Below are 121896 nucleotides of genomic sequence, written 5' to 3'. Positions count from 1 at the left end.
CAAGAGGCTGGAGAGAAGCATTAAGAGCACTTGCTGCTCCTTCAGAGGAGCACCAGCCCAGCACCCACATCGGGTGGCTCACAACCACCTGTGACCTAGAAGATCCAACACCCAAAACCTTTGATTTTTGGCCTCTGTGGGCACCTGGACACATAAGGCATGAACACAGACACACAAATAAGCCAAAATTAGCAGCTCATGCTTGTAATCCTAACACTGGGAGGCAAAGACAGGTGGATCCCTGGGGCCCACTGGCCAACCAGCATACATGACCGCACATGAACACACACAGAGACACACACACACATAGTTCTGAGAAAACAAATTCAGCCACCAAACTATAAAACAAGATGCCCAATACCATGATCTGGTGTCTAAAAAAGGGGCTGAAGGCAATTTGCTCCAACACATCACAGTGACTCCATTCAGAAACAGACCTGGAAGGGGCCAGGGCTTGCTCAAGGTCAGAGTTGTCTGGAAACTAGGGCCCAGGTGTCTGGAGGCCAGGTCTCCTGTTCCCAATGCCCATAGCCGCCAGCAAGACAGGGCAGGAAGCAGAGGGTAGGTGACTAGCGGGTGGACCAAGGTGTCTGTCCACTGCCCACTGGAGCCTTTCAGATTGATTCTGGGGCTTGACTGCCTGCAGTAGGCCTGGAGGAGGAGGAAATGGCTTTGGGCTGTTCTTCCGCACCTGGAGAGCCAGCTTCCAGATCCCTGGAGCCAGATTTTTTTTGTCTTCTGTGTGCCTTCATTCTTACCTCTGTGTCCACTAGCTGGCAGAGGGCCATGCCCAGCACCTTGCAATCTGGGAGCCTGGGACCTGGGACCCGGAGCCCTCCGAGCAGAGTAGAGGGTTGCCAAGGACCCACTGTCCTAGGCGGACGGATGGCAGGGCTCATAGTCACCCAGGGGCCTCTCAGCAGGGGAGAGGACTCCATGGGGTAGGACATTATACCAGTTGCTTTCATGTCCTTCAGTGAGCTGCACCTACAAGGTGGCCTCTGGGCTCCCAGACCGCAGATCTAAGGGTAGGGGTAGTATGGAGTACCCACCAGAGGGTACAGGGTGCGAAAGAGGACCTTGTGCACCTCAGATTCCAGCTAAGAAACACCTGAAGCTGAAGGGCTTTGGAGGTGAAGAGGCCCCAGAGTTCAGGGCTCCAGGCCTGGCGCGGCCTGGGAGCTGGGAGGGGAGCCCATCTCTCGGCTCCTCCCCGGGGCCGCCCTGCCCCGCCCCGCGCCAGGACAGCCTGGGCGGAGACCCGCGGCTGGAGGGCGCGCCGCCTGGTGCTCCAGGTGCAGTTCCCATGAGCCTGGGGGCCCGCGGTGGCCCAGGAGGAGTGGCCCGTCTCCAGTCCGCCCTTGCCGTGTCTCTGCGCCCTGTCCACTGGACGCCAGTGAGCCTCAGAACCCAGGTAACCGAGGGCGGGACTCGGCCAGTGTTCCCCACGGGTCTCCGCCTCGCGTGCGTCCTGACCCTGTCCATGCACTCTTCTCTGCCGCTGAGCAGCGGAGTGCGGGTGGTTGCTTGGAGATGGATCTTGGAAAGTTTGAGCCTGGACGGCGGTGCATCAGGCGAGAGTGCTAAGGCAAACACTTGTACCCACGCACCCCGAGCCCACGTGAAAGAGGAGATGCCTCTGCCCCAGCCTCCCTGAGAATTCAGTTTTTCCTAGTGAGAGCAGCGAAGTAGACACCCTCCCCATTCTGGCTCTCCATCCCTGAAAAAAGCCTGGGATGGGAACTGACAGTTGGTAATTCTTAAGCCTTGGGGATGTTTATATCCGAACTTCCCGCCTCCTTGCCCTAGACGCACGCTATGAACCAGTCAGATAGTGTGCCTGGAAGGCAGTTTTATGCCCAAGGAGGTAGGTCTGCACCCTGATAAAGAGGGTGCCCGGCCGCAGGGAGATGTCTTTTTTTTCTTTTTCTTTTCTTTTTTTTTTTTTTTTCTTTTTCTTTCTCTGCCTCATTCTGTTTGGTCAGGCCGGGTCCTCACTGACGCCCATCCAAGCACTCTCAAGCCCCAGGCCCAAGTGTGATGAGCCTAAGTCATGAGGGGTGCTGCAGCCTGCAGGTGCAGAGCACCAGAGTCCACTAAACCCTCACGGGTGTGCACACAATGGGCTTTCTTCCTTCAGTGAGACAAGAGCTCACTGCCTGGTGGAGAAAGGAAAGCTGCACCCCGCCCCCCCAGGAGGAGGCGCTGAGGGGGTTGGATCCCAAAGCAGCCATCATGGCTGACATGGACACCCCAGATTTCACTTTTCCCCGGGGACAAAGCATGCAGGTGGTAAGTGAAGAAAGAAAGGAGACCCCCGCCCCAAAGGCTAAGCTTTTGGCTCAAGCACAGTGGTGGACCTCAACCACAGCCTCTGAGACCAGGTGCGTCTGCATTTTAGGAGATCACTACATTTGTTTATTACGGTGTGTGTGGGGGTGCATATGGAAATTAGAAGACAACTTGCAGAAATAGGTTCTCTCCTGCCACCATGTGGGACCTGAGGATCGAACTCAGGTTGTCAGGCTTGGTAGCAAGCACCTTTACCCGCTGAGCCATTTTGCTGCTCCATTTCTGCATTCTGGTTGTGACCAGCAGGGGCCTGTTTCTCGTTGGTCTCTCCTGCAGTTCGGGAGTGCTCAAGGCAAGGGCACCTCCAAACAGAACTCAAATCCCCTTAGGAAACACTGCCAAGACCCAGGCAGCCCCTTGTTAAGCTCCCCAGACAGCAGGAGGCAGGACAGGCGCTCCCTTCTGTAGCCATAGTGCTTGGCATCAGGAAGAAACTTGGCCAGAACAGCGTGAGTTAACCAGAAACAGCTGAGTTCTTTTCCAGCCGGCAGGTTTTTGCCCTTGAAGAGCAGGAAGGACATTGAAACCGAGGACCAGAAAGCTACAGACACACTCCCAGATGCCTTCACACCCTGCCCCTACTTGGGGCAACTTCTTTCTTAATCCAGTAAATAAAACCATTATCGTTAATCCCACTTCTTGTAGGGGCAAGGAAAGGCAGTGTTCTGGGTAAAGTGGACAGCCGGTGTGTTCTTCTCCTGAGCTGGAGGATGAGCGACTTCGTCCCACCTAGTGGAATTCCTCCCCACTCCTCAGAGGTCTCATTTGGAAACAGTAATTGTCATTGCCTTTTCTTCCTTCCTTCCTTCCTTCCTTCCTTCCTTCCTTCCTTCCTTCCTTCCTTCCTTTCTTTCTTTCTTTCTTTCTTTCTTTCTCTGCGTAGTTTTGGAGCCTGTCCTGGATCTCACTCTGTAGATCAGAGTGCTCTGCCTCCCGAGTGCTGGGATTAAAGTCGTGCGCCACCGCTGCCTGGCTTTTTTTTTTTTAATATTTTTAAAAGTTTATTTATTTCTATTTTATGTGCATTGGTGTTTTGGTATGGATGTTGGGTCTCCTGGAACTGGAGTTACAGACAGTTGTGAGCTGCCATGTGGGTGCTGGGAACTGAACCGGGGTCCTCTGGAAGAACAGGTAGTGTTTTTCACCACTGAACCATCTCTCCAGCCTGTCATTGCCTTTTCTTGATTCTTACTACCCTGCAGGATTGGCCAGGGATTGGGGGAAAAAATTCACTTTTCTTGCCTCAGTTTCCCCTAGTGAGAAATAGGGTTTTATGAGCAAGTGGGTGCTCTGAAGGCATCTGTAGGTTGCAGAGCAAATCCAACGGGTGGTGGGGGTGGGTGGTGGTGTATGTGTGGTAATCTGGTTTCTCTAGGTGGGCAGTAACTGTGCCTTTTAGTGTTCCCCAGAGAACAAGCCTCATCAGGAGCATGGAACATACAGTAGCTTTGTAAGAAGTATTCACTGATCAAAAATAATCTGTACAGGAAGAAAGATTTCCATAATTCATGAGACCTGGAGAGCCTTGAATCTCTCTCCCCGTTCTGTTTCTCTACGTAAGGAGAGGGGACACCCCACCATAGCGGCAAGGGCGGGGTGGGGGGGCAGGGTGTCCCAGAACCCAGGTCAGGGCCTTCAGGCTGGCTGTCCCCAGAGTCACCTACAGGGATAGCTCCATGAGCTGATGGACACTGCAAGGGGCAGCGGAAGAGTCCCAGTGAGGAGGAATCCAGCCTCCTAAGGAGGGGTGGATGCTATGATGAGCTAGGCTAAGTGGCCAGTCTGAGAAGGCTGGTGGGGAGGGGGGCTCAGAGGCTCCCCTGGGAATGCAGGGGGAGAGCCTGGGGGCAGGGGTGAGGCACACACCCTCCTACAGAAAGTGACTCTCGTGCCTGACCTTCATAGACCCACTGGGACTTTTGGCTTCTTGCCCAAGCCCTGCCTTTGACCCAAAACAGCTCAGTTCATCCTCGGCACTGGAATGCTCCTGCTGAACCTTGAAGTTGGGGCAGGGAGTGCCAGAGCCCAGCCTTGAAGAATGTGTTAGCTTGTTGGGGTAGTTGGGGAGAAGGAGTGGGCCAGTCAAGGAAGCCAGGTAAGGCTTCACCTGGAGAGATAAGGCAGGGTGGGGCTTCTCTCATACCTGAAGCTGTTGTAGACACCCCATCCTTCTGCCATCCTTGCCCCTAGACACCCTCTGTGGGTCCCCCTCTTTTGGAGAGCGTAAGTCCATGACTGAGACCCAGTTTTCTGTCCCTTTGCACGTTGATGGCGTTCCACCAGCGTGGATGGAAAAGTACGCCTGTTGCAACACTTCATGAGTCAGTGCTCACTCTGCTGTCCAGGGTCTGGCCCTCACGTGGAGACAAGGACAAGGATGACCCCGGGGATTGTTAGGAAATTGTGTAGTCTGGCAGAGGGGAGCCATCCCATGTGAAAATACAATCATTTCTTGTACTTGGTGACAAGGATGCTGTCCCCCAAAGTGGTGACCCAATTTTATTCCCATCTCTGACTTGCCTGCTAAGCTGGATTTTAGCATGTAGTAATACTCTGCTGCCTTCTGACCTTGACCAGGCCAGGATCACCCACAGCAGGCTCTGGATTGTGCAGAAGGAGAGTTTGCCTGAGCCTCGAGCAGGGCATTTTGTCCCTTAAGGTCATACCCCTTTGGTTAATTAGTAGCTTTGTAGCCAAGGTGGCCCGTGCTATCTGGGGGATTCATTGGGAGCCTGTCAGAGACACAGAACCCAACCACACAGCCTCTAGATCCCAGAGCCCAGAATCCAGCTGCTCCGGTAGCCTGCCGCTGGCCTTGGCTACATTCCCAGCAGCTGAATGTGGCTGGCAGACAGCCTCCTCAGGTTCTGGTTCTAACATTGTCCAGGTGGCAGTGTGACATGGGACCTATCTCTTTCTGAGCCTCAGTTTCCTTCTCTGTCAGAGTAGCTTGGATTCTATAAAGGTAACTCACCTTTGGCACCGTTGCCACTTGGAGGCAGAGAGGAGGGAGCTGTCTGTGTCATCGTGGGCACTTTCCTGTACCCTTCGCTCTACACAATAGTGCTGTCACATCACATCAACTCTGAGTCACATATATAGATATATGTGTATATAGAGACCAGTACCCGTAGAGACCAGAAGAGGGAATCAGATCCCCCTGAAAGTGGAGTTAAAGGTGGTATGAGCTACCATGTAGATGCTAAAAACCCAATCTAGGTACTCCGGAAGGAAGAACAGGCAGCTCTCTACTGGGATGTATATCTCCATCTCCCTTGGCTGGCTTCAAACTCAGAGATTGGCCTGCCTGTGCTGTGATTAAAGATGTGTGGCACTGTACTGAGCTTCGGAGTTCTTTTTGACATCTGAGAACGCCTCTGGACATCACCAGAGGTGCCCTGGGGCAGCATCACCTCTGGTTGAGAAAGGCTGCATGAGATGGTCTCTGAAGACCTGCCCTCCCCCAGGATTTCTCTTGGTACAAAAGGGCTTCTAGCTAGTTTTGTGAGTATGCCGTGTGCATGGATGAGTAGTAAGTGGGACAGGTCAGAGGGAAGGAGGCAAGGCTGTTGGACCTCATGCTGCGAGCCAAGGCCAAGCTCTCTGTGCCTCTGGACCTTGAGTTACATAAGAAGGAGGGGGTAGGAGCCATGTGTGTGGTCTGGGTTCCACACTGAGGTCAAGGACCTTCCAGCGCAGGGTAGCAAATGATGAATCCTGTGTCCCTATTCCACATTGCCCTCTCTCCTTGCCCTGGGAAGGGATGCAGGAAGTGAATCAGCTCAGCAACCGCAGGAGAGCGGGCTGGGTGCCCTTTGAGATGCATGCTCACGCCTCATCCAACCCTCCCTGGCTGTGGTTTGATTATTCCTTCCATGTTAGCTGTTTATTAACTCTGTCCACGGAATCCCCTTCTGACCTTGTTGCTTAATGGAAGGACAGAGCATTTATTTTGCGGGGTTAGGCTTGGGTGGTATGGTTGCTGACAAATCTCAGAAGTAAATCACAATTGCTTTGGGCTATTCATTCTTACAGTCTTCAAGAAGAAACTCAGCTCTGGGCTGTGGGCTGGATACTGGGAAGGATCTTTGGAATTAGACGGATTCCCCAGGCTGCAGAAACCCCTAATCCAAGGTGTCTTGTCAATGCCTTGCCCAAGTGTACAGAGGAGAGTATGGCCAGCCCTGAGGTCCTATGTGCTGGAGGGAACTCTACAGAGAGAGTTCCTTTAGGGAGAAGATGGTGACAGTGTCAGAAATGTCACAAGAGGGAGGGATGGGATAGGGTGGGGGTTGTTTATCCCTTTGTTGTTGTGGTAAAACACATAGACTATAGCATTCTCATTTTGACTCTGTCTGTGTGTGTGTGTGTGCACATGTGTGTACATAGACTATGCACACCTGTGGCAGCCAGAGGCTATCTTTAGCTATTATTCTTCAGGCACCATATAGCTTGTTTTTTGAGATAGGCTTTCCCACTTTTATCTAGAATTAATCAAGTAGGCTAGGCCCACTAACACTGAGATTGCAGGTATGTGCCGTCATACCTGGCTTTTTTTTTTATTTACATGGGTTCTGGGTATCAACCTGAGGTCCTCATGCCCACAAGGCAAGCCCCTTAGCACCTAAGCCATTCCCCATGCCCCTTTGGAGAATATGAAAAGATAGGATTCATTGTCACTAAGCACATTCACATTATTCTGCGGCTGTCACCACCATCCCACGCCACAACTTTGCACCCAAATAAACACCAACTTCCCACTGTCCAGCCCCTCTGCCACTACCCTTCTGCTTCCTCTCTCTGTGGTTGACCGCTAAGGGTACCTTGTATCAAGCAATGTGAGTCTCTTTTCAATGGCACATAACACAATACCGCAGTGGCCTGTGTTTTAATGAAAAGAGGTTTATTTGGTTCCCAGTTCTGGTCCAAGGTCAAGGTGGTGTGTCTGGTGCTAGCTCTTCTGTCTGCCAGTCTGGAAGCAGTACAGGGCATCTCCTCCTGGCAGCAGACAGGAAGCACGCCTCTGTGGACATGTCTTCTCCTCCTCTTCCTGGGAACTCATTTGGAAGTTCTAGCTGGGGGCATACATAGCACTTGTATACCCTTGACTGAAGAATGGTCTGCCGTTCAAAGATGCCCACCTGGAGAGCACAGACAGAGGAAGACTGTACCGCATGTAGTAAGTGGAATAATCCAGTATTTGTCTTTCTGTGGCTGACCTCTCAGTTGCCATAATATCCTCATGGTTGATGCATGTTATAGCCTGAGTCAGAATTTCCTTCCGAGGCAGCTATGGGCCACATTCTGTGCGTCTGCTCCGCTGCCCCTAGACACCTAACTGGCCGCTACCCTTTGGCTGCTGTGAAGGATTCTGGGGTGAGCCAGGTAGGCGAGTAGCTGTTGAGTCCCTGACTTTGACCTTCTGGAGTGGATGCCCTGAAGTGGAGCTGCTGATCATATGGGAAGAATAAATACATCTAGAGTTTTGTGTGTTTTTTGAGATAGGCCTGGGTTGGATGAGATATGGCTCAGTGGCTAAAGGTATTTGCTGCCAATCCTGAGACCCATGTGGTGGAAAGAAAAAACAGACTTTTGCAAGTTGTCCTCTGACTTCCACATGATGGTTGTGGGGTGTGTGTGTGTGTGTGTGTGTGTGTGTGCGTGTGTGTGTGCGCGCACATGCACACGCACACAATAAGTGCAACTTTAGAAAGTTAACCCTCTTGAGATAGGCTCTCACTATGTAGCTTAGGCTGGCCAGAGGCTTGCAACCCTCCTGTTCTATAGTGCTGGGAATTTAGGCATGCACCTATGTTTAGGATACTTCAAGAAGAGATGTTTGACCTTGGTTTCAAGGGTAAATGATCTCTCTGGACATCTAAGGGGGTGGACAGAAGTAGAATCCTAGCTTATGGCATGCAGTGAGTGGCGCATAAGTTCATATGTCTGGCATTGGAGGCTGCAGCCAGAGGCAAGTATAGTAGGAGGAGAGGGTGGGGTAGAGTCTTGCTCCCAGCTGAGGAAACTGGGCTCTGCTCCGTGGAGACTGAGAAGCAATGAAAGAGATTTCAGGCAGGAAGCCATGCAGGCTGATTACCATCTTACAAGGATATAGCTGGAAGTGATAAAGCAGGTGGACTAGGAGGGAAAGAGGCTGGAGGCAAGAAAACTATACAGGCAGAAAACCAGGGTGCTCACCAAGCCCAGGGTGGGGTGGCCGCTCAAGGGTACTCACCAAGCCCGGGGTGGTGGTGGCTGCTCAAAGGTGCTCATCTTCAGGCTTGCAGCTGAGTAGATGATGCCTCTCCCTAGATGAGCTTACAGGAGGAATGGTAGTTTGAGAAGATGGGAGAAGATCCACTTGAGCTGGGTGGCTTTGAGGGCCCATGAGACTGCCCAGGTATAATGAACTGAGAGAAGTGTCTGATAAGCATATGAGAGTAAGTCTGAGAAGTGGGCAGTCAAGGAGAAGGACTGCCATTCTGGCACAGAGGGTCCAGTAGAGTTAGTTGGAGGCCAAGTCATGCGTTGGCTTCTGTACAGTGTGACCTCCCCCCGTGAGTATCTTATCAATCCACACATTTTAATTGCCAAGCTCCAGGCCCTGTGCTTGCTCACTGAGGAGTGGACACACAGAGATGAACATGAGCGATGACTTTAATTCATTTACACATTCCATAAAACCCAGGCTGGAACTGGGCCACTACCTTTGCACAGCTAAAGTTGAATGTTGATAGGTGGCATGCAAGAGAAATAGAGCGTGCAGTGAGTGTGTCCCAGGCCTTGACAGTCTGAGGTGCGGCTGCTTAGCACTCCTGACGTCTTTGCCTTTTTTGGCTCCTTCGTTTTGTTTTTGAGACAAGGTCCCATATAGCCCAGACTAGCCCAGAAGTCATATGTAGCTAAAGATCACCCTGAGTTCTTGATCTTCCCGCTTTCGCTTCCTGAGCCAGGATTACAGGTATGAGCTACCAAGGCAGCTTTATGCATTGCTGGGGCTGGAACCCAGGGCTTCCAGCTGAGCTGTGTTCCAACGCCATGGTCAGCACTTTGGACCAGCAAATTCCTTATTGAAAAGGAGACAGTTCTACACACTGTAGAGTGTTCCTTGGCGTTTCTGGCTTCTGCACACTCACACAGGGATGGGGGTTAGATGTTCTCTGGGGAATGAAATTGCTCCCCTTCATGTGAGCTCCACTGGTCCTGGGGTCAGGAAGGCCGGTAAGAAGATACTAATCTGAATTCACCAAGGCTAAGCAGGGATGGAGACTCCATGCTGCCCCTCTTTCCATCACCATGATGGAACTAATTAACCTCATATCTAAGATAATCACCTTAGAAGGGGGAGGGGCTTCTTTTGGCTTGCAGTGTGGGGAACCTCGTCTATGGATGCTTGGCCCTGTTACTTTGGACCTGTGATAAGCCAGAGCACCATGGCAGCTCTGGGCAAAGGAGGCCGCTCTACCACCAGCAGAGCGCAGGCAAGTCAGATGAGAATCGGGCAAGTCAGCCAAGTCAGATGAGTCGCCCGCCTAACAGCAGCAAGGAGCAGGGCAGCTGGTTTCTCCAAACATTTGTGGGCTGAGGGGAGGAGGGAGTGCCCAAGGCAGGATGGACAGTTAGGGAGGGCTTAGTGTGTTTATCCGACCTTGTGTTTTCTCTTCCCATCCATCTATTGTGAGTTCTTCCCTGTCTGTACAGAGAGTTTCTCTCTTGTCCAGAGTATAGGTTGCCACGTTGAGTCTTTTGCCTCTACCCAGGATATTGCACAGAGTCGCTTTGTACCTGAGTCACTTTGTAAATGCAGGTGGCTGTATGTGAGGTAATGTCCCAGGCATGGAGTGGCCTGCCAGCCAGTGTGGTGCTGTTATCAAGCTGGCTTGTTGATCTGGAGACAAAAGATAGCTTCTCCTTGAAGCTTTTACTTTGACTTGTTTGTTTGTTTGTTTGTTTGTTTGAGTTAGGGTCTCGCAGTCTAGCCCAGGCTCCCCTGGGACTTGCACTCCTCTGGCCTTGGACTCCTGAATGCTAGGAGTCCAAGCATTGTAGGTGTTCAATATAATAATAATAATAATAATAATAATAATAATAATAATAATAGTAATAATAAAAACCACATTATTTTTTTAATTGCATGCGGGGGAGTGCATGTACCAGCACACATGTCAAAGGACAACTTGTGAGAACTGGTTCTCTCTTTCTACCGTATAGGTTCCAGGGATCAAACTCAGATGGTCAGGTTTGGTAACAAACACCTTTATCTGCTGAGCCATCTTGCTGGCCCTGTTCTGTGTCATTTTAACTTCCGTTTTTCTTACTGCGAACAAGGTGAGCCTGACAGACAGGAGCCTCTTGTACTTCCTTTTCCGTGAACAGTCTGTTCAGGTTTCACCCAATTTTCATCAGGTTTTTTGGTTTTGTAGTGAATTAGAGGAAATCTTACTGAATCAAAGGAAATCTTTGCTTATTTTTTCCCCTTTTGAGACAAAGTCTCACGTAGACCAGGCTCGAATTCCCTATGCATCTGAAGACGACCCTGAACTTCTGATCCTCCTGCCTCTGCTCCCTAAGTGCTGAGGTTACACACATGCACCACCATGGTCAGTTTATGTGGTACTGGGGGTCGAACCCAGGGTTTTGTGCATGCGAGGCTAGCAGTCAACCAACTGAAATACAGCCCTGGTCCTGGAGGAAACATTTATGTACCAAGGAACTTTGTCTTTTTTTTTTTTTCTGGAATATAAGTTATAAGTCATCCTCTTTCATTGGATCAAGGAAGCTTTTGTCATGTGTGAGGAGAGTTGTTAAAATTAATTTATTTTATTTTATGTCTGTGAGTGTTGTGCTCCTATGCATGCCTGATATCCTTGGAGGTCAGAAGAGGGCATTGGATCCCCTAGAACTGGAGTTACGGAGGTTATAAACCACCATTGTGGGTGCTGGGAATCGAACCCAGGTCCTCTGCTAGAACAAGTGATCTTCACTGCTGAACCATCTCTCCAGCCTCTGTTTTTCTGGGTTCTGCTGTTACTTCTAAATGTTAAGAATTATGAATGCTGATGAGAGGCAATTCCCTAGTTGGTGGGCAGGGAGCTCTGGAAGGGGGGTCCCTGTAGAGGCAGTAGGATAGGCCCCAGGACAGGAGCCAGGGTGGTCTTGGAGGTACGGAGAAGGACTTGGGCCGCCTGCCAGGCCAAAGTGTACAAGAAGATGCCACGTGCCTACGGTTGGTGGCTGCACACGGAAGGAGCAAGGGATGTGGCTGAGTTAGCACGAGGATGAAGTCAGGTGTGTGAGGTGCCGGCAGGTCCACGGGGCAGGGTCCACCGTGTCAGAACGAGAGTTAGGTGGACTCTGAGTCAGAGCTGGAGGAGGGAAGGGACAGACCTCTCCTCATTGCATCTTCTTAGGTCCCATTGTGTCCTTAGCCGCTGACAGTCACCAGGCCCTGAGGTCTGAGCCCACCCTGGGGACCACGTTCTTATTGTACTCTCACATGCCCGGTCACATGCCCGGTCACGTGCCACACACCTGGAATAGCCCCTGCCCGAAGCCCGCTGGCTGTCAGCTAACCAGTTTAAACTGGCCTGTTCTTAGTCATTTCCCTTGCACTGCCTCGCCTTTCCCAGGGACCCAGGCCTCCCCTAACTGCTCCTGCCTCCATCCGCTGACAAACCTAGTATTCCCTTGTCCCCACATGACATGGAAAGTGAGCAAGACAGTCACCGCCAATGGTGTTCCTTCTCTATGCCACCACCTACACTGATTCCATGTGTTAAGTCCCAGAAGGGCCCTAAGACCTTGGGAAGCCCTTGAATGGAAAGAGTAAGAGAGTCAGTACATTGTGCGAATGTTTAATAAGCAAACACTCAGGGCTGGAGAGATGACTTAGGAGTTAAGAGCACTTGTTCTTCCAGAGGACCAGAGTTCGGTTCCCAGCACCCAGGCCGGGTGGTTCACAACCGCCTGCAATCCAGCTGCAGGGCATTTAATGCCCTCTTCTGGCCTCCACAGGCACTCAAACATTCATGGCATATATCCTACAGATATACACATATATACATACATAAAAATAAATCTTAAAAAAAAAAAGGTCTCTTGGAAGCCATCCTGGAGGAGGTGGCGCTGAAGAATGTCGATGAAGTGGGGATTTGGAATGAGAATGGCCAGAGCCAAGTGGGAGATAGAGGATGTGAGCATGTGTGTTGGGTGTGAACAGTGAAACAGTGATCAGCCATCACTCCCAGGGAGGGTGTTCTTGTGATTGTGGGATAGAGACAGGCCAGGGTGAGAGTGTCAAAGTATAGGATGGGTCTCGAGGATGTTTGGTGGAAACAGGTTTCTTCCCCCAAGAGTGAGCTGACATTTTGTGAACTCTTGCTACAGGCTCAGGGCAGGGCTGAGCCATTGCTGCCGATAAAAGGCTCCGCACTGGGCTGTGTTGGGGCCACACCAGCTCCTGCTGAGGCCCGTCCTTGCCCATCCATCCTGGTGTCATCAGCAAAGCCTTGCCCTGGATGAACTCAACCACCTGCCTTTGCTCCCTCAACCTCAGGCCCCGCAGGGTACCCGCCTTCCTCCTTGATTCCACAGCACAGATGTTCCTCCTGCCTGATGTGGGCCTCCTGCCTTCCTCTTGCCTTTTGGCTCAGCACCCACACCTGTCCCCCCGGTCTGACTTCAGAGGCATTCAAAAAATTATTTTATTTTAATTTTAAAAATTTTTATCTTAATTTATGTGTGTGGATGTTTTGACTGCATGTATGTCTGTGCACTACATATGTACCAGGTGCCCACAGACTCCAGAAGAGATTGTTAGGGTGCCTAGGACTGGAGCTACAGACAGTTGTGAGCTACCATGTGCATGCTGGAAACTGAACTTGGGTCTTTTGGAAGAGCAGCATGTGCTCTTAATCCCTGAGACTTCTGTCCAGTCCTGGTTTTATATTTAATTGCGTCCAGATGTGTATGTCATTGTGTGGGTACATGTAAGTGAGTGTGGATGTCTGCAGAGGCCAGACGAGGGCATCTGATCCCCTCTTGGGTGGAGTTACAGGTAGGTGTGAGTCACTTGACATGGGTGCTAAGAACCAAACTCAGATGCTGAGCCATCTCTCCAACCCACAAAGAACTCTTAAACACTCCAAAGGCTTCAAAATACCAGAAATGGTGTCTGGGGATGTGGCTCAGTGATAGAGCACTTGCTGAGCATGGTTCAGACCCCTGCACCAGGCTGGCAAGAGGGCTCAGCCGATAAAGGTATCTGCCGCCAAGCCCAAGGACCTGAGTTCAATCCCTAGGACCTACATGGTAGAAGGAGAGAACTAATTCTCAAGATTTGTCCTCTGACTTCCACACACAGATTATGGCACATTTACACACACACACACACACACACACACACACACACACACACACACCCCAAAATATTTAAGCCTGTGTTGTTAGAGGAAAGGAGGAAGAAACATAAAAAGTAATAATGGTGGTGATTGGCAGTTACGCTGCTGTTTGGGGCTGAGGATTTGATCCACACTCCTCAGAACACATAGACTCTTTTAGGGGACAAGTTGCTGGCCTAGATTATAATCCAGAGCTGTCAGTTTGTTGCTAAAATTCATTCCCAGGGGGAGACGTAAGCGACATCTACCCCTTCTCCTAAGGTCCCAATGACGGATGGAGCGGAGGCAAAGTTCACCTTGGAGAACCAGTGAGTTTATTGGGCTAGCTTTCAGAGTGTAGGTGAGGGGTTGCTTACAGGGATGTGGGTGCTCCTTCCCAACAGGCCACACCTGGAAAGCCTTTACCCTGCAGGGATGAGGGTGGAGCCCCATTCCCTAATCTTCCCTAGAAAATATACTCTAGCCCCACCCTAAGGCAAAAAGGGCAGCTTTGCATACAGCAGGTGGTAGGAAGCCGCTGGATGCTCAGGTGAGGGTCCCGTGTCCCTTCCACCCTCCTTGAGAAGTGTACACAGCCAACAAGCACAGCTGGGATGCTTCTTTTGCAAGGGGGCACAGCTGAATGTCCCAAGATGGTCGTTGCCTGACTCAGAGGATAGCGAAGTCCCTGTTCTGCAGGATGCTCGCAAATGTACCACCCATTTGGCCATGGCTGGCATTATCTTGTGATCCTCTCTTTGTTGTCTAAAGAGGTCTGTACCTTTTAGAGTGACATTTGTGGGAAAGAATGTTGGATTCACCAAGCCCTTTGTCCAGCTCTTTTGTAAATGCTGCATGGCAGCCTCAAAATTCACGTGTTACGTTTGTTTTAGCCCTTGACTGAGACCCTACAGGGAGGCTCACTGGTGTGATGTATGTTATACAAGGGCCCAGGTGAGCCATGGTTGATGGAGAAGACTTCTGGAAGGAGGAAGAACGCAGTGGACAGTGGGTCTGAGGAGTGGTGAAGGAAAGGAAGAGACAGGAAGTCCACAGGAGCTCCCGGTGTGTGTGTGTGTGTGGGGGGGGGGGGGGGGGAGTTGAGTGTCAGGTCCCAGGAATGCAGGTCATGGTGATTGGTCACCCTGAGGTGAGAAGAAGCTATTGAAAGGACAGAGTGGGCTTCTGCCCCTGGGAGCTATGAGTGCTGCCCCTCACTGCCAATGGAGGAGCCTGGGGATCCAAGCTGGGTGAAACCTTTATGTGGCTACATTGGAGTGAGAAATGAAGGTGCTGAGGTCCAGCACCCCCATCCCCAGCCCATCTTCAAGGTCCTGACTTGAGGTTTAGGTTTACATGGAGGGCAAGAGGTATACCCAGCTAAGCAGTCCTGCTCAAGGGATAGACCTGCCATCATCACTGTCTGAACTCCAGTCTGTCCTGCAAGGTGGTCTGCACATTGTCAGAACTGTGTAAAATCCCTTTCCTGGAGACAAGTCCCCCAAGACAAGGCCAGGGTTCAGCCTTTTCCTTCTTCCAGCATGACATTCCTGGGGGAAAACCCAGTTCCTGAAGTCCCTTTCTTTCAATAGTCAGATCATCAAGAAGAGAAGGGGCCCAAGTGTCTTCTTACAAGATCTTCACTCCTGTCAGGACCATGACAGATGCAGGGGCCTGGCATTTCTGTGAGGGACTGTGGCTCATTCCCACTGCCTCTCAAGCTACCCCACATCCTGTCCTGGGCAGGACAGCACCCAACTCAAAGGTGCCTATTGATGGCTGGAAGGCTTTCTTGGTGAGAGGTAGGAGGGAAGGCAGAGGTCAGCCAGTGTGGAAGCAGCTTCCTGGGAGGGGAGAACTTTGGGCTGGATGTCTAGGCCCTCACGACTTATCTCTTCATGTTTTTGGTACATATCTTCTCTGGACACTCCCCCTCCCCCCTTTAAGTGAAAAGAAATAGGGGAAATCGTGTAGAGGAGGGAGAAGGATTGCCTTACCACAAGGCTACAGAGAGGAAGAAAAAAGGGAAGTCCCTGACTCTGTGGTCCTCCCCCTCCCTCCTCCCGCTTCTAGGCTGGCCCAGGTTAATCTTCATCTTTGTCCCAGGATGGTTGCTGGTGCTCCACATTCTAGATTGTCAGTGGAAACTGAAGCTTCTGGATTTTCTCCCTGCCCAGTTGCTTGTGTGATCTTGGGCAAGCCCCTTTACAAGTCCGGCTCCAGATCCCCAGCCAGATTTCCTACTGACTTTGAGGTGCCCAAACCACTCATTCCTTCTTTTCTTCAGACTACTGGGGTGTCCTGGGGGCACTAGACAGAGCAGGGGGACACTGAGGCAGAGACGCCATCTGACTGTGGGGCAGGAGAAGGATCTGACTGGGCGCTGCAGAGCTGGGAATGCCCTCCATTGACCCAAAGCCTGGGATTTGACTTTCAAAGGAGAAGCTCTCTGTCGATAAGAGCTGCACTGTGATAAAGACGCCTTTATTCTGGGCTCCTAGCTTTGCAGTTTCAACACCCCACCTCCCCGTGTGAAAACTCAAGCTGACTGGGTTCTGGGGTTAAATGTTTCCCGCTTAGCGAAGCTGAATGGTTTCATGAACTAGAGCCCTGTCCGAGCATGCCTTCTCTGTCGGGCACCGAAAGCTTGCCAGGGCTGGGCACTGCAATTCTTTTATATATATTTAAATTTGGGGATTTTGTATATGCATATAACGTGTTTTGATGAATCTCCCACCCCCCCCCCCCCCCCATTCCTGCCCTGTCTCAGTCACTGTTCTATTGCTGTGAAGAGACACCATGACCAAGGCAACTCTTATAAAGGAAAACATTTAACTGGGGACTGGCTTACAGTTTCAGAGGTTTAGTCCATGATCATCATGGCAGGGAGTATGGGGCAGGCATGGCATGCTGGAGCAGTAGCTGAGAGCTATATTCTGATCCACAGGCAAAGAGAGAGAGAGAGAGACAGACAGACAGACAGACAGAGACAGAGAGACAGAGACTCTTGACCTGGGTCTGGGCTTTTGAAACCTCAAAGCCTACCCCCAGTGACATGCTTCCTCCAACAAGGCCCCACCTCCTAATCCTTCTAATCCTTTCAAACAGTTCCACTCTGGTGACAAAGTGTTTAAATATGTGAGTCTATGGCAGTCATTCTTATCCAAACCTCCAATCTTCATGAGGTTTTTTGTTGTTGTTGTTGTTTTTAGTTTCTTCCTTTTCATGTGTGTGTGTGTGTGTGTGTGTGTGTGTGTGTGTGTGTGTGTGTGTGGTGTACTTATGTGTGTGTGTATGGTGTACTTGTGTGTGTGTGTGTGTGTGTGTGTGGTGTACTTGTGTGTGTATGTGTGTGTGTGTGTGTGGTGTACTTGTGTGTGTGTGTATGTGTGTGTGTATGGTGTACTTGTGTGTGTATGGTGTACTTGTGTGTGTGTATGGTGTACTTGTGTGTGTGTGTGTGTGTGTGTGTGTGTGTGTGTGGTGTACTTGTGTGTGTGTGTGCACTTTCATATGTGGGTACAAATGCTGGTTCGTGGAGCGGCCCAAGGCTGATGTCCGGAATCTTCTCCAGTTGCTCTTCTACCTTCTTCGAGGCAGGGTCTCCCAATCAAATCCAGAGCTCACTGATGTGGTTATTCTCCTGCTAGCCAGCTTGCTCTGGGATCTCATCTCTGCCTTACGGGCTACCGCCACGCCCACCCAGTATTTAAGGGAGTACTTAGCATCCAGACTCCAGCCTTCTTGCTTCCACAGAACACTTTAAGGGCTGAGCCATCTCTCCAGCGCCTCTTCACTAGCTCTTGAGTGGCACATTTTACTTCAGCCCTTAAAATAAAAACAACAACAAAACTACCTTGTGTTTTATAAGGCTAAAATGCTAAACCTAATAATGTCCCATGTCAGCCACTGGGCTCTTAATCCATGGCTGCATTCAAATATTGTGAAACGTGTTACACAGGACATGGGTGAGCAGGACGCATCCTGTCTGTGCTCACAGGGAAAATGGACACTCTTGCCTTCTACCTCAGGGTTGAGGCAGCTGGAGAAGGCGGTGGTGGGAGCCGGGTTCAATCTCCACAGCTACGGCTGCACTTGGCCTCGTTGAATCCAGATTGCACACAATATGTTTGGAACACCCCCTGTGCATGGAGGCCTGCAGCCAACACTCAGCAGGGTGCAAGTTCACCCTCACCGAAGAAGCAGCTTTCTGGGGAATGTGACCTGATGGTGTGAAACTTTCAAGCCATATCTCCTCTGCATTAGCCACCCTTCTCCTTGCTTTTCTTGTTTTTAGATTTATTTCATTTTCATGTGTGTGAATGTTTCACTTATGTGTCTGCCTATGCATCACATACATGGTTGATGCCCACGGAAGGCAGAAGAGGGCATTAGGTCAAGTTATGGACAGCTCAAGTTATGGACAGTGTGAGCAGTCAGGTGGGTGCTGGGAATTGAACCTGGGTCCTGTGCCTTAACCACAGAGCCATCTCTGGAAAAGCACCTGACAGAAGCCGTCCAAGGAAGGGAGGCTTTATCCGCACTCCAGTTTTTGGGGGCCTAGGACCCATTCCAGCAGGGAAGAGATGGTGTCAGCTGGTCACATCGCATCTGAAGTCAGGGGATCGAGATGAGTGCTGGTTCTCAGCTTGTTTCCTCCATTTTATTCTGTTGGGAGCCAGGCCCAGGGAATGGTGCCACTGAGTCTGAAGATGGGTCTCTTCCCTCCTCAACTGACCTGATCTAGAAACTCCCTCACAGACATGCCCAGAGGGTTTGTTATCAAGAAGACTCTAGATCCTGTCCAGTGGACAGCTGGAGGGTCAGAAAAGCACTCAGGACACTCAGCATGCAGAACTGACTCAGGGAGTCAGGCCATGTCACCCTGGGAACAGTCAGTGCAAGCGAGGGCATCCACCTGGCTGTCCATGTCCAACTGCTCACTGGGTTTGGGTCTGTTTGCAAGTTATGTCCTTTCCCAGCTGGGCCTGGACGGCCCCTCCCCTGTCCTCTAGCTGCAGCTGGGAGCCTGCCAGCCCCTCAGGTGACCTTCCTGGCAGTTCACACTTCCTTTGGCTCTGTGGCTGCTCTCTTCCCGCCTTGCCCTTTGGGTGTGTCCTCTGGCTAATGATAATGTGAAATGACTCACCCACAGTTTTACTGGTTAATAACCACCACCCCGGATACAGTAGACAAAGTTAGCAGTTAATGGTTTCCAAGGAATGCATTTCATGAGTGCAGACCTCAACCCGAAGAGGGAGGAATACCGTTTCCCTGTGCCCTCACTCTGGATCCCTGTGGCCTGGAGCCAGAGTACACCTAGGGGTGCTGTTTCTTGGCCTGTCCTTTAAATGTGGACACATACACACCCCACATCACGACCACTATGCTCCGCTCCCATCTCTGGCATCTCTAGACCCAGGGCTGGTCGGCTGCCCTGGTACAGCCTGCTTGCCTGCTTTAGGCCTCGGCCTTCCCAAGGGACACTGCTCTCTCTTCTGCCGAAATGAGCTTGGCTTTGGGATCTACCTCAATCCCTGCTTCTATCCAGAGCCTCCTTGCTTTGAGCCCCCCAGTCTTGCTCTGGGTACCCTCTCTGGACTCTCCCAAGCCTTGGACAGCTCTTTATGTAGATTTCCCATGCGTTGGGTTCTTTGCTTGGCTGAGGATTCAGCAGAGGAAGGGGTAGGAATGCCACCTAGATTGGCATAAGCCGGGCTCTAGGACCATCCTTAAGCCTAAGGTGCCATATGGGGTCCGTGGAGGGAGGAACACGGTGAAGGAAGAAACGGAATTTTCCAGGCAGGTGAGAGACGTGTACAAAGGCATCTAAAAGTCATAGGAGTGGCACCTAGGAAGGATAAGGCAGGACCTGTGGTCAGATAATGGCCCCTGCGATATGAGGTCCGCAAGGGAAGCCCTCTCAGATCTGTCTGTCCCTTGCTGCTCCCCCATAGGTTACACTGGATGTCTTGTCACCTCAGCAAAGGGGCTTCTCTCTCTGAGGGCAGCTAAGATGTCTGACATCCGGCTGATCAGTGATGCCAGAGCTGAAATGCCATTTTGTGCCTACTAAGAAGAGTCTGTGGAGTTGCATGAAAAGTGAATCTTCTGCAGTAGCTGTCCCCCATCACCTTCTGTCCACTTTGTCCTGATGCTTCTGGCTTTGAGTTGTGTAGCCCTGTTTCCCAGCATACTCAAAGAGTACAGAGCATAGACACTCAAGACGATGCCCCTTATCTGGACATGCCTGGGAACTGACCCTAAGATTTTAAAGGCAAAAGATGTGTAGGATCTGAAGAAAACCAGTGAGTGGTACTTGATGGATGTTCTGCAGGTTCACTGGGGCCTCTGACTCACAACGCTGCAGGTAGACCAGAGAGGAGGGGCTGGATCTGGGGAGAACCAACAGATTCCACAGTGTGTTTGGGATGACTTGCTGGAGATTTCCAAACCCCTTCTCTCCCTAACTCCAGCCCCCTCTCATCACCTCATGTGAGGATCAACTCCCTACCAAGCGCCCCCAAGCTGTTCTTCAAGGTGGGGAGCCCCAAGCCCATAGATGGGCCTGGTTTCCTCAAGGACAGCTCTCCTGCTCTGTCATGGATCTTCTCTGGAGGTTTTGTTTCTACCCTTGAAGGACTACGCCACACTTTCAAGTGTGAAAATGTTTATCTTCTCTCTACGTCTTGTCTCGTCTATGCTCCCACACAGTGGCTGCTTTATCTCAAGCTGCCTTCTGATTAGATTAGCAGCTAGAGGTAGAGGGAGGACCAGCCTTCCCCAGCAGTCTAGGAGGCTGGCACCGGCAGTCAGGGCCTGTGGTTACTTTCTATGACCTTTTCCAGCCTTAGGGACGAGCCTGCTATGGTGCTTGCCCTGGGGGCCAATGAGCAGGTAGGCAGGGCCTCAAAGAGCCCTGGCACCGGGGTGCCTTGGTACCAGTCTTAAAGGCAGTAGCTTTGTGGCTTCTGTCCCTCTTTCTGGGGACCAGGATCTCAGTGTCCTGGTTCTTGCTGTGCTTCACAGTCACCTGGCATGCCCTCCCCTGAGTCCCTGAGAGCTGGAGGTGACTGAGAGACAATACTGCAAAACTCCTGAGTGGTTTGGGCACTTGCTTTCCCCCGCTATCTCCGACAATACATACAGGGTTCTTTACCGCCGCGTCAGGCTATTTCTATGTCCATCACATATTTGCATTTTGCAAAATGGTATTTCAAAAAAATGTGAAACAGTGGATATTTCATCATTTGAGATACAGAAATGATTTTGAATACTAAGTAAAAGAAAATTTACAAAAATGTACATTTTTAATTTGGACTGAGTTAGCAGATGAACAGAAACGAAGTTTCTAGAACATTAAAATCTATGCTGTGTGTTTATTTACTTACTGATGTATGTATAGATCATGGGACTGGGCCCTGTGCATGCTACTCAAGTACTCTGCTGAATACACTTTGAAACCACAGCATTTTCAGGGTAAAGCAAAGAGGAGGTGCCATTTGATCCCTTGGAAGCAGAAAGGATCTTCACATCAAAAAAAGGATCATTGCTAGAACCATTTTGCTGCGAGGATTTGGGGGGGGGGGGGATGTGTTTGAAGATGGAGTTTCTTTGTGTAGCCCAGGCTGTCCTGGAACTCACTCTGTAGACCAGGCTGTCTTCTAACTCAGAGATCCACCTGCCTCTGCCTCCTAAGTTCTGGGATTAAAGGTGTGCTCCACCACCCTTGCCCAGCATGACTTTGTTTTTTTCTAGAAAAAGTTTTTTTGTGGATTAGAGATGACACCTGAGGTTGTCCTCGGTCTCCATGTGCGTGTACACACAGGTACATGTACACATGGGTACATGTCACACTCACACAGACACACACTAAAGGTAAGGTGGGGAAGGATGGCTAGGCAACAGCAAACACAGAAGTGTGAAGGAAGCTCCTGGCATTAAGGGCAGGGCTGACGGAGCAGGTGACAGTAACATGGCCAGGCTGGCAGGAGGTGAGGCTGGAACAGGGTAGACTGTGGGTGTCTGGAGGACATGCTAAGGATTTGGGGTCATCCAGGACCTACTGGAGGGGACTGCATGATTTTATTTTTGAGACAGGGTCATGTTTGAAGCTCAGGCTGGCCTGGGCACCATCCCCATGCTTCCAATTCGAGTGCTAGGATTACAGGTGTGCACCACCATGCCCATTCTCAGGATTTTCTTGTAAGAGCATAAGGTGTGGACCATGAGGAAAGCAGAACCTTCAGGGACAATGAAGAGTTATTGAGCTTTCTAAGGCCTCCTGGAGCTCACATCCACTAGACCTGAAGTGCTGGGTGAGCCCATGTCTGTTGTTGTTGGTATTTTGGCTCCTTTGAGGGTCCTGACACCCAGCTCCCAAATAAATCACACACAGAGGCTTACTCTTACTTATAAATGTCCGGCTTTAGCTTGGCTTGTTTCTTGCCAGCTTTTCTTAACTTATCCCATCTACCTTGTGCCTCTGGGCTTTTCTGGTTCTCTTCTGTACATCTTACTCTTACTCCATGGCTTGCTGTGTAGGTGGGTGGCTGGCCCCTAGAGTCCTCCTTCTTCTCTGGCTACTTCCTTCTTCCAGATTTCTTCTTCTATATATTCTCTCTCCCTGCCAGCCCCGCCTATCCTTTCTCCTGCCTTGCTATTGGCTGTTCAGTTCTTTATTAGACCATCAGGTGTTTTAGACAGGCACAGTAACTCAGCTTCACGGAGTTAAACAAACGCAACTTAAACAAAAGTAACACACATTAAAATAATATTCTACAGTAAATGTCTGCTTTGCTCCCAGGGAATGCACAGGGATAAATAGCAGGGTGGCTGCCTGCTGTGGGTACTCAATATGATCTGCTGATGGTCTCTTTGGTGCAGGCCACTTGGCCCTCCCCACCCTCACCTGTGGTGATAACTGAGGGAGACACTTGGGCCTCCAGCCCTAGGAATTGTGGCTTTCCCAGATGCCTAAACCATTTAACAGTAGCCCTCAGGCCCCAGCTATCCTTAAGGGGAAATTCCAAGGCCAGTGCTTTTGCTGGGCCAGGAGATGGGATAGGGACCCACAGGAAGGCCCAGATGTGACGTTCTCAGGAATCTTCAACATTTACAGCTCTGAGCTGACAGACACAGGTTAATCTTCCAAGACCTGCCAAGGCTCAAAAGACTCACTCGTCTGTTTCCTTTAAATAGTACAGTTGTTTTGCCGACAGCATAATGTGCAGTTTGGTGTGAGGCAGCTTCAGCATTGGAGAAAACTTAGGAAGGGAAGCTCCTAGGTTGGCTGCCCTGCCCCCACTGCCTCGAGAGAACCCCAGCCAACACTTTGAGGAACAGCCTTCCAAGCATTTTTGTTTTCTGTTCATAAATACCCGCTGTTAAATGTAACGAGTCTTTATATGGATGGTATGACAAGATTTACGCCATTACGTAACCTGCTTTTCCTTTAGCGGCTTGTCATGACACGGTTTCCTGTCAGTTGCCACAGGTCTGTAGCATTTTTAATAGGGGCTCAGTCCAGGTTTGCATGGGTGTGCCATAACGGCTTTTCTGTGCAGTGTGCTGAGGAAAAGCACCCAGTCTTTTCCAGATGTTCAGTAATTGCCTAGTGGTAAATATTTAGAATAGCTGCCATAGCTGGCAAGAAAAGGAAAAAAAAAAAGGTTTAGCTCCCTCTCTGAGCCCTAATGCCCAGCTGGGAGGTCACCATGGCAACCTCCTGCTAGCCTCATTGGTGGCTGAGTACCAGCAGCACTGGGGGGTGGCAGTCAGTGCAGTGAGGGAGTGAGGGGGGCGTGTCAGGACCGAAGGGATCTTCTCAGAGATTTTAGAAGCACAGGGCAGAAGGAACAGGGGTGGGGGTCGGGGGGGACCATCCTCGGAGCTGAGATGGCTGAGGCCACAACTGGGATAATGGCTGCCCTTGGCTGGGCGCTTGTTCGCCATCAAGCACCACGTCCATCTTCTTAAGAGCTAGTGCCACTTCTCTGTCCTTGTTCAAGAGATGAGGGCATTAACGAGCGGGTCATTGTCCAAGTGCACACAGTAGATGACCGAGCGAGCATTGAAGACTGGCCCGGTGAGATTCCATCGAGTAGTGGTTAGCACTGTGGACACTGGAAACTGGTCTGTATTTGCTACTTAGAATCCCCCTTGCCACCCAGCTGGAGGTTCCCAGTCTCTCCCCTGCCACCATCCTGAGGCTTCTGGTCCTGGCAGCCCAGGCAGCATGTGTTTCCCTGGTTCTTCATCCAGGCTCATCCTGGCCACCTCGCCACTTAGCCCGTCTACCACCTTCACGCTAAACAGATGGGCTCGTACACAGTAGTCCCCTTATCCACCAGGAATACATTCTAAGACCTGGGATGCCTAAAGCCGGCCTTGCCAGACTGCTAAATTCGATGTCTCCGTCTCTCTTCTGATAAATATACATTCATGATAAAGATTAATATAGAAATTTAGCACAGTTGGGGGTGGGGTGGGTCGCAACATGGCTCAGCTGAAATACTTACCTCCAAGCCTGGTAACCTGAGTTCGATCCCCAGGACCCACTCCAGAAAGAAAAAACTGACTCCCACAAGTTGTCCTTTGACTTCTGAATCATACCCACACTTTCTCTCTCTCTCTCTCTCTCTCTCTCTCTCTCTCTCTCTCTCTCTCACGCACGCACACACACGCACGCGCACACACACACACTTATTAATTTATTGATCTGTTAATGTAATATTTAAAAGAAGTCAGGTACACTAGTGAGTTGACAACAGTCATAAAAACAGAACAATTCCAATGATACACTGCAACAAAAGTTGTATGAACCGTGTTTCTTTCTCTCAAAAGAGCAAAAGTAAATACTAGTATTTTTGAGCTGAAGTTGTTCACGGGTCACTGAAACTGCAGACAGTGATGCTGTGGATGTGAAGATGGCTGTCCTCTTTGCCTACCTCAGGCCTTGCCCAGTAGACTCTCAGGTCTCTGAGGCTGCTGCCCCGGAGGGAGGGGAGGGTCCACCTCAAGATCTCATGCAGACTCCATGCACTCAGGCTGTGCCTCCTAGAGGCTCCCATCCTCCCACTATCTAAACATCAGGGGGACCGAGGACCATCCTTGGGTCTGATGTGCACTAGAGTGTGGGTGTGGAGGGCTTCCCTTCTCACACCACAATTCTTCTAATGACAAGCGAGGGAAACTGAGGCTCGGGGTGAATCCTGCTCCTCACCCCACCCAACTTGGTTTTGCCTCACCGGGGCCATCAGCCTGACTTTCTGTGTCTTGTAGGTTCTTTCTTTTTTTTTAATGATTTATTTATTTTATGTGCATTGAAGTCTTGTCTGTGTGAGGGTGTAAGATCCTCTAAGGCTGGAGTTATAGACAGTTGTGAGCTGCCATGTGGGTGCTGGGAATTGAACCCAGGTCCTCTGGAAGAGCAGCCAGTACTCTTAACCGCTGAGCCATCTCTCCAGCCCGGTCTTGTAGGTTCTTTATCTGTGTTCCTCTCCTTTGGGGGAACGCAGGTGTTCCTTGGCTTCTGAAAGTTCTCTCTCTGTGTCTCTCAAATTTATCTGAGAAGCCTTAACTTCCCCACTGAGACCTGGTCACAGATTACTAAAAATAAATTTGGCTGACTGATTGATTGTGGGGAGCACACATATGACACAGCATATATGTGGAAGTCAGGGTAACTCAGAGTCAGCTTTCTCCATCCACTGGGTGGGTCCCAGGGATTGAACTCAGGCCATTGAGCTTGGCAGCAAGCACCTTTACTCACTGAGCCATCTTACCGGCCACCTAGCCACAGATCTGTAATCTGTAGGCCTGTGTGTGGGACTGGAAACTGCCCTGGGGCTCCCCATTCTCCCCATTCTTGAATCTCTTCCAGTCCCATGGGAAGTGTGGGTCTAGGACTCTGTGTGCTCTGAGCCCCGAGCTGAGTTTACTGTTTCTCTCCTTGTGATTGGACGCTCGATTTTGTCACCAAGGGCCCAGACTTTAATCTGATCAGCCAACCCAGAGCTGTGTGGTTTCATGTTCATCAAAAGAACCGGGGCTCAAGGTTTCTATGTGAAGACTCCCAATTTCTTAAATGTCGGCCTAGGTTTTGTTTGTTTTTATACAATATTTTAAGTAATTCTTTGAAAATGTTGTGCTTGTTTTTTGAGACAGGGTTTCATGTATCCCAGGCTGGCCTCCAGCTTGCTATGTAGTGGAAGGTAACCTTGAACTGCCAATCCTCCACTTCCGGGGGACTGAGATTTCTGGCTTGTCTCACTCCACCCAGTTTATGGGATGCTGGAAATCAAGCCCGGGGCTTTGTGCAAACACTCCACCAGCTTGTATGTTTTTCCTTAATAGATTTAGTATTCAGAGTTATGATTCTACTTTAGAGGAAATATTGTACAGAGGGTGGAGAGCCTTCCCTGTGCCCCTCCACTCCGCCTCTAGTCCCCTGCTGTTAAAAGGGATCTATAGATGTGTATATAGATACTGACACTTTTTTTTGAAGACAAAGCCTCGCGTAGCCAAGGCTGCTCTTGAATCCTGTTTCTCCTGCCTCCATTTCGTGCTAGGATACAGTTGTCCCCCACCACACCCTAGCCAGAGAAATGTGAACAGATCAATACTGATACACTGTTACTAGCCAGGGTCTTCGGTTATAAGAGGGCTTCTTCTGTGTTGCGCCTTTCCTGCGGTTGACAAATGCATGTCACATGACCATTGTTACACTATGGTTCTGGCTTTAAAAACACTTTAGAAGGCAGAAGGCTGTTTGTTTTGCACTCCAGCCTTTCCAGAGTTCTGCCCTACCCAGTATTCAGCTCTTTCCCACTCCCCTTACTCTTTAGAGCTCTGTCTCTGCAAGTGTGTCCATCTGTCTGTCTGTCTCATCTCCTTCCTGGATCCAGGCTGCTGAAGGCTCCCTAAGGTGTGGCTTAGAAGTCCCAGTCTGGGCCACTCTTCAGAGGACCCTGAGAGCTACCTCTGGCAGCCTTCCCAGACCAAGACAGCCCTGCTCTCGCCACACCTGGATGGGTGAGTGGCCTGAGAGAGGGGTGTGCCCTGTGTGGGGCTAAGCTCTCTCTCTCCTCTAAGCTGCAAAAGGAAGGCTCAGGGTGTGGCTGGCAAGCCTGTTTGCAGACTGGCTGAGGCCTGCAGGGCAGGAATGGGGAAAGAGATGAAGGGAGATGGGTGGGACCCCATGCCTCACCCACCTCTTCCCTGCCTGGCCTCACAGCTTTCCCCTGGAAGGGAGTGAGCCAGCAGGCTTGGGAAAACAGCTGAAAGAGAAATTAGCTGAGAATGCCCTTCCCTGTGAAGCTACACCCCGCATGTGCTGGGAGATTCAGGATCCCTCTCGTCACCTCAACACACCTGCCCCAGCTCTGCCTCTGCACAGCCAGAATGGGGCACATAGCGTCCTCTCTGTTTGAGGAACTCAGAGGTCATCGTCACTCTTTGTACCTTGGCTCAAACTGTTCCTTCCGTACTGTGCCCTCTCCCTGAGCTCTCACACCCCATTTGCACACAGACCACTCTCACAGCAAGGCTGCCCTCACCCTCCACTGCTGCTCCCTTCAGGAAGATGCCCTTCGGGACTCCTCCACCCAGCTTTGCCCCTTTGTCCACAGAATATCTGACCCACTGTTCACTGGTCTGCATGTTCCCATTGTCCTGAGGGGCTTGCCGAGCAAGGCTCTGCATAGTTATCTGCCCCATTCACGGAGTGCGTAACTCACGGACAGCTCACACCATGAATAAGCGGGTGAGCGGAGGGGCAGACAGATGCCTGTGTAACCTCAGTGGAAAACGCTCAGTGAGGTTTTATAGGGTCTCATAAAACAGGCCAATCCCTGTCTTCAGCTGAGCTATCCAAATAGTGGTTATCAAAGTGACCACAACTTCAAGACTTGGTATGATGTCCCTACCATGGTAGCAGAGCAGTCCCATTCACTGAGGGACTTGCTACAGGCATGCTTGGGGCAGAGAGCCTCCATCCATTATTCATTCAGTCTTCCAGCCCCCTCTGAGAACCAAAACTGAGAACTGAAACACGTTCGAGGGTACCAGCTGATAAGCAGAGAAGCTGAATGTGCAGCTGTGACCCTAAAGACCACTGGGGGGGGGGGGGTTGGTGAGGTGTGAGTGAGACTGGGTAGGGACTGGTGTCCCTCCTGGAGGAGGCAGACATGACTAGGCCTTGAAGTTCTAGAGAAATGGACAGTCAGGAGATATCTGAGACCTGTGGACAGGCCCCAAAGCCTGGCCAGAGTGGAGACACCCAGGGAACTGCAGAAGGACGGTTGTGAGTGGCCATTATCCAGGCATGGGCTTCCCCTGGGTGACCCACTGGGACAGCTGGGTCCAGAGATAAACCCTTCAGGTGAGCTGACCTGCAGGTGAGCACTGAGCATATTGCCTCTAGGCGTGGACGCTCCTGTGGTGCAGGACAAGTCTAGCAGAGGCTGCCTGCAGAGATAACCCGTGTGTAGCCGTCAGCACCTGGGTCTTTCTGGAACCTGCACAGCCACTTCTGCCCTACTGAGATCTGTCTAGACACCAGAGTGCCTCAGAGTTTGACTTAACTCTTGTTGACCAGACACTCTCTGGGGCTGGTGGTCCGGAACCTTTTTTGGTTCCCAAATACGGCTGAAGATTTGATGAAAGCCATGGCTGGTCCCCAGTGACACAATTGCCTGTGTGCACGTGTGTGATTTCTAGGTTACAAACCCCCACCCCGGGAGGTGTCAGAGCTGCTGGCCCCTCCCCTGATAGTTTCTGCTTGGAAGGACTGATATTTTCTGCTCTAGTCTTCCAGGCTAGACGGGACTCAGTAAGTCAACTTTGTGACCTCCTGACAGCATCTCACCTGTACTTTGGATAGAAGGCACAGTATGAAGGGACCTAGTGTCCTGGCTTTCATGAACAGTGGACTATCCAGCGGCTGGAGTGGCGTTCAGACTCTGAATGCAGCCTGGCTTTTAGATCAGGAGCATGTCATTTAGCTAAGGAATGACATCAGATGCAGCATGCTTGCTGACTGTCCTGGGAGATTGCTCCTTCCCCACTTGGGTGGCCTCAGGTTTGGGCTCCCACAGGGTGGGGCTACTGGATTTTCCAGTTCTACAGACATGTAGGTCCAGGTTCCTGTTGTTTCTTCGAGAGCTTGTTGAATCTTGACTTGGCCAAGCCTTGTCCAGTGACCTCAGGCAAGTCCTTCCTATCTAGAATGTCTGTCTATATAGTAGCAAGAAGGGTAGGTTGGACCAGTCTGTGCTTTTCTGCAAAGAGAGTGTGTAGCAGGAATCTTAACAGTTCTTATTAATAAGATCAAACCTGAGTTAGGTATTGGGGTCAATGCTGGTAGATCAGAGACAGAACAAGCCACAGCTATCTCACCTTGCCAATTCCTCAGCTGGTCCTGTTTCCTCAGACTGGAAGCTTCTGTGTCCTCATCCCAATGGCTCTCAGCTGAACTGCTGCTAGAAGTCCTGAACACTTAACCAGCCAAATGCTTAACCAGGCAAATGCCACTAGTTTCTGGTCCTCACGCCTTATAAACCTTTCTGCTTTCTACCATCACTCCCTGGGATAAAAGGCTGCTTTCTGGGATTAAAGGCGTGAGTGACCATGCCTGGCTGTTTTCAATGAGGCCTTGAACTCACAGAGATCCAGAGGGATTTCTGTCTCTGGAATGCTAGGATTAAAGGCGTGTGCTAACATTTTCTAGCCTAAGTATCTTGTGGCTTTTCTGTTCTCTGACCCCAGATAAGTTTATTAAGGTACACAATATTTTGGGGAACACAATACCACCACAAGAGTGCTTGACAGCAATAGGAAATATATGATAAATTGTTGTTTTTCTTTTCTGGAAGATTTGGGGAGAATAAGTTTTTGTATTAAAACAGCCATAACTGAGTTGTGGACCAGGCTGTAATATACATGCTTTTAAAAAATATATATATTTCTTTCATTATGGTAAGAATATATTATATAAAATTTATCATTTGCATGTTTATGTGAGTGCAATACAGGTATAATTGTGTGGAGGTCAGAGGTTATTGTTGGGTGTTGTCCTCAACTCTATTGTTTGAGGCAGGGTCTCTCTCTGAGTCTGGAGCTGGTTAGACTAGCTGGTCAGTGAGCACCAGGAGCACCAGTGAGCACCCCTGTTGCTGCCTCCACATTGCTACACTTGGCTTTTTGTGTGTGTGCCGGGGGTCTGAACCCAGTTCTTCATGGTCAGGTAACAGTCTTGACTGACTGAGCTAGCTCCCCAGGAAACACTCCATTCACTTATTTTGTAGAGTAGGCACCTAATGGAGGTGAAGTGTTGTGTTGTGGTTTTGAATTGTACGTCCCTGGAGACAGTGCTGAAGCACCTTTCTATGTACTTAGCGGTGTCTTGGGGGCAAATATATCCAAATATTTTTCTCATTTGTTTGCTTAAATTTTTTTTTCCAGGCAGCCTTGGGTATCTAAGGAACTAGCTCTGTAGGCCAAGCTGGCCTTGAATTCACAGAGATCCGCCTGCCTCTGCCTTCCGAATGCTGGAGTTAAAGGCGTGTGCCACTACTTTAAATTTATTTCATTTGTGTGTGTGTGTGTGTGTGTGTGTGTGTGTGTGTGTGAGAGAGAGAGAGAGAGAGAGAGAGAGAGAGAGAGAGAGAGAGAGAGAGAGAGAGAGAGAGATTGGTGTTTGTAGGCACACTTGTGCCAGGGCATGTATGATCAAGGGACAGTCAATGGGATTGGTTCTTTCCTCTACCATGTGGGTCCCAGGAATTTAACCCAGGTAGTCAGGCTTGGCAGCACGCTCCTTTACCTGCTGAGCCACCTTGCAGGCCTCATGTTTCTTTTTTAAATTGGTTTTGCTGTTTTGTGGTTTCTCAGCCTGGTCTGTCCTAGTAGATGGAAGCTATCCTCCTGCCTCAGCCCCTGAGAAGCTGGGACTGCAGCCTGTGTCACAGTGTTCAGGGTTTGGCTCATTCTATTGTTGCTGTTTTGAGCCACAGTCTCCCCAGGCAGCCCAGGCTGGCCTGGAACTTAAGATATCCTGTCTATGCTGGGCTTACATGGCAAGCACCTCTACCAGAGCCATCTCACCAGCCTGTGTTTAGAGCTTCCCAAGAGCCTCCATGCTCAGGGGGGTCACCTTTCAAGTACTGGGTAAAGAAGCCAGCCTCTCCTGCCACGCCCAGAAGTCTGGGCTCTACTTGGGTACCAGCATCCAGTTTGGTTTCTGAGGATAAGCAGAGAGGTGATGCTGACTCCTCTGAGCATCTCCCCGCTGCCTTCTGCAGGCCCCGACGTCCTCTGTGACACTGCTTCCCTGGATCAGTGTGTGACCTCTTGTCTGAAAGGCCCCTCTACATAATCATGCATTCATCAGGTCCCAGATCCATGCTGCTCAGTGTTTTCCTGAAATTTTATGGTTTAGTCTAAAACCAAGGACTCCTTGGAGTCCCTGGAAAAAATAATTATTTTATTTATTTTTATTACTTATCCTGAATAAATTATTAACAAAGAATACATTTTTTTCTTTTTCCCTTTTTTTTTTTTAATTTTCAAGAGGGTGTTTTTCTGTGTAGCCCTGGATGTCCTAGAACTTGCTCTGAGGACCAGGCTGGCCTCGAACTAAGAGTCCAACTGCCTCTACCCCCTGAGTACTGGGATAAAAGGCATGCGCAAAAGATTTATTTGTGTATTTTATGTGTTTGAGCGCTCTATCTGCCTGTTTGCCTGCATGCCAGAAGAGGACATCGGATTTCATGTCCATGGTTGTGGGCCACCATGTGGATGCTAGACCTCTGGAAAAACCTATGCTCTTAACCACTGAGCCATCTCTCCAGCCCCATAATTTTATTTTCGGACATAATATCTTCTAGAAACTAAGAAATGTGTTACAGCGGAGTCTCGAGTTTCTTAAGAGTTGTTGCGTTCCTTCATCCTGATCAGTAAACTGTTTGAGGGTGACATCCTGACAGTGTGATGCTTTACCAGTTAGCAGGGCTTGGGATCCTTGAGGAGGCATGCGGCACAGGAGAGAATGGGTTGGGGGGGTGGTGAGGGAGGTATGGGGAGGGATGAGAGGAGATGGTCTTCCAGCTGGAATAAAGTTCAGATACCCCGATGGCCTTCTGAAGACCTGAATAATAGGTTCAGAGAGTGACCATTGTAAACAGACCTGAGTAGACCTAAAGCCGTGGAGGTCACTCATCACAGGACGGCCTTCATCATGGGCGCCGTACACTCTACCCCCTAACGTTTATGGACGCCTTGTCTTCGTTTCATTTCCTGTTGCTGTGATAAAACATCCTGACAAAAGCAACTTGAGGAAGGCAGGAAGGCTTTGCCTGAGCTCACAGCTTGGGGGAACAGCCTTTCACCGTGGGGGACGTCCTGGTGGCCAGGGCTTGCTAAAGAAAGGTGCATGCTGGCCCTCAGCCTGCTTTCTCCTTCCCAACTCTCTTAACCTAATCAAGATATTCCCTCATGGGCATGCCCAGAGACCTGTCGCCTCGGTGACTCTAGATCCTGTCAAGTTGACACCATGAAGACAGCTATTTGCAAGGCTGGCTGACCGGAGAGCCCCAGGCAGCCTCCGGTTCCCACCTCCCTGTTCCCACCTCCCTGTTCCCACCTCCCTGTTCCCACCTCCCTGTTCCCACCTCCCCAGCGCTGGAATTATAGATACACATTTACATGCGTACTGGAGATTGAATGTAGGCACTCTGGCTTGTGTGACAAGCACACTCCCCCCAGCCTAACATTTTAGCAGCTCTAAAATTGGAATTCATTTCCAGTCAGCAGCATCTCCTGATTATAATTGCCACCATTTCCTCTCTTTTCGGTACGTGAAAATGAAAATGGTGACGTGCCTTCCAGCTCACAGTGTCTGAAGGTCGTTGAAATGCCATCCTGGGCTCCGTGGGTATTTAGGACTGTAAGTCCTGCCTCTGCGCCCACCGTTAGCCCAGCGCAGTGAAAAGCTGGTGCTGGGTTTCTGCCACCCGTATTTGTTGGAGCAAACCAGCATGAGGGCACCATAAGGACTTCAGGACAAGCTACCTGTCCTCTGGGGGACTCTCAAGCACACCTTGCCTGAGAGGTCACCTGAGGCCAAGGTGGCAGCCGTCTGGAAACGATGCTGGGGGAGCCTGAAGTAGTAATTAGTTAAATTAGTGCTATAAAGGATTTACTAATCTGCTTGCTTAGGAAATACTAAGTTCCACAAAGTAGGACTTAGGTAAAGGAGCACTACCTCCAGTACGCCTGGAAAGTGAGTCATGGGCTGGCCAGGCTGGTTAGAAACTGCAGAAAGAAGATTCTGTACCACAACTGTTCAAAAGAACAATGCTGTTGTACTTAAAAATAATCCTGCCGGTACTTTGCTTTGGAGATCTCTCATCTGCCCAAGCGGCCAGACTGGCATTCTCCCGTCTTTGTTTAATTGTTCAAAGAGTTACGTGGGGCAGGGACCTGAAGGACATTGAGGGTGACATTGTATGTGGAAAGTAGAGGCCTAAGGCTTACATTAGCTGGTAAAGTGGTCTGTGTGAGGCCAGTACCCCTTTGTGCGTTAGCCAGGACCAGTCATGCGCTTTTATTAAAGAATCTTTTTCTTAATTATTCTCTAAGGCTGTGGACCGATCCCCTACTGGGAAGGCATGTAATTCTGTGACAGTGGCATTCTTTTTTTTTTTTTTTTTTTTTTTTTTTTTTTTTTTTTTTTTGGCTTTTTCGAGAGAGGGCTTCTCTGTGTAGTTTTGGTACCTGTCCTGGATCTCACTCGGTAGACCAGACTGGCCTCGAATTCTCAGAGATCCGCCTGGCTCTGCCTCCCGAGTGCTGGGATTAAAGGCATGTGCCACCACTGCCTGGCTTGACAGTGGCCTTCTTTAAACATCTGATTGAGTTCCAGCTACCTATTCCCCTCTTGTGGACTCAGGTGGGCTCCATAGGAAGAGCCACTCAGGGTCACCTTCACTGATGACTATGTTAAGTATTTCAAGATTACTATTACTAATACTATTATTTGTTTGTTAGTTTATTTATTTATTTATTTGTGTGTGTGTGTGTGTGTGTGTGTGTGTGTGTGTGTGTGTGTGTATGTGTGTGTGTGTAGCCAGAAGAGGGTATCAGATCCCCTGGAGCTACAGTTACAGGTGGTTAGTTGTAAGTTACCTCATGTGGGTCCTGGGATCTAAACCCAGGTCCTCTGCAACAGCAGCAAGTGAAGTATTCAAAAGCAGGTGGTAAACAGTGTAGCACAGCACGTGAGTGGCTGTGCGTTGGGATGCAGTTTTTGGCAGTCAGTGCTGAGCACATCTTCAACCAAGGGCAGCTTTGGAACTGTGGGGAGTAGAGAGGTGAGATCCCTTTCCTCACTCATCATAGGGGTCACAGCCAACACCCCGTCACACGTTAGGTTGGTAAGAGGAAAAGCACAATGAGTCTGTTTGATCAACGTTTGGTGGAGCTGAGGATGCGGCTCAGTAGATGTTTCCCCAGCACACACAGGTTTAGCTAAGCCCTGGCTTAGCTCTCTAGCAGCACATAAAACCGGGAGCGGTGGTGCTCCCTGAACAGGAGACTCGGGCGGGGAGAGATTTACACAGCGAAGATGTTGGCAGAATTATTTTTAAGTACACCTGCAATCCCAGCACCTGAGAGGTGGACGCAGGATCCAATGTACAAAGTCACGTTCCGTTTCGTCAGCAAATTCAAGGCCTTTGTTTCAAAAAGGTGCTGGAGGCCAAGGAAGTGGCCGGCAGTGAAGTGCTTCTGTCCTCAGAACCTACACTAAGAAAGCCAGGTGTGATGTTACATGTTTGCAAATCCATCCCTGAGAAGGTGGGGGTGGCAGATAGGCTGGAGAGAGATGCTGTCTGACAGAAGGGTGGATGGTACCTGAGAGACGATTTATAAGGTTGTCTCTGGCCTTCACACGCACACATGTGAACACACACACACACACACACACACACACACACACACACACACATTTTCTGTGGCACAAGATACTTGAGAAATATAGGCCCCAAAACCCAATTGAGAACTATGTTCATGCTCAAGTTCTATGAAGAGTAGACAGCCATTTGAGATGTATGATGGGACACAGAGTGTGGCCTAATGCATGGGACCATCAGTGGGAACCCCAGCCAGGCCTGTCTGCTCGGAACCTTTTTTGTGTCTCTGTGCAGCACCTTTTCGATGTGGGCCAGGGACTCCTGGAGTCAGGATCTGCAAAGGAGCATGAGACCATGAATTCTTTGAGTGTCACAGCTTGCTTCAGGAGAGAGAGATGACAGGGCAGGAGACGATCAGAAAGCCCTTGTTTCTGAGGCCTTCTAATCTTCAAGTCCTCAACTTGATGAGGAGCCGTGTTTGGGGATGCTGTTTTCGGGGGCTCTACATAATGGACGAAGGATTCGACAATATTCTTTAGTCAAATTGTTTGAGGCAACTCAAAAAAAGTGACAGTATTTATAAAGAAGGTGTTGTCTAGATGACACAGACAAAGACTTCAATGCATTTATTTCTGTGGGAATAAATGTGGAAAATGTTTTAATTACTGTATTAAATGTAGTTGGGATTCTATATGCATGCTAGACTAAGTCAATAAATTCCTGCTAATAATGTAACTAATTGTTGATTCACTTATACTACTAGAAGTTTTTAAGTTTTTGGACCCTATCATTGGGAAAACAACTCACCAGGCTGTTTTGGGCCCCCTTATATGACAATATTCATTAAGTATTTTAGTGTTGTTGGTTTTTGTTTTGTTTTGATAAAGCACCATTACCAAAAGCTTTCAGGGGAGGAAAGGGTTAATTTTATCTTGCAGTGGCTTATAGTCCATCATCCAGGAAAATCAGGACAGGAGCAAGAAATCAAATGGGGGGCGGAACCTGGAAGCAGGAGCCCATGCAGCGGCCATGGAGGGGTGCTGCTTACTGGCTTACTCTCCATGGTTTGCTCAGCCTGCTGTCTTACAGCTCCCGGGACCGTCAGCCCAGGGTGGGCACTGCTCACAGTGAGCTGGGTCCTCTCACACTGATCATCAGTTAAAATTAAAAAAAAAAAAACGTACCACAGGTTTGCCCACAGGCCAGGCTGGTGGAAGCATTTTCTCAATCGCGGTTCCAACTTCCAGAGTAGCTCTAGCTGTGTCAAGCTGATAGAAACTCTCCCACACAGTGGGTAGTGAAGTCTTCAGTTGTAGCCTTTAAGGCTTGGGGTATCCCAGCTGAGGTTGTTGTCTTCTAGGGGAGGGGCCTGTAAGAATGGAACCCCCATTATGAGATGAATGAGGTACCCAAGTTCAGGTTTTACCTCTTACTAATTTTTGGATGCCCTTAAATTTGAGTCCGAACATGAAACCTCCTGATTATGATTTTAGGACTCCTGATTCTCATGATTTTTTTGAGGCTATTTCAGAATGAATAATTCCAGCAATTCCTTGTGGATATATTACAATATCACACTTTTTTCGAGGCAGTGTCTCTGGTATCCCAGGCTGCCGCCCTGGGACTCTCTGTATAGGCAAGCTTGAACTTGGTTGTTTGTTTTGTTTTTCAAGACACGGTTTCTCTGAGTAGTCCTGGCTGCCCTGGAGCTCACTTTGTGGACCAGGCTGGCCTCAAACTCAGAGAGATCTGCCTGCATCTGCCTCAGGGCTGACTTTGAACTTATCTTCCTGTCTCTACCTGCCGAGCACTGGTGTTACAAGTGTGCACCACTATACGTGGTTTTATGTTATGCCCAGCATCAAACCCAGAGCTTCCTACATGCTCAGCAAGGACTCTGCCAGTGGAGAAACATCCCTAGCCCTTTTGTTATTAAAAGCCATAGAAACTTCTGTAAGATGAAGTCTTAGATGAAGCATTAATAAGCTGTATCTTTCTGCTGTGTTTGGATTTCATCTTAGAAACTGTGGTGGTTAGCTTAATTATCAACTTGACACAGCTTGAGAGTCCTAAAGGAGGGATTGTCAACATGGGGTTGGCTTTTGAGAATGTTTGTGCAAGATTATCTTAAATTAATTGATGTGAGAAAATGAAGCCACTGTGGGTGACATCATTCCCTAGGCAAGGGTTCCTGAATTGCATAGGAATGAAAAAAGTGAGCTGACCACAATCAAGTGAGCTCATTTCTGTTGGTGACTGTGGAGGTCATGTGATCAGCTCTCTCAAACTCCTGCCTCTGTGACTTCCTTGCAGTGATAGACCTATAGCCTGGAAATTTTAGCTAAAATAAACCCTTTGTCCCCTAGGTTGCCCCCCCCACCGCCGCTTTTTTTTTTTTTTTTTTTTTTTAAATAAGAGTGCTTTACCACAGCAACAGAATTAAAAGTAGAACAGAAGCCCTTTGGTTTGGTTCAAGCTTGTCTCTAGACCTCTGCACAAAGACACAGCAGCCCAAGCTGCAATGTTGGCGATCCTGGTTTTTCTAGTGTCTGTGGAGCAAAGAGCTTGTTTCCCAGCAGATGGAACTGAAAGGATCAAGGAGTTCATTCTAGGCTCAGTGATGTCTGAAAGGCTTAAGATCGGCAGTGTGCCACAATTCCCCGCCATCAGCCACTGGTCTTCTGCAATTGTTGACAAATAAAGATAGGCATTTTAGATGTTGGCTGACAACTAATCATAGGAAAGGCATTGTTACTTTGAGTGCTGTAAGAATACAACAGCAGAAGCCTTGCACTTTTGAAACAGGTCAGTCAAGTTCTGTCTTATCTGGGAGTTTGCCTCAGCTTGCTGAGTTGGCAGGAGTGGCCCCCTGCTTGCTGCCCAGGCTACGCACATCACAAACATTCTGTTTCCCATCACTCCCAGTGCTCAGGAGAAATTCAGTCTTGGTGCTTTGTGTTAGGATGCAATTCCTTTTCATTAAAGTCAATTATGTTATTCGTGTGTGGTGTATGTGCTCATGTGTGTGCATGTGGAGGCCAGAGGTTGCTGCACCTCTTCCCCAACTGCCTTTCTTTATTTTTATGTGTGTGTGTGTGTGTGTGTGTGTGTGTGTGTGTGTGTGTGCGCGCATGTGCATGTGCACGCGCTCATATCAGAGTGTCCGGCCAGCCACAGAGGTCCCAGGAGGAATGTGACTGGTGATCCAGGGAGGTTAGGAAAGGTCCCTGGGCCCTCAGAGGCAGGGAAGGACTCCCCTATGTTGATGGGGACAAGAAGGGGGCTCCAAGGAGGCAGCAGGCTTTGGTCCAGGGACGATGGCAGAGAGAAGAACTCTGCTGTGGTCAGTCCCTAGCTTTGTCCTCTCTGTGCTAAAGCAGCATTTTTTTTTGCTTTGTGGGCCTGTCTGGGAACTTTAGATGTCTGCAGTTCATATTATTTACAGTTACTAAACAGTCTTAATCCTGTGTTTGATCAACTTTATTATTTACTCCAAGTTGCTCTGTCTCCAAGAAGCTCCTTGGATTTTTGCCTGGCTTGGTTCTTTCATATGACAGGGCTGTGGTCAGCGCTCTGGAAGAGCCAATTCTTTGAGCTAGAGCATAGTTCTTTGGCCTCTTTTAAATTTTGTATTAAAATGTGTGTAGTTTATTTATTGTGTCTACGTGTGCTTTTGCAAGTGTGTGTGTAAACGCATGGGTGCCACAGGACAAGAGTAGAGGGCAACCTATAGGAGATCCGTTTTGTTTTATCTCTGGGGGGTCCTGGGGATAGAACTTGGGTCTTCAGGCATGGAGGCAAACAGCTTTACCCTCTGAACCATCTACTGCCCCCCGTTGTCTCCTCATGTCCCCTGGGGTAGCACAGGCTTGAGATTGCTCTGCCTACCTAGGAAAGCCTATGGTGGAGTACAGAGTGGGTAGCCTCAGCTCTTCCTAGTCCAGCAACTCTGGGGAAAGCATTGCTTGCCTCTCAGAGTGGGTGGCCTCAGGTCCTTTATAGCCCTACGGTTTCCTACCACAATCTAGCTCATTCTGCTATAGCAAAATACCTTAGATTGGGTAGTTTATAAACAATGAAAATGTATTGCTTCCAGTTCTGGAGGCCAAGAAGTCCAAGATCAGGATGGCAGCATACCAAGACTCTTTCTTCTTCACGGATGCCTCCTTCTCCTGGTGTCCTCCCAGGGCCCAGTGTCAAGAAAGCTCCCTCAGGCCTCTTTCATGATAAGATTACTAATCCCATTCAAAAGAATGAGACCCTCATGACCCCATTACCTCCCAAAGGCCTTACTTCATACCACACAGGGGATGAAATTCTAGCATACGGATTTTGAAGGTCAAAACTTTCATATTGCGGTAATCAGCCACTGGAGGATCTAATTGCTTACCTGTGAGCATTCTCTGAGTGAGGGACGAAAGCAGTCTGAATCGCTGCTTTAAAGAAATATTTGCTTTTGTTTTGGGACAGGGTCTCAAGTAGTCCAGGTTGGCCAAGAGATGAGGATGACCTTGACCTCCTGATCCCCCTGCCTCCACCTCCTCAGGGCTAGGATTGATGCAGTGCTGGGGATGGAACCCAGGACCTCATGTGTGCCAGGCAAGCACTCTACCAATGGAGCTACGTTGCCCAGCCGTGGGAATCTTGGCTTTTTTTTGGCTATCATTCTAAAGCAAATGTCCAATAGTTGAGCCACCAGAGACCCGATCCAGTTGGAGTTAGGTGGCGTCTGCTCTGATTTCTTCCTGCTATCCTCTTTCAGGGAAGCCACCCAGATATCCCTGGTATGCCGCAAGTCTGAGTGGAACCTACTGGGAGGCTGGAGTGACCCCGACTGCCTCGTCCAGCCAGGTGTCAAGATGCTGAGCCGGAAGCTCCCCAGGCTGCTCCGCATAGACCAGGTGCCACAGGTACGTGCTTTTGTTGCATGGCTGAGCTGCAGGGTCTTCAGGGGATCGGCCTCTGCCATCGGGGAGCTCAGGGTGCTTTTCACAGGCCTCTTCTCTTTAAGGCTGTCCTCTGACCCTCCTGCAGAAATCAGGACCCCCTCGCCACACCCATGCACCAGGCTGGGAAAGGGTAGTCCTTCAATGCAACATCTGTGTGGCATCCAGAAGCACAGTCCTTAGACCTCAGATTTGGGCTAGCCAGGGAAAGTAGTAGAAGGTGCTGGGTAGAAGGCTGGTTAGGGCCTACTGTGGTGCTTCAAAGCAGGCCATGGAGCAGTCACCTCAGTATGGCTCTGCACATATGTTCTCTCTCTCCCTTGCTTTCCATACCTCTGTTTCATTTGAGACAATCTTGCCTCCAACTCACAATCCTCCTGCTCTGTCCTCCCATGGGCAGGGATTATAGGCTACACCATCATTCCCAGCTCCAGCCTCCACACTTGCAGGAAGGCCAGGCCAGGCATGGGGTTGGGCAATGGGGAAGTGTAACAGGTCTTTCTTTGGACTGCTAGCTCCCAAATAATGACACGGAGACTTCTTACTAATTATGAAAGCTTGGCCTTAGCGTAGGCTCATTTCTAACTAGCTCTTAAAATTTAAATTAACCCGTTTATATTAATCTGCATTTTGCCACGTGGCTTTGTTACCTCTCCTCAGTACAGCAGTCTGACTTCTGTGTCTGGCTGACGAATCCCCCACCTCTCAGATTCTTCTCAGAGTTCCTGTCTCTACCCTGAAGACCCGCCTATCCTTTCCTGCCTAGCTTTTGGCCATTCGGCTCTTTATTAAACCAATCAGAAGGTGTCTTAGGCAGGGGAGGTAAAACAGCGATACATCTTCACACAGTGTGATCAAATATCCCGCAACAGGGAAGGGCTTGCTTAATAGTTTTTCTTGTCTCCTTTCTGTGGATTCCTGGGATTAGGGAGCCATCCTGACATACATGGTACTCACAGACACCCTGCTTCCATACACCTTGAGATTTTGGTTACATGCTATACCAAACTTGTGTACCTCTATAGTCTTGCTTTATAGAGAAAGCGCAAGACTATACCCCTGGCTCTGGGTCAGGTTTCCTTCCTGCAGGACTGAATTAGAGTCGGTGCTATTTTGTGGTGGGACATTCCATATGGAGAGGAGAGCCCCTTTCTGCTTAGCTGATTGCCCCACACTGATGTCTTGCAATATCTAACCAAGCTCAACATCACCAGCAGGACACTGAGCGGAGATACCTGACAGGCTCTAATCTGGAGGTCTAGAGCTAGGGGATGCTAGGGAGACGGCACCGGGCAGAATCATACGCAGTACAGAGCAGCTGTGGGACGAGATGAGGAAAGCTGGAAGTTCTGAAGGAGGTCCTTCAGCAGGGCTCTGGTCTCACAGGGCAGCCCACTGCCCTCGCCGCTCACACATCAGTGGCTGTGACTAGTGATAGGGTAAGTCTTGCATTTATTCATTCATGACATTTCTATTGACTTCTTCCTGCATGCAAGATGTTTCTCTACGGGACTCAGAGGAGACTTGCAGGCAAACTCTCCTAAGTGGGCTCCTCTGAAGCTCGGGGGACTCTCAGAACACTCCTGAGTACTTTGTAAAGCAGCTCAGGGGAGAAATCTGTCACTTCCTCTCAAGGAAGGAAGGGATCGGGAGAGAGACAAGATGAGTTTTGGGCCTGGGGGATAAGGAGTGGCAAGGTGCTGCTTGTTGTGCGAGCCTGAGGACATGAGTTCAAATCCCAGAACCCAAGTAAAAACACTGGTGAAAGCTTGTAACCCCAGCATGGGAGACAGGGACAGATATGGATCCCTGGGGCTCACTGGCCAGCCAGCCTAGCCTAGTCTGCACAGGCCAATGAGTGACTCTGTCTCAAAAAAACAAGATGGATGGCCCCTGAGGAAGACTGACAGATGACACCCTGGAGATTGTCCTCTGGCTTCCATACACACGTGCACACATCTGCATGCAGATGTGCACAGATGAACACACATACACACACACATACACACACACACATAAAATAAATGAAATAAAAAATTTCAGTGTCCCCTAGGTATAACCTTGGCACCTCATGTAGCTCCCTGGTGAAGAAAAGGATGATTTTTCAGTGACTTTATTCAGACTGCTCTGCCGTCTCAGGTCCCATCTGGTGCTACAACCCAGGTTCACCGTTTTTATTACTATTTTTTTTTTGAGTCGTCTCTTGTCTTCCTCTGCTTTTCCACCCTTCCTGTCATTGCGTTTTAACTGTGCCTTGTGTAAACAGCTCGTGGTTGGGGGTTTATCTTGGCGGCACATGTCTCTTCTCACTGCTCCGTGCGCTCCGTTAATGTTTAGGGTGATGTGTTACAGAGGGATTTGCATCGGTTCCAACTGTCTCGTGTGAATCTCTTTTCTCTGCTTCTGCCTTCCACTGCAGTTGCTTGGGATAGAGCGTCACAGTCTTAGCTTCCTTATTCCCTTTTCACGTTCTGTTTCCCCCTCTACTTAGAGGCATGTTTCTCTGTCTGCTGGTTTAGAGATCACTTCAGCTGTTTTATGAACAGCTGTCCTAGGCACAAGGGGTAGGCAAACAGGTTAAAAGTTACCCAGGATTGACTGGGAATGTAGCTCAACTGACAGAGTACTTGTCGAGCATGCAAAAACGTGCCAGGTTCAAGTCCCAGGACCATGTGCCTATACTCTCAGCACTCATGAGGTAGAGGCAGGAAGATCAGAACCTCGCAGGCATCCTTGGCTACATAGTGAATTTGAGGTCAGCTGGGCTCCTGGGACCCCAGATACCTCAGCGACTTGAGGGGTCAAAGATTTCTTTCCCTTCAAATGACGTAGCTGTCACTGGGAAATGCAAGCAGGTGGAAGATCTGTCATCTCCTAGCTGCACCATCTGGGACAGGTGGCCTCCAAGGTCACCACAGAGGGGAAAAGAGAGGACAGCATCTTCAGGAGGGTTTCCCAGAAACAAGCTCTGAGATAGAAATTGGTGTGTAGGAAGTTCACTGGGGTGCCTTCTCAGAAACAGAGCCCCTGAGAAGTGAGGATGGCAGGGTGGGGGAGGAGCCCTGGTATCAGGGGCTCTCCCCATCACACAAGCCCATCACATGCCCATCACACAAGGGCTCTGCCATGAACAGTTCACTGTTCAGAACTGCCCCGAATGAAAAAAGTAGGTCCAGACTTTGAATCCTTGGTAGGTGGGGGTGGGCTGATCCTGAGAAGGGACCATAATGAAGGCAAGATTGTGCCCTTTGACCCAAAACAATTGCCCCAAAGAGGTGAGCTGGCTGAGTTCTGAGTGTGGAAAACATCTCTCTGAATTGCACTCTTGGCTCCCCAGGTGAAGGCACCTGCAGCCAAGCTTGACGACCTGAGTTCGATCCCCAGGATTCACATGGTGGGAGGCGCACACCAATTCCTACTAGTTGTTGTATAACCTCTATACAAGCACTATCACACACACACACACACACACACACACACACACACACACACACACACACAGAATAAATAAAAATTATAAATGTGAAGAAAATGTACTGTAATTTCCAGGCACTGTAGCTTTGAACCATCCTGGCCTTTGAGCCTTACCTGGAAATAATCACCTGACTCCGACCTGACTTCCAGCAAGTCTAAGAAACGGGGCAGCACACGGGGCCGCTGGTGACTGCTGACTTTCTGCCATCCCTGACTTCTTGGGCCTGAAGACTTTTAACGGTTAACAGTTCTACAAAGGCGTCAGTCGTTGCTATGAATGTCGCATTAAAACCATGCTTCACCCTTTTGGAGGAATAGCCAGGTTTCTGTTTTGCTTTTTCCGATTTCTGTCTCAGTCTTTCTAGACTGTTCTGGAAAGCTCCTTGGCTCGTCTTTCAGTTGCTAATTCCTCCTCAGGCAGGCCTAGTCTTTAGCTTCCCCTTTCAATGTCACTTTTTTTAAAATTGTTTCTAGAAGTTACTCTATTTAGGCCCTTTTCAAATGTTTCTGCTTTATATTTCTATTTCATTGAACACAGTTCTTTTACATTTCAGCGTCTTCTTCAAGCTTTTCTTTCTTTCTTCTCCCTCCTCTTCTTCATTTTGCCTTTTCCCTTTTCCCTCTCTTTTTTTTTTCCCTCTTTTGCTCTTTGGGTCAGGGCCCCACTATGCAGTCCTGATGCCTCGGAACTTTCTATATAAACCAGATTAGCCTCAAGATGATCCTCTTGCTGCTGCCTCTTTAGTGCTGGGATTGCCACCCTGCTCCACCACACCTAGCTGTGACTCCATCCCTCCGGTCCTCGATTAAATTTTTTTTATTTTTGAGGTTTTACATGTTTTTATTTTGTGGATGTTTGGCCACATGCAGTGCCTATGGTGGCCAGCAGAGGGCGTCAGGTCTCTTGGAACTAGAGTAACAGACGGTCATGAGCCACCAGGTTGGAAACTGAACCTCAGTCAGCTAGAACAGCCTGTGCCCTTAACCGCTGAGCCATCTCTCCAACCCTTGTGACTCTGTTTCTGGCCCTGCTCTTGCTGCTGCTGTTCCTGAGTGTGCATGTTTGAGTTAAGGTGGAGGTCCTTGAGGGAGGCTTTGGGCTTGCCTCTGGGACCTGCAAAGCCTTGAGCTTTTCCTCTTTGTAACTGCATTCCTTATCCACTTGAGACGTCTTGGTTCTCAGAGACAGTGTAGATTTTGACCAAAATCCCACAGACAGATTATCAGAGGGCTCTGAATCCTTGGGAGTCTGTCATAGGGTTTCATTGCTGTGAAGAGACACCATGACCACAGCAACTCTTATAAAGGAAAACATCTCATTGGGGTGGCTGGCTTACAGTTCAGAGGTCCAGTCCATTATCGTCATGATGGGACATGGTAGCAAGCAGGTAGACATGGTGCTGGAGAAGTAGCTGAGAGTCCTACATCTTGCAGGCAACAGGAAGTGGACTGAGTATCATACTGAGTGAAGCTTGAGCATACATGAGACCTCGAAGCCTGCCTCCACAGTGACACACTTCCTCCAACAAGGCCATACCTACTCCAATAAAGCCACACCTCATAGTGCCACTCTCTTTAGGGGCCATTTTCTTCTAAACCATCACAGGGGGGTTTGTTTGTTTGTTCTGTTTTACTCTGTTTTTTATTTTGAGACGGGGTCTCTCTATGTATCCCCAGCTGTTCGGGATCTCACTCGGTAGCCCAGGCTGGCCTCAAACTCACAGAGATCTGCCTGCCTCTGCCTCCCCAGTCACCACACCTGGCAGAGATTTTTCTCTAATCTTTAATCTTCCTTGGTTTCCAGTAACTCTATTTATCACACTCTACCAACTGAGCTATACTCTTTGCCAAAAATGCCTATTTTTAACACCACTCACCAAAAATACCTATTTTTAAGATTCTTTTTAAAGTGAAATAGTTGGCCTAACTTGGAAACGAGATTGAGATGGGCTCTTCCCACCAAACTCAGCTCCACATAGATGATTTTTTTAAGCGTTGGCTAACAATATCCTATAACAAATACCAGTAGAGAACTCAAACCCATAATTAATGTAATCTCCCACCTTGGATCAATCAGAGATCTTTGGTTTCATTGATTTCTTCTAGGCACTGTGTATCTTATCTAAACGAAATCCACATGTTCTCTTCTCTTAACCTTCTCACTGGGTGAAATGAGAGTTTAAGGTTAAATTGGCTATGTGTTTCAGGAAGTTATCTCATCCTGGGGATCATTCAGAGAATGACATACACACCTCTGAACTGTTTCAAAGAATGCTTTCAGGGGCTGGAGAGATGGCTCAGTGGGTAAGAGCATTGCTCAGTGGGGAAGAGCATTGCTCAGTGGCTAAGAGCAGTAGCTGATTTTGCCGAGGACCCAGGTCCAGTTCCCAGTCCATGTTTTCTTGCAACTGTCTGTAACTCCAGTTCCACGGGGTCCAGTGCCCTCTTCTGGCCTCCACAGGCACTGCATGCACATAATGCACAGTTGATACATGTGAGCAAAACACCCACATGCATAAAATAAAAATAAACAAATCTGAAAGGAAAAAAAAGAGGTTCCAACTGCAGCAAACAACTCAAAACATGTTGAGTTTTGAGTTGTTTGCTGGAGTTGGGCACACTTTGGGATTTTTGTCAAATTCTGACTTTTATTAGTTTCCTGGTACTTCTGTCACAAACTTTTCACACATTTGGTGGCTTAAGTAAAAGAGGCCCAGAGGTCTAGCCTAGCGCACAGGGGTCTATCCCAGCACACAGGGGTCTATCCCAGCACACAGGGGTCTAGCCCAGCGCACAGGGGTCTATCCCAGCACACAGGGGTCTAGCCCAGCGCACAGGGGTCTAGCCCAGCGCACAGGGGTCTAACCCAGCGCACAGGGGTCTAGTCCAGCACAGAGGGGTCTAGCCTAGCACACACAAGCCCCCGGACTTCATCCCTATCACTGAAGAAACGAAACGACAGTGAACCAGCTATATTGTCTTACAGTCCTGTGGACCACGAGTGTGGCATGGATTGGTGGGCTAGAATCCCAGTGAAGGACGATGTAGGGAGAACCTGTTCCTTACTCTTCCCAGCTTCTAGAAGTGCCCCATTCCTTGGCTCCTGATCCACTCTCTCCATCTTGAAATCCAGAAACCTTGCATTTCTCTGGCCTTCTTTCTGCCTGCAAACCTCTCACCAGACATCCCCTGGTCCCGACTTCTCCCTGGGCTGGCCTTTCATGCCCCTGTGTATTAAGTGGTGTTCTTTTCACTGTGCCTGATGCGAACAGCTTAAAAGGAGGAAGGAAGGATTCAGCTCAGGGTTTCAGTCCGTCGCAGCAGGGTGTGACACAGCAGCTCACATCACAGTGGCCAGGAAGCAGGGAACAGGGATACAGGAAGGGACCAAGACAAGATAGAGTTCCCACAACACACCTCTACAGATCGACTTCCTCTAGCAAGGCCCAACCTCCTGCTTTTCAGCACCTCTCATAATGCTCACGGCATGCATCCACCAGGATATGCATCCACTGTCTAGGTCAGGGCCTTCGGGATCTAGTCGCTTCCTGAAGGCCCATCAGTGGACGCTAGGCCCCCAGTACAAGATCCTGTGGGAGCATTTTAGACTGAAACCATAACACTCTACCTTGGTACTCATCTTGCCACTCTTACTTAAAGGGAATGTCCTCTTCTGAGATAAACTGGATTCTGGGCTGTGGGGTGGCAGCACAGAGGAGCATCAGGAGCTGGGCTGTAAGAGCTGAAGCATCAGCATCTGCAGAAAGCTGCTTAGAAAGCGATCTCCCTCTAGGCCTGCTGGGGCCTCCATGTCATTCCAGCTCTCTAGAGCCAGAAGCAGGAGAGTCAGGAGTTCAAGGCCAGTTTCAACTATATAATGAGTTTGAGTTCAGCCTGGGATGCATGAAACTGTCCCAGATAATAAATACATAACTGAAGATTCTTATACCGGCCACCCAAGTGCAGTGAGACCCTTGGGTGACCTGCCAAGCTTATGAGTGATGCTGCGCAGCTTTAGAAGAAGCTCTGAGGACTAAAGCTCTGGGTACCAGAAGACCAAGATTGAGATGCGGGCAGGGCTGTTCCTCTGGGCCTCCCTCCTTGGCTCACAGATGGCTTCCCTCTTATTGCCTCACGGTGGGGTCTTCACTTTGTACACACACACACCTGGAGCCTCTGTGGCAATCCAGACTTCCTCTCCCTAGAGTCACCAGCCAGATTTGATAACAGCCCATTCTAATGGCTTTGTTTTAAGTGTGAGACTCTCTTATCAGGGCTGGGGGTGTAGCTCAGAGAGAAGGCTTCCCTAGAATGTACAGAGCTCTGGGTTTGATCTCCAGCTGGGAATGGTGCTGCATACCTGTAATCTCAGCACTTAGGAGGTGGAGGCAGGAGGATCAGAAGTTCAAGGTTATCTATGAGTACATGGGGAGTTCTAGGCCATCTTCAAATACGGTGTGTTAGGGGATAGCAGCATTTCAACATATAAACTTGAGGGGGACTGTAATTCTGTCCTCAACGACACTTATAGAAGAGACTGAAGCTCAGAGTCGAGGACAGGACGGTCCAGAATCCCACCCCAGGGGACCGGGTGAGAGCTGTCCCTCTCAACAGTGCCCTGCTTAGCAGTACGGGAGAGAATGCACTCATGGCCGGAAGTGGAGCCTGAGGCTTGTATGTGGGTTTCAGCCTGACTCCTGTGGTCACTGGGAACAGGAATAGATGTCCTTCCCCTTTCCTCTGTCAGGAGGACCATAAAGGACTCTGCAAGGTGGTTGTGAAGATTCTGTGACGTTGGGACAGGAAATGAAGAGCACGTGCTAGATGGCATCTGCCGTTCCTCCCACATCCCCTCTTCCCCTTTCCCTTTCTTACCATCAAAATCTGTTAGTTACCACAGGCCAGAGACGCTCACTTATTTCCCCTCAGGTGATTTGCAGTTTCATAGCTAGAAAAACCGAAGGGTGGAATTTCAGGCCTCAGCTGGCAGGTGCACTGGGCTCTTGGTGTGTGGGGAGCCTTCCACAGTGCCAAGGTTACAGCCGGCACCAGAAGAGCAAACTGCCTGATTCACCCTTCCACCCTGGGGGCCTGGAGGTTCTCCCTCCTAATAGACTGCATGCGACTTGGTTTCATTTCGCTCCAAATTGCCCAGTCTGCCACCATAGATTCGAAATGGAACCCTGCAAATCGATTCTGCTGTGCAAATAAGCAGGTGCCTGCTTACTCCGAGGGAGGGGGGTCGCTGGAAACGGAGCCAGGCTTGCGGGGTAGCGAGGCGATGATTGTAATTTGCCGTTGGGGATCAAACTGAGCTTGGCATACGAAATTGTTTTCAAATGTCCTCTTTGCTGTTTTGATGTATGTAGCCTGTGTGCTTCGGAGATCAGCTCCATGTGTGGAGTGCTTTGCTGAGGCTGGGGTGGCGAGGGGGAGGGACTTGCTTCCCCCTTGTACTCAGAGCTACTGGGAGCAGGAGCACATCTGAGTGCTAGCAATTTGGGCCAATAAATAGAGGTTCAGGGAGGGGAGGGGTGGGTCAGTGGGTTATTTCAAGTAAAAGACATTCTTTCCTGAGTCACAGAAGGTTGTTGTCTTTATCTGTCCCCTACCCACAGGCCATGGCTTCTCAAGAGCTACTTGAAATCCTGCCCATATCACATGGGCTTGTCATACATGTCTAGGACACGTGGAAGCAGGCTCTTTAATCAGTACCCAGTCCTGGCTTTGTCAAAGACCTCTTCTCCCACCCTCAGATTAGGGACCAGATCTTTTTCCTCCTCCTCCTGCTCCTGCTCCTGCTCCTGCTCCTGCTCCTGCTCCTCCTCTCTCCTCCTCCTCCTCCTCCTCCTCCTCCTCCTCCTCCTCCTCCTCCTCCTCCTCTTTTTAGACGGAAACGTGTAGCCCAGGCTGGCCCTGAATGTCATATGAAGCCAAGAATGGCTTTGAAACCGGTCCCCCTGCTGCCACCTCCTGAGTGCTGGGATTAGAGGAACGCACCACTCCGCCTGGTCGATGCCATACTGAGGAACAAATCCAGGGCTCGGTGCTTGCCAAGCAAGCTATCTACCAGCTGAGCTACATCCCCAGCCCTGGGACGAGATTCTCACATGTGGCTAACAGGGTCAATATCCCAGCTCTTCCCTTCAGGCTTTTGACTGTTCCCACCTGTGCTGGCCAGAATGCCAGGACCCACAAAGAGGAAAGTAGTGGTTGGTGGCATGCTGAGTCACCTGGGCAGTTTGTGAGCGACCCCTTCTGGGCTAGCCAGAAGCCTTACTCCTTGACATGCAACCACCTTGCTATAGGATCAGATTCTTTATCTCCCACTCTCCCAGATAAAGTCAACCACTCTGGCTTGTTTTCAGCAAGAATCTCGTCAGGTTGGTTTAGCCGGGTTCCTCTCATCTCTTAGGGATTTTCCAACGACTAGCCCTCAATCTGCTCCTTGGCTAGAGACTCCACTTGCCTATGCCACAGCTATTACAGTGGTCCTGAGTAAAGTCTTCCTTGCTGTGTGTTACGCAACAATTTAAAGTAAGGCTCTGTTTAGCTAACTCACACAAAGGAGCAAACAAGTAATTATGCATGCTCCTTTCTGGAGACTTTGCACCTTAATAAGCACCCAATTCTTTAGTCTGCTTCAAAACTTTTAAAGGATTTATTTAGTTAATTTTGTATGTATGAACATTTGGCTTGCATGTATGCATATGCATCAGGTATGTGCAGTACCCAAAGAGCCCAGAAGAGGGTGCTAGATCCCCTAAAACTGGAGTTAACTGATAGCTGTGAGTTGGCATGTGGGTGCTGGGAACTGAACCCAGGTCCTCTGTAAGAATAGCAAGTGCTCTTAATTCTGAGCCATCTTCCCAGCAACCCCCCAAAAAAATCCCCACTGGAATTTTTTTCTTTTTAAAGTAGAAAAGAAAAAGACAAACACTTGAAAAGTAGTCTGACGATGGATCAATGAGAAGCCCTTGGGAGGTACATTTTCTGAGGGAGAACCTTCTGAATGCCCCAAATTAGAGACAGCCTGTTCCACATGCATCAAAGGCAGAAGGCCCACGTGCTTCCTTACCCATAGCCCAGGTGGAGGGTGCAGGTCCAGATTCCTATGTCTATGGTATGACTCTGTTCACTGTAAGCCAGGTACATCAGCAGACCAGTGAATCTGAAACTGGAACAAGGGCTGGGATGCGGCTCTGGTTGTATGTTAGAAGTACGGGGTCTGATCTCCAGAGCCCCATAAACCGGGTGTGGTGGTGCATGCGTAATCTCAACACTCTGGAGGTGAAGGCAGGACGATCAGAAGTTTACAGTCATTCTGTGCATCTAGTTCAAGGCCAGCCGGGGCTGCATGAGATCCTTTCCCCAAAAGACAGAATATTAAATGATTGTTTTTTTTAAAATGGAAGCAAATCAAAACACTGAGACAAGTTCCTGGAGTCCAGTTGAAGAGTCACAGGAGGGATTATATGAGGAGGGGTGGGGGTCAAGATCATGATGGGATCATCACGATCACAGAGACAGCTGACCCAAGCTAGTGGGACCTCACAGACTCTGGACCAACATGGGACCGAAATAGGCCCTCTGAATGTGGGTGACAGTTGTGTGGCTTGATCTGTTTGTGGGGCCCCTGGCAGTAGGACCAGGATTTATCCTGGTACATGAACTGGCTTTTTGGAGCCCATTCCCTATGGTGGGAGGCCTTACTCAGGAGCGGGAGGGGCTTGGTCCTGCCTCAACTTGATGTGCCAGGCTTTGTTGACTCCCCAAGGGAGGCCTTACCCTCTCTGAGGAGTGGATGGGGGGTGGAGTAGGAGAAGAGTTGGGGTAGGGGAGTAGAAGAAGCAGAGGGAGGGGGAACTGTGGTTGGTATGTAAAATGAAAACAATTTTATAAAAATGGAAGCAAATCATTTTCATTAGCTAAGGCCCAAACCTAATTCAAATTGTATTTCTTTTTTTTTTAAAGTATATATATTTACTGCTGTCTTAAATATGAGTTTATAATGTCTTTTATTTATTGACAATATAAAACATGTATACAATGCATCTTGATCCTGTCCACCTCCAACTTCCCCCTCTCACTTGCCCCCACTCAAATCATGTGTGTGGTGCCCAGGGAAGCAAGAAGAGCGTGTTGAATTCCCTGGAACTGGAGTCACAAGTGGTTATGTGGTTACAAGCCATCATGAAGGTGCTAGAAAGTGAACCCAGGTCCTGTACAAGAGCAGCAAGGGCTGTTAACCGATGAGCTATCTCTCCAGCCCCCAAACTGTATTTCTTTATGAGACCATAAATCAGCTTCTCTGTCCCCCCTCCCACTGCCTAACCAGTTTCGCCAGCACTGAATTTAATGTTTCCTAAAATTGGTATAGCTAACACGAGAAAGCCACACATCTGCTGCCCTGGTTAGTCTTAACTGTCAGCTTGACACAGCCTAGAGTCTTCTGAGAGGTGAGCCCCCACTGAGGAACTGCCTTGATCAGATTGTCCTATGGGCGTGTCTATGGGGGATTCTCTCGACTGTTAGTTAATGTAGGAGGGCTCCCGCCCACCGTGAGCGGCACCATTCCCTGGGCAGGTGATCCCGGGCTATCTAAGAAAGCTAGCTGAGCCTGAGCCTGGGAGCAAGCGAGTTAGCAAGCAGCATTCTCCGTGGTTCCTGCTGTATTTCTTGGCTGTGAAACGAGTTTCTTGATTGGAGTTAATGATGTGTGGAGTAGCCAGCAGGCCTGCCTTGGGCTCCTGTCAGTGATGGGCTGCGATCTGGGATTATAAAAGTCAATCTTTCCTTTTCCAAGTTGCTTTTGGTCAGAGGATTTTATCACAGCAGGAGAAAGGAAACTGTAACACCTACCGTGCAGGTCACCACCTTCCCATTTCATAGGTCCCATGGCACCACAGGGGCGTCAGTGTGGTTCTTCTTTTTTGAGATGAAGTCCTGCTATGTATGCCAGGTTGGCCTTGGGCTCGTAGAGATCCTCCTGCCTCAGCCTCCCCAGGGCTAAGATTTCAGGCCTGTGCCTTCTGAATATGCCTTCTGACTTACTTTCTTTATAGCTCTGTGGGAACTCTTGACTGGAACAGCGAGAGGTAGGAACAGCTGTGCTCTGTGCAATGCTTTGCTTTGGTTTTCAGTGCTGTGAAATAAAAATAAAACCCAAGGCTTCATGCGTGCTCAGCCGGGGCGGGGGGGGGGGGGGCTCTTGCAGCTGCCCCTTCTCCCACAAGACAGCAAAGGGGAAACTTCAAGTGTGTGACTTGATTTCCATCATGGGGACTAAATACCAAGCAACATTGTGATAATTTGTCTCTGCCAACCCAGTCCTATAGTGTGTGTGTGTGTGTGTGTGTGTGTGTGTGTGTGTGTGTGTGTGTGTGTGTGTGTTCATGCATGCATGCATGCATGTGTGGAGGTCAGAAGATAACTTGCAGGAGTCAGTTCTCCCCTCCCACCGTGTGGGTTTGGAAATTGAACTCCGGCCGTAAGTCTTGGCAGTGAGCACCGTTACCTGTGAAGCCATCTCACTAGCTATAATTTACCTTCCAGAGGTTATGAGTCTTTAAACCATTGAAATCAGTGGTTCTAGCCAGGCATGATGTTTTACACATATGATTTTAGCATTGGGGAGGCTGAAGCAGGAGGATTGCTATGAGTTTGAAGTCAGCCTGAGCTATACAGAGTGAGCCTGTCACAAACCAAACAAAAGTGGTGTTCTTAACCAGAGTTAGATGTTGCCGCCAAGAGACCATTCCAGTGTCTGAAGACTTTGAGTTGTCATAACTTGACATGGGAAGGGCTTTGCAGTCAGAGTGAGTGCTTCCAGCTGATAGACAGGCCAGGCACACAGCAGGCCAGTCTTCACATCAAAGAACCATCTGGCCCCGGATGCCAGACGTGGGAAGAAACCTTGAGCTAAGCGACAACACGAAAAGGGAGATGCATTTCCTGTTATCCAACTAGCTCAGCAAATGGAAGCCTTTCCTTTTCTGTGTCCTTCCCAGCCCCTGCCCCACTGTGAGTATATGCATTTCCGTAGTCGGGCAGGACTAGAGTCCACTTTTCCTCCCTTGACACTGCATTCTGAGTTGGGGGCCCGCTTGCCGCAGTGTTTTGTCAGTTGTGGTGTGTATGAGCGCATGCGTGTTCACGTGCAGGTCAGAGTGACACTGGACATCCCCCCTGTTGCATTGCCACCTTCTTTATTTACATATTTATTGAGTCAGGGTCTCTCTATGTAGCCTTGGCTGGCCCGGAGCTTGCTACATGGACCATGCTGGCCTTGAACTCACAGAGATCTGCCTGACTGTCTTCTGAGGGGTGCTCTACCACACCCAGCTGCCACCGTATTCTTTGAGACAGCATCTTGTACTAAACCCAGTGCTCACCAATTGGCTAGAATGGCTGCCCGACAAACCCCGGGGGTCCTTCTGTCCCCATCTCCCCAGCACTGGAATTACAGGCTCTCCCTGCTTCCCATGCTTAGGACTTCACACTGGTGCTTGAAATCCAAACTCAGGTACTCATGATTGCACAACAGACCCTTCGCCTACTGAACCATCTCCTAGCCCTTTGTTACCATGTTTAATGGATATAATACAATACAAGTCAATACCCCAGCTCTTACCCGGCCAGTCTAAGTTTCTTACTGGAGGTATTGGGGGAAGAAAGAACGGTGCTTACCAAGTGGCCTCTTGGGGACTGTGTGGCTCAATGATCCTGCTGTGGCCAGCCTCCTCTTCCCACAGTCCAGGCTTCAGCATCACTGGCCTCATCATCAAAAGGCCTTTATGAAGTGCCTTGTGAATACATCATCCCACTGGCAGGATCTCTTGCAGAGATCACCCTCCTAGCTTCTGACATCCAGGGCAGGCTGGCTCAGGTACACAGCATACATGCAAGCCAACCACGAAGGCATCTAAAGACCAGGCCTTGGGCCTCAGGCAGAGTGCAAACACGGACCCTTAGACAACATTCATGCCAAGGGTAAGCGTAGCTAGGAATGCAAAGCCAGGCTGCACTCCCAAAGCCAGCCTGGCCCTTGGGTCCCAACTGGCGAGGGACTGCTTGGAGGACAGGGGATCTCAGGAGCTCCTGGGAAGGGAGTGGACAAAGACAGGAAGGGAGAGGACCAGGTCAAGGAACTACTCAGTCACCCAGGAAACTTGATGCTAGCCAGAGACACCCGTCCCTCTGTCTCACCTCCTCGCCCGTTCCTTGTCTTCACTCCACAGGTGTTCCACGAGCAGGGCATCCTCTTTGGCTACCGACACCCACAGAGTTCCGCCACTGCCTGTATCCTCAGCCTTTTCCAAATGACCAATGAGACCCTCAACATCTGGACGCACCTGCTACCCTTCTGGTACCTTTCGGCCCCCTGGACAGCCTATCTCATGGGGGATCCCTGGGGGCTACACTTCTTAAAAACACATCTGGGTGGCAGGGAGATTTTATGCTAGGGTCAGGGGTCCCCCAGTGGGTACCGGTGCATGTAAGACCGACGGGGAAGAAGCTGGGACTGTCATGGACTGAGCACCAGGCTGTGAATTGCCATAGGATTCTAGGGTTTCTATTGACTGGGTAGCATTTATCTTCATCTCCTTCCGTCTTACAGGCTTTGCTGGTCTTCAAGAAGTCTTTATTAAAATGTCACTAACTTGAGCAAGTCACTTAATCTCTCCGAGCCAGGCATTTTCTGCCTGTAGAGCAGGGTGATCCTCGGTCCATGTCTTGGGGCTGCTGTGAGGAGTGAGAAGAGACCCTGAGACAGACAAAGATACAGGAGCTGGAGATGTAGCTCAGTCTGTAGTGTGTCTTCAACAAGCCCTGGTTTCAGTCCCTAGCACTGCATAAACTAGGCCCAGAAGCCTCACGCTATAATCTCAGGACTCTGGAGATAGAGGCTGGAGGAGTTAAGGTCACCTTCAGCTACATAGTGAGTTCGTGGCCAGCCTGGGCCACATAAGACCCTCTCTGAGAAAACAACAAAAAGTCGCAGGCACAGTCGTGGGTGCTTGCAGTTATCTGGGGATTATAGGGGTCATATACTGTTGGTCACCTTTAATGGAGCCAAGCTATGGGAAGTAAGGGTGCAGGAATGGAGGTTCCAGGAAGGCCAAGAGGCTGAAAAAGGTGGGGTGCAGACCAACTTTACACACCTTGAGCCTTTGCTTGGTAATGGAGAGGTGGAACAGGGTCACCTCTCTGCATTCAGGTGCAGCTCTCTCTGAGTATCTGTGGGGATTGGTTCCAGGATCCCCTAAAGATGCCAGAACCTGCAAGTTGTCCATGCATCAGGTGGCACAGTATTTATAGATCTCTCTGCACATCTTCCCATGCACTTTAAATCATCTCCAGATTCCTTAAAATACTAAGGCAAAGTAAATTCTATGCCAAAGGTTGTTACACTGTTCAGACAACAAGGACAAGAAAAACATTGCTATGTGTTCAGTACAGAAGCAGCCCCTCCCTGCTGGGATATTTGGGTTGAATCTGAGGAATTAGAATGTGGAGGTCTGGAGGGTTGAGGACCTTTGTGCTGACATGATAACAGATGCAGCTGGAGAGGGGCACCTTCCATACAGCACACGGATGGTGGCCCAGGCCAGGCCTGAACAAATCCTTTGAGTCCTACTGAGAAACTGAGATAGGTGGAGAGTCCCCGAGTGTGGCAAGCGGACACAAGTCCCAGGAAGGTCCCTGTGCTTCAGCATGGAACAGCCAGCCCTACCGGATGTCAGAAGACAGAGTGGGGGATCCAGCAACTAACAGGAGTGGGGAGAGATGACACAGTCTTGGGGTGAAGTGGGATGATCCGTAGAGAAGCTTGACTGCCCTGCGGCCTGCACTCTGGGCAGTGGCAGCAAGGTCTGGTAGCTCAAGAAGGCCACTAGCCATGTTAAATCTTTGCTTACGTAGAAATCTGAGGCTGGCAGGATGGGTCAGTGGGTAAAGGCAATGGGCAAGCAAGCCTGGCAGCCTGAGTTTGATCTCCAGAACCTATGTAAAGGTAGAAAGAAAAAACTGACGTCACACAGTTGTTCTCTGGCCTCTATATATGTGATATAGCATGCACATGTGCACACACACACACACACACACACACACACACACACACACCACATTCCATATATACAATGATAAATGCAAAAATTTTTAAATACTTTATGCTATCTGAGCATGGTTGTACATGCCTGCAATCTCAGGACTTGGAAAGTTAAGGCAGAAAGATCGTGACTTTGAGGGCCAGCCTGGGCTATCCGCTGGGCCCTGTTGCAAAGCAATGTCGACAGCAACCTGTACACGCTGACAAACTGCACAGGGGAACAGATCCAGGCTGCCCCTCTGCCCCTCACTCTCCTCCCCAGAGTTTCGGGGCCACCTGTTTTCTGTGTGCCCTCCAGAGCTTTCCCAGAAAGCCTTGACTGTGACATATGTGTACCAGCCCCCTGTCATTTCTCCCATGGTCTCCCTCGAAGATCACATTATCTGTGTCTGAGATGCTAAGGCCTCCAAACAGGTGTTCTGACTGGAGGATGGGCCATAGTTTGCTTAGGCTTTCTTGTTGTCTTGGTTTAGTTTTTTTTGAGATAGGGTCTCATGTAGCCCAGGCTGGCCTTGAGCTCTCTGTATAACCAAGGATGATCATCCTTCTTCTATATCCCAAGTACATGTGCCATTATGCCTGTCTAAGTTTAGGCTGTTTTGAAGTTTGTGCTACTACATAATGCCTACCATTGCTTATGTATCTTGAGGTCCATGCACAGCTGAGCTGTCTACACTGCTCCCAGCTCCCAATGCCAAGCCAAACTCTCAGATGATCCACTCCAACAGTGCAGAGCACTGTGGAGAATCTGCATTAGGATACCTCAAGCAAGTAGGAGGAGGAATAATCTGTTGTTGACAAAAGGAAAATTTTGAAGGAACAGCAAACAGCTTAAGTGCCCCATCTGCTAGACCATAGGAGAAAGACCACAGTGGTAGCCAGAAAGGCTTTGTGACCCTCCTTCAGTACTGTGTGAAGAGATGTGGAGAGTCCCTTTTCTTGGTGGACATTGTGGGAAAGGGACCTAGCTCTCCAGTAGAGGTTTGTGAAAGGGAGGTGTTTGTAGGCAGAACCCACATATGGATGGTTGGAGGCTAGGTAAATATGACTTAGGATGAACTTCCCAATACTCAGAGCTACCATGAGAGGGGATGAGACCCTCATTCTTAGGGGTATGTAAGCTGAGACTGGAGAATATCTTAGGCGGGATGCTGTAGGAAGGATCCTATCTCTAAGGACTGTCTTTTCACCCTACTTGTCTGTTACCAGTTCACCGCTTCAAGTCAATAAGGCAGGCACACTTGTCCCCCTGCAGCCTCTCTGGTACATGTCATTTCATTGTATAAAGAGTCACTGGATGGGCTGTGTCTCAGTGGGGTGGGAGGCAGAAGACATTCAAGAGAGGATTGAGTGGGTGCATGTTCTGTTCTAGGTTCTTTGTGTGGAGGTTCGTGACTGCACTGTATATGACAGACATCCAGAATGACAGCTACTCATGGCCTATGCTCGTGTACATGTGCACCAGCTGTGTGTACCCCCTTGCCTCCAGCTGTGCGCACACTTTCAGCTCTATGTCCAAGAACGCCCGGCATATCTGCTACTTTCTGGACTATGGTGCTGTCAACCTCTTCAGCCTGGGTACGTGAGGCCCTTGCCCGTCCATTCCCTCACCTTGAGAGTGCCACTTGCCTGTCTCCCAAGAGACTTGATGGGTTTTGGAAGAGTCATGAGGATGCAGGCTCTGTCCAGGGCTCTGTAAGAAGCTTGTTCATACCTGTGCTGTCTGTGGATATACCCTGACCTGTAGTGTTTGCCAATTCCTGTGGTGTAAATGCCCCCCCCCCCCTTGCCTCCCATCCTGTTCTCTGAGTGGCATCACCAGTTGTAGAGGTCTAAGGAGAAGCCGAGGAGCAACCGCCCAACATAGTAACTCCATCACACAGACCCATGCGCTAAGAACTTAGGAGTCTGGTTACTGTGATTTATTTAATTGTAACGTTTAGTGAGGGCCGAGATTAACCACAGGCTTGCAAGGACTCTGGAATGTTCGGCTTGGCTCTCACAGGCCACCATGGGCTGCCCCCAGCACATCAGGGCTGGGACCTGGTATATGTGGAAGAGAAAGGAGGACGGAGTCACAAACCACATTCCCCAGAGGCTTGGAGGTGTCATACTTGCCCAAAGCCCTGCAGGAGTGGACGGCGAGCTGTTGGTGAGGCGGGTGAGGTGGTGCTGCCCCATCCTCCTGGACTTTTTTTTCTCACCAGGAAGCCCCTCCCCCTGCTTCTTAGCATCCATCCCTTAGGATGCTGGTGCTCTCTTCCTCCCGCCTAGACCCACTCTAGCTGTGAAAGCCAGTCACTGTATCTGCTTTTGCAAGAGTTTGTCCCGCAGGAGGTTACACTCATCTGTGGTTGTTGTTGTTTGTGTTTTGGCTCTTGTGGGGGGCCCTTCACCCAACTCCCAAACAAATCACACACGGAGGCTTAGTCTTAATTATGAATGCCTGGCCTTAGCTTGGCTTAGTTTCTAGCCAGCTTTTCTTAACTTACATTATGCCGTCTACCTCTTGCCTCTTAGCTTTCTTATTCTCTTACTTCTGTAAATCTTACTCTTACTCCATGGCTTGCTGTGTAGCTGGGTGGCTGGGTGGCTGGCCCCTGATGTCCCCCTCCTTCTCTCTTGTTCCTCTATCTTTCCTCCCAGATTTCTCCTTCTATATATTCTCTCTGCCTGCCAACCCCACCTATCCTTTCTCCTGACTCACTATTGGCTGTTCAGGTCTTTATTAGACCATCAGGTGTTTTGCACAGGCACAGTAACACAGCTTCACAGAGTTAAACAAATGCAGCATAAACAAAAGTAACACACCTTAAAATACTATTCTAGTACACTCATTCTTCTTCCTCTTCTCTTCCTTCATAATTGTACACCTGCATACCCCTCTCTCTGTCTCTGTCTCTCTTACACACACACACATACACACACACACACACACACACACACACACACACTCTGCTCAATGCTCCACTGTCCAGTTTTCTCCAATCATTAAAACTGGTTGCCATGGCCCCAACCCCTTCATGTCTCCCCTCCTACATCCCTGTTCTCATTCCTTTCTGGTTCCTTCCTCTCCTCTACCCCATAACTAGGCACACTGAATTGTCAGTAACTCAGGACTAACCATGGGGCCTTTTGTCTAACATGCCCAGGAGCAACCTCCCATGCCCTAACATCTCTGAACAAGGGACTCCTAAACCTTACCTTTAAACACTGGGTGAGCCTGAAGCCAGGACTGAGTCTTCTCCCCACCCTGGCCCACCCTTGGCTGACCCCTGCTCTTCCTCTCAGGTCCCTGGCTAGGGGTGCTACCTCCTGCTTTGCTCAAGTCAGAACTAATGAGCTTGGGCTCCTCCTCCCCACCTCTGCTTCCCATTCTATCTAATCAGTGATCAAGCTCAGGCTGTTCCATGGACCCTTAATCAGCCTGACTCAGACCTGGAGCTTCTTAGAGGCCCTGCCCTGCAGCTCCACCATGTTCCTGCCTCATCTCCTGCCAGGTCTCCTCCCACTAGAAGGCTTTCAGAGTTCTTATTACCTGGGATAAGGTCCAACCCAGTGGCTTCCTGAGGACTGGCTCTCCCTCCCTCCTTCCCTCCCCCACTTTTTTGAAAGAGGGCCTTGAACTTGCTATGTAGCTGAGAATGACCTAGACCTCTGACCCTCCTCTTCTCATCTTCTAAGAGCTGTGTAAACAGGTGTGTGCCACTATAGTGATTTGTAACTCCAGTGATTTATGCAGTGCTGGGAATGGGACTCAGGGTTGTGTGCGTGCCAGGCAAGCCCTCTACCAACTGAGCTACATCCTCAGCTGCTCCCTGGAGATTCTAATAAAAGCAAGCATTTTGGTAAGTCCTTCTAGGCCATCTATGTGCTGAGCCCCTGAAACACATCTTTCTTAAAATATTTATTTTTATTTCTATTTGTCTGTGTGCCACATGTGTGGTTTCCCGTGGAGGCAGCAGGAACATCAGGTCTTTTGGAACTGGAGTTACAATTGGCTGTGTGTAACTGAAAGTTTTCCTGTGCCTGCCCAGCTCCTACGACCTTGCGGTCCTGCAGCCGCTCAGACCCAAGTAAACACACAGAGCCTTATATTAATTGAAACTGCTCGGCCATTAGCTCAGGCTTACTACTGACTAGCTCTTACACTTAAACTCAGCCCATTTCTGTTAATCTATATGTTGCCATGTTTTTCGTGGCTTTACCTGTGTGCCATTACATGCTGCTCCCTAGACGGTGGGCTGGCATCTCTTGACTTGACCTTCCTCTTCCCAGAATTTTCCTTGTCTGTTTATCCTGCCTATACTTCCTGCCTGGCTACTGGCCAATCAGCATTTTATTAAACCATTGTACAAAAGCATTATCCCACAACAGTTGTGAGCTGCCCAGTGTGGATGCTGGAAACTGAACTAGCTCTCTCAGGCCCCTCTGATACATATTTTGACACAACACTCAGGTTCAGATCCTGACCTTGTACCACCAGTCCTAAATTCAGTCTAAGATGAATTTATTAACTTCTTTAAGCCTTGTTCTCTTGAGCAGACGTAGGAGGGTTATGAACAAATTCAAATGCTTTTGAGTCCATGTCCATTTCACAGGGCAGCCATTACTATGATTGACAGTGGTCAGCTTTACCTGCTCCCTGGCCTATCTCAAACACCTATCCTCCACCAGACCCCTACCCCTACCCCCTGTCTCAGGTCAGCTTTGCTTCCTGCTGTATTTCAGGCAGGTATGAGGCCCCTTTATGCTTGCATTGCATACAACACTTGGTGCACACCTTGACTCCAGTCAGCATTGGTGGAACATCTTGGTCCAGACATCTCCCTGAGCATTGGGTCTGGAGAAGGGTACCCTGGTTTCCTGGAGCTGAGTTCCTGGGTAAACTCCCATGGGAACTCTGCACTGTTCCAGGACGGTGATGCTCAGCCCTTTCTGTTGGCCCTTGTGTTTGTTTACATGTGTGTGAAGGTGAGGGGACCTCGGGTGGTCCTTAGGTGCCCAGCACTTTTTGAGACAATCTCTCTCACTGGCCTGAGAGTTACCAATTAGGCTAGGATGCCTGGCTAATGAGTCCCAGGGATCCATCTGTTTCTGCCTCCCCAGCACTGGAATTGCAGGTGACTTCCACAGGCTGTGGTCCCCTCAGGTGACTTCCACCAGGCCGTGGTCCCTTGCCCCTGTGATCCACCTGTTGAATGGGAGAAAAGGCAGGTTGAGTCTGGCCTGTTTTTGCCTCTAGCTATGAATCCAAGGTGCTTGATGACTTGAAACATTGGTTTTCAACCTGTGGGTCGAGACCCCTTTGAGGGTTGAGCACCTCTTCCATGGGGGTCACTTAGGACCATTGGAAAACACAGATATTTACATTATGATTCATAAGAGCAGCAAAATTACAGTTCTGAAGTAGCAACAAAAATGATTTTATGGTTGGGGGGTCACCACAAATAAGAATTAAATGGTTGCAGCATTAGGAGGGCTGGAACCACTGTATTCGAATAACATGAACTGGGGCCAGATCCAGCCTCTCCCAAAGGTAAGGGTGCAGGTCCCAGCCACTTCGAGGTGGGCAGTAGTATCTCTTGTTCCTCCAGCTGAAAGCTTTCATGGCTTGTCTCTCTAGAAGGCCTTGATGTAGCTGCCTCTCTCATACTCTAAAACCCAGAGCCAAACCCCACACTCACTGGTCACCCCCAGCCCACTGATAGGACATCCCTGTCCTTAGGGATGCCCTCTCTTCCTGTGATGCTGAGCTTCTCAGGAAGCACCCTGTCCATAGGCAGATGAGTTTGGTAGCGTCATTAGTGACAGCCTGTGGTTAGAAGCAGGGATTCATCTCCAGGCTGCCTGGGTTTGAAGCTTATTTCTATTTTCTTGATGTGTGACTCCAAGTGAGCTACTAGATCTCCTTGTGCCTCTATATGCTCATTTATAAAATAAATGTAAGCTTCATATGGGTCAGGATTGTAAAGACAGTATGCGCTCACACCCACACACACACAATGTGTCTAAGAAGGACACTGAGTGGGCGGAGAGGTAAGGGGAGGACATTCTGAGAAGGCACAGAGGCAGGCTAGCTCAGGAGTCTGTGCAGAAGATGAAGGCTAAGGTAGTCTTTCCTGGGAGTCTTCATGGTGCTGTGGCCTGGCCTGGGTCTCAAGGCTGGTGTTTCTTTCGCAGGCTCAGCCATTGCCTACTCTGCATACACGTTCCCTGACGCACTGGTCTGCAGTACCTTCCATGAATGCTATGTAGCCCTGGCTGTGCTGAATACCATTCTCAGCACTGGCCTCTCCTGCTATTCCAGGTACCGGGCAGTCTGGTCTCAGGTGGGAAGTCGGGGAGGACCTACCGTGCATCCCCATGGGAGGTGCCCAATGGAGAAGGCTCGAGGAGCCTTGTTGTCCCATGTTTTGGTGACTTTACTCATTGTTAGGACAGAATACTGACAAAAGTGACCGAAAGGAAGAGGGGTTTTCTCTGGCTCACAGTTGGAGGGTACGTCCATCAAGGCAGGAAGTCATGGCAGCTGGGGCTTGAGGCAGCTGGGTTTTTTTTTTTTTTTTTAAAGATTTATTTATTTATTATATATACAGAGAAGGGTGCCAGATCTCATTACAGATGGTTGTGAGCCACCATGTGGTTGCTGGGAATTGAACTCAGGACCTCTGGAAGAGCAGTCGGTGCTCTTAACCTCTGAGCCATCTCTCCAGCCCGGGTTTTTGTTTTTTAAATGTGGGAGGATAGGTTCCTGTACAACATCAGAAAGGTTCGCCCCAGCTTGCCCTCCATTGGCCAGGATGTTTGAGAAGGGTAGGAGGCAGACATGGTTTGCTCCCCCTGGGGGTGAAAGTGCCTCGTGGTGTGTCCTACACTGGATTTTGTGTGGCTTCATCCCCTGGGAAAATGCTGGGGATGGGGAATGGGGAGGGTCTCCCTTATCTTTGTGGAAATCATAGAATTCCCTGAAAGCTAGGTGGGGCTTGAATCCACCTGTAGAGCCAGGAAATAAAGCCCCTTGTCCTGGGCTGCTATGTCTTTCTAATTCCAGGAGGAATTAAAGGGTGTGGTATATAGCCTCTGCACCGGTGTGGAAATCTGGGGATCCCACTGATGGTGGAGAGGGGTTAGGTCTCCATCGTGAATGAAGCAATATGCATGCATGGTAAGAGCTATGCTCACATCACAGAGATGCAGTGTGCCTGGGTGATCTTTCCTCTGGCTGCCTGGGCTGCTGGGTAGGCCTGGACTCTCCTGAATCGGGTCTTTGGGTCAGTTATTGCCCTGTGTGGTTGGGTCTTAAGCGCCTTGTGGCTCTGGCATTCTGAACTGGGGTCAGCAGGAACAAACGCTGTGGGTAGGTGGGGTTGAGGCAGCTCATGGGTGTGAAAGACACAATCCCACAAAACTGATTTCCCAGGGGCTCACGGTGCAGCATATGAGGGAGATCTGCTCCCTCTTATTCCCCTAGGTACTCTTGAGCAGGGAGAAATGGGGAATTTGTAGATAGAAGTATAAGGAGAGACAGTTAGAAAACACAGGATAGCCTCGGGAGGGCCTGGGTCAAACCCCACCAGCCCCTTCTGTCTCTACTAAAGGGCTTTTTAAAGGAATGCCAAGGGGTGGAGCAAAGACCTCCCCCCAGCACAGCCAAGTGTAGACCATCCCAGACACCTGGTGACCATGCACATGGTCCAGCCATCCCCTAATGCAGCCCTGCTCAGATCTCACTAGGAAACCTTTGTGGGCTCCCACGAGCGTATTAGGACATTTGCAGCCTTTTAAATTACGTTTTTAAATGTTCCTGACTGGCCACCTGTTAGCCACCAGGGTCCATTGCTTTCTTCTGCCCAGAGTCGTCCTTGACTGTGCAGGCTCATTGGTGGGTGTTGTGGATTCAGCAAGCCTGGTGTATTTGGATGGTGTTTGTCACTGGCCCAGGGATGTCTTGTGCCCCGTGTTTTGGGCCTTCTCTCCTTGACTATGACACAGTTTGTTTCTGATGGTCCAGAAAGCACATCTGGGGCAATTGTCCCCACCCACCTGACTAGCGTTCCTCAAAGGCTGCTTGGGCTCTGGGGACCCATATGAAAAGTCCGCCACACCTGGAAGAGTGAGGTCTTGCCTAAAGAGGGTGCCAGGTGCAGGAAAGGCAGGACACACACACACACACATACACACACGAGTCTGAGAGGGAACTGCCATTGCTCTGTGGAGCAGAACAGAGAGCAAGGGAAGCAGGTCATGTGGCTGGCATACACTTGGATACACAGGGCCCCGAGAGGCTGTCTTAGAACTGAGAGGGAGCACGAGACAGACCTGAAGCTGGAGATAAGGAAGGGCCTTTGGGCAGCGCAGTCAGCCTGGGCAAGGATGGTAGTGTGGGAGAGTGGAGGGCCCACGCTGCACTGCAGGGTGGGAGGGAGGAGGGCTAGAGAGGGCCCGAGGGCAAGCTGGGAAATCTAGCACCCTCTCAGAGGTCCACCCTTTGCTCTTCGGGGACAGTGATCTCCTGGGCTCTTCTTTCTGGGCTCAGCTTCCTCTCCACAGGACCTTTGAGATATATGTCACCAGTGGCCGTGTGGGGGTCCTCTCATGCTGCCACACTTGAGAGGGGAGCTAAGCCCTTTGCTTTGTGGAAGATGATCAGGGCCCCAACATGCTCCCTTCTTGACCCTGCCCTCAGCCCGCAGCCAGCAAGCTCGCCTTGCTCTCTTTGCCTCGGGCCAGCCGTCACTGTGGCTCTTCCTTTCAGCATGCCCGTCTGGCCAGTGAGTTTGGTTTGGTTTAGTGTGTTTTGATAGAGGGTTCCACTGTCTAGCCCTGGCTGCTCGGGCACCCATTATGTAGCCTAAGACTAACCCCTCACCTTAGCACTCCCACCCCCACCCCACCTCTGCCCACCCCAGCGGGGGTGCAGACATCCACACCTCTCCCAACTTTTATGAATTTTGTTTTTGTTTTGCAAAGTCACTGAGGTCAGTATGGTGACGGTCACAAAGTAAATCTGGACCAGAGGAGCAATACCTCAGTATGTAGAGTGGCAAAAGCCAGCCTCAAAGGGGCTGGGGTCAGAGCAGGGGCGGTGGCTCAACAGACCAAGTTCTGGAGGCTATGACACCTCAGCCAGGTGGCTGAGTGCAGCCAGGGCTAGGGTCAGGCATGTGAAAACGGTCCCCTTCCTGGGAGTCTCCAGACTAGGATAAAACCCCCACACAATAGAAGACAGCACAGGCACGCATGCACGCACATGCACATAGATGTATGCTTTGCAATTGAATAACTTCCAATTAACTGCTCGCATCAAGCATTAGTTTTGGCATTATTGTTGCCAAGATTTATTGACTCACCCTGGTCTTATGGGAGGCTTCTCCCCGGATCCAGTGTTTCCTGCAACTGCTTCCCAGGCAGAGCTCTCAACTCCAGGGTGTGTAAGCCAGCTGTGCTTTGGAAACTGTTGCTGGGTGCTTTGGAGGCATCTCTAGCCATGGCTGCTGCTGCTAGGAATCTCTGGCTGTGGCGACATCCTGTGGTTGGATGTGGAATTGCATCGTGGGAGTGATCCTGTCTTCTGTGGTTAAGGGCTTTTTTTTTTTTTTTTTCTTTTTTCTTTCCCCCCTCCTCTGTTGCTTTGTCTCTTCTATTCTGCTTCTTCTCCTTCTTCTTCTTTTTGTCCCCTGTAGACTCAGCTTTGCTGCTGGAGAGGCTGGTCCATTTGCCCCCTGGGGAAGCACTTTTTCAGACCTGGTGACACGTGGTCTCAAGTCGCAGGAAACCCGTGCTTTGGGGGACAACCCTCACCAGGTCAGAGCCAGGTTTTCTTCGTGTGTAAGTGGCCACAAGGAGCACTCTTTAGGAGTGAGCCTGTCCCAGACGCGGCAGAGGCATAAGGGGCCTATTGCAGGTGGATAGCTTCTGCTGGGGTTGTGGGAATGTGTTTGCTTCCTTTGGCCCCTGGGGGAAGAAGGACAGAGGCTGGGGCTATCAGGGGCAGGCAGGGGCAATGTGACACTTGGGGACAGACACCTTGGGCTAAAGCCTAGCTGTGTCTGTTCTCAGCTCCTTCTTGGACCGTCCACCCAGAACCTGTCCTCCCTTGGTCTTACCCTCTGCTCCAGAATAGCTGGTGTTGAGCAGGAGTGGTTGTTTGCTTTCTGATCTACGGTTAGCACCTGGGCTATGCATGACTGGGGGCCTCATTTCTTCAAGTCTTTACAACACTGTGAGGGAGGGACAGGTCACACACAGCTTTAGAGGCGACCTGCCCTAAGCAGCGTGGTCCTGGCATGTCCAGCCTGCGCTGGAATCTGGTGTGCTCCCATGAGACCACAGCCCTGCTGCCTCCTCCCCAGCGTTGTGGCATAATCAAGATGGTAACTGAGTTTTGGGTTGTTTTTTTTTTTTGACACTACATAGCCCAGGCTGACGTCAAATTCACTAGATAAAATATATTAAAAATGACTTTGAACTTCTGATCTTCCTGACCTCCAATTCACTTATAGAATAGATTAAATTTATTTAAAATATGCTTAAAATGAAAATATATTAAAAATGCCTTTGAGCTTCTGATCTTCCTGACTTGGTCTCCAAGTGCTGGGATCACAGGAATGTATCACCATGTCTGTTTCGTGAGTGCCGAGGATGGAACCCAGGGCTTCCTGCATGGTGGCCGGATAGGCATTCCACCAGTTCCAGAGCTGCCATTTTGTGGGGATACCTTGCTCAACCCTAACTTCCTGATATCCAGTCTGGGTATCCAGAGAGGGGTAACCCAGGTCTAAAGCTGTTACCCCTCTCGAGGTCCCCCGAGGCCCAGTGGTGGCCTGTCCAGGAGGACCTGCCTCTTGCTTCTAAATAGTCAGCGCAATGGGTTCCTGTTGGATTCTGTCTTTGCTTTGGAGAGCAGTGGGAAAGCTCATGGAGGGGAGAAAGACAGACGCTCTGCACATTCACTTTCCCCAGGCCAGTGTTCCTGTGCATGATATATTCTAGAAACTTCTCTGGGTAATCCAGCACCCCCTTGAACCCAGGTCTTTGTAGGGCATTGCCTGGGTGGTTCCAGTTATTTCGGTGCATCTCTGCTTCTGTAGAATGTGCGACCTGGAGTCTGTGCTTGAGAAGCCCCCTTCCTGTCTTGGTGATGTCAGCCTTCTAAAACCTCTTTTCTTTATTTAATTAATTTTATATGCATTTATTGTGCCAATGGTGCTGGGTTCCCTGGAACTGGAGTTACAGACAGTTGTAAGCTGCCATGTGGGTGCTGGGAATTGAACCCAGGTCCTCTGGAAGAGCAGCCAGTGTTCTTAACTGCTGAGCCATCTCTCCTAAAACCTCTGCTGTCAGTCTCCTCTGACCTTTGCAGGGTTTTGTCTGAGCCCCCCCCCCCCCGCCCCGCCCCGCTTGGTTTGCACCCATTGCATTTCAAGCTCTCTGAGCAGGTTTCTCCTTCTTAGCTGAGGTTTTGTCCTGTCCGCCAGTGTAGGAGGAAGGAGAGAGGCCTGTGGAGAGGCTGTGGTCCATAGGAGGCCATGTAAAAATGCTTGTCCTCTGGTGATGACCCAGATGCTCATGTGTGCGTTCCTGAAAAGCCTCCGTTTCCTCCCTGACTTCAGGTTTCTCGAACTCCAGAAGCCCCGGCTCTGCAAGCTGCTCCGGGTCCTCGCCTTCGCCTACCCCTACACTTGGGACTCACTCCCCATCTTCTACAGGGTAAGGACGTGGGCTACATCTCCTCCCTTCTTGTCAGCAAGGCCAGCGGCTTCATTGTTTCCTGAGCTCTGAGGGAGTCATAACACTGCAGTGGGCTCTGGGGGACCCACAGGAGTTGAGACTCGGGTGCTGCAGGTAAGAGACAGTGTGAACACAGAGGTACCTGGAGACAAGCTGACTAGGGCCTTAGGAGCAACCACAGAGACCTGGGCAAGTGTCTTAGTTAGGGTTTCTATTGCTGTGAAGAGACACCCTGACCACGGCAACTCTTATAAAGGAAAACCTTTAACTGGGGCTGGCTTACAGTTCAGAGGTTTGGTCCACTATTGTCATGGCAGGACCTGCAGGCAGACATGGTGCTGGAGAAGGAGCTGAGAGTTCTACATCTTGATCCGCAGGCAACAGAAAGTGAATTGTGAGCCACACTGGGTGTAGCTTGAGCATAGGAGACCCCAAAGTCCACCTCCACAGTGACACAAATCCTCCAACAAGGCCACATCTACTCCAACAAGGCCACACCTCCTAATAGTGCCATTCCCTGTGACCAAGCATTCAAACACATGAGTTTATGGGGGCCATTTCTATCTAAACCACCACCACAAGGCAAGCAGCCTGGGGTTTGGTGATCATGATTGTATATGATCAGTAATACAGTGTATTGGTGAGGGAAAAGGACAGATGGGAATGAGGCAAAGAGCACAATGGAGGGGAGCTGAGGCCAGGACAACGGGAAAAGACTCTCACTCACAAGACACGTGAGCCGAGTTCAAATTCTAGTCCCCATGGTTCCTCGCTGTGTGATTTCGGCAGTACACATAACCTTCCTGAACCTAGGCTTCCTCATCTGTGCCTGAGGCTAGCGTCTGCTTCTATAGGAGATATTGAGGATTCTTGGATATAATGGATCTTATAGGTTCAGCATTACCTTGTGAGTAGGCTTCTCCCAGAGGCAGTGTGAGACCCAGATGGCAAGGGGTGAGGGTAGTGTAGCTGGAGTTTTCCTGTGTCCTACCGGTCCTGCAGCCACTCGAACCCAATTAAACACACAGAGGCTTATATTACTTACAAACTGTATGGTCTATGGAAGGCCTCTTGCTAGCTAGCTCTTATATCTTAAATTAACCCATTTCTATAAATCTATACTTTGCCACATGGCTTGTGGCTTACCAATACCTTTACATCTTGTTTCTCCTGGTGGTGGCTCTGCTTTGCCTCTCTTTTCTCTTCATGTCTATCTGTTTGGATTTCCTGCCTGCCTCTAAGCTGCCTTGCCATAGGCCAAACGGCTTTATTTATCAACCGATCAGAGCAACATATATTCACAGCATACAGAAAGACATTCTCCTATCAGGGTAGTGAAGTTTTACTTGCTACCTGAGACACTGGGTGTTTTCTCTGTAATTCCCTGAGTGTGTCTACAGGAGACTTGGGGATGGGAGCGTGACTCAGAGCTCCCACTGCAGACACACACAGGGAACTTCAGCTGATACCTGTCACCAGTTACATGCAGATTTCATGCTGTGTGATGCTGTCTAGAGGCTGTGTGGGACAGTAGGGCAGAGGGGTAGGAGGTGGTTGCATTAATACCAGAATTGCCCTGCCTAGATTCTAACCCTCACTTCACTGATTATTGGTGCTTTGCAAGTCAATCTCAGGCTCACTTTCCTTGTGTGCAGAATTCAGCATTAGGGTCTGCCTTAAGGACCCAGGGGCCAAAGGAAACACATTCCCACAATGCCAGAAGAAGCTGTCGAACTGCAGCAGGCCCCATCTGAGGCATAGAGATAGCTGGCCTGGTGCCTCTAGTAAGGGGAATCTATTGTTATTTATAAAATACAAAAACTCTGCTTAACCTTGAAGCAATATAATGGCCATACATTGCAGGGTGGTTGATGCTGGGCTTAAGGTCTTCTGTGTGCTAGGCAAAGGCTCTACCATAGAGCTACATCCCAGCCACTTATTGATTTTGAGACAGAATCTCACTAGGTTGCTCAAGCTGGCCTTCAACTAGTTCCATTGACTAGATGGGCCTTGACTTCCAGTATTTCTACCTTAGGGAGTGAGTTCAAGCTTGAGTTACCAAGCTAGGCTAAATGGTGATCCTTTTCAATGATGAAGGCTTCTAAGCATTTTTGTTTTTAAAGAGGTTTTTTTTTCCTATCACATTTATTTCTTTTGTGTACACATGCCTGCCTCTCCTCATATGCAAGCCACAGCAAGCATAAGGAAGTCAGAGGACAACTTGTGGAAGTCAGTTCTCTGCTTCCACTCTGTGGGCCCAGGGGTTTGAACTTAGGTCATCAGGCTTGGTAGCAAGGGACCTTACCCACTGAGCCATCTTGTCAGCTTGCCTCTAAGCCCTGAAGCCTTCATTATGAGCCTCAGTTCTGTAGCTCTGCCTCTGGAGTCGGGCAGATAGGACCATTCCTCCATGCTAGAATTTTATCTTCAGAAAAAGCAGCAATATCTAGTAGGGGTTTTCTTCTCTCTCTGCTCATCTCTTTTCTTTCTTGTTTTTGTTTGCTTGGTTGGTTGGTTGGTTTTTCCAGACATGGTTTCTCTGTGTAGCCCTGGCTGTCCTGGAACTTGATCTATAAACTAGGCTGGCCTTGAACTCAGAGATTTGCCTGCCTCTGCTTCCCAAGTGCTGGGATTAAAGGCATGCACCACCACTGCCCGACACTCATCTCTTTGAGGTTCTCTTCTCTTCCTTTTCCTTTCCCCTCGTCCCCACACATCCCTCCTTCAGGCCACAACCCTGAGGAGGTGAGGCCTAGGCCTATGGGGCTTGTGTTGGTGTGCTGAGAGGTGTGGGTCTGAGAAAGAAGATCCAAGGTCTGACTTCTCAAGGGCTTTTGCTTTTTGTTTTTATTAAACACCCGCAGCTCTTCCTGTTCCCAGGGGAGAGTTCAAGAAATGAAGCCATCTTGTACCACCAGAAACACATGATCATGACCCTCCTGGCCTCTTTCTTGTACTCTGCTCACCTGCCAGAGCGACTGGCTCCTGGACGCTTTGACTACATCGGTGAGTGTGGTGGGGCAGGGATGGGGTGACCCTGAAGCAGGGGGTGACTCTCTCGGCTTGGGTGGGAACATCCTTGACAATGTGTGTGTAGCCACAAGGTAGGGGACCTGGGAAGGAGTGACCCTAGAGGGAGCCATCCGTGTATAGGCCATGGTGAGTGACAGGTACAGCAGTGACCTTACATCTTGATTGAAGCCGTCATTTGTGCTCCAGTGCACTGCCAGTGACAGGGAGGACTGGGGCAGGTAGGTTCAGGACCCTGAGCCATTCCAACGAGCCACCATCCTGTTGGCACCTAGTCTGACTTCCTAGTACAACGTGAACATGGGGGCGGGGGCAGCCAGAGAGGAAGAGGGAAGACGGGTTCTCAGGTGACTGAGGGTCCCAGACAGCAGGCAACCATACAGAGGAGAACATCTATCTTGAACATGGTGAGTGGAGGGCCTGGGGTCACGTGGAGCCGTGGGTCCCAGGTGTACCCCTGACCGAGGCTGCAGCTTCCGGGCCCAAACTCAGACCTCCTGACCCAAGAATTCCAAAGCTGGGGCAAGGCCAGCCCTCACAGGGGCCATGGGACACTCGAGGGAGCCGAGCTAAGTATGTGTGTGATCTCGAGAGGTGTCAGAGCACGGAGCTTCTGGCTGAAATGATCCCTCTCCGTTCCCCCAGAGCAGGATGGGTGGGGTCACCTCTCTCAGCTGTCACCCCTGGCTCTGACTCTGGCGGGAAAGAAGCACCCGTGTCCGTTACTTTTCTGCTGTGACCAATCCTCAAGGGTTTATTTGGGTTTCTGCCTTGAGGGTGTGACCCACCATGAAAGGGAAGGCGTGGCAGAGCCTGAGGCAGCAGGTCATATCGTGTCCACAGTCAGGAAGCAGAGAGAGATGAACGCTGGTCCTCAGCTTGCACTCTTTGCATGGGGTCCAGACCCCAGCCCATGGGATGGCAGGTCTTCCCACCTCAGTTAACCCAATGCAGCAACTCCCTCACAGGCATACACAGAGGTCTGTCTCCTGGTGGTTCTAGAGACTGTGAAGTTGACAATATTAGCCATCACAGCACCTTTGGGTGGCTTCTGTAGACAGTGACAAGCCCCTCAGGCGAGGGGCCAGCTCTTCTACACTGGTGTCCTAGGGCGGCTCTTCCATGTCCATAGTGAGGGGTGGGGCCAACTTTCCTGTGAGGGGCAGGACCAGCTCTCCCAGGGCCAGGAAGGGTGGTGCCTTCTCAGCATTGCCCTTGGATTTCAACAGGCACAGTTCCTATGGTCCCTTGTGGTGTCTTGGGCCATGGAGATCAGCACAGACCCCAGCTGCAGCAGGACCACGGACCCACACATGGCCCTCGGCAGCAGCTCAAGCTCAGACATCACCATGGCCCCAGGGGCAGCCCAGGCCACCCAGATCAGTATGGCCCCTGGCGGCAGCATGGTCCTAGGGTACCAACATCGTCTCAGGTGGCTAACCAGACCCCCAGGTATCCACACAGCCCCCAGTGGTAACATGGACATCAATTCAAACCCTGGCTGCTGTAGGGCCACGGATCCAGACATGGACCTTGGCAGCAGCATGGACCCAGGCAATACCATGGCCCCGGGTAGCAGCTCAGGTCACACAGGTTGGCATGGCCCTGGCAGTGGTACAGCCCTTGAACACCAACATAGCTTCAGGTGGCAGCCCAGACTCAGATCCCAGGCATCTGTGTGGCCTTTGGGGGCAACACAGGACATGGGCCCTGGCTACGGTAGGGCCACGGACCCAGCAGACACAGCCCTCAGTAGCAGCCTGGGCCTCGATATCACCATGGCCTCAAGTGGCAGTACAGGCCACTCAGATAAGTATGACACAGCTGGAGCATGGCTCTTGGACACCACCGTGGCCTCGGGTGGTGGGCCAAACCCTGGGCATCCGTTTGTTCTTCAGTGGTAACTGAAGCATGGAACATCAACACAGACCCTGGCTGCAGTAGGGTCATGAATCCAGACATGGCCCTCAGCTGCAGCTCGGGCCCAGTGTCCACACCAAGACACTGGGTGGCAGCAGCGCAGGCCACTCAGATCAGCATGGTTCCTATGGTGGCACAGTCCTCAGACACCGACATGTGGCAGCCCAGACCCCAGGGCGCCAGTGTGGCCTTTGGTAACATGGGCCACGGATGTCAACACAGACTGGCATTGTCAACTCCCCTGCGGGGGTAGGACCATGGCCCTTGGCAGCAGCACAGGCCCGGATGTCACCATGGTCCTGGGTGGTAAGCAAGCCACCTACACTAGCTTGTTTCTCACCACCTAGGCTTCTTCAGTTCTGCCTCTTTCCACAGCACGAGAACTGGTCCACTTCTCTTTCTCTCCCATTTCTCCACCATATATTTGCTCATCATTATGGCATCTATCTGCCTTGCACCGTAGGCCTGTGGATGTCTTCGGCCAGTCTGGGTCCATGAGGATCCAACTGGGCCTGTGGCTGTCTTTCACCCGCCTCTCTAAGCATTTCTTACAAGTGAACTTATAAAGCACTCAGGAGGTGGAGGCAGGAGGATCAGAAGTTCAAAGTCATCCTCAGATACATAGTGAGTTCAAGTCAAATCTGGGTGACATGAGACCCTGTCTCAAAAGACAGTCATCTCTGAAATAAGTTAACAAACAAATAAAACTATATATGTGATCTCTTGTGATCTGGCTCCTTGGATTTAGCCATCCCATTTTTAGCATACATGTCATAGCCTGCGTCCATAGACCTTTTGAATGGTGACTTCCCAGCACTTAATTCATTCTGTGTGCATGCATGTGTGTGTATATATGGGTGTGCACAAGCCATGGCATGCAGCGGTCACGGGACAACTGGTGGGAATGTATGCTCTCCTGAGGGTCCCAGGAGTGGCACTCGGGTTACCAGGCTTGGTAGCAGGAGCCTTCACCCGCTGAGCCATTTCTCTGGTTCTGATTGGTAATCTTGATGAGCTTTTGTGTTTTTTCACAGGTCACAGTCACCAGCTGTTTCACGTGTGTGTGATCCTGGCCACACACTTGCAGATGGAAGCCATCCTTCTGGACAAGACGCTGAGGAAGGAGTGGCTCTTGGCAACCTCCAGACCCTTCTCTCTGCCTCAGATAGCAGCAGCCTTGCTTCTTTGCATCATCTTCTGCCTCAGTAACATTATTTATTTCTCAGTTGCTCTGTATCGGACCCCTGAGCCTGAGTCACATGAAAAGGAAACGTGATTTCAGAACATGCCAGGCTTCAGGGTTAAGTCATTGGGGTGGTGTCGACTTAAAGTGGCCAAAAGGATTTGTAGTGACTGAGGTCTTGACATTTTTAAATGGGTTTGTATCAAAAAAACTATTTAACCTGGGGAGAATTCTCTACTCATGCACTGATTCTGTAAGTGTTCTGGAAAAGGGAGAACGTGGGTTTAAGTCCTGCAGAAGGCAAATTATTGAAATATTAAGTTTTAAATTTATTTGAAATGGGGTGTTTAGGGAATGGGGATGTAGCACAGTTGGTAAATACTTGCCTACAATATACAAAGCCCTGTGGTTTTTGTTTGTTTTTGGCTGTCTGTTTATTTGTTTGTTTGTTTGAGACAGGGTCTCATTATGTGGCTCAGGCTCTCCTGGAATTTACTATGTAGACCAGGCTGGCTTCAGACTCAGAGATATGCCTGCCTGTGACTTCTCAGTGTTGAGATTAAAGGCGTGTACCACTATACAAAGTCCCTGGTTTTGGTCCTCAGCAAGGCATGAACCTTGCCTGATGGTGCATGCCTAGAATTCCAGCACCAAAGGAGTAGAATCAGATGAGCAAAAGTTCAAACCCATCGTTGGATACTTAGTGAGTTTGAGGCCATCCTTGGACCCATGAGATTCTGTCTCTAAAAAATAGAGTTCTCAAGTCTATTTAAACAGTCGGATTAAGCATTTTGCCCTGCCCTTTTAATTTTATATTAATGTTTAAAATGAAACTGCTGCATTTGATAAAGTTTGTATAGCTAAGCTCCTTTCTCAGATGAGAGAGGTGGTTCAATGAGTTAAGAAGCTTGCTGCCAAGCCTGACAACAGGAGTTCGATCCCCAGGACCTGCTGCAAATTATTCTCCAGTACAGAAAAATTGTGTTGACCTCTGGAGCCAAGTGTGTCATCCCAACAGGTAGGGCTCCCTGTCACCTTCCCAAGCAATGAAGGAGCTGTCTTTGAAGATGTCACATGCCTGACATTGTTTTAGTCTGCTCAGTATGCTGCTGGACTTAGTATTTGTGCAGAGTGTTGAAGACCTCACCAATGAGAGTCAAATGTTCTGTCTTCAAGCTTTCCTGTTAAACAGAAACACCAGGTAAGCTCGTGACATGTACTTCCCAGGGTAAACCTAGGGGTTCTGCTTTCTGAGGTTAAATGCAGGTTTTTGTAGAGGAAATGTGGATAGAAACACATCTACAGAAGGACTCTAACACAGGAGGGCTGGGAGCAAAAGCTAAAGACATTTGTGGTCCTTCCTTTGCAGTTTGATCAAAGTTCCAGCAACCTGGGGAGATACCATGATCATGAAGGTGGTTTTCCCAGGGCGAGGCTTATCCATTTCTCTCCGGATGTGCTGACCCCTGTGATTTCCCCAAATGTGGGAAACTTCACTGCATAATTTGTGGTAGTGGGGGACTGCGTTTGTGCTCTCCTATAAGGGAAAAAAAAGTTCCAGCAACCTGCCATCTATGCGTAAATCCCTGTTTTCTTTCCAGAGTTTTCTACTATCAATAATATTTTTTAAAGTAATTAAAATAAAAATGAAGTCTTGTGGGTCAAACCCTAGACTAAAAAGTAAGTAAAGCCAGGAGCCTTGAAGGATAGGCTCTCAGGAATGCATACTGATTTAAAGCTGCCTGTTTCCTGTGTGTGGATAAAATGAGGTCAGCCATCTTCCTGACTGCTGGGTCAGCCTCATGCTCAGGATCCATGCCTTCCCTACCGTGGAGGATGACAGTAACCCTTCTGGAACAATAAGCTGAAAGAAATCCCTTCATAAAAAATAAACAGTAACAAGAAATCTCTCTCTCATACACACGCACGCACGCACGCACGCATGCATGCACGTGCACACACAGACACATACCCAACAAAACTCTGCTAAGAGCCATGACCTTGTGCAACGATCTTTGCTGCCTCAAACAGAAAATACTTGTGCAGAGACATCTAACCAAGTGCCTGTCTGCCTTGGACCAATGCTACCCTTGTTATTGATGCTTAGAACCAAATATTACTGTATTCATAAGCAATATAGCATCCTCTTCATTTTGCCTTAAAAATACTCTCTTATAGGGCTGGAGATGGCTCCGTGGGTAAAGTGCTTGCTATGCAAGCATCAAGGCGAATTCAGATCCCCCAACATACACCATGGAAACCTAGGTGTGGTTGCCTGTACCTCTAACTCCAGCACGGGGGCAGAGACAGGCAGGTCCTGGGAACTCACTGGCCAGGTAGTCTATCTAAACATAGAGGTTTAGTAGGAGGTCCTATCTCAGCAAGGTGGAAGCAGTGGAGGTAGACACTCTGACGTCAGCCTCTGGTCCCACATGCATCAGCATGGATGAGAGTGTCTAGGCACACTCGCTCTTGCCTAGACTCCTAATGTGCATGTAGCTTACCACAGCATGGGTGCAGCCATTGCAGCGCTGTTCTGGATTAATTTGTTGTCTTTGGAGAAGCTCTGTCATTGAGGCTCATGATACCAAACATGGCCATTCCTTGTTTGTTGCACCAGTCATTAAAGTTCGGCCTTTTATAGTGTTTTCAGGGAGTCCAGAAATGCTGATACAAACCAGATTTTAACAATCAGAGGCCCATCAGCCCCTGATTGGCACTTGGTAATGACTTTGCGGGGGCCATCCATCACAGTGCTCGGTCCTCTTTGCTGACTCTGGAATACCCTCTGTCCTGTAACACTCCCTCCAGGATTTAAACAGCTCAACCATGTCAATGGCTTTGCCAGCAGCTCATAGTGTCACCCTTTAACGACAAGGGTCAACATATTGGATGTGAGTGGTCAAGAAATATAGTGTCATCATTTTATTATCTGTTTACTTCTCCTCGGGAAGGGAGACTGATACAGTTATATAGGCTGGTAAATTTTGTTACATTAGTTGCAAACTGCACAATAAATTTCATTCTTTAACAGCAATCTGACATTGTTAGTGGCATTCCCCAACTATTTCACATTCTCACAGCCCCAGTTTTATAGTGGAAAGAAGAGGTGTAAAATTGGGCTGGGCATGTGGCTCAGCTGGTTGTTGTTGCCTGGCATGCATTAGGCTCTGGCTTTGATACCCAGCACTGCATATACTGGGCATGCTGTTACATGCCTGTGATCCCAGCATTTGGGGTATGGGGACAGGAGGATCAGGTCATACTCAGCTACATAGTCTGAGGCCAGTCTGAGATTCATTAGGCAACTGACAAGAATAACACTGATTCAGTGTTTCTCAACCTTTGAGGCCGCTGTTGTGAACCTAGCACAGGATGGACAGATAAATCCAGACAAAGGTAAGTCCTGTGAAGGACACAGACCTAGGGAGCTGAGGAGAAAGGTAGCCCAGTGAATTGCACAGCCACTCAGAAAAGCGACAACTCAGGAGAGGCTTCAGGGGCCAAAGGAGCCAGGCTGGCTGGCGAGTGGTGGACAGACATTTCAGGCCTTGGGGCCAGCGAGGGCTATCGTACTGGAAGGAGAGGAGTTGGGCCATTCCTTCCAGAAACGTTGAACTGCACTCCAGAAGACAATGATGAATTCTGAAAATGTTCTGAATTTTCTCCCGAGAGATTGCCCAAGGGCTTCCTGTGCGCCTTTCTAAGTGTGTGGAATGCTTGGGGCTCTGTACTAAAGCACCTCTGGTAAGACAGCTATCAGCTGCCATCATATATACGCACAGCTTTCTAGAACTGGCTTTACTTTGGCCTCCCCGGAAGAGTGAACTAAAAGGAGCTCAGAGATACCATAGCTCACCCTGGCTAAGGGTTGCCCAACTGTGAGAAACAAACACATTCAGGCCTAAGCGTGCAGACATCTGAGATGCAAGGAGGGAGCGGGGCTGGATACTGGATTATTCAGAAAAATCCTCAGGCGATTCTCCCCCTTATGTTGCTGGGAACGGAACCCAAGACCCAGAACAAAAGTTAACCTCCCCATAAGACCTATTGAGAGAAAGAAAAACATGTATATCCAAAGTCCTTTATGCAGGCTTGCGAGATGGCTCACCTATTAAGAGCACTTGCTGCTCTTGGAGAGGACCCAGGTTTGGGTCCCAGCACCTACAGACAAGCTCACATTCACCTGTAACTCCAGTTCCAGGGGACACAGTGTCCTCTTCTGGAATCTACAGGCATGGCATGTACATGGTGCACATACACACACACACACACACACACACACACACACACACACACACACACACACACAAATATTTAAGGGCATACTGTCTTTGCAAAGGCCCTGAGTTTGGTTCTCAGCACCCACATTAGGTAGCTCACCACCACCTGGAACTCTAGCTCCAGGGGACCTGATGTCCTTTTATGGCCTTTTTAGATCCTTTTATGGCCTTTTTAGGTAGACACCTTTACAGACGAACACACACACACACACACACACACACACACACACACACACACACACACACACTTAAAAATAAAACAAATTTTGAAACAAACTTTTATACAGGCTATACTGTTTTCCTTCCTAATTGCTACTACCGTATTTTTTATTTTTTATTTATATTTATATTTATATCTCACTAGTCTTGGCTGGCCTGGAACTTGCTATGTGCTGGGATTAAAGGCATGATTCATCAGGCTTGGCCCATGTGACTTTTTAAGATGAAGAAATTTAATTGGGACATTTATAATCTCTAGCACTCGTGTGTCAAGGGGCAGGCAGATCACCAGTTAGGGGCCAGTCTGGGCTACATAATAACGCCTTTCTCTCAAAAACAGCAGAGCTGGTGATGTAGCCCATGATAACAGCACAGCCTCTGCTTTTCTTCTCACTGCCAGGGGTGGAGGTGGGGATTAAGAAGCACTATTATCGAAAAAAACCAAAAAAAAAAAAAAAAAAAAGAAGCACTATTAAAGTCTACTGTTCTTTTTTTTTTTTTTTTAAATTTATTTTTACTTATTAAGTATACAGTGTTCTGTCTGCATGTGTCCTTGCAGGCCAGAAGAGGGCACCAGATCTCATTACAGGTGGTTGTGAGCTACCATGTGGTTGCTGGGAATTGAACTCGGGTCCTCTGGAAGAGCAGTCAGTGCTCTTAACCACTGAGACATCTCTCCAGCTCCAAGTCTACTGTTCTTTTTAAAAAAAAAAAAAAAAAAAAAAAGCATTTATTTAATGTGTGTGTGCAAACTTGCTTCTCTCCCTCTCCCATGGGGTTCTGGGGATCAAACTCAGGTCATCGGGCTTGGGGTCAAGAATCTTTACTACCTCAGCCATTCGCTAACCTCAATCCTACTTCAACAACAACAACAACAACAACAACATTTCCGTTCGGAAGCATGTTGTAAAATACTAAACACATTTCCAGCTCCTTTCGCCGTCCACCATCTTTTGTTTGGAACCTCTTCTGCGGCAGTGGGAGATCTGCTCCCATTAGCCACATGGCCACGATGTACTTTCTGACTGGCTCAGTCCTTGAGTTGTTTCAAAATTACTGAGCCCTGCCAGGGTGAGAAAGGGGTGTCCCCACAACTTTACTGTGTTTCAGTTTCCTTCTGTCTGGAGCCTGGGGAAATAGGCTAAGCCGTCTAAAATACTGGGATAGTTACTTTCACTTTCTGTGTGTGATGTTCATTTGAAATGTGGCTTACAAGACGATTTATTTCATTTATTATATAGACCCCTCCACCTGATCAATTCCTTGTTTCTGGAGTATGTAAAAGATAAACATCTGACCTATCATTGAACAGCTGCCTGGGAACCTGAGCCAGTGTTTCCAGGACAACTGATGAACAGCCAGTCAGGGTGACTGAGGTGTGTCGAATGGGTCCGAGGTGCAGAACAGCCCTGTCTCCATTTTATCTCTTCTTCTCAAATACCCTGAGCTTCAGCAGTTGCTCGCTCTTTGGTGTTTATAGGCTTCCCACAGCTAGGTTTGCTTATCTGGGTGTCTTAGCTACTTGTAGATCAATCATCACACTGTGTTTTTGGAACAAAATATAGTTTTAAGCATCTGTAGTACCAGTTCCCTTTCAATGACTTGCATAAGACCCTCCTTGTCCAGAAATTAAAGCTATAATTGCCACAAGACCCACAGTCCTACCCAAGAGAGAGAAAAGTGTGTGTGTGTGTGTGTGTGTGTGTGTGTATGTGTGCGCGTATACACGTAAACACATGCATATATAGACTTTTATGCAAGTTACAGCTGTTTCATTCATAACTGCCAGAATGAGGGACAAGTTAAACCCCCATCAGCTAATGAATGGATGAGCTTTCAAGCATTCATACAATGCAGTGCTGTTTGGCAATGAAAAGGTATAAACTGCTGAGACATGCATTGCAGAGATAAATTTCAAACCCTTATGCTGAGTGAAAGAGGAGACCGGAAAAGCCAAACATCAGGGAAGGGAATCAGACCAACAGTTGCCAAGGGAAGGGAATGGGGGTAGGTGCTGATGACTAAGGAATACCCTGGGATACTTTGGTGAGAGAGAAATTTTACCTCAAATTTGACTTTTTTTTGGGGGGGTGGCGGTGTTTCGAGACAGGGTTTCTCTGTAGCTTTGGAGCCTGAACTGGACTAGCTCTGTAGCCCAGGCTGGCCTCGAACTCACAGAGATCCTCCTGCCTCTGCCTCCCGAGTGCCAGCAGCCTGACTTGTTTTTTTGTTGTTGTTTCTTTTTAGACAGAGTCTCTTTGAACAGGCTTTAGAGCTGAGGATGAACATGAACTTCTTTGATCCCTGCCTCCACCTCCTCAGTGCTCAGATAATAGGCATGAACAACCAGACCCAGGTTATGTGGTGCTGGGGGTCGAACCCAAAGCTTTGTGTGTGGTAGGCAAGCAGTCTACTGCGCTCCATTGCCAGCCCCTCAAACCCAAGAAGACAAAAGGTTTATGTTTTAGACAGCTGGAGTGATGGTACCTAGCACCCACATGTGGCTAACAACTGTTTCTAATTCTAGTTCTAGGGGATCTGATGCACTCTTCTGGCCTCTTCAGGTATTGCACACACATAGTGTACAGACATACATGTAGGCAAACATTCATAAAATAAAATAAATACATCTTTAAGAGCTTTATCTTTCTTTTTTTTTTTTTTTTTTTTTTTTTTTTTTTTTTTTTTTTTTTTTTTTTTTTTTTGGTTTTTCGAGACAGGGTTTCTCTGTGTAGCTTTGCGCCTCTTCTGGAACTCACTTGGTAGCCCAGGCTGGCCTCGAACTCACAGAGATCCGCCTGGCTCTGCCTCCCGAGTGCTGGGATTAAAGGCGTGCGCCACCACCGCCCGGCAAGAGCTTTATCTTTCTGTTTTAACTATGTATAAACATATGCGTCTGTCTAGGAGAACATGCATGTGAATACAGGTGCCCTTGGAGAACAGGAAGGGTGTTGGATATCCTGAAGCTGTTATTTACAAGTGGTTGTAAGTAGTCTAAAGTAGGTCCTAAGAACAGAACTTGGGTCATCTGAAATAGTAGCAATCACCCTTAACCGCTGAGCCATCTCTTTAGCCCCAAATTTGACTTTTTTTAAAAAAAAAAGTCTCCCAATTAAGGCCCACTCCACAAGTGGAACCCATGTCTGACACTGCTTGGGTGGCTGAGAACCTGAGGCTGGATAGGACATGGGCCTAAGGGAAAACCAAATACTATTATTTTGCTAAAGGAACTTAGCAATAACTCCTCAGTGCCTCATTCAGCCATCAAAGGAGCTTCCTCCTGCAGTAGATGGGAGCAAACACAGAGACCCACAATGGACAGTGTGAAGAGTGAGAGACTTTAGAACATTTGGTCTTAAATAGGATGTCTTCATCAACCCCTCCCCGTAGGGCTCAGGCAGATATACAGAAGTGGAGGCAGAAAGCTTGGAAGAGCCAGAGGGGATGATGACTACAGAAACAGTGTCTTCCAGGCACAACAGGACTGCTACACAGGAACTCACAGAGACTGGCAGCACGCACAGGGTCTGCAGGGGTACAAGCCAGCTGGGCACCAGTGCCGAGAGGGAAGTAGACACAGGCTCTCATCCCTAACCCAGAAACTATCTGCACTTGATATCCGCTTGCAAAGGAAAAATCAGTTTTCTCCAGTGGAGTCTCCCTGGGCATATTAACCACACTTAAGGGCAGGCCCCACAGACAGCACACAAACAACAACAACAAACCTCAGTGGTATTTTTGTAGACTTTTTGTCGCATTTTGCTTTGTTTGGGCTTTTTTTTTTCTTGTCTTATTGGTCTTTTGTGTGTATATGATGGTTTCCGGTTTTGTGTTTTTGTGGATTTGTGTGAGTTTCTTGTGGTTTTCTTTTTTTTTTCTTTTCTATCCATCTTTCTTTTTTTTCTTTTTCTTTTGAGACAGGGTTTCACTGTGTAGCCCTGGCTGTCCTGGAACTCACTCTATAGACCAGGCTGGCCTTGAACTCACAGAGATCCGCCTGCCTCCCGAGTGCTAGGATTAAAGGCGAGAGCTACCACTACCTGTTTTGTTTTCCAAAGAAGGAAAGAAAGATGGGTGGGTACAGAGGTCAGGAGGGTCTGGGAAGAGTTGTGGGAAGGGAAAAGTATAATCAGAATATATTGTATAAAATATTTTTTTAATAAATAAAAAAGAAAGAAAGCTGCTTCCCAGATATACTTGGTCTTCTTTTCCATACTTCCATGGTCTACATCTCTAACTCTAGAGGGAAATGCAGATCTTTCAGGGCTATCGTGATGGATATTTTTAAGGAAATGAATGAGTTAGAGAGCTTTAATATGGATGGGAGCAAGGAAGAGAAAACCCAGCCAGAAAGGAAAGCTGCAGATGGAGCAAAGGGAGAAAGCCCCTCTAATGTTCTTCAACGACACCCTCCATCCATTCAGCCTTTCAAACCTCAGGGCCATGCCCACAGGGCTAAGCGTGCAACAATGCCATCTAGTGAGGCTGAGGGGGATATGCTGGGAGAGGACTCAAAGTAAACCCGGGCTGTCCGTTGGGAGGTGGAGGCTGAAATCAACGGTGCACCTGACAGGCTGCAGGGGCTCAAGGATCCAGAGCAGGGTAGCAGCGGGCAGATCTGCTGACAGGAGGCATTCTCAGAGGAAAGGAAGAAAGAGAGACAATAGAGAGACTTGAGTGTGGGGACAGATAGGTCCCAAGCATGTGTGTTGGAGTAGGGACAGGTGATAGGTGACACAGTGGAAAGGGTGGCCTCAGGGCCCCATCGAGGGTCTCAAGCAATGGGTGATGACGTCACTCTAGAGTGTCACCTGGACCTGTGATTTAGAGGTGAGAGGGCTCTCATATGGAACTCTATTGAAAGGTGGTGGCTGCAAAGCCTTTTAGGTTACTATCTGCTTCTGGGAATTGATCCTACCTCCACCCTATAAAAGGGGCATGTTTAATCCCAGCACTCGGGAGGCAGAGCCAGGCGGATCTCTGTGAGTTCGAGGCCAGCCTGGACTACCAAGTGAGTTCCAGGAAAGGCGCAAACCTACACAGAGAAACCCTGTCTCGAAAAACCAAAAAAAAAAAAAAAAAAAAAAAAGCAGCAGTGAGCAAAAGCAAATATTGGAAAGACTAATGTCCAGTAATATGGGCATTAAACCATGGCTACTGAACTGACCATCCTTATCAGTGCTGGCCCTACAGGAAGTTTTGAATGGGGCTTGAGTTGCAGAGCACAGGTGTGGATACATCCTCAATGGTCATCAGCATAGGGGCAAAGACTGAAGTGAGATAGAATCAATTCGTGGAGGACAGGAGTAGGTTCTGGTGGTTGCACAGGGCAGCGAGTAGATTTTACTCAGCTCTGTATGTCCAGGAAGCATCGCAATGAAGAATTTGAAGGTTAGGTGTGCGCAGCTTAGTGGGATAACTTTGCCTAGCCTTTGTGAGGCTCCGGGTTTGATCCCCAGCACCACGAAATAATAAACAAATAACAAATAAATAAATATATACATAGGAAAGAGCTGGAGGACCCAGAGAAGAAAACTCACGACGAAGGTTGACGGCCAAATTGGTGTAGTCTTCAAGATCATCCCGGAGGTTACGCTGCCAGTTTGAGGCCAGCGTGGACTGCCTGAGACCCTAGTCTCAAAATAACAAAATAAATATCAGAAGTAAGGTCAAATGTAAACTTATTACGGAGTACAAAAGGAAAAATAAAATGTAAAATACTGTATAATGATAAAGATGGTGTGGTTGGTGGCCTGGAAGCCAGCCAGCCAGCCAGCCTGAGAGTAGAACGCTCCGGGCGGGAAGGGCTTTACTTCCTTTGAGGTTCTGGGGACGAAGGCAGGGAGACCTCAGCCTGCGTCTGAACGGAAAGGCCGGGATTTCCCATCTCGGCTTTTTCTCCCGCGCTGCCCTCTTCCGCCTCGGGCTGTTTCTCCCGGGTTGCCAAGGAGACGAGCGCCCCTGCTGGCCGCGCCGGTGCTCCCCGAGGCCCCGCCCCTCCGCCGCAGGCGGCCGCTGATTGGCCTGTTTGAAATGCGCCGGGCGGGCGCACACTTGTGCTTGCAGCGTCGCCGCCGGGCTCTCCTCAGACTGAGTCCCGGTGTCCGCGGCCGCTGTCTGCAGCCCTCGGTCCCCGCCAGCCCTGCTCCGGTCGGAGCCCCACGTCCCGCGCGCGTGTCCTCCGGATCGCACGGAGCCCGTGGTCATGAAGCCAGCGTGAGTACCAGGCCACGGAGGGGACTGGGGAGAGGTGACGGGGCGGGGGTCGCCGCTCTCCTCACGCTGCCACCGGGGGTTGTCCGGGAGCTGAGCCGGGACGTACCGGCCGGACCTCTGCGCCGCAGCGCTCCGGGGACCCGCCGACCCCGGGGTGCCCACGCCCGCACAGTCCACTCAGCCCGCGAAGGTTGGCTCCGAATTCGGGGCTGTCTGCCGCCACCTCCGCGGGGTGACCGGGTTGCTAGTCTTTGGGCTGCCCATTCTTCCTCAGCTTCCTTCCGCCGGGCGGGCTGTGCAGGTGGTGGGTGGAAGGACCCGGAGTGCGCGCGCAGCCGGGGGTGTGCGCTGGCACTTGGGGGAGCTGAGTCCCTGCGGCTCCACGGGCATCCCTTCCCTCGCTAGTCCCAGCCCTGAGGTCAGGTTCCTTCTGCAGCTCAGGCACTGCGCGCTATCTTTGTCCCCAGGCCGTCCCCCTCGCCTACTCTACCTCCCACGCCCACATTCCTCAGTAATTCCTAGACGCTTCGGGAGGGCTGCGTCCTGGTTACACTTGCCCTGCAAGGGAGGCTAGCCTTTTTCACAAAAACGGAACTTGTTTCAATGAGAAAGCGTCAAAGTCTTTGTACTTACTTAAGGACACCTCCCCCAGCATATCGCCCAACTCTAGTTTGCTACTACTTTATGTGTGACTATAATCTTCATAATCTACAGTCCCAACCAATCTTTCATTTAATTTTAGTGTTAAATAGTCCTGCAGCCTATAAATGAGAAAGGAAAAAAAGTCATATGATAGAGAATGTTGAAATAAGTCAAATGGTTTTTTTTTGTTGTTGTTGTTGTTTACTTAAAATAGCAAGAAATTTTCTGTTTGGGACCATATTTGGCGCATGGGCTAAAGGATAATAGTTTTGGTCATTCAGTGACCAACTGTTTTTTGAAAGTACAGTGTAGGTGGATTATTTATTTATTATCTATCTTTTGGGATCCAACCAAGAACATCCATAGTCCTTAGGCATACAGGGTCAAAGAATGAATTTGTGTGCATTTTTATAATTGAGGTGATTATGCACAGTGCTTGTGCACCTGTATAATGTTAACTTCTCAAATTGGTAGTGACTGTAAAATTGTTGCTCAAGAAAATGTACCAACCTTTAAATTAAGAACTGAAAAGTTAGGAGACTGGGGGTGTATCTTACTGGTAGAGCACCTGCCCAGCATGAGCAAATCTCTGAATTTGCCCTCCAGCATTGAAAAAGAAAAGAAGTCAAACAAAAGCCCCCCTGGGAACTTCTGGTACCAAAAGTATATTTTCCCAATCATGGTTTTAACGACTCGATTACTATTGTTAGAATTTGTGAAGTATTGTATGTTAGTGTTGAACAGAAATTGATGTCTTGGTTTTTGGGGTTGTTTGTTGGTTTTTTGTTTTTGACCAGGAAAGCTAAGGTGCCCAGGAAACCTGTACTGAAAAAAGGATCTCAGACAAACCTTAAAGATCCAGTTGGGGTAAGATTGTGTGTGTGTGTGTGTGTGTGTGTGTGTGTGTGTGTGTGTGTGTGTGTGTGTGTGTGTGTGTGTGTGTTCTTCCTTTAGTTCCTGTCTGTCGTGTGTGCTTGAAACGGGAAGAAGTGATAGGAAAGCTGGGTCAAAGAGTACCCGGTTAAATTGATCCACTAAGTTGTATAAAGCTGGCTTTAGCCTTGAAGTTTGCTTTCTCTACTGGACTAGCCCAGAAAAAGGAAGTCTTTAGTTGTTGACCCCAAACCTGCTATCGCCAATTAGAATTTGAAAAGTTAAGTGTTCCAAACTCCCACTTTGTCCTCTGTATGTGGTAACTGACACATTCTCAAGGTTTATAGAGACTGGTGTAGAATAACTCAGGGAAGTCATACTTCCTCCTGAGAAGAGTTGCTTGCTCTGCAGTGTTCTGAATACCAGCACTCCGATACCATTGCCCAGGGGCTCTGGTGCTCAGCTGCACCACCAGCTGTGAGGACAGCTGGACAGGTTTTCCTTAAATTAGCTTCCCCCACCCTCCAAGTGCTGTGATTACAGGTGTGTGCTGCATGCCCCACCTGAGCTGGCTCTTTGAAATGACATCTAATTCTAAAGAATTTAATAGCCTTTTCAGGCATTTAGAGAGATTTTTATGTTAGTACAATTTTATTTGAGCACAACAGTGAAGAGAAACTGTACAGTTTAATATTTTAACCGAAATTTATTTTGATTTAATGCATCTTTTCATTTGACCATTCCGAGCTGCAGATTTTGTTTTTCATGATTCTGTGTTTATGTTTGTGTGGAAGATCAGATATTTGTAGATGAATGAACAGAAAGCTTAAATGGAAAAATCAAGTGAGTGCTCAACATTCAAGGTGGCTCATGCCTGCAATCCCAAGCAGGCAGATTGCTGAGAGTTCTAGGCCAGCTTGGGCTACAGAGTGAGAACCCTGTCTCAACAAACAAACAGAAAAACCAAAAAGAAAAATCAGGCAAAAAGTCAACCTCGTTTAAAAACGTTTCTCTTTTTTCCAGGTGTACTGTAGGGTGCGCCCACTGAGTTTTCCTGATCAAGAATGCTGTGTAGAAGTGGTCAATAATACAACTGTGCAGCTCCATACTCCTGAGGGTTATCGACTCAACAGAAATGGAGACTATAAGGAGGTAGGTTCCTAGTGGAACCAAGTTGTTTTCATTTGCTGTTTCCTGAATGGCCATTTGAATTTGAAAGGTCCTCTGTGATCTCACTTGTGGGAAGGGATACTTTAGCCACCTTATCTTTGATTTCTAGGACATACAGATAGACTTGGGATGTTGGAATTAGAGGGTTTCGCTCAGAGGATTTCTTTTCTTTTTTTTTTTCTCTTTTGTATTTTTGAAACAGGGTCTCACTGTATAGCTATGGCTATCCTGAAACTCATTCTGTAGACCAGGCTGAGATCTGCCTGCCTCTGCCTCCTGAGTGCTGGTAAAGGCCTGTGCCACCATTGACCAGCTTCAGAGGATTTCTTTTTCTTTCTTTTTTTGTTTTGGTTTTTCGAGACATTCTGCCTGTCTCATTTTCCTGTATGCTGAGATTGCAGGCCTGAGCCACCCCATTGGGCTGCTACTCAGGCTTGTGCACACTGCTGCAGAGATATCATTCTTTAGACCACCCATGTCCTCTTTGCTGCCAGTTTGTCCTCATTATCTCAGCGGCATGTTCCTTCCTGAAGCACTCACTCTCTTCCTCTCTAACTCTGGCTGTTTGTCACTAGTCACCCTCTGCTGGCTTCTGTCTAGCCTCTGAATACTAAGGTAGGCTATGTCTGGGTCTCTGTGTTTTTCTTCTTTCCCATCTTCTGTTTTCATCTTCATTTTTTTGAGACAGGATCTCACACATTAGCTTAGACTGGACCAGAACTTGCCTCAGCCTCCTGAGTACTAGGAATACTGGTATGAGTCACTATGCCTGACCCAGGGACTCTGTTTTCTACCTATCATTCCCATGGTTTAAAATGCTCTGGAATTTTTATGGCAAGGGAAAAATCTTTTTTTTTTCTAACTCTAAATTTAAATGTCTGACAACTTGCTATCTTTGGTGGGTGTCACTTGTCCATCTTAAGTTTTGGGTTTTTGAGGCAAGGTTTCTCTGTATAGCCCTGACTATCCTGGAACTCACTCTGTAGATCAGGCTGGCCTCAAACTCAGAGGTCTGCCTGGCTCTGCCTCCCGAGTGCTGGGATTAAAAGGCATGTACCACCACCGCTCATCTCAAGTTTTATGTATTGAAAGGAGCTCTTGAGTCCCCACTGCCCTTTAAATGTTTTCCTTTTAGTCTTTTGAGAAGATGGTACCATTATTGTCCAGTTGCCCAGTCCAGAAACATGGAAGCTACTTTCCTTTGGCATCTGCTCATGTTGGGTCATGAATCCTGACAAAGTGGATCCTGAGATTATCCTTTCCTGTCTGTCTTTCTGCCACTAGCTTCTTCTGAGCTGGTTACTAATCAAGCTGTCTGTGGTGGAGAAGTGTTTTTATCTTGATTCAGGGCAGCAGATACTCTAGTTTGTGCTAAATGTAACTAACAGCATGAGTCCCCTGACTAACTGCTTTCTAATCTGTGTATTGAGATATGCCCATTGACTGCAGGCTGTGGGGGAACAATAGAAGATGGCAGGGAATGTTTATGTTTCTTTCTTTCTTTTCTTTCTTTCTTTTTTTTTTTTTTTTTTCAGGACAGGGTTTCTCTGTGTAGCTTTCAAGCCTGTCCTGGAACTCGCTCTGTAGACCAGGCTGGCCTTGAACTCACAGAGATCCACCTGCCTCTGCCTCCCAAGTGCTGGGATTAAAGGCATACACTTCCACCACCTGGCTAGGGAATTTTTCTTAATGTTAAGGAGAACTGGTAACAACCAGTTCTCAGGGGTGCTGAGCATGGTTTGAGCCTTTCCTGGAGTCTGTCTGGCTGCTTGCTTTTACAGAGGATCTTGTCTAATGGTTTCCACAGAGCTCCCAGAATGCTCTGCAAAGTAGAAAGTTCTTATCATTTCCCTGTGCAAAATCTCTTAAAGAATAAAGTCTGTAGATGGAGAAAATCCTGTTCAACCAGCCTCCTGCTTATCTTCCCTTCCTTATCTTTCAGTACTCATCCAGTCTTTGGAAATCCTCTGTAAGCCAGAATCATGCTTAGCAACCGCACTGGCTTAACCTAGACTTCTCCCTTGTAACCTGGATGCCTCCCCATCTTGAATTTCAGCTTAAATCTTACTTCCTCAGGGTGTTCAGACTACTCCAGCAGAAACAGCGGTTCACTCTCTGGTCTTCATTCAGTGTGCCTCCTTTATAACACTTTACTGCATTGATTTATTGATAGGTATGCATTGTTTAAAGATGAAGGTATGTTCTGAGGTCACTGGGCAGTTTCACCATTTTGTGAACATGACCAAGTATACTTGCTTATTTATGCTAGATAGATTGCCATAATAGACACGGAGGCTGTACAGACTATTGCTCTTAGACTCCAGCAGCACGTAGTACTGCTTTATGGAATACAGTATGCAGTTGTACCACAGTGCATCTGTTCTATCCAAACAGGTTTGTTTACACTAGTGTCACCACCTCCTGGAGTAATATGGTGTGCTTTTTTCCTTTAGGCACTAGAGTTTATCACCTTTGTAATCTTAGAGGACCACCGTTGTTGGTGGTCTCTTACTGAACTGAAACATCACGAGATGCATGTCTGTGCTTGTGTTCACTGTCTCTTTCCTGTTCTTCACGTAAGCACCAGAGCATTTGTGCCTTCCAGTCCTGTTTGTCAAAAGACTAAGTTTGGATTAAGCAGGAATGAGTGGTCAGGGAGGTTGGTGGAGCAGAGCAGGTCTTTGAGGATACAATGGGAGTTGAATACTGACTTACTGAATTTCAAATGGATTTAAAGTACATGCAATCCCAAGGTTTGGTGGAGATCGAGTACTCAGAGAGCATTGCTGTGGAGCTGGCTTTGCCACTGTTCAGAAGCTTGAGCGGGTGCCTTCTTGTACCTATTTTCTTTCTTTCTTTCTTTAAATAATTTATTTAAGTGTATTTCATGTGCATTAGTGTGAAAGTGTCAGATACCCTGGAATTTGAGTTACAGACAGTTGTGAACTGCCTTGTGGGAGCTGGGAATTGAACTCAGGTCCTCTGGATGAGCAGCCAGTGCTCGTTCCCTCTGAGCCATCTCTCCAGCCCCTGTACCTGTTTTCATTACACCAAAGGAGGAGGCATTCTTGAGGAAGAGGAGTGCATCTGTTTTCCTTGTCACCACCCTACATGTTCTTGTCATTCCACAGTCTTTGTTCTGAAGTACATTGAGAATGAAAACTTCACAAAGGTAAAAGATAGACTAGACTAGCTGAATTATGTGTTTTAAATCTTTTTTTTTTTTTTAAGATTTTTAAGTTTTATGTCTATGAGTGTTTTGCTTCCATGCATGTATGTGATGTAAGCCACATATGGGTCTGGTGCTCATGGAGGTCAGAAGAGGGCATCAGGTCTCCTGGAACTGGAGCTATAGACAGTTGTGAGCCACCATGTGGTTCTGGGAACTGCTGAGCCATCTTTGCAGTCCCTGAAGCAGGTATTGTCTCGGAGAGGTTTTTAATCTTATTTATCATTTGTGAAATAGTAGTTTTGGGGGCTAGAGAGATGTCTCCTCCGTTAAGAGCACTTGCTGCTCTTTCAAAGGACCTGGGTTGATTCCCAGCAGGACGCAGAAAAGGCTCCGGCTACAACATGGTGACTCAACTTCCTTTAGCTCTGACTTCACGGAATCAGATGCCCTTTCCTGCCCTCCATGGGCAACACACACATACACACACAGTACATGCATACAAAAAGACAAGCACTCATACACTCAAGAATAGATAAATCTTATATGTGTGTCTATGTTTATATAGATCCATGTCTTTGCTCTCAGTATCTACAATCTCACATCCAGGAGTTCAACTAACCAGGGGTTGAAACCTTCAGAAATGGGCTGTGGATTTAGCTCATTGGTAGAGCACTTGCCTAGGATATGTGAGGGAGGTCATAGGTTTAATCTCCTGTTACTGCCCCCTCCCATGCCTTCAGGAAAACATAGGTATCTGCACTGAATATAGACAGATGTTTCTTTGTCAATTCCTATGTAACACAGAAGAGTAACTATTGTATTAGTATAATGGCAACCTAGGATGGTTTAAAGTTTATTAAATGGCAAATGCTTTGTCATTTAAGTAGTGGACTCAGGGATTTTTTTTTTTTTTTTTTGGTTTTTCAAGACAGGGTTTCTCTGTGTAGCTTTGTCCCTGTCCTGGAACTCACTCTGTAGACCGGGCTGGCCTCAAACTCACAGGGATCCGCCTGGCTCTGCCTCCCGAGTGCTGGGATTAAAGGCGTGCGCCAGCACCGCCGGGCTGGGGATTCTTATATATCTGGTTTCCATGGTGGATCTGGAACCAGTCTCCCACTGTCACGGTGGCATATAATTTCAGCACTGTGGAGGTAGAGGTAGCAGGATCAGAAATCCAGGTTTGTTCTTGGTCACACAGCGAGTTTGAGACTACCTTGGGTTACATGAGATTGTCTTTAAAAAGTTGTATGTGTGTGCATCCATATATGTGTGTATATATATACACACACATACATACCACACACTGTCGACGTAACATTTATTCTGTAAAAGAACTTAAACACAGTTACATTTGTAGTTCACTCCCTGGTTTTAAAATGCTGTAATCTTGGTATTTTGCTGTCCTATTTACAGTGTCCTTTCCCCTTTCACAGTGTGGGTTCCATGGATTGAACCCAGGTTCTCAGGCTTGGTGGCAAGGGCCTTTACCTGCTGAGCCATCTTGTTGGCCTTGCTACCTTAAATACACCTTTATAAACACAAAGTAGAAGGCAGTGGACAGGGGTGGTGGTGCATGCTAGTGACAGTAACAGAGGCAGGAAGATCATTGAAAATTGAGGGCCAGCCTGGTCTACATTGCACGTTCTAGGCCAGCCATGAATACATAACAGACTCTTTCATACAAACGTACTCCAAAAAATAAAAAAAAAAAAAACACTTGAAATTTTTAATAAATTAAATTGGGGGGGGTAGGTGGGAATACAAGGTTTCTCTGTATAGCCCTGGCTGTCCTGGAATTCACTCTGTAGACCATGCATGCTGGCCCCGAACTCACAGAGATCTATCTGCCTCTGCCTCCTGAGTGCTGGGATTAAAGGAGCATGCCGCCACTGCCCAACATAAATTCAAGATTATAGGCCACTACCTTGTGTTTTTGCTTTGTTAACAGGGTTTCACACTATGGCCCAGTCTGGCCTGTAATTCTCTGTGTAGCCCAGGCTGCCATCAAGCTAATGGGAAACTTCCTGCCTCAGCCTCTGTGTCACTAGGTATAAATGGTCACTTTTTTTTTTTTTTTTTTGGTGGTGGTTGTTTTTGGTTTTTTGAGACAGGGTTTCTTTGTGTAGTTTTGGTGCCTGTCCTGGATCTCACTCTGTAGACCAGGCTGGCCTCTAATTCACAGAGATCCACCTGTCTCTGCCTCCCTAGTGCTGGGATTAAAGGTGTGTGCCACCACCGCCCGGCAAATGTTCACTTTTGATCAGTCTTAATCTATGCACCATTAGTGGACTTGCCTTTACTCAGTGCCTGGACTGCAAGTATTTGTTATGATGACTGTGATTTATGTATGTTGTGACTACTGAAGGCTCCAGTTTTTTCTTTACATGTCTGGATTTGAAAGCTCACAACAGAAACATTCCAAGTGTAGAACAGATACAGTTCTAGTCTAGTAGAATTCGATGTGTTTATTTATTTTTATTTTCTCCACAGACTCAGTATTCATTCAAGCGGGTATTTGGCACTCATACCACTCAGAAGGAACTTTTTGATGTTGTGGCTAGTCCATTGGTAGATGACCTCATTCATGGCAAGAATGGTATGATTCTTGGAGTTTAGTTGAATTCTCTGTTTAATCTTGTGGTGAAGCTTTTTAATATTTATATATTTGGTTTGACATTGAATTTAGATTTAACTCATTAGAGTGATGCCCTTTTTTGGGTTTGTTAATTTAAGTGTTTTAAATACAATGAAATGTTTTGTGGGACTTTAAGACTATAACTTCTTGTTGTTGCTATACTGTAGGTCTTTTGTTTACATATGGTGTTACTGGAAGTGGAAAAACTCATACAATGACAGGTTCTCCAGGGTACGGAGGCCTGCTTCCTCGCTGTTTGAACATGATCTTTAACAGCATAGGGTCGTTTCAAGCAAAACGTTACGTAAGTACAATTCCTTTGGATTGTGACTGTCACTGTGGACACAGGACTGAGACATCTGGATACAGTGACTTTTTTGGGTTGTGACTATCACTGTGGACACATGACTGAGACATCTCTGGATACAGTGACTCCTTTGGGTTGTGACTGTCACTGTGGACACAGGACTGAGACATCTCTGGATACATGATACTGAGGAAGAATAAAAGCACTGGAGCTGCTTTGACTCTTACATATGTCCAGATGTGGTGGGCATGGTGGGTATGCCTGTGATGCCAGCAGTTGAGTGGTAGAAGCAAGAGGATCAAGAGTTGCAGGCCCAGCAACTCTCTGCCCTCCCCACAGAGTTTAAATGTTAAGTGCTTCCTGTTTTTATTTTTATTTTTTTTTTTATTTTATTTTATTTTTTTTTTTTTTGGTTTTTCGAGACAGGGTTTCTCTGTGTAGCTTTGCGCCTTTCCTGGAACTCGCTTTGGAGACCAGGCTGGCCTCGAACTCACAGAGATCCGCCTGGCTCTGTCTCCCGAGTGCTGGGATTAAAGGCGTGCGCCACCACCGCCCGGCTGCTTCCTGTTTTTAAATGTTGCTATTTCGTAAGTAAAATTTGTTTCAGAAGTCCTTTTTGCCCCTCTTGTAGGTTTTTAAATCTAATGATCGGAACAGCATGGAAATACAGTGTGAAGTTGATGCCTTATTAGAACGACAGAAAAGAGAAGCCATGCCCGTTCCAAAGACCCCCTCTAGCAAGTGAGTAACTTCATGTGCAGCACTGACTCCGCGTGGGTGGAATTCCGTCCTACAGTTTCTGGAGCTTGGGGAAGGTGACTATGAATTAGAGAAGTTAGTCTTACAGTTGACTTTTGTGAGGTCAGGGTTGAGGCATGTTTTTGACTGCTCTAGTATTTTGTCTGTGAGTTGGGGAAGGTGAGTGCCTGTGCACTCCAGGGCTCGGCTGTCCTTGACCCACCTTGAATCTGAATAAAGTTGCTATATGATTTCAATTATAAGTGGTAGAATATTTGTTAAGAGTTTTTCCATTCTGGTATGGTTTCAGTTGGGGTTTGTGTGTGTGTGTGTGTGTGTGTGTGTGTGTGTGTGTGTGTGTGTGTGTGGTTTTTCAAGACAGGGTTTCACTTTATAGACCAAGCTGGGATTAAAAGACGTGCACCACACCCGGCAATTCAGTTAGGTTTCTATTGCTGTGATAAAATGCCCTAAACAAAGCAGCTTGGTGGAGGAAAGGATTTATTTCATCTTTCACTTCCAAGTCCAAATCACTGAGGGAAGTCAGGACAAGAATTCAAGCAGGAGCTGATGCAGAAGCCATGGAAGGATGAATGCTGTTTACCAGTTTATTTCCTGTGGCGCCTACTTTCTTATACAACCCAGGACCACCTGCCCAGGGTTGGTACTACCTATAGTGGGGCTGGGCCTTCCCACATCAATCATTAATCAAGAAAATGCTAGGCAGACTTGCCTTTTGACCAAGGCTCATGGAGATATTTTTTCAGTTGAGAGCCCCTTTTCCCAAAGACTCCAGCTTGTGTCAAATTGACATAAAAGCAGCCAACACAGGTATCTATTTTTGATATTAACTCTCAGTGGGTAAAATCTGACTTTGATGGATCTGTTTCTTGTTTTAGGCGACAGGCAGATCCAGAGTTTGCAGATATGATAAATGTACAAGAATTCTGCAAAGCAGAAGATGTTGATGAAGACAGTGTCTATGGTGTATTTGTCTCTTACATTGAAATCTATAATAATTACATATATGATCTATTGGAAGAGGTGCAGTTTGATCCCATAAAGCCCAAGTAAGTATTGAAGAGAGTCTCTTCAGGTAACACTGGAAAACTACCCCCAACAATCCCTGGTTTCTGCAGGTATAAATGGGGATAATGCCTACATTTGTTTTCAGAATGCACAGAAATCATGTAGTTATGCTCAATGAATACGTTTATTTATTATATATACAGTATTCTGCCTGCATGTTTGCCTGCAGGCCAGAAGAGGGCACAAGATCTCATTACAGATGATTGTGAGCCACCAATATGGTTGCTGGGAATTGAGCTCAGGACCTCTGGAAGAGCAGCCAGTGCTCTTAACCACTGAGCCATCTCTCCAGCCTGAATACTTTTATTCCTAACTAGATTGTAGCTGTATTAGGAAACCAACAGGTTAAGGTATAGTGACCTGAAGTTCCATCTTGGAGATTGCTTTTGAAAACTTAGCCATAGGTTTGAGACAAATATCAATTTTAATTTTTTTTTTTTTTTTTTTTTTTTTTTTTTTTTTTTTTTGGTTTTTTGAGACAGGGTTTCTCTTTGTAGCTTTGTGCCTTTCCTGGAACTCGCTTTGTAGACCAGGGGGAGGCAGAGGCAGGCAGATCTCTGTGAGTTCGAGGACAAATATCAATTTTATAGACAGTGTTGGGGGCATCTTTTAACACCCTGATAGTGCTGGGGGTTTTGCAGCCTCTTTACCTGTCTGTGTCTTGGTGATCTCTATAGAGTTGGTCCTTGTCTGTGCAAGTAATTCTTAGCTCATCCATTGCGGATTAGTGTAAAGCCACATTGCATTGTCATTCTGTGAGAGGTAAGTGCTACTCCTTAGATATCTGTGGGTCTTGACTTAGAGAATCTGAAGACCAGTTACCATGTAGCTTTACAGAAGTACCTCTCTTTGTGCCAGGGTTGATTCACAGATCTTGTGTCTGATGAATGGTACAGTGTTCTTGAGTGGGTGGTTTTGTTCTTTAGCTAAAGGCTGGTCTTACATACTGTGTTTCATTGCAGCCAATTAAAACATAAATAATATGAAGACCTTTGTCTTACATATAACATTTGTGTATATGTGTAAAGGGACATTACTGTGGAAAACATTAAACTGAGAACAGACTGATGTCCTCTTATGTCAGTATGTTCACTAATATGAAAAGTGCATGACTGGTTGAACCCTAACTTAATTTCTATGACTTGCTTAATGGCATTTCCAACAGGAATTCTGCTTGAAACATGATTTTGTAAAATAACTATAAAGTTGCTAGGTGAATTAAATCTGAAGGTCTTGGGTCTTGCTTCACTCAGCTGTTCTTCAGAGGAGAGCTGCTTTGGTTTGGAGGCAGTGTTACTGCACTGCACTGCTGGCCTCCAGTTCCATGCGATCCTCCCGTGTCAGGTCTCAGCGCTGGGTTAGCAGTGTGCCCCGCCACGCCCAGCCTCAAACGCAAACTGTAGAAAGGGGCTTCCTTTTGGGGTTACCTGTCTGGCTTGGGAATGTTGGAACGAAAAGAGAAGTACCTGGGTTAAGTTATAGAGAGGAAGAAGAGTGTGGTCTTGGCAATGCCTTTTATATTAAATTACTTTCCCACTCGAGCACATATTTTCATGTGTGTTTTAAACTGTCCTTTGTTGCAATTCCAGTTTTGTGTGTACTAGTTTTATCTAAACTTTTGTGAAGTCAGTCATTGCTACCAATTAACTGCACCCCCTTTTGATTTTTGTTTGTTTGTTTGTTTGTTTGGTTTTTGAGACAGGGTTTCTCTGTAGCTTAGGAGCCTATCTTGGTACTCTGTAGACCAGGCTGGCCTTGAACTCACAGAGATCCACCTGTCTCTGCTGGGATTAAAGGCGTACTCTACCACCGCCCAGCTTTTTTTTTTTTTTTTTTTCCAACACAGGGTTTCTCTGTGTAGCCCTGGCTGTCCTAGAACTCACAGAGATCCACCCAGCTCTGTCTCCCAAGTGCTGGGATTAAAAGTGTGCTCCACCACCGCCTAGCAATTTCCTTTTTTTTTTTTTAAAGTTAGTCTCACCATGTAGACCAGGCTATCCTTGAACTCACAGAAATCCACCAGGCTCTGCCTCCCAAGTGCTGGGATTAAGAGCATGCTTCACCATGCCCAACACTACTAATTATTTTTATGTCTCTTTTGTTTGCAATTTGTTTGGCTTTTCTAAGTGATATTGTTTCAACTGATACTGTCTGGTTTTATTTAGTCATGCAAAGGAAACAGCCAGAGTGCCTTCCTGGGGTATCTTTCGAGTGCACTTAGAAGGGAGCCTATTTAGCACTGATTGTGGATTTAATGTGAGGATGGTGTTAGCTCTCCTTTTCTGAGGGATTAATTTTTATTAGTTTTTGATGCAGTGAAAGAGTCTGGCAAGTAGAGGGTTTTGAAATCTCCATCATCACTGTCACTGGTCTAGACGGAAACGTTGCTGCAGGATGGCTACTCTAGAACAGTAATGTCTGCCTTATTCCTTTGGTAGGTGGAACGGCTGCAGTACACCTATGAGGAACCCAGAGTCTGTGTATGTGATGATATTGACTCTTCTTACGGAGAAGGGTGTAGTTAACACTAGTGGGGGGCATATTTAGCATGTTTGTAAGTAGTTTGCTTTTCTTTGGCAGTGGGCAGGCTGCTACCTCTAAACCCTCCTTTCTTTTAGAAAGTCTCCCCTTCATTATCAGTGATGCTGACTGGTAAATGTCCCCATCCTCACCAGTCACAAAACAGAGAGGGGCTGATGAGACGGCTCAGCAGGTAAAGGCTTGCCGCCAAGCCTGACAACCCGAGTCCCATCCCTGGAACCCACAGGTAGAAGGGAAGAACTGACTTGTAAGTCGTCCTCTGACCTCCACACATGCAATTCCAGATAAATAAAATTAATTAAAACATGGGGCTGGAGAGATGGCTCAGTGGTTAAGAGCACTGGCTGCTCTTCCAGAGGACCCGTGTTTGGTTCTCAGCACCTACGTGGTGGCTCACAATTATCTGTAACTTCAGTTCCAGGAGATCCAATGCCCTCTTCTAGTTTCTGTGAGTGCTAGCCACACATGTGGTGCACAGATTTACATATAAGCAAAACACCCATACATGTAAAATAAAAGCATTTTTTTTAAAAAAAAATTAACTAAAACAGAACATGCAAGCACCCTTACCTAATCTTAACTGACTGCAAACTAAAACTTACCAAGCCACTTTGCAGGGGTGGTCACTCTGGGCATATACTAAATCCTTTCTGAGTTCTTCTTCTGCATTGCTTTGAAGGTCAGGGCCAGTTGAATATGCTGGTCTTTTAAATGAGGAAAGCGCTAGATTGTGTTGAGTAGCCTGTGCTGCATACGATGGTGCTATAGTACTGTTGCAGTCTAATTGTCTGTTGTTTTGTGTGCTTTTTAGGGTGGCTTAGAGCAAACTTTAAAACCTAAATTGGTTCCTGCTTTATAACTAATCTTGACTGTATAATCATGTCTTGGTTTTTAAGTCTACCATTTCTTTGGGGATCTTATGTAACTTCATGTCCATTAAAGAAAGGATGTCATGGGAGCATGCTTGTTGGGTCTCACTATGTGGTGCCTTTATCATAACACTGCAAGGAGGCCCTCATCGGGTGCCAGCACTTCACTCAGGGACTCTCCAGCTTTTAGAACCATGGGATAAACTGGACAAAAGCTGGGCATGTGCTCAGTGGTGGGGCTCTTGGCTAGCATGCATGAGCTTGAGTTCTGTCAGCGGTGTTGAGGTGAAGGGGGATGTTGTGTTGCTGGACACTTGAACCTCAGTCTTCAAGGAGGACAGTTGTATCTCCTTTAGGAAACTAACCATTTCTTTCTTTCCCATAGACTCCCGCAATCCAAAATACTCCGAGAAGATAAGAACCACAATATGTATGTTGCAGGATGTACAGAAGTAGAAGTGAAATCTACAGAAGAGGCTTTTGAAGTTTTTTGGAGAGGTTAGAAATAACTAGGATTTGAAGAACGTCAACTGATGGTTTTAACCTTCAGAGTAGTTGCTGTAATTTAATAGTAGTCCTTTGGGATTAATTGGAAAGCAGGTATAATAATGGCTGAGTTCAGGTGTAATCAATGACTTCTCTGTCGTCATAGGTCAGAAAAAGAGACGTATTGCTAACACCCATTTGAACAGAGAATCTAGCCGTTCACATAGCGTGTTCAGCATTAAACTCGTCCAGGCTCCCCTGGATGCCGATGGAGACAATGTCTTACAGGTAATGTTTGACTGTGAATCTTGTCTTTTCTAATTCAGCCCCAAGGTTTTGGAAGATGACCTAAATTAGGGGCTACCATGGTGATGCAGATTACTCTAGAGTTAATAGCTGTATAGCCAATGACTTATTTTTTTTTTATTTTTATTTTTTTAATGTCGATAGTGCTGTTTCTGGGCTCTGCCTATTGAGTGATCCTAGTGCATAGCATGTGTGGCACACGCAGTTTGCTGTGTTGTGAAAAGGGTCTGCAGAGTTTTAAACATCTGTAAGAATGTGTTGCATTGTTTTAGGTGTTGTTTTGCCTTGTGAGACAGGGTCTCATGTAATGAGCCCAGGATGACCCTGAACGTTTGTTGGTTTGTTTTCTCCTTTATTTCTGAGATCATAGTGTAACTACATCATTTCTCCCTTCCCTTTCTTCTCCCCAAACCCTCCTCTAAGACTTCCCCTTGCTAGTTTTCAAATCCATGGCCTCTTTTGTTTGTTTCTTGTCTCACTATCTAGGCAAGGCTGGCCCCAGACCGATAGGGGTCCACCTGCCTCAGTCTCCCAACAGCCAGCATTAAAGGCACATGCTATACCATATCTGGCTTTGTTTTTGTTTTTTGCTATAGACTCTAACTGTGTAGCCTGGAGCTCAGAAATTTTCTGCCTCAGCCTCCCCTGCTAAGACTAAAGTCTTGTTTCACTGATTGTGACTTTAACCGTTTAATGTGGCCATGTCCAGACTGGCAGGAAAGTGCTGAGGTTCACTAGTATTTGAATTCTGATTCCTACCTATTCTCCTTTGTCTCACCTGACTATAAGAGAGCCTTCTCATAAGGTTGTGAGAATTAAGAGAAGCCGGGTGAAGTTTCTTGGCCACTGCTTGGATTATAGTCAGTACTCAATAAATGTTAGTTAGAAAATGGCCACAGACAATTCTTCCCCTAATTTCCTGTAAATTACTGTTCTGGTGCTAGGGATGTGAATTACTGCTAATAGCATAATGCCATTTAGGTGCTTCTTGACTTTCATTTCTTTTCTTAAAGCTTTATTTGTATATGATGTGTATGAGTGTTTTGCCTGCATGTGTGTCTGTGCACCACAGTATGGGAGCCTGGTGTTTGTGGAGGCCAGATGAAGACATCAGATCCCCTGGAGTTACAGGCTGCCACGTGGGTGTAGTTGGCGCCTCTCTCTGCAAGAGCAGCCAGTGCTCTTAACCATTGAGCATCTGTCCACCCTGACTTTCATTTCTTTGTATAAGTTAGAGGACTCTTAAATTATTAATGTTATTTTAAATAGGCTTTCTTTTTTGTGTGTGCATATGTGTGTGTGTGTGTGTGTGTGTGTGTGTGTTTTTGAAGAGGAGCTCAATACTCGAACTCCTGGAATACTAAATACCTGGTGATAGCAAAATGGAACAGACTCCCTGTTCTCAAGGAATCTAATGTCTGCTCTGAGGCAGCAGACAAGTATTCAGTGTTATGAGCTTTTAAACAAACTCTCATGTATCATCTTCCTCTGCCATTCTGGGCATTTGTATTGCATACATACAGTGTCCAACAAGACTTAATACCATGTTAACTGGATCTTAATATTGTAGTACATTATAACTTAGCTTAGATTGTTGGCTTTATCCCTTGCAGGAAAAAGAACAAATTACCTTAAGCCAGTTGTCTCTGGTAGATCTTGCTGGAAGTGAAAGAACCAACCGGACTAAAGCAGAAGGGAACAGGTTACGTGAAGCTGGTGAGTGCAGTGCTGTACTTTTGTTTGTTTTTTGGTTTTTTTCGAGACAGGGTTTCTCTGTGTAGTTTTGGTGCCTGTCCTGAATCTCACTCTGTAGACCAGGCTGGCCTCGAACTCACAGAGATCCGCCTGCCTCTGCCTCCCGAGTGCTGGGATTAAAGGCGTGCGCCACCACTGCCTGGATGCAGTGCTGTACTTATTTATGGTTATAACTCTCAACAGCTTGTAATGACAGTTTGTATTTATTAATGGGTGGTTTCTGCTTAATCAGTGAAATAATACTGACTATTACACTTAGCCTTTAAATCTGCTATTTTTTTAAAAAAAATATTAACATTTTATTTGCGTGTGTATACACCTTAGAGTGTGCATAAAAGTCAGAAGGTAACTTTCCAGGCACTTGTGGTTATCCTGCCTCAGCCTTCTGAGTGTTGGTATTTCAGGCATGTATCATTATATCTAGCTAAATGATGTGTCTGATAGCCTTGATGGAGTTAGGAGGTCTTAGTGTTCCAAGATGAACAGTTTTAAACACTTGGGAGTCTAATCGAGATCTGAATTTTTAGAGGTGTTAAGGTTAATATATTAGCTATGTCTTGGCTCAGAAATCCAAATAAGATAAGTCAGAAAAAGAAAGCATGATGACTAAGAAATCCTATTGAGATGTAGAGGGACATAGTTTGCTGGCTTCTAAGACTCTTGACTGTTAGAAACATGTCCCTAACATGTTTCTAACATAGGAGGGACTTCTGTCCTTTCCCCACTATAGACTGAAATGGTCACTTGGGATATGACTGGCCTCCTGTGTATGAGGTTCCTAAGTTCAGTATCCAGCATCACCTCCCCTAAAAAAAGAAAGGAAGCAAGCCAAATTAATGAGTTTGTCTATGCCAGGATTTAGGGTTTGGAAAAAACTGTTCACTGTTCTATTGCTGTGAAGAGACACTAACACCCAGGCAACTTATCAAAAGAAGTACTTAGCTGGGGGCTTGATTACAGTTTCAGGGGGTTGGTCCATGACCATCACAGCAGGGGGAAAGGCAACAGGAGGCATGGTGCTGGAGCAATGGCTGAGTGCTTATTGTAGAGTAGCTGTGGACCAGCTGATTCACAACCATGAGGCGGAGAGAGAGTGCATGCCACTGGGAATGGCCACACCTCCTGTTCCTTCCCAAATAGTTCTACCAATTGGAGACCAAGCAGTCAAACATGAGCCTATGGGGCCATTCTCATTCAAACCACCAGAAAATTGTCATGTATTTCCAGGCTAGAGAGATGGCTCAGCAGTTAAGCCTTCTTGGTGCATCAGGTGTGGTGGTGCACACCTCTAATCGCAGCACCTGGGAGGCAGAAGCAGGCGGGTTTCTGTGAGTTTAAGATCAACCTGGTCTATAAAGCAAGTTCTAGGACAGCCAGGGCTGTTATACAGAGAAACCTTGTCTTGAAAAACCAAAAAACTAAAGAGTACTTGTTCCTCTTCCAGATGACTTGAGTTCACATTTTTTAATATCCACATTACAGCTGGGCGGTGGTGGTGCACGCCTTTAATCCCAGCACTCGGGAGGCAGAGGCAGAGGCGGATCTTTGTCAGTTCTAGGCCAGCATGGTCTACAGAGCCGAGATCCAGGAAAGGCACAAAGCTACACAGAGAAACCCTGTCTGGAAAAACAAAACAAAACAAACAAACAAACAAAACAAAACAAAAAATCCACATTACAGCTTACAACTGTCTGTAACTCCAGTTCCAGGGGATCCTATATGCTCTTCCTGCCTTTGTGAGCACCAAACACATGAAGTATATTTACATATATGCAGGCAAAACACTCAAAGAATAAAAATAAACAAAGCTTAAAAAGAGATTCTCGGAGCCGGGCGGTGGTGGCGCACGCCTTTAATCCCAGCACTCGGGAGGCAGAGCCAGGCGGATCTCTGTGAGTTCGAGGCCAGCCTGGTCTCTACAGCGCGAGATCCAGGAAAGGCGCAAAGCTACACAGAGAAACCCTGTCTCGAAAAACCAAAAAAAAAAAAAAAAAAAAAAAAAGAGATTCTCGGGGCTGGAGAGATGGCTCAGCAGTTAAGAGCACAGGCTGCTCTTCCTGAGGTCCTGAGTTCAATTCCCAGCACTCACATCTTGGCTCACAACCGTCTGTAGTGAGATCTGGTGCCCTCTTCTGGCCTGCAGGCATACATGCAGGCAGAACACTGAATAAATAAATCTTAAAAAAAAAAAAAAAAAAAGAGAGAGATTCTCTCTTTTTTTTTTTTTTAGAAGAGTAATATTGTATTTGGGGGATCTTTTTAATGGGGTCCCTGAAAGATGGTTATTGAAGCTGTTAAGTGTTTTCTCTTTGGGGGTCCCGCCACATAGCTCCCAAATAAATTACATACACGGAGGCTTATTCTTACTTATAAATGCCAGGCTTTAACTTGGCTTGTTTCTAGCCAGCTTTTCTTAACTTAAAATTATCCTGTCACCCTTATGCCTCTGGGCTTTTCCCATTCTCTTACTTCTGTAAATCTTACTCTTACTCTGTGGCTGGCTGTCTAGCTGACCCCTGATGTCCTCCTTTTCTTGCTCCTGAATCTCTCCTCTCCCAGATTTCTCCTTTTATTAATTCTTTCTGCCTGCCAGCCCCACTCATCCTTTCTCCTGTTTGCTATTGGCCATTCAGTTCTTTATTAGACCATCAGATGTTTTAGACAGACACAGTAACACAGCTTCACAGAGTTAAACAAATGCAACATAAACAAAAGTAACACACCTTAAAATAATATTCTACAACAATTAATTAATTAATTAATTAGTTAATACTGTTGAAAGCATAGTGGGACCATACATGGACAGCTCTTGAACTTGAGCCATGAAAATCTATTTCTCAAGAGTTGAAGTTTTTTTAAAGTTTTATATATTTATTATGTATACAGTATTCTGCCTGCATGCATCCCTGCAGGCCAGAAGAGGGCACCAGATCTCATTACAGCTGGTTGTGAGCCACCATGTGTTTGCTGGGAATTGAACTCGGGACCTTTGGAAGAACAGCCAGTGCTCTTAACCTCTGAGCCATCTCTCCAGCCTGAAGTTGAAGTTTTATAGTTATATGGATGAATTACATTTGCTGTTTTCAAATGTTCTCTGTATCTGACTTCCTCTCAGGTAACATTAATCAGTCACTAATGACGCTAAGAACATGCATGGAAGTCCTGAGAGAGAACCAGACATATGGAACTAACAAGGTACACAACAGCCTTCATCAACCACTTTGTGGTTTTAATCATGCATTTTAATTGTCTAATGTGCTTAGCTTTTGAATGTCTTTATAGATGGTTCCATATCGAGATTCAAAGCTAACTCATCTGTTCAAGAACTACTTCGATGGGGAAGGGAAGGTGCGGATGATCGTGTGTGTGAATCCAAAGGCTGAAGACTATGAAGAAAGCTTGGTAATTTAAGCATATTTGTCCTGTACAGTTGGGTTTCTCTAGGGAAAACAGCTACTTGAAGAATGGCATACCTTTAATCCCAGCACTTGGAGACAGAGACAGGCAGATCTCTCTGTGAGTTCAAGGCCAGCCTGGTCTACAGAGCTAGTTCCAGGACAGGCTCCAAAGCTACAGAGAGAAACCCTGTCTTGGGAGAAGAAAAAAAAAAAAAAAGAATGGCAAACTGCACATTTTGTAGATTGATATAGGCTCACTGGATATGCAAACGAATTCTTTAGCCATCTGTGAAGGAGGACTTGGGGATGCTTTTATAGACTCTGCTTTGTATTTTAGCAAGTCATGAGATTTGCTGAAGTAACCCAAGAAGTTGAAGTAGCGAGACCAGTAGACAAGGTGATATGTGGCTTGACACCAGGGAGACGATACAGAAACCTGCCTCGGGGCGGCCCAGTTGGAGATGGTATGATTTCCTGTTATATTATTATTCATTTGCTTGTCTTTCTGTCAACTTTAAAAAAATCTATTTATACCCTTCTTAACAACCAAATGAAAGAAATTTCAAACTAAAATATAAGGTTTGCTTGGTTGTATGTTTTGTCTAATTTTTGAGAAATTCCATGACTAAAGTAGGGCGTAGTGAAGCATACCTGTAACTCTAGCACTGAGTAAGCTGAGGCAAAAAAAAAAAAAAAAAAAAAATTAAAATTCTGTTGTTACTGGTTCAGGGGTTCTGCTCACAGTATCAGACTTGCTGAAGCTCTTTCATAATTGTTAAACTCCACACAGAACCTTTGGTGACTGAGATGACTCTACAGAGCTTCCCACCACTGCCTCCATGGAGACTTCTGGATATCAACGATGAGGAGACCCTTCCAAAGCTGATTGAAACGTTGGAGAAACGGCATCACCTACGCCAACTAATGACTGAGGAGCTTAACAAACAATGTAAGGGCAGAGCTGCTTACAGCTGCTGTGACTTCAGAGGTAGAAACAGGTCTTAGTGACTCCATCTAGTGAGCCTCCTCTTTAAGGAAGACTTGTTTCTGGGCTTTGTAGTGGTCTCAAGGTGTTTAATTTGAATGGAAAGGTTTTGTTTTCCTCAACAGCTCTATTTTACTTTTATTTTTAAAGAATATAGGAAGAAAAAAGTGGGTGTCTCCCCATCTATGTTTATTTTTAATAGTGATGGACACAAGATGGTATTTTGTAGTTTTCCCGTTTGCAAGTTATTTATACTTTTTAATTGTTTGTACTTCTAGACGGTGTAGGGAAAAGTGAAATAATGTTTGAAAATGTGTAGAACAGTTGAACAAGTCTGGTCCATGGAAGTGACTGTTTCCGTGAGTGACCAAGTAGTGTGCCAGGGTCTTCAGCCCAGGCCCAGCTGATCTCAAATACAGGATTATTTCTGTTTTTGCATTTGTAAGCAAACTTTAAGTGTTAGGGAAAGGTTACTAACTACTTCTGTGAACATCTCTTATAGATTTGAGAATCAAACTCCTGATTTCTTTCCAAACTTGTTTTAATCGTTTTCATTTTTTGGTATTGAACCCAGGGCCTCATGAATGTTCAGAGTAGACACGTACAAGCAGCTGCATTCCCAGCCTTTCTTATGTACAGTTGCCATAGGGGGTTTTGCTGGAGTGCTGCATTCTGCTGAGTGTCTGCCAATGAAAGCTGGTTTTATTTTGTATCTGTATTAAACAGCATAATCCGTCTGCTTTGTTTCAGGTATGACTTTCAAAGCCTTATTAAAAGAATTTGACAATTCTCTTTCAAATAAAGAAAACTACACTCAGGAAAAACTAAATGAAAAAGAAAAATTGATTTCAGGACAGAAATCAGAAATAGAACGACTGGAGAAGAAAAACAAAACTCTGGAGTATAAGGTTCATGGTCACATTTTCACCTGTGTACTGGCCATTCCGCACTTCTCTCACAACAGTTAACGTGCCTGTCACTGCTGTGCGGGATGAGGGGGGAAGAGACTCTAGTCTTTTCATCTTAGGAGTGGAGCTTAGCTTGAGGAGATGCAGGCACCCGGCTTGTGAGGGGCTTGTTGTGTAACTTATTTCTGGATATCTCTCTCTCTCTCTCTCTCTCTCTCTCTCTCTCTCTCTCTCTCTCTCTCTCTCCTCCCTCCCTCTCTCCCTCTGTGTGTGTGTGTGTGTGTGTGTGTGTGTGTGTGTGTGTGTGTGTGTGTGTGTGAGCAATTGAAGGACTATTGTACAGTTAGGTGGGATGTTTGCACAGCAGATGCTAAGCAGGGTGGTCTCCTTTGCAGATTGAGATTTTGGAGAAAACAACCACGATCTATGAAGAAGATAAGCGCAATCTGCAGCAGGAGCTTGAGAGCCAGAATCAGAAGCTTCAGCGGCAGCTTTCTGACAAGCGCAGATTAGAAGCCAGGTTGCAAGGCATGGTGACAGAAACGACGATGAAATGGCAGAAGGAGTGTGTGAGTGTTCCTCTAGGTTAAATATTTTGCATTTCTGTGCTTGTGGCAGAGCTTTGGTGGTGTCTGTTAATCTCTGGAAGAAGTAGAGAACTGTCATTTTCCAGGAATAAAGTGGGTGGTGCGGTGTGCTTATGCAGAGAGATAAAGTAGACTGTAACTTGCTGTTGATGCCTGTAGGATCGTCGGGTAGCAGCCACCCAGCTGGAGATGCAGAATAAACTCTGGGTCAAAGATGAAAAGCTCAAACAGCTGAAGGCCATTGTGACTGAACCTAAACCTGAGAAGCCAGAGAGACCCTCCCGGGAGCGGGACCGGGAGAAAATCATTCAGAGATCCGTCTCTCCTTCGCCTGTGCCTGTAAGTGTTTGCAGCTGTGTGTAGCTTAGTGCCAGAGAAAAGTTTGTCCATTTAGAGGAGTGTTTCTCTGTGAGAGTTGTTTTGTTTCATGCCGTATTTTTTTTAAGCTTCTATTTTTAAAATTTAGCACAAAGGGGCAGAGCATAGCGGCGCATGCCCTTTAATCCCAGCATTTGGGAGGGAGGTTTAGACCGGTAGATCTCTGTGAGTTTGAGGCCAGCCTGGTCTACACAGAGTTCCAGACCAACCAGGGCTACATAGTGAGTCCCTGTCTCAAAAACAATAAAAGCATATGACAAAAATTTTAATGACTGCAAATAGTTTCTTGCAATGTTAAATCTTCATGTAGTAGAAATGTAGAAAAGTAATATTGTTTCTCTCAGTTTTTCAGTCTTATTCATTAATTTTTCTCCAATTTTTCTAGCTTTCTAGTAACAATATTGCTCAGATTTCCAACGGCCAGCAACTCATGAGCCAGCCACAGCTACACAGGCGCTCTAACTCTTGCAGCAGCATTTCTGTAGCTTCCTGTATTTCGGAGTGGGAGCAGAAACTGTCTCCGTTCAGCACACCTGTCCATGTCACCTCTCTTGCAAGGCATAGGCAGCAGGAGCCAGGACAAAGTAAAACGTGTATCGTGTCAGACAGAAGGCGGGGCATGTACTGGACGGAAGGCAGGGAGATGGTCCCTACATTCAGCAGTGAGATAGGCCTAGAAGACGACCGTTGCCGCAGGGTTCGTGCCAGCATTCTTTAAAGCATTGTAGTGGTAGAATTAGCTCCTTTGCTCTTTGTAACTTGGTTCCAAAAGTTCGAGGGAAAGCTGGGTAGACTCCAAAATGAAGAAGCTCTGATTTTTCTGTTAAAGACTGAGCTACCCTGAAATTGAGGCTGAGCTCTTGATGTGAGAAAGCAGAATCATGTGCCCGTGAGCTCGGAATGCCAGCCAGCATGGTGCCCCGAGAGTAGGCTGCTCGCCTGAACAAGGGGCGTTGCACAGAATCTAGGAGCATGAGTGTCTTGCTTCCTTGATCCCCCCCTTGTTTTTTCCTTTCTCCTCCTGCTCCTTTTCCCCCCTTGTTGCTGGGGACAGAGCCTAGGGTTTCGACATTATAAGACACTGAGCTCTATCACTGAGCCATAATCCCCCCAACACAAACATGAATGTAGAAGCCTACACTTTTTCTCTTTTGGTTCCCCTTCCCCAAATTTAATTTTTTTCTTGCTGTTTTTTTTGGGGGGGATAATAAGTTTTTCATTTTGAAAGTTTAATGGGTTAGAGACTCTCCTGCCTCTGTCAGAGTCATTGTTATTTTATGCAATCTTTTATCTTCTGAGGCACTCCAAAGTAAGTCACAGATGCCATGACACTCAACAAAAGAGCATTTCCTGTGTAACCACCATCTTTTGTAAACACCGTCTTTACCCCTTTGAAGGAAGACAGCATATCCTATGTGGAGAGTCTCTCACTATCCTGCCTGTCCCAGTAATAGCCTTTCCTTTCAACCCATGCTGCTGTCCAGATGCATGCACTGCATGTGGCCATCACAAATCTTTCATCGCTTTAATATAAAATATGCTTCCTCCTGTTTGATTTCTGTGACCTGAACTGTTTGAAGCTACTGACAGCCTTCACATCCTAAAATTTTAATCTTGAGGCCTTACAAGGCCTTCAAGGGTGATTAACTAAACCTAATTCATGTTTTCTTCAATATTAAGATTAAAATTTCCTTTGAAGTTGAATAAATAATCACACCAATACTGTGAATTAGATATTCAATAAAATCTTAACTGCTCTTTTAAAATTGTTCTTTTAAGTAAAATGATCTTGCAGTAAATACTTTAAGATCCTCTTACATGCCCGGTGGTGGACGCCTTTAATCTCAGTAGGGAGTCAGAGGCAGGCGGATCTCTGTGAGTTTGAGGCCAGCCTGGTCCACAGAGTGAGTTCCAGGACAGCCAGGGCTGTTACACAGAGAAACCCTGTCTCAAAAACCAAAAAGATCCTCTTACATGATTTAGACTGTAGATAAATGCCCTGCAATCTGATTACTAATGATGGTGACCAGTCTTGGGTTCTTATAAGGCAACAGACAATTCTATAGTCTCAAGTTCTTGCTTTGCAAATTTTACTTTTAGGGAGCAGATCATGGTGAATGGTCTTTGTGATCACCTCTAGTAAATCCTCCTCTTCTGTGTCAGACTCCAACCTGCTGGGAGGTCTGTTTACACCTGCCAGCAGTAAGGGAATGCCTGACTTGACTGTGACGGTCAGGGGGATGTACTAAGACACAGACTTTAACTTTCTTGAAATCCAAATCTCTTTAGAAGTGCAGCAGAAAAGTTCCCATGCGGTTAGTTATCTCTGTGTCCATACTCATTGGTCAGAAATTATCAGGTGGACCAAGTTTACATTTTGGTGAGGAAAGAATTTCAAAGTCGTCATGACTGCTAATCGATTCTCTGCAGTCTGTCTCCTTTTCAGAGTTAGATCTGAATGTATTATGCTGTAAATGTGTTCAAGGAAGCTCTTCTGCCAAGTGCTAGATCCTAAGAGCTAGGCTTTCTTGAATTCAACATCAGTCAGACCATTTTCAGAATGGAAGGGTCTCTGCCTGCCTGGACGCTCAGTGTCTTCAGTGGCAAGTTGTGGTGACTGTTGGTAGAACTGTCGTTAGAGCTGCCCTGAGCTGGTTTCCTGTAACTGAACAACTGAACCAGAATCCTCATTTGGCTAGGTAGGAAGGGCTCTGCCTGTAGACTCTCATTTATTTTCAGTTTCATAAACAGGAGACGCTCACAGTTGTTTATGTGCTACTATATCATGTATATGAAATACGTTTTCTTGAGTTGAATGTGCTGTTTAATTTGGCACCCATGGCATCTGACTGGAAAACAACTAGATTTTATTATATGATACAAGCTGATTTCATACTACAGTCTTTGCCTCTTGGAGCTTTTAAGAGACATTTGGAGGAAAAAAAATGTTGGTATATTTGAAGCTTTGTGGAATTGTGTTTTGAGATATAAAAATCCTTACTGCAAGTGCTCAGAAGTACTTAACACTGTTCAGGCATGCTGCACATGAAGTTCCTGTGTTCTTCAGGGTTTTGCTAAGCCAGAGCTTCAACAGCTTGTAGTCTTTTGGTCTGGCTGTATATGGAGGAGTGTTTTCTATTTAGATGCCTCAGACATACTTTAGTGTTGTATTGATCCTGCTGATACCTTTAACCAACCTGCTAATCTATGTATTACTTCACAAAGCAGGTATAAGAATTAGTTTTTGATCAAGAATGCAAAATGTATTATTTTTTCCTCAACTAGCCATAAACACGAAGATCTAGAGTCACCACAAATTTATCTTTTGCCTTTTGTTGAAATGGAAGCTCCCATATGACCATTCTCTCTAGATACTGTTGTCTAAAGATGTCTGTTGGTTCTGTTTGGCTAAGAGAACATGAGATGACTTACACGTTTAGCTTGGGCAGGATGATTCTGTTGTTGTGAATTTGCATTGTAAACTGCTGCACTTCTAACAGTACCTCAAAGTAATCCTGGGTTGTGCTTGTTTCTCAATTCCTCTTCCAACCTGATCAGAACACACCAATTCCTGTACGACACAGAAGGTCCCGCTCTGCAGGGAGCAGATGGGTAGATCATAAGCCTGCCTCTAATGTGCAAACTGAGACAGTCATGCAGCCACATGTCCCTCACGCCATCACAGTGTCTGTTGCAAATGAAAAGGCACTAGCTAAGTGTGAGAAGTACATGCTGACCCACCAGGAACTAGCCTCCGATGGGGAGATTCAGACTAAAGTAATTAAGGTAAAAACAAGTCTTCACAAAAGAATACCAGTGAAAAGTCTTTGCCCTGCTATCCCTTGATGAGATCTAGAACATACATGGGGTGTTGGGTGGAACTTTTGTTTTAGCAGAAAATTAATGTATTACTTAGATTGTGAATCTGCTGGGTCTGGATCTGCTTAAATAGGTCTAGAGTCTTGGGGTTGTTAGTACTCCAGATCCATGATGAACTTTAGTCACTACATATTTAGCTAAAACTTAGCTTCAAAAGTAAACCCAGAGCCATATGGACAACTTGATTGAACTTGGGAGGCCAAGGCAGGTGGGTCACCAGTTTGAGCCCATCCTGGAGCACATAGTTGTCTTGAAAACCCAGACAGCAACAGAAAGCAAGCATAACAACCATCTTCTGCTTTGCTATTATTTCAAGATAAAATGTTTGTGTTAAAACTTGTCCTATGCCAGGCGGTGGTAGCACTCACCTTTAATTCCAGCACTCAGGAGGCAGAGGCAGGTGGTTCAAGGCCAGCTTGGTCTACAGAGTGAGTTCCAGGACAGTCAGGGTGACACAGATGAAATGCCCCCCTCCAAAAAAAAAAACCCCAAAAAACAAACAAAAATGTGTCCTGTGGTCAGGCATGGTGGCACTTGCAGGAGGATCTCAGTTAACAGTCTCAAAGTAAATAACGCACAAAATCTGGGAACATTACTCAGTACTGAGCTACCCAGTCTGTCTTGGAAAGAATGAGACTTTCTGGTCATGTACCAGTGGGAAAAGTTGGGGCGGGGAGGAGACAATGACAGGGGCGGGGAGTCGTTTCAAGTTGAGAGGACAGTTCTAATTCAGACTGCTGCCACCAGAAGGACAGCAGCACCTTAAATGTAGAGCTGCCTCTGCTGGGTTAATTTAGCTTTTAAATTTATAGATGCAATAAAATATTTTCCCTGTAGCTAGGAATGTTACTGGTTATCTTGTGCTAGACTCCTGTTAGTGAGAGGTGGACTGAGGTTTCTGAAGCATTTGATCAATAGATTCAGTAGCCCAAGGGTCTTTTGGGCTTATGGGTGAGAGTTTCAGATATGCCTGCCTGTCGGTTGGATGTATCAAAGTGTAACAGTGACCTTTTCTCTTGGATTTAGGGTGATGTTTTTAAGACCAGAGGTGGTGGACAATCTGTTCAGTTTACTGATATAGAGACTTTAAAACAAGAGTCGCCGACTGGGTGAGTTGGTCACAAATCTCTCTCTAAAGGGCTGTTTCGTAGTCTCTTGTTCTTAGGAACAGAATACCCTGTGAGGTTTATCATTAATTCTCCGCAGGGGTGTAGGTGGCTTCTCCCCCTTCTAATGTTTTCCGTTCTTCTTAGATGCAAAAATGATTGTTGCATCATGTTTCCCCTTTTTCAGTAGTCGAAAACGAAGATCGTCCACAGTAGCACCTGCCCAACCAGATGGTACAGAGTCTGAATGGACCGATGTAGAAACAAGGGTAGGGGTAAAATTAAATACTTGCTTGCTAAAATTAGCTGCATAGTGCTGTAGCACTTTGTGCTCTTTGAACTTGCTAAGGCAGGACCACATACTGCCCATGCAGCCTGGAGACCTGTAACTAACATTCTGGTAGGGCACTTGCATACTAGAAGTCCTCTGTGTATGTGCACATGCGTGCGTGCGTATGTGTATGGGGGGGACGAGGGGTCAAGAGTGGATCCGGAAGTATTGCTCCAGATTAACAAAACTCATAGCAGATGGACTAACCCACAGCAGTGCCCAGTGCTCCCTGTGACTATTACCTCTGAGGAAAGGCTCCTAAGGGAGGAATCAGGCAAGGCCTGGCCACCAGCGTCTTCAGGACTCCCCTCTCTCCATCCTTATCTAAGATGCAAAAGATACCTGGGCACTCTCCCAGGCCCTTCTTGCTCTTGTTGCCTGTGCAGAAATGGATCGTAAGTGTGTGACTAGTGGTTTAACCTAGGTGTCTTCGCTGAACTAGAGCAGTGTTGGATGTCATCGCAGTAGAGCCCATCTACATGGACGTCTGCTTCTGGATCGTTGGAGCTGACCTTTCCCTGTTCTGTCACTTTCCTCTAGTGTTCCGTTGCTGTTGAGATGAGAGCAGGATCTCAGCTGGGCCCCGGATATCAGCACCATGCACAACCCAAGTGAGCACCACAGCCAGCCCTGCTGTGTCCTCCCTCCCTCCCTCCCTCTCCCAGGCTTTCTTTCCATCACCACTGCTACTCTAGCTGCGCCTCACTCTGCTTTACCTGGGCCCTGCTGACAATGTGTGGTCGGCCTTTGTAGTGCCGAGCTCTCCAGAGTGCTGTAAAAGCTGCTGGAGGAGGTGTCAGCAGATTGGTGGCTTTGGCTCATACTTGGCCACTTCTCAATCTTTGAGGCTGAGCTGAGAGCACCTGGGAAGAGGTGAAGGGGGCGTGTCTTTCTCTATTAAGTACGACAAAGAATATAATACACAAAACTGTTGAATACTAGCTGCCTTTGGGATCATAGACAAGGCTTTGCTCTCAGCTAAGGTCTCTGAATTCTTTGCACTTCTGCAGGATGACTCAGACACTGGGGATGACAGTGTTGTGTCTGTCACTCTTACCTCATGGACCTCATGGCTTTGGAACAGGGGTACATGTTCTATAGATAGGTGAAGCCGAATGCCAGAATTCATGTTGAAGGAAGCACACATTTGCTCTTCTGTTAAATCCACACTAGGGAGCTAGCCTATTTTTCCATATTTCATAAAACCAATGTTTATACATCTCACTCTACATTTTTAACCTTGGGTTAGTTCCTTGGGTAATTTGGAAGGTGGCTGCAGTGGGCTAAGAACAGGGGAGCTGCCTCCTGTTATATTCTGTACGTTACTTGCTTGCTCCAAGGGCTTGAATTTTCTTCTGATAAAAGGAATTCTCACAATGTTCCTAAAGAATCATTTGTCGTGACTGTGTTGCTAAGTGCAGAATTCAATTTTAAATGCTGCTTTTTGTGTTTTAGGCGCAAGAAGCCTTGACTTGACAGCTCTGGTAGCAGAAGAATGTTTCTGGTTGAGTTGGTGATTTCTCCAAAGCTGTGCCAGACACCGTGTCTGAGTCATCCTGCAGAAGAATGTATCTAGATCACATCGTATTTTTTATTGTGACTTTTCCAACTGTTCTGAATATTTTCTAAGGTTTTATAAAAAAAAAAACAAAAAACAAAATGCTGCTATTGATTAGCTGCAAAAAAATGCACTTTAGACATATTTAACAATTAAGACTTTCAAAATAAAGATGGTGACTGGCCAATGGTAAAGCCATTTTAGGAAGGTGTTTAGAATTCTGTATGTATATATTCACTTTCTGCTTTTATATATGCCAAAAGAATTGAAATAAAAAGCACTAAGAAGCACAGAGTTGTAGAGTGGACATTCACTCAGCATGCTCCCAAGCACCTACAGTATCTTGTTTATCTGGTACTCGGTATTCGTGGGATACAATAAGGGAGAGCACTAGAGAATAGAAACTTGGCTGTGTTGTATGAGCGAGAGATGTTGAGACCATGATTGGAAAAAGCACAGGGACAAATAGCCAAACTAATGGAAACACATGAACTATGAACCAATAGCTGAGGAGCCCCCATGGAACTGGATCAGGCCCTCTGGATAAGTAAGACAGTCTATTATTAGCTTGAACTGTTTGGGAGGCCCCCAGGCAGTGGGACTGGGACCTGTCCTTAGTGCATGAGCTGGCTTTTTGGAGCCTGGGGCCTATGCTGGGACCCTTTGCTCAGCCTGGGTGAAGGGAGGAGGGGACTGGACCTGCCTCGACCAAATCTACCAGGCTGAGCTGACTCCCCAGGGGAGTCCTTGCCCTAGAGGAGATGGGAAGGGGGGGGGGTGGATTGAGGGGAGGGCGGGGGCAGGGGGAGGAGGGAGGACAGGGGAATCCGTGGTTGATATGTAAAATTAAATATAAAATTTAAAAAATATAAAAAGAAACTTGGCTGTGAATGAATGAACTTTATGGGGTATGAAACAGACTAAGATATTGCTCATGGACCCCAAAGTCAGCTTATAAAGCCAAGTCCAACATCAAAATACCATGTTTGTCCTATCTTAATACATGAGCTTTGCTGGACACTTCTTAGCTCCTAATGGCTAATTTGGTTGAAAACCAGCTTTGATTTCTATAACTCAGGCATTCCTCTGAGGGAATGTGCTCACTGTCAAAGCCTTGCATGGAAGGAAGCCAGATTTAACAGGACTTTTCTGTGTGCTCCATCACTCAGAGTGCAGTTTTCTTTATACCGCAGAGACTTGTGTTGCAGTTGGCCCCTCGTGCATACTCTAGAGTGTTGAGGGTAGAGACAATGGTGAGAAGTGCTGGTTGTCGGCTGTGCACACACCCAGCTTGAACTAGATTTTTGTAAATGTGTTCTTTTGCCATTCTCACTAGCAACTCTCAGAACTGATAGACATGAAATAGGATCTCATTGATTTAATGAGTATTTCCTGATTGTGAGTTTGGTTTCTCAAATACAAGAGCCTTTGCAATAAAACTACTTAGTAAGTGTTGGGGTGTGTAAGACTGTATCCTTTGCAACTTGGAACTTTGGATCTTCCTGCCCATGACTTTTTTTTATGGCACCTTTATTTATGATGCCAGGGATGGATTTCATGTCCTTAGCATGCAAGGAATACATTCTACCCTCCCATCTCCCCCGCCCCCAAACACACACACAGGGTTTCTCTGTGTAGTTTTGGTGCCTGGCCTGGATCTCACTCTGTAGACCAGGCTGGCTTCAAACTCACAGAGATCCACCTGGCTCTGCCTCCCAAGTGCTGGGATTAAAGGCGTGCACCACCGCCCCACTCCCCATCCTTTGGTAGAGCTTTGTTTTGAAGCACCCACGCATGCTCCTACTTTGGATCTCGACTTTCTGCCCACATTACCAGGTTCTCAATAGCATGAGAGTCTGCCTACTAGCTCTGGTAGTCTGTGCATCTATTTGCATTGCCAATAACACTTGAAAGAATTCCTCTAGGGCCAGGTGTGGTGGTGCAAGTGCTAATCCCAGGACTAAGCAGGTTGAGACAAGGATTACCACAAATTCAAGGCCAGCGGCCTGGGTTGTATAGTAAGGTTATATAATAAGGGGGCTGAGATGTAGTTGAGTGGGTAGACTGCTTGCATAGGGTACACCAGGCTCTGGAACTGATCCCTAGCATTGCATGAACAGTCTGTAATGAACCTTCACCCAGGTGAAGGCAGGAAGATCCTACATTCCTGGTTATCCTCAGCTACATAGCAAGGTCAAGATTAGCTGGGAAAAATGACACCCTGTTAGTTTTTTGTTTTAAAGATTTGAGGCAAGCTTGTCAAATTCCACTGAGATCATGAATAGACTTATGGTTGGAACTATATAATTTGGGGAGAATTATCCACTGAAGGTCTTATCTGTGAAAACTATATTGCTCCACTTAGGTTCCTCTTGATAACTGCTTCATAGCTTGTTTGTGGTGCTGAAATCGGAATTATATGAACTTTAAAGCAACATCACACGTTGAAGGTGTTTTTTGGTAAACCACTTGCCTAGTATTCATGAGGTTCTGATTTCAAGTCCCTAGCTCTGAAAAACAAACGCCACCTTTAGACAAACTGTCCAAGAGCTCCACAACCTGATGGGTATTTTGAGTTTTTAAGTTTTTGTTTGTGTGTACGAGCAGTCTTGGGGTTCCTATTGCTGTGATAAAGCGCCATGCACTCACGCAAAAGCAAAGGAAGACATTCATGTCTGTTCCCCACTTTCAAAGAATGTTTAAGTTTTTTTTTTTCTCTATTAAGATATTTGTTTTGGGCTGGGCGGTGGTGGCGCAAGCCTTTTAACCCCAGCACTACCAGAGGCAGGTGGATCTCAGCGAGTTCGAGGACAGCCTGGTCTACAGCGTGAGTTCCAGGATAGGCAGGGCTGTTTTACAGAGAAACCCTGTCTCGAAATAAAGGTATTTGCTTTGAATGTTTGCTCCTTATCGCGTTATGAAAGTTACTCTCCTAGTTTTCTAGGAGTCTATGTGATTAGTTGCCAAATTTCATCACGTGGTCCCTCCTCCCTTCTGTGTTTATTTTTCCCACCATATTTTATATGATCCTTTTAAAAATAGTGCTTTCTTTTATGTGTATGTGAGCATGTCTGCTCTGGTTGGCCAGGATCCGATTCCCTGGACCGAGTTTTGGGGTGGCAGAATCGAACTCGGGTTCTCTGGAAGAGCAGTAAAATGGCTTAACCTCCGAGGCACCTCTGTGCTTTCTTAATGTAATGAATGACTTTAGAGTTTTCTTGAGATGACGTGTCCTGTTTAACCTCGATTCACTGCATTTGATATACAACTCCAGACCCTTTATGGTATTTACCTTCTCATCTGACTCTGGGCTAAGCGCGCGCGCGCGCCAGGTGCGGGGGTGGGGCCGGCCACGTGACCGTGAGGGCTTCAGTCAGCTCCTGACTTCTTTCAGACAGTGTGCCCAAGCCGCGGAGCGCTCCTGCTAATTAAAGCAGGGGACAGGCCGGGCGGCGGTGGTGCACGCCTTTCATCCCAGCACTCGGGAGGCAGAGCCAAGCGGATCTCAGTGAGTTCGAGGCCAACCTGTTCTAAAGAGATCTAGAACAGGCACCAAAACTACACGGAGAAACCCTGTCTTGAAAAAAACCAAACCAAAACAAAAAACCAAACCAAAGCAAAAAAAAGCAAGGGACAGAACCAGTGCGTTTTCCTCAGATAACTTTCCTCTTAGCTAAACCGTAAAGTTTAGCACTTCCAACGCTCGCAAGCCGTCCCACGCCGGCCAAACCGGAAGCCGAGCGCGCAACTCCGGAACTGCGTTCTGCAGGCACCGCCTCTCGTTTTTGGCTCTGCCCCTTCCGCTCGGAGCCGGGCATCGATTGGTCGACACGGCCCCCATAAGAGGCTGCGCGCAGGCGCGTGTGGCCCTTTCCTCAGCTGCCGCCAAGGTGCTCGGTTCTTCCGAGGAAGCTAAGGCCGCGTTGGGGTGAGGCCCTCACTTCATCCGGCGACTAGCACCGTGCCGGCAGTCCGCAACATGGCCTCCGTCTCCGAGCTCGCCTGCATCTACTCCGCCCTCATCCTGCACGACGACGAGGTGACGGTCACGGTGAGTGCGCGGCGTGGGGAGCCGCGGGGCGGCCACGTGTGGTGCTGGCGGGGACCAGGCACTCGGTTGGCCGACTCGCCGCCTTCTCGGATATTCGATGCCTTGGAGGCCCTTGGCGCGCACGCGCTCTCCTACTCTCGCGATCCAATAGCCGTGAACGGCGGTCGTGAGCGCGCTTGTGTTTGCCAGAGGTCAAATGCTAGAGAGGATTATCGTTCTACTTGCTTTTAGGACTCGAACTCGTGTCGTCAGGCTTAGGAGGCAATCGCACTAGTCCCCCGAGCCTTCATACCTGGCCGATGTCTTTTATAAGACTAAGATTCATGAGCTGCCCTTAGAAAGCCCGAATTGGCAACTTCTGGAACTGTATAGGCGACTTCTGGGACTTGGTTTTAACCGTATTCTGATCGCTCTGATGGATTGGCTTTGTATTCCAGGAGGACAAGATCAATGCCCTCATTAAAGCAGCTGGTGTCAATGTTGAACCTTTCTGGCCTGGCTTGTTTGCAAAGGTAAGAGTTGGGGAAGTCTTGCTAATGTACTGTTTCCACCGCCCCTCTTGGATTTTGTACCTTAGTTTGTACTTAATGGTGTAGCTTTTCTATCAGTCCCCGGTTTCTAACAGATTAAAAACTTTAACCGTGTTACTCCAAGAAAAATCTTTTATGTGTTCTAGTACATATTTTGTAGAAATTGAGTTTAGTGGCCTCTTAAGTTTGGGCATTTGAAACAAACAGGATTCTTGTAGAATAGAAAGCTACGTAGGTTCTGTACAAATTGCTTTATTTCTAGGAGGTCAGCCAACTGAAGGGGCTGGGTTCAAAGAGTTTAGAAATTTGGAAAATCTGCCCATTCTCTTGGGTTACTTAGAACAAATTTTCCCACTATGAGAGGAAATTCATGTACTTTGAAAACAGCAACCAAATACAGGCCCACCTTTAACTCTGAATATCAATTTTGCTTGTGTATTGACTGGTCCTGTGCATTGGTCTGGTCTCGAAAAAGCCAAACAGAACAAGTCATTGGAACATAAAGGGCAGGAGTGAAAGCTTTATTTGTCCGTTTGTGTTGCAGGCCCTGGCCAATGTCAACATTGGGAGTCTCATCTGCAACGTAGGGGCTGGTGGGCCTGCTCCAGCAGCTGGAGCCGCACCAGCAGGCGGTCCTGCCCCCTCTACTGCTGCTGCCCCAGCTGAGGAGAAGAAAGTGGAAGCAAAGAAGGAAGAATCTGAGGAGTCTGATGACGACATGGGCTTTGGTCTTTTTGACTAAACCTCTTTTGTTAACATGTCCAATAAAAAGATGAACCTGTAAGGTGACTGGTTTCAGTTGTATGCCCCAGGCATAGCTTCTTGAGGGTTGGGTGATGGTGGCAGGTCTCTAAGATGTCAGGGTGGGAGGATCGATCCTGAGTTCAAGGCCAGCATGAGTTGCTTGTCTGGACTAGCCTGGGTCAGTTATTCTGTAGCCCTAAGAACTCAGCACTGGTTTAGTGCCGGCCATTTGAAAATGAACAAAACTAACCGCTAACTCTTACAATACTGTCCAAGATGGCAAAGCAAATCTGCGTCTCACAGCCTGTTTCTGTACAGGTGGTGCACTTAACAGTTCTGGGGTGGGTCTGAGTAGAAGCTGCTTGTGTTTAGTGACCACCCTGGCTCCTGGAGTTACCAGTAAGATTCCATTTCCACTGATGTTTACCTTCAATATTTGATTTCTATGATACTGTCCACTTGGCATGAACAGGTCAGTAAACTTGGTCATCATGGCTTGCTGACTCAACTGTATTCATAGAGTGCATCTGCTTTTGGCTCCTAGGGGCAACAGGCTGGAACTTTCCTTACTCAGGCTTGACTTGTCTCTTGGGATGGTTCAGCATGCATGTGCCTGTTTCTACTGCTGTTTAAAACTACCCTTTGTTTTCTCTGAAACAGCTATAAGGTAGGTTCCAGCCTGTTGCCCTTAAGAACCAAACACAGCTGCATTATTTTAGTTTCTCTTTGTGACTTACGGCTGGCTTTGAACACAGACTGGCCTGCCTGTCTGGCGTGCTGGGACTAGAGTGCACAGCCACACCTGCCCTTAAAAGTGCCTTCTATAGAAGAATAAGCAGGAGCTGAAAGTTCAAGCATGCAGCAAGGCCTGGTATTTGACTTGCAGTTTCATATGGAGTGTTAAATCCTTAGGACTAGAATCTGAGACTGAACTAACAAAAGTTGAATGAGAAGCCTTGATTTTCTTTTCAGTTACAAGCAGCTTTTCTCATCTGCAGGCAAGCCTGGATGTTTGTGGTTTTAGTGGTGATGAAATTCAGAACTAGGATATATAGGCCCAGTGGTAAAGAATGCACTAGTATGTTTGCGACTGTGGGTTTCCACAAGTTGGATAATTACATAGCATAGCAGGATATAGGCTGCTCAGTCCAATAATTCTGGGCCACAGTTTGATAGATTGCACCTGTACTTTGCACTTGTATATTTTGGGGTGTTGTAATGTCCAACTAAGACCCTTGGACTTGTAGTTGATGTAACATTGCCTTCTCCAGGTGGCTCTTTGAGACAGGGTCTTAACTGTATAGCCTTGGCTAGTCTGGAACTTGCTCTGTAGACCAGGCTGGCCTCTTGGACAGGTGCCCTGGTTAGTTCTCACTGTAATCCCAGCGTTTAGAGGCAGAGCTAGGATGATCAAGGAGGATTCCAGGCTGTAATCAAACAACCCAGTGAGTTTGAGTCTCCAGAGCTGAGAGATGCAAACCTGTCTGGCACTGAAGCGCTGGGATCCAAGGTGGAGAGGGGCTAGGCTTAGGGAAGCAGGACTGCAAGGGTTTTCTAGGTTGGGAAATAATATGTAGAGTGGTCACCTCACCCTTGGAAAAGAGGGTGGAATGCCAGGATCAGCAGTGTGCAGCCAAGGCAGCAGGCAGGACTCAGCTTGGCCTTTCCCCGCTGCTGGCTTAGAGGCTCCGCAAAGGGTGTTAGGAAGAAGGGCCATCAAGAAGGTGGTGACCAGAGAATGACATCCATGGGAGATAATAGGATACCATGGAGATGGAGACTCAAGATCTGTGGTGCTACTAGGGACAAAGCTGTTGAGGTTGAAGGCATAAGGGCTGTCCTGTGCTGTATCAGCACATTGTCCAGAAAATGAGATGAGGATTTACACAGGCTCTATATATGTCACTGTTAAAGTGTTAAAAGAGCTACATACAGTGTTTTTGTGGATGAGAACTGTTGAGTTTGACAAACTAAAAACCAATGGCTTTAAGTTTATGATCTGGGATTGCAGAGGTGCTATCTGGTTTATACTGTGCTGGGGATCAAACCCAGGGCTTTGGATGTACTAGACAAGTGCTGTACCAAATGAGCTCTGTCCTCG

General features: G+C 47.7%; 3 protein-coding genes, 1 long non-coding RNA gene and 1 other non-coding gene across 15 annotated transcripts; 4 read left to right on the top strand and 1 right to left on the bottom strand.

The window, feature by feature from the left end:
• The first annotated feature begins 1268 nt into the window (after positions 1–1268).
• Paqr5 (progestin and adipoQ receptor family member 5) lies at positions 1269–78542 on the top strand. Its single transcript, XM_052763178.1, has 8 exons — positions 1269–1414; positions 39405–39552; positions 54303–54430; positions 57546–57751; positions 62357–62483; positions 67789–67885; positions 70771–70912; positions 73891–78542. Exons 2-8 carry the CDS (start codon positions 39502–39504, stop codon positions 74130–74132), a joined length of 993 nt encoding a protein of 330 aa, XP_052619138.1. The 5' UTR covers positions 1269–1414; positions 39405–39501; the 3' UTR covers positions 74133–78542.
• LOC128125604 (uncharacterized) lies at positions 60667–66656 on the bottom strand. Its single transcript, XR_008223203.1, has 2 exons — positions 65527–66656; positions 60667–61367 (listed from the first exon to the last, which is right to left on the bottom strand). It is a non-coding gene; the product is annotated as an uncharacterized LOC128125604 (long non-coding RNA).
• LOC128105951 (U1 spliceosomal RNA) lies at positions 75422–75581 on the top strand. The gene has a single exon (XR_008216547.1). It is a non-coding gene; the product is annotated as a U1 spliceosomal RNA (small nuclear RNA).
• Positions 78543–83665: 5123 nt separating the features above from the next.
• Positions 83666–114760, top strand: Kif23 (kinesin family member 23). 11 transcript variants are annotated; one of them, XM_052763089.1, is made up of 24 exons: positions 83666–84757; positions 86197–86266; positions 87296–87424; positions 93105–93210; positions 93417–93553; positions 94188–94297; positions 95194–95364; positions 97822–97863; positions 99179–99291; positions 99446–99567; positions 101199–101301; positions 104456–104535; positions 104623–104742; positions 105076–105202; positions 105529–105687; positions 106474–106631; positions 107027–107200; positions 107378–107557; positions 107982–108293; positions 111155–111382; positions 112502–112584; positions 112769–112850; positions 113453–113523; positions 114368–114760. In XM_052763089.1, exons 1-24 carry the CDS (start codon positions 84747–84749, stop codon positions 114381–114383), a joined length of 2904 nt encoding a protein of 967 aa, XP_052619049.1. In that variant the 5' UTR covers positions 83666–84746; the 3' UTR covers positions 114384–114760. The 11 variants fall into 11 exon arrangements, with proteins under 11 accessions (XP_052619049.1, XP_052619066.1, XP_052619130.1 ...); XM_052763106.1 differs by lacking the exon at positions 97822–97863; XM_052763080.1 differs by lacking the exon at positions 83666–84757 and having other exon boundaries at positions 84797–86266.
• A 3570-nt stretch (positions 114761–118330) lies between these two features.
• On the top strand, positions 118331–119840 carry Rplp1 (ribosomal protein lateral stalk subunit P1). Its single transcript, XM_052729186.1, has 3 exons — positions 118331–118521; positions 118959–119033; positions 119596–119840. Exons 1-3 carry the CDS (start codon positions 118450–118452, stop codon positions 119791–119793), a joined length of 345 nt encoding a protein of 114 aa, XP_052585146.1. The 5' UTR covers positions 118331–118449; the 3' UTR covers positions 119794–119840.
• Positions 119841–121896: the final 2056 nt, after the last annotated feature.

Source organism: Peromyscus californicus, unplaced genomic scaffold (genome assembly GCF_007827085.1).
Source record: "Peromyscus californicus insignis strain IS unplaced genomic scaffold, ASM782708v3 Scaffold_11__1_contigs__length_118956290, whole genome shotgun sequence".
NCBI lineage: Eukaryota > Metazoa > Chordata > Mammalia > Rodentia > Cricetidae > Peromyscus > Peromyscus californicus.
The sequence above is the reverse complement of the archived record's forward strand: the minus strand, read 5'-3'. Positions and strand labels throughout refer to the sequence as shown.

Bases quoted from the DNA above. Each gene is read 5' to 3' on its own strand.
- Paqr5 (XM_052763178.1), top strand. From the start codon at position 39,502: ATGCTGAGCCGGAAGCTCCCCAGGCTGCTCCGCATAGACCAGGTGCCA. The intron at 39,553-54,302 runs GTACGTGCTTTT...TTCACTCCACAG, and splicing joins GCATAGACCAGGTGCCACAG to GTGTTCCACGAGCAGGGCAT. The intron at 67,886-70,770 runs GTAAGGACGTGG...AAACACCCGCAG, and splicing joins CACTCCCCATCTTCTACAGG to CTCTTCCTGTTCCCAGGGGA.
- Kif23 (XM_052763080.1), top strand. From the start codon at position 86,150: ATGTCTTGGTTTTTGGGGTTGTTTGTTGGTTTTTTGTTTTTGACCAGG. The intron at 104,743-105,075 runs GTAATTTAAGCA...TTTGTATTTTAG, and splicing joins AAGACTATGAAGAAAGCTTG to CAAGTCATGAGATTTGCTGA. The intron at 106,632-107,026 runs GTTCATGGTCAC...TCTCCTTTGCAG, and splicing joins ACAAAACTCTGGAGTATAAG to ATTGAGATTTTGGAGAAAAC.
- Rplp1 (XM_052729186.1), top strand. From the start codon at position 118,450: ATGGCCTCCGTCTCCGAGCTCGCCTGCATCTACTCCGCCCTCATCCTG. The intron at 118,522-118,958 runs GTGAGTGCGCGG...TTTGTATTCCAG, and splicing joins ACGACGAGGTGACGGTCACG to GAGGACAAGATCAATGCCCT. The intron at 119,034-119,595 runs GTAAGAGTTGGG...TTTGTGTTGCAG, and splicing joins GGCCTGGCTTGTTTGCAAAG to GCCCTGGCCAATGTCAACAT.